The 144,179-nt window shown below is 39.4% G+C and overlaps 1 protein-coding gene and 1 long non-coding RNA gene across 2 annotated transcripts; both read left to right on the top strand.

The window, feature by feature from the left end:
* Positions 1-49,796: 49,796 nt before the first annotated feature.
* Positions 49,797-104,292, top strand: pax3a (paired box 3a). The gene is made up of 9 exons (XM_057856640.1): positions 49,797-50,155; positions 50,365-50,600; positions 51,404-51,533; positions 51,635-51,778; positions 76,384-76,583; positions 78,101-78,266; positions 80,814-81,037; positions 93,334-93,597; positions 103,133-104,292. The coding sequence occupies exons 1-9, from the start codon at positions 50,071-50,073 to the stop codon at positions 103,148-103,150; spliced, it is 1,467 nt and encodes a 488-aa protein (XP_057712623.1). The 5' UTR covers positions 49,797-50,070; the 3' UTR covers positions 103,151-104,292.
* Positions 104,293-119,005: 14,713 nt separating this feature from the next.
* Positions 119,006-132,502, top strand: LOC130929482 (uncharacterized). The gene is made up of 3 exons (XR_009066902.1): positions 119,006-119,290; positions 119,420-119,541; positions 132,065-132,502. It is a non-coding gene; the product is annotated as an uncharacterized LOC130929482 (long non-coding RNA).
* The last annotated feature ends 11,677 nt before the right edge of the window (positions 132,503-144,179 follow it).

Below are 144,179 nucleotides of genomic sequence, written 5' to 3'. Positions count from 1 at the left end.
TTGGGCGCCCGAAGAAATGCCGCATCCAAGCGAGTGAGCGAGCAAAGTGTGAGAGGGAAACACTTCTACGAGCCTACGTTCTTTGTTAATGTTGATATCTACAGAGGCAACGCCTGTATGTATCATCTTTTGTGTTGTTGTTGTTGTGTTTCCACTCGCGATCGGACACTTAAATCCAGTGGTGTAGTGGTTTGAACGATGTGCTAATGCTAGCGAACGAATGCTAACCATACTGTTATTAGCAGCTAATCATCGCTGATTTACGTTGATGCAAACCTGTTTGTTATTGGGGACGAAATTGATTTGTTTAATTTCTATTCTTAGTTTCACTCTTCAAGTGATGGTTGAATAAAGTCAGCAAATTATACCAACGTCTTCTACATCGTCATTTGGGAGTTTAGCTAGCTGTATAGACCCTACCCACCGACGTCACAAAATCACGTGCTCGCTGTATGGTTCCGCCCCCTTGTCCGTCATTTTGTGTCTGTATTATCAATGGTCTCAATTGATCGAGCAATTTATAATGCATTTCATGGAAGACCCGGTGCTTTCGGATGCCGTAAACTCACTTGATGCGTTGCATAAAAGGCGTTAAGTGGAAAAGCTTCAGTTTATCCATTCGCCAGATCCCTATTTGAAGCCTAAATCGATGTTTTTCGACCCGCTGTCTCCACCGTATTTGCCTGACATCTGCTAGCTACCCTGATATGTACAACTATCTTGTCCACACAAAATCAGCCTATTGTCACGAAAGTTTGAAAAACTTTAAGAGCTTGGAGGCTTATAAATACTTCGTTGCTGGTTGGGTGAAACAGGTCCTCGTCCACGAAAATTCGGCAGGAATCTATCTTGTGCTTGGAAAGGTGAGTTACGAAATTTTCAATTCAAAATCTTTTGTTATTGCTAACATCCACTGTCAAGTCTAATGTATTTCATGTCGTTTGTCAATGGAGTTAGGGCTTTTAATGTTTATATGGTTTAGCGATAGCACTCTCACTACATACATACGTGTATGTTGTCGGCGATTAGCCTAGCAATGATCTTAATTGTGGTTGTCAGCCCAAAACCCTCTAAATATATATTAAATGCATCTTACCAGATATAAAATGACTACTACATCATCTGTGGTAATCGTTTGGAGCCCAGTTTTCTCGTCGAATTGCAGCAGCCCATCTCGCTCTCTTCTCTCCGGGTCTCTCGGAATCCGGTAGAACTTCAAGTCTCTCCGTCTTCTCCGTCTATCTTCTCTGTTATTGCAACCGACCGCCACACACGCCTTCACCATTTTGATTATTAATGTTAACGAGCAGAAAAACACGTCGTAAATAGGAGGAATGTACGTAGCCGTAACAGGTAAACATGATGTGTTGACGGACAATTGGGCGGCACCAGTCAGGAGGAAGGAGTTGTGACGTCACGTGGGTAGGGTCTATAGCCAGAACTGAGCCTTAGCCTCTCTGTGAGGACAGCGCAGTCGTATTCCCTCCCGATGCAGTTATGTCCACCTTGCAATGACTGCAAGTCGCTTTGTTGTAATTTTTCCTCGTGAAGTGAAGACACACTTTCGAGCGTTTGAACCTACGTGCTGTCATTGTTATGTTTATGGCTGCAATGCTCGTGCTTATCCGTCGTAGCCTTTCATTTTCACACTCTTTCCTGGTGAAGTGTAGTCAAACTTTGGAGCGAGTGGTTCTTGGCGCCATGCTAGTTTGATGCGTCTGGACAACAAGACACGTCACGACGCAATACGCGTCTTTAATAATCGTTAAAGGGATCGTTAAGGCTTTTTCATTGTGATGTCGAGGCCTCGAAACACTCGGAACCGGTTCCAAATTGGAATCGGATTTCGATTCCCATCCCTAGTCTTCAGTGTTCGGGCACACACCTGACTTAAATTGTTTGATAAAAATTGGTTTTAATTGCTCTTGAGTCACCTTAGGCAGAGGGTTCACTCACTTATTTTTCCCCCTTCTGTCATTGGTTGCATGCTATCCTCATTAAAATATGAGAATGTAGTGCCAGGAAGGAGTCGGAGGCGGAGTACCGTGGTCAACACTTGAAAACATTTATTTCTTAACAGAGCAGGACTTGCACACCAAAGCACGAGGTCACAGCAGAACAGAGCTGAGTGTAACAACTAGGGCTGCAGCTATCGAATATTTTAGTAATCGAGTAATCGACTGAAAATTCTATCGATTAATCGAGTAATCGGATAAAACAAATATATTTTTAGGTGAAGAGCAATTATAAATATACATGAGAAAACAAGACATTTCATCTAATTTTGAACCATTTTCAGTCAATCAATGTCTTTATTTTCGATGTATATTGTTGAAAACAGCCAACAATTGCATCTCAGATGTAACTAGAATTTAAAAAAAAAAAAAAAAAAAAAAAGACTAATTCACTGCTTTCACTCAAAAAACTTTAGATCTTATTACAAAAAATATATATATATATCTTACCTAAAAATGCCGTTACGCTTGATAACACACATCACTTAAAAGTTTGGATTTTTTCCCACGTCTTTCAATTGAATTTCTCTTTGTGTCAAGCCATTTTTAAGTTGTAGTTAAGTTTTAAGTTAGTCTAAACTGTAAGTCCTGATAGGATTTTGAGTTTTTGCAGTGTTCAAAATAAATGTATGATACAGGCTGTATTGGAGCACATTAGCACCAGTGCTACTTGGTGTTTTATCCAGCAATGACTACTGAGCTAAAATTGATAGTTAGCATGATTAAGTTTTTATTTTACACCCTCATCACTCCACAATGCTATGTTATGTTAAAGCCTGTATGTAAGACACGTTAGCCAAGCATCGACAGTGGTCATAATTAATAGAAACCTAGCCCTCCGCAGGGCTAACGTTACTTCAGAACAGTAACGTTAATCTTATTTATTAGCGCTTAGCGCTCTTTATTAGCGCTTAGCGCTCTACTGCTTTAAGATGGCGGCTGTTTACTAATGCTGCCCAGACGCGGCCGAGTCTGTCATTTAGCATCTAGTTCAACATACATGTGATCTCTATGAGACGCATGAGACGCTACCTGTACCAACGTAGCATCGTGCGGGCTAGTATTTAGCAAAGTCGGCGTCGTTTGTGGCAGCTGTCGGCTGCAGTAAGTTTTTTTTCCCCCCTTCTTCCTCTCCGCACGTGACAGCGCGTTGTCCCGCATTAAAAGTAGTCCGAGCAAAACGTGATGCTTAGAGCTGTCAAAATAAACGATTACTCGAGGTGAATAAAATTACTCGGATCAGTTTTTAAACTCGAGTTACTCGAGTTGCTCGAGTACTCGTTTCAGCTCTAGTAACAACTATATGGGTCCGGGCGGAACTCCCTCCTTATACGTTCCTCCGAGTGAATTATGTAAATAGTAACGCCACAAGAACCTATAAATGTTTGGGTGGTTTTAGTTAAAGCAGACATTTTTTTTTTCTTCTGTGTGGTTTTGACAAAGATCAGATCACATTTGATGGGGATTTTATGCAGAAATGTGAGAATTCTAAAAGGTTCAGATACTTTTTCAGACCACTGTAAGTAGAGTTGGGGCGGCCATGGCGTAGTGGTAGCTCGAGTTGTTCTGGAATCAAAGGGTCAATGGTTCGGTCACGACTGCCCATTGTTGAAGTGCCCCTGGGCACTTGGGTACTGAACCCTAACTTGCCTTCCAATGGGTTGGCAATGCCTCTCATGGCAGCAGCACCATTGGTGTATATGCGGGTTTGGGGACCGCTTGTTAATTTCAAATTTCTTTCAATCTCCACCTATGTCAATAGGTGGAGCCGGCTCAACCAATCCACAGTGATAGCCGAAACACACACACGATAGATTAGCCAAAAGTTTTACTCCAGTAAGACTAGTGTTACCTCAAAATTTTATTACTCAAGTATTCAGAGAAAAGAATACACAATTAATGAGTAACATTGTGAGTAACTGCTTACACTGTCTGATTTTTTTTTTTAAACAATAGTATAATTTTTTTTTCTGCATAATGTCGTCCATATAAAGTGTTAATATTATACTGTATACATGATTCGGCCAAAAAAATACACAAACATCATTGAATTCTGACTAGAAAATCTGCAGAAATGAAACAAACATATTTCCTACTATGAAATTAAAATGATCATGTCTCCTGTGTACCTTGGTCTATCCGTACCAAATAAAAACTGAGAGAGATGTTGAAATCTGCACTTTCGCGTAATGTTTACTTCAAATCGTGTAAATTTTGCAGGGCTTTAAAAACGCCACCCGATTGAACAGGCCGTCGTGATCATAGGACTTGTGTGTGGTCAAGTGACAGTATTGTTACATCTGACTGGTACCATGGAGTCATGTGATTACTGTGGTGACGTCTCATTGGTAAAAACTGTTAAAGCCGCTATGGGCATCTCTGGCAAAAACAAAGGCAAATCGAGTATGTAGCATATAGAGGAATAATGTACTGTAAGGACTCTAGTGTAGGCTAAAGTAGAGGAGTAAGAGTGCCATTTCTTCTTCACAAATCTACTCAAGTAAAAGTAAAAAGTATGGTGTGGTATAACTACTCTTAGAAGTACATTAAGTACTCAAGAAGTCCTCAAAAAGTTACGGAAATTTAACGGAGTAAATATGACAGGTTACTAACAGAGGTGTTTAGTTGCACGTTACATTTACTTCAGTAAGTTTTTGAGAAAATGTACTTCTTAGAGTAGTTTTATCACACAATACTTTTAGCTTATACTTGAAGAGATTTGTGAAGAAGAAACACTACCGTATTTTTCGGACTATAAGTTGCACCTACGTATAAGTCGCACCAGCCATAAAATGCCCAACGAAGAGGAAAAAAACATTTATAAGTCGCACCGGAGTATAAGTCGCATTTTTGGGGGAAATTTACTTGATAAAATCCAACACATAAAACAGATATGTCATCTTGAAAGGCAATTTAAAATAAAAATACAATAGAGAACAACATGCTGAAGAAGTGTACAGTATGATAATGTTACGTGATGCATGAACAACAAACGTGGCCGGTATGGTAACGTAACATAGCTATTAAGAGTTTTTCAGATAACTATAGCATAAAAAACATGCTAACAAGTTTACCAAACCATCTGTGTCACTCCCACCCCCAGCCAAACTATGAAAAAAAACTGCAACTTATGTTGCAACTTAAAATATGGTACTCTTATTCTCTGCTAGTTTAGGCTACACTAAAGTCGTTCCATTTTTCCTCTTTATTCTACATATTTACTTTATTTTTTCCAGAGATGCCGACAGTAGCGCTTCCAGTTTCACCAATGAGAAGTGGCAACAATAAACATGACTCCAGTGTCCCATTCAGAGGTAAAAATGTTTTTTCTCCACTAGAGGGCACTCATGCTCTTTGGACAGGGAATGAGTCATCGTGTTCTGGTCTAAATTTGATTATTTTTATCTCATCTTTTTGGCATAATACAGTCACGTGATTGACTCAGCTACTCAGCAGGGATTCCCAACCATTGGGCCGGGCACCGGTACCAATCCATGGCGCATTTGCTACCGGGCTGCAGAGAAATAATAAATATTTTGTTAAGCACAGCAATCTGGCCTGTGCCTCTTGACTAAACAGATTATAGATTTGCCTATGTTGCCCTCTAATGGTTGGCCGCCATTACTGATTTGTTTGCATACCTATAGCAGCCCAGCATCAGTCAATGTAAACCGTAACGTTAGCTGCTGTTGGCTGTGTGCTGCAGGCAGCAATGTCACTGGACAGCTTTTTTTTTAACAGGGAAAAAGCAACCTGCCGAGCCAGAAGAGGAGCCTACAACCAAATCAATTCTGCATAATATGTGGCTGAAAGCTAGCAAACGAGGCAACAAAACCGCTCCGTGGTGGAAAAAAGATTCGGCACAATTGGCTTTGAATTTACCTTACAAAAGTCTGTTATGCTTAACCTATTCACTACTACCACTTGATTTAACTGGTTGTCTGCCATTGACAACAATAAACGTTTAATTAATTAGAATGATTAATTGAATTATTAATAATATTCAATTAATTTCAATTATTTCAATTAATTTGAAATACGCTAGCTGTCAATGCTCATATTTTTATGCCTTGACAGCAATATCTTTCCAATAATAATAATCAATTTTAACAGGGAGGTATGGCAGGGATTATTCACTGGTAGCCTCTCTTAGTTAAAAATGATTGGATGTCTCGTGCTGTCAATGGCAGCCAGTGAGTTAGGTTTATCTACTTTTTGTTTGTTTGTTTTTAGAGTGACCCACATAGACACATTTTTATAGTATATGGGTATTTCTTCAGTTGCAATACAGTAATCCTAATTAAATATAACAGAACAAAAGTATTTCTATGCAGTCACATCAAATTACAGCAGTAAGACAACTACTAAGGATAAGTTCAGACCGCACAAGTCTGTTTCCATTGAGCCCGTCCATGGATTACGCATGCGCACTAACTCGCGGTGAGCAAACTGACCTGCATGTGCAGAAGCATCAAAACAAATGACTACACATGCTGGCTCTATGTCATTTTAAGGCAGGGGTCCCAGCCCAAAATGTTGCGAGAGCAATTTCGGACTAAAACGACAAATATGTCTGGAACGGCAAAAAAAAAAAAAAAAAAAAAAAAAAAAAAAAAAAAAAAAAAAAAAAAAAGCCTTATACAGAATACTGTATATACTGTATCCATATTAGCTATCTTAGCATCCTATCAAAATGACAACGTTGGCTACAAATACATAAGGAGTCTTCATGATTACCGTATTTTCTGCACTATAAGGCTCACCCAAAAATCCTTCAATGATCTCAAATGCCGAATGTGTGCCTTATAATTCAATGCGCCTTATATATGGATCGACGGCGCGCAGAAAGAACCGAGCATTCCCAGGTGTATCATTTTTTTACGACTGTGGTCATGCCCGCCTTCTCCCTAAAAGCAGAGTTCAAGTTAGGCGCTAAAGCACAGCTCCATTGCTGAAGTCCTTTTGTTTTTTTTTTGTCTGGGGTATGAATGTCCCCAATCCAATCACGTGATGGGAAATCGGGCCGATCAGGCCACTTTTCGGAGGATCAACTCGGGTGAAATGGATCAGGTTTTTAATAAAAAAAAAAACTTACTGTGCTGGCTAGAGTCTCCAGTGTTAAAAGCCACTTGACATTTTACAGTACGTCACTGCCTCCTTGTGGTCATAATAATTCATTGCATCCATTGTGTGTAGTACACAGCCTGTCGGTGGCATTGACGCCATTGAGTGCTTTACATTGGCGGATCTACTATTCAGGCGAAGTAGGCGATCGCCTTAGGCCCCCAACCAGTAGGGGGCCCCCAACCAGCTGCCCTTGCCCCAACCAGCAAGAGCTTGGGCCACCGGAGCCAGCAGCACCCCCCCTATTTGTCATGTATAATTATGTCAGCATACTAAACAAACAAATAACAAAACAAAAAAGAAAGCCATTTGAATGCTGCATTTATATGATCTCTCCCCACCACACACGCACTACAATGGACTGTTCCACGACGACGGACTGAGTATCTGAAGCTACCAAGTCTTGGGCTTTGGCTGGTAGACCCAGGCAGGGCCCTATATTTGAATACAAGAAGCTCACAAATGCAAAATATAAGTATGCAGTTCGCTACATTAAAAAGAATGAGCAAAATTTGAGGGCTGACTCCATGGCCAAGAAGCTTTTACGTAAAAATTCTAAAGACTTTTGGAAGGAGGTGAGGTTTGCTAATAATTGCAAGCCCTCCTTACCCTGTACGGTAGATGGTTTCTCTGGTGCAAATGATATTGCAGCTTTCTGGCGACAGCATTATAAAAATTTATTTAACTGTGTGCCGAAGGATGCCTATCAAGCAGGCAATGTCAAAGGGGTGTGCACATTTACGACCCATGAGGTGTATCAGGTTATAAAGAACTTATCAGTTAATAAATCCACAGGTATGGACTTTATATCTGCTGAACATCTAAAGCATGCTAGCCCGAGGCTTGCTCCGCTTCTCGCACTTTGCTTTACATCATTTATGGTTCATGGCTGTCTTCCTGAATCTATAATATCAGTGCTGCTAGTCCCTGTCATCAAAAACAAAGCAGGAAAAGTGAACAGCTCTGACAATTACAGACCCATCGCCCTCGCTAGTGTCCTCTCTAAGGTTTTTGAACTCCTCCTACTAGAGAGAGTTAATGCATCTATAAGCTCAACGGACAATCAGTTTGGTTTTAAACCTAAGCATGGTACGGATATGTGTATTTACGTTTTAAAAGAATAGGTAAATACATATATAAGTAAAAACTCCTCTGTGCTTATGTGTTTTTTAGACGCTTCCAAGGCTTTTGACCGTGTCAACCATGGAAAGTTGTTTAAGAAATTAAGCCAAGCGGGTGTTTCTAGCGATATTTTAAGAATTCTGTCATATTGGTATGCACACCAAACAATGCAAGTGAAATGGGATGACTGTGTGTCGGCGCCTTTCCACGTCACCAATGGGGTTAGACAAGGGAGCGTTTTATCTCCAATTTTATTTAACTTTTATATGAATGATTTGTCAAAACAGTTAAGTAGATGTAAAACTGGCTGCATGGCTGGTGGGTTGGTGGTGAACCATCTTATGTGTGCTGACGACTGTGTGCTTTTTAGTCCAAGTTCAGCTGGTCTCCAGCAGCTGCTCACTGTGTGTGCCAGGTACGGGGAGCTACACGATATAAAATATAATGATGCTAAGAGTGTCGTGATGATTGTAAGATCAAATGGGGATAAACATATGGTCTTCCCTGACTTTAAGTTGGCTGGTCAAGAATTAAAGTCCTGCAGTCAGGTGAAATATCTCGGCCATATGATCACCGACACGCTGACAGACAATGAGGACATATTTCGCCAGTGCCGTTCGTTATATGTCCAAGCTAATATCCTCTCCCGTAAATTTGGTCACTGCTCGGATGAGGTCAAGGTGGCCCTTTTTAAGGCTTATTGTACACCACTCTACACTGCACATCTGTGGTCTAATTATAACAAAGGACATTTCCAGAGACTACAAGTGGCATATAATGATTCCCTAAGAATTTTGTTAAAAAGGCCCAGATGGTAGTGTTGTATCGGTCGCGAACGATTCGGTCTTTTTGAACGAATTGTTTGGGTGAACGAGACCGAACTAATCACCATCTGCACTGATTCGTTCTATGAAGTTGGTGGCGCTTGTTCGCTGCGTGGGAGGGCGTTGAGCAAGCGGCAGCGTCTTCTGACATCGCACACGACCAATCAGACGCCAGCCTCATCGCGGGCAGGGGAGGGAGCGGAAACAGAATCAAGGCGTCTGTCACTCATTTCCACGTGTGGCCAATAAGCAGCCAGCGTGCAGGCAGGGGGGAAAGACTGAGTTTTGTCACTTCCCGTTCAGTGATTCGGTCCTCCGGTGCCTGACCTAGCTTGCTGCTAACTTGACTTTCCAGTAATGACTATGCGGTGAACGAGTCATAAAATGAAAGGAAATGACTTTGTCACATATTTGTTAACGTGGAGCCTATCAAATGCTGCTCAAACAGACAAAACACCACACAAATCTAGCGAGCATGGTTTAGTGTACTACTTTTCTCAACAGACTCGGGACTACCTATGACTGACAACATACTATCAAATTTGCAGTAGTTAAAACACGGGTAGCTAAAAATAAATAAATAAAAAAAACACGGGTAGCTACGAGGCAAGCAAAAGTGAGCTGCGGTCGCGTGACGGCACTCACGGCAGTGAAGGGGGCAGAGAACTGTCACTATATGGAGGCTTCATGGCAGCGTTATTTACCTCATATGCGCACAGAAAAAATATTTAGTATTATCACCATAATACTGATTTGCAATGAAACTGTATATACATGTCAATTTTTTCCGACTGTTTTATTTATTTATTTTTTCGTGTCAGCGTGTCGGGTGTTGATTTGACAAATTATGTCCATCCGTCCATCATGTGCTACTCAAAAACAACGCACGCGGACACGGGAGATGTCGCAATATGTCTACATTTTTCTTAACAGACTAATGAGAGTAGAAAGGCAACATCGTAAAGAGCAAAAAATTATTTCTCGTCAGCATTTGACAATCTGAGATGAGGGGGCGACAGGGGAGCTGACCGGATTATTTTATTTGTTAATACCAGTGCAAAAATTCAATACGATCATCTTAATACTGATTTGCAATTAAACTGTCGAATATCAAAATGTAGTATTGTTTTTATTTCAGAGCAGCACATTTGGCAACTAGCTATTTACACTTCAGTTTTAACAATAGTGACCTAAAATAATAGTGATGAGCATAAAAACAAAAATACAACAGAGCGAGAGGTAAATATGATGTGTTGGTCGTTCCATATTTAGAAATTAAACTTTCGATCTATTTTTATTTTCGTGACAGCAAGCATGCTGCGTTGGCTGGTAGCATATGTGATCAAGATCATGCTAAAGAAAGTCCGTGTGCCCCCGACCCCAAACCCCCACTCCCCCCCACAAAAGGAAAATGTTTAACCGGGTCCTAAATTGAAATGCAAGCACGGGCCATTACTTTGAGCCCATAGAACTAGGACAGACGACGCGAAAGTTCTCCCTCGCTTTTGCAGCAGCAGGAGGGAGACGAGGCTGTCTGTGAAAGCAGAATGATACCGCCTGTCACTCATTTCTGAAACTACGACGAGTGGTGCCTGTGTGCAAGAGAGGGAGGGACCAAGCAATGTCACTTCCCGTTCAGTTATACTGCGAAGCGGTCTTTGGTGATTCGTTCGGCAACGTCACTTCCCGTTCAGTAACCGAACGATTCGTTTGGGCGGGGAGGGAGATGAGGGGGGCGAACGATTCGTTGGACGATTTGTTTGAACGAATCTTTTTACTGAACGAACCGGAATGGATTCGTTTACTCAAGTGAACGACAGATCCCGTCACTACCAGATGGACCAGTGCTTCAGCAATGTTTGTAGCAGCTCGGGTGAATACCCTCCAGTCTGTTTTAAGGATAAACATGTTTATCAGTCGTCTGAATGGTTCAGAAAATGTGATTGTGTTGGGCCTGACCAACATTTTGTACAGCTTTACACGCTACTTGTCTCGGTTTTGGAAGCACTGGTATACGTGCCTTTTAAATGTGGGTCGTTAGGAGACCCAGTGCTGTGTTATTGTTTTACCATTTCTTTATTGTATTTTGTCTTTTAATCTATTGTTGTGTTGTGTTGTTGGACCTTGAGTCTGTTAATCTAATCTAATCTATCTATCTATCTATCTATCTATCTATCTATCTATCTATCTATCTATCTATCTATCTATCTATCTATCTATCTATCTATCTATCTATCTATCTATCTATCTATCTATCTATCTATCTATCTATCTATCTATCTATCTATCTATCTATCTATCTATCTATCTAATCTATCTGTCGCTTAGCTTCATTTAACACCGTTTAGCTTTACTTAGCTCCGTTTAGCATCACTTAGCTCCGCTTAGCTGTTCGTTAGCTTCACTTAGCTCTCCCGCGTTTTTCACGCCACTAAGATCGCTATTTTTACAGCTCACTTGCTACTTTGCACGTCGGCTATCGTTTATTTCGAACACATGAGCGAACGTGCTCTCCATGAGAGCCAAAGTGCAGTGAGGGATAGTGTTGTATCGGTCGCGAACGATTCGTTCTTTTTGAACGAATTGTTTGGGTGAACGAGACCGAACTAATCACCATCTGCACTGATTCGTTCTATGAAGTTGGTGGCGCTTGTTCGCTGCGTGGGAGGGCGTTGAGCAAGCGGCAGCGTCTTCTGACATCGCACACGACCAATCAGACGCCAGCCTCATCGCGGGCAGGGGAGGGAGCGGAAACAGAATCATGGCGTATGTCACTCATTTCCACGTGTGGCCAATAAGCAGCCAGCGTGCAGGCAGGGGGGAAAGACTGAGTTTTGTCACTTCCCGTTCAGTGATTCGGTCCTCCGGTTCCTGACCTAGCTTGCTGCTAACTTGACTTTCCAGTAATGACTATGCGGTGAACGAGTCATAAAATGAAAGGAAACGACTTTGTCACATATTTGTTAACGTGGAGCCTATCAAATGCTGCTCAAAAAGACAAAAACACCACACAAATCTAGCGAGCATGGTTTAGTGTTCTACTTTTCTCAACAGACTCGGGACTGTGCCTATGACGATATACTATCAAATTTACAGTAATTTAAAACACGCGTAGCTACGAGGCAAGCAAAACCTGAGCTGCGGTCGCGTGACGGCAGTGAAGCGGGCAGAGAACTGTCACTATATGGAGGCTTCATGGCAGCGATATGTACCTCATATGTGCACAGAAAAAAAAAAATATTTAGTATGATCACCATAATACTGATTTGCAATGAAACTGTATATACATGTCAATTTTTTCCGAGTGTATTTTTTTTTTTTTTCGTGTCAGAGGGTGTCGGTTGGTTTGACAAATTATGTCAATCCGTCCATCATGTGCTACTCAAGCGCCCCAAAAACAAAGCGCGCGGACACGGGAGATGTCGCAATATGTCTACATTTTTCTTAACAGACTAATGAGAGTAGAAAGGCGAAATCATAAAGCAAACAATTATTTCTCGTCAGCATTTGACGATCTGAGATGCGGGGACGACAGGGGAGCTGACCGGATTATTTTATTTATTAATACCAGTGCAAAAATTCAAAACGATCATCTTAATAATAAAAAACAAAAATACAACAGAGCGAGAGGTTAATATGATGTGTTGGCCGTTCCATAATTAGAAATTAAACTTTCGATTTATTTTTATTTTCGTGACAGCAGGCATGCCGCGTTGGCTGTTAGCAGCAGCATTGTATATGTGAGCAAGATCATGCTAAAGAAAGTCCGTGCGCCCCCTACCCCAAACCCCGACTTCCCCCTCAAAAGGAAAATGTTTAACCGTGTCCTAATTCGAAATGCAAGCACGAGCCATGACTTTGAGCCCATAGAACTAGGACAGACGACGCGGAAGTTCTCCCTCGCTTATGCAGCAGCGGGAGGGAGACGAGGCTGTCTCTGAGAGCAGAATGATATCGCCTGTCACTCATTTCTGAAACTACGACGAGTGGTCAATGTGCAAGAGAGGGAGGGACCAAGCAATGTCACTTCCCGTTCAGTTATACTGCGAAGCGGTCTTTGGTGATTCGTTCGGCAACGTCACTTCCCGTTCACCAACCGAACGATTCATTTGGGTGGGGAGGGAGATGAGGGGGGCGAACGATTCGTTGAACGATTCGTTTGAACGAATCGTTTTACTGAACGAACCGGAATGGATTCGTTTACTCAAGTGAACGACAGATCCCGTCACTAGTGAGGGAGAAGTTGAGAAAAGGCCGCTAATGCTTCTTTTGACTTCTTCTTCTTCACACCGAACATAAAATACACGACAGCACACCCTGTGGCGAAACAATGCAGTAGAGTTCCAATCAGTCACACAATAACACTCAACAGCTGGTTAACAGCATTTGCTAACGAAAAAAAATTAAATCTATTTGTGACACTACAAGCCATGACGAAGAATGATTTTTTTACGGAGTGTAAAGCTTTCGGTTAGCGGTTTAGCAAACGTACCTCCGGTGAACATTTCAAAATAAAAGCACGTCATGTTTGTCATATAAATAACGATTTCTGGAGTTAATCCCACATACTTCAGAATTAATATTATAATATGTTGAGTAAATACTACAGAATTCAGAATACAGACACTAAGAATAGCTTTCAAATGACACTCTTTATGACAAATATGATTGGCAATGAATAATTATTATAATTATTATACTACTATTATATATAGTAGTATAATATAATAATAATGCTAGAATTTTTTTTTAAAGAATTGTTTTGAATAATGTTGGACTTTGCCTAGTCAGTGTTCTGAATCTGTTTACTTTTGCACTAGTAAATGCTATCAGCATTTACCCTCATTGTTTGGGATTAATTATTGTTATTTACATGATTATTTGTACTTTAATAAAGAATTTAAGTGTTCCAAAATTGTTTTGTGAATTAATAAGCGTCAACAAAAATTTAATTGCTAAATTAGTAAAAAAAAAAAAAAAAAAAAAATAGATTAGTCGACTAATGGTAAAACTAGTCGGCTGACTAATCAGGAGAAAATGTGTCGTTTAGGACAGCCTTAGTGTACCGGAACATATTTCCTCCACACCCTTCTCACCTTTTTAACCCCTGACCCATGAAGAGGGCCCCTGGATATGTTCGCCTTAGGCCCCAAAATTGCCAAGTCCGCCACTGGTGCTTTATGTTACTTTTCTGCCTTGGAAACTGTATGTCTGTAAATATCTTACATATATACCAACCTGATAATATGCAGTATATATGTGATTATAGGGAGAGCTATACAAACGATATTTGTTAGTAAGTCCTGCTTTGGAAATGCCGCATTCATCTGCCATCATCATGACATGGGAGGACAAGATGAAGAAATGCCTTAGAGTCGCCACAACCTAAATAGTTTTGTATTTTATTGATTTAATGGCAGTGGATGGAAACGCAATCAGGGACCTGAAAAGCTCCGAAACATCCAGTTGAATGTGTTCAATACATGAATATGGGAATATCTGTTCATGAAGCCAGATGTGGAACCAAGACAGTGCCACTGCAAAGCAGTAACAGGTACAATTATGTTCAATTTGACTACAATTCTGCGTTGCGTTACAGCTGAGACATCATTAGCTTTGCATTAGCGTCAACAACAAAGAATGGATAACACTCATCTACTACAAGTCATACACGGGTTTTTTACCCTAAATGCATAAATTCAAGTGTTACACGTTTTTTGTTCGTTTGTTTACAGGTGGAAAGCGCTGTTAGGCAAAGGAAGACAACTTGATATGTCTCTCAACAACACTTATCTTGACGGACATACAGTATATCGAGACTATGTGCGTTCTACCTTGATGATGGATGGCTCAATTTATGCTCCACCTTCATTAATATTTTCCTAATAATTTTATAAATTGTGATTTATTGATTGCTTTGTTTTGCACATACACCAATTGTTTTAAATAAAACAAGAAATGGAATCATGTTGTCCAAAAGTTGCGATCAGTCTCTGCAATAAAAAAGAATGACATACTATTTGTGTTTTTATGTACATGTGCAATGACCTCATAATACCATAACTATAACCTAACTAGATGAAAATTATCTTATAGTATTTCCTTGTAACAACAAAATCCATGTCAGCCCATCAGCATTCGGCAACTGTAACATTATTTGTGATTTCGCCTCATTTTGGTCACTCAAGTGGCCGGCGTATCAATCTACGCCTCACGTTAACACAGGCTGCACAGATTGTTAGAATTTTCTCCATGAACGGTCAACGATGTGATGAGAACAAACATGCGATTTTTTAGGGTTAAAATTGCGAGCCAAATCCTTAATCTGCTGCTGGTTTCGATTTTGTGCGTATGGTGAGGTAGATCCACACTGGCGCCTTGAAGCTGGACGCTTTTCAAAACATTCCACTTCCACGCATATATACAGGCGCTTCCAGGAGTTCATACAACCAAGCACAGCAAAGAAAGTCCCAGGGTATCATCTACGTCGTGCTGAATCCGTTTTTTTTTTTTTGAGAATCCGTGGGTTCCTCTGGTTGGATTTGGCAGTTTAAAACTTTGTCTACTGCAACCGCAATTCCTGGTTTTCTGTCTAAACCGGAAGTCCAAAGCAGAAAATGTCAAAGATGGGGCCGCCCATGTTTCGCTCAGGAACCTTGTCTATAGCCTTGGGGTATTCAAAGAGAACCATTGCTGACGTCCTCCCCGCGTCTCTTGCTCTTTGCTCACATAATTGCGGCATGAATTCCGATTTGGGAGACTTGACATTCAGACGGCAGCCACATTCTGGAACAATGTGGCCCAGATCTTATTTTAACCACATACGAAAGCGAGCTAGATCAGATTTGAAATGGTCCACTTCTATGCGACTTGTCCCGTTCAGACCGTCAAGTTAATGCTACACTCGAGTCGGAAAAACACAAAAAAATCGGATATGTGCATTAAGACCTTAGGTATGAACCTAACCTTTGTTTCTATTAGTGATGGAATGGGACGAAGAAAATACATTTTTTGTGCATCTGTACTTGAGTACAAATATGAAGTGGTACTTTTTAATTTTACTTCACTACATTTTACAGCAGGTATCAGAGCTTTTTACTGTACAATTTTTCAAATTTACACGTTACTTTTGTCTGTTTTCTCATTGTGAATGGATAGTTTCATTTTCATGTCTCCGGTGCAATCAATAAACCCCGTGCAACTATACCGTAACTGAGCACTAGAGGCAGCAACACGAGTACACGCAAGATTAGGCAGGTGAACAAGATATTGACCAATAAAAACCAACAGTGAGAGCAGAATGCCTTCAAATGTGTACTGCAGACTCTTGTACAGTAGGCGGAGTATGCACCTGATAGTTGCTTGCAATCCATCATTGTTTTGGAGATTTTTTAGCTTTTTAAGCTTCTGTTTACAGTGCAGTCAATTTTATTGCTTGTTTTTTTTTTCCCATTCTGCACAGTTTTCAATAAAATTGAGCAGTTAATGAATTTTCATGTTCTTTGAATATTGGCCTCTCTGTATGTATATTATGGGTGGGAACCTCTGGGCACCTCACGACACGACACGATGCTAACGATTACAATGATCTCACAATATGGCGATACAACTATTATCGATATATTGGTCAGGAAAGCGTTCTTCAAAACAACTAATAAACATGAAAAAAAGCTATTTTCATCCTTCTGCTGTGAGTTTAGCACCGGTAGACGACATTTGAAGTGGGAGGGATGGCGGCGAATGACGTCTATGGTGGTCAATGGCAATCAATGAGTTTAATTTAGGGGCATTTTAGGTCATTTGCTGTTGATTTGGGGGCATTTAGGATCACTTCCTGTTCACTTTTTCTTAAATACTTGTACTTTTACTTAAGTATTTTTTTGCCCTTGTACACTGCTGGCCAAAAGTATTGGCACCCCTGCAATTCTGTCAGATAATGCTCAATTTCTCCCAGAAAATGTTTGCAATTACATATGCTTTGGTAGTAATATCTTCCTTTATTTTGCTTGCAATGAAAAAACACGAAAGAGAATGAAAAAAATAAAAAAATAAAATCATTATCATTTTACACAAAACTCCAAAAATGGGCCGGACAAAAGTATTGGCACCCTCAGCCTAATACTTGGTAGCACAACCTTTAAACAAAATAACTACAAACAAACGCTTCTGGTATCCATCAATGAGTTTCTTACAATGCTCTGCTGGAATTTTACACCTTTCTTCTTTGGCCAACGGCTCCAGGTGTTTGAGATCCAAAGGGTACCTTCTCCAAACTGCCATTTTCAGATGTCTCAACAGGTGTTCTATGGGATTCAGATCCGGACTGATTGCCGGCCACTTTAGAAGTCTCCAGTGCTTTCTCTCAAACCATTTTCTAGTGCCCAGCTTTCTCACACTGGGCCCTACATTATGCTGTAAAATTTGTTGGTAGTCTTCAGATAGGTCAAGGAGACCAGTGCCAGAGGAAGCAAAGCAACCCCAAAACATCAGGGAACCTTTGCCATGTTTGACTGTGGGGACCGTATTCTTTTCTTTGAAGGCCTTGTTTTTTTTTTCCCTGTAACTCTATGTTGATGCCTTTTCCCCATAAAGCTCTACTTTTGTCTCATCTGTCCAGAGAACATTCTTCCAAAACGTTTTTGGCTTTCTCAGGTAAGTTTTGGAAAACTCCAGCCTGGCTTTCTTATGACTCTGGGTCAGAAGTGGGGTCTTCCTAGGTATCCTACGCTACCCTTCCCTTTTTATGAGACGCCGACGGATCGTATGGGTTGACACTGTTGTACCCTCACACTGCAGGACCGCTTGAACTTGTTTGGATGTTGGTCGAGGTTCTTTATCCACTATCCACACAATCTTTAATTGAAATGCCTCGTCAATGTTTCTTTTCCGTCTACATCTATTGAGATTAGCCACAGTGCCATGGGCTTTACACTTATTGATGACACTGAGTACGATAGGCACAGGAGCATTCAGGTCTTTGGAGATGGACTTGTAGCCTTGAGATTGCCCATGCTTCCTCACAATTTTGCTTCTCAAGTCCTCAGACAGTTCTTTGGTCTTCTTTCTTTTCTCCATGCTCAATGTGGTACAAAGAAGGACACAGGACAGAGTTTGAGTCAACTTTAATCCATTTTAACTGGCTGCACATGTAATTTAGTTATTACCACCACCTGTTATGTGCCACAGGTAAGTAACAGGTGCTGTTAATTACACAAATTAGAGAAACATCACATGATTTTTCAAAGGGTGCCAATACTTTTTGTCTGGCCCATTTTGTGAGTTTTGTGATAATGATTTAATTTTTTCCTATTCTCTTTTGTGTTTTTTCATTGCAAGCAAAATAATTGAAGATATTACTACCAAAGCATTTGTAATTACAATCTTTTTCTGGGAGGAATTGAGCATTATCTGACAGAATTGCAAGGGGTGGGGGGAAATACTTTTGGCCAGCAGTGTATCTGTACTTTTACTTGAGTAAACTCCTTCTATTTTTAATTGTGTCATCAATTCAAAGTAAAAATTTAGTTTGTTTGGAAGATCCCCTTTGCGTTTTCATGGAATCTTGGAAGCTTCAAGGTTGAAAAGAAGGTGGACAAAAGAACGTGATGTTACTGCAGGTGAAGCTGGCACAGGGGTCGAGTCTTCAAAGCGGCATTATTCATTTTCATTTCCATTCTCCTCCCAATCCTCGTTGAGCTCATCAATCACATCAATGTGGACTGCATTTCACCTGCTGCACAACAAACAAGAGATTAACTGTCAATCTCCTGCTGATAGAAAAGCTTTGCTTCTAAATGATAGCTTTAGTCATTTTTAAAAATCTTACATAGAATCAATTAAGATAACCTGACTAGTTAGAGTGGGCAGACGGCATGTCGTTAGTGGAGTTGTTATATTCTGTGGGTTATATGACTTTGGAAAACAAATGTAGGGCTGTGAGATAATCTAATACCCCTGGGAGGTCATCTGCACTTCCTTTGTCCTGCTCCTTTACAGCACTACTTATTTTGGCCCCCTGCCCCAAAGTTATTCCTCTCATCTTGTGAAGGCGCATGTCCCCTCAGGGTCATTGGCTCGGAACCCCCTGGTGGACCGGTCCACGGTTGGGGAGCTGAGCATTTGTACAATAGCTCTTGTGAGGAAAAAGTGGCATCTCAAAGGATTTTATACAATAAACAAGGGGCATATTTTTGATGAAAAGCAATACTATTTTTGTCAAAAATTGTAGTGTGTTGTGCTCAAAAGGTTTGTGGAGTCACGCAATGTTCGTTGAAATTTTGCTGTGTAAATTCATTTGTAAGTTTCATGAAGACAGTGAATCTCAAACTGTGGTATGTTAAACTGCCTCGAGTGCTATGTGGGGAAATGACTCCTTTTGCAAGTGCATTTTTGTTGTCTTAAACTTTAATACCAGTGTTGTTTTTGGAAGCCCTTCAAGATTCAGATTCAGAGATTTATTTGTCAGTCACCCAGCTCTCACAAGATGACAACAGATGCAACGAAATTCCGTTTGATGAGTGAGCATCGGGCTGCTGCAGACTTTGTTCCGCGCCGCCACTTCTCTCTCTTCTTCAGAAATTACAGAGCAAGTTACAAGTAGACACACATATATAACGCAACATAGCATGGGTATGACACGACGCACAGGTCACGTGCAGGGATTTTTTGTATGAAAAAAACAAGAGAACTGCCAGTCATGGCTGGAGGAAGTGGGGGGATCAGTGATAGTAAGAAAAAGGCGGTGGCGGACCGGAAGGGGGGAGGTTGTGTGTGTATGCGCAAGTGTATCAGTATTTGTCCGGTCTGTACACAAAATAAGAGTGGCAGGAGATCAAGGGCAAGAGATAGGGCCATTTGCGCGACTCTCTCCAGGAGGAGGGAGGGGCAAGGAAAATTATAATCAAATTAAGCCGAATAAGTAATTTAATATGTTCAAATACGGTTGGTCTTCAGTCAAATTCGCGCTCCTCGTGGCGTAGGTGAGATCTCAGGTCCCTTAAGTCATTGCCAATAGTCGCGGTCTGCCTCGACAGTTCAGTCACCTGCCCTGACAGTTTCGTCACCTCGAGCAAGGTAGCATCCACTTTTCTCCATCCATCCTCGGACCGAACCATGACTCCACGTAGCCAGTTCTCGGTCCGGGCCTCGACGCGATCTTATAGTGCCTTGAATCGCACCGTTTGATTTGTGGTCAATTTGTTGATTTCCTTGAAAGCTGCCGTCTTGGAAACTTTCCGGTAGAGCAGGGCACCTCCTAAGCCAAGCAGAAGGAAACCCTCAACTGTCATGCCAAACAGCCAAATATCCTCGATATCTATGGAGGTAGATTTGTGTCTTTATTATTCAATCAAAAAAAAGTTGCTTCAATCAAATAAAAAGTCACTTCAATCAAAAAAAATGTGTTTGAATGCAAAAATAAATTTGAAACCCAAAAAAATGTATTTGAAAACTATTTTTCTTAGAATTTTTTTTTTTTTTTAATTTAAGTCAAGTTTTTTTTTTTTTTTTTTTGATTGAAACTACATTTTTGATTAAAGTAATGTAATTTTGCGTTTGGACCACATTTTGGCATTTTACTTTGGGATTCAAACTTCACGCCCTCAGTCCATCGTTGATTTTTTTCCAATTAAAAAAAAAAAAACAGATGAGATGTCTCGAGCCGATCGCACAGTCTCCCACTTGCTCCCTCCCTCTCCCTGTTCTATGTTCATCAGGCAGGCAGTGCATGTGCACTGGAGTTGTATATTAAAGTTAATAATGATTGACAGATTAATGTGTTTGATCTTGGCAGAGTCACGGACTTCTGAAGCCGCATGTGCCGCATGCATCAATCATTGTTTAACTTGTTAAACAGTTGCTGTGGCAACTCATTGTGTGTAAGTGAACATCCCTGAGAGGATTTGAGTAGACTCACTCAGTGAAGCATTTAATAAAGCCAAGCATTTTTCTACTACTACTTTATTCTTGTTTAAAAATAATTCCGTGGGACAGTAACATGTTTAAAATATATTATAATTATTCCATTCAAAGTGCTTAAAAAACATTAAATAAAAGACCAAAAAAATGTTTTTTAAATATAAAATATATATGGCGGAAAACACAGACAAGACTGAAAAAGCAATTGTTGCCCTTGCACCCCTCTTTAAAAGAAACTGCTGTATTTTAAGCCAAAAGAACTGTTGTGTTTGATAGAACTACTGTATATGTCTATATGCTGCCATAGCAGATTCATGGTGCATTAAGCCCCCGAACTATTTTTATTTTGTCCATCTTACCCTGGAAACCGCCGTTTACAGACGTCGCGCAACCGCTTTTGTTTCAACCCAGCCATGAAAAGAAGGGAAGTAATTATATTTATTATTCAAAATGTCTGTCATTTTTAGCTTAGAATCATTAATTGATGTCTAATATTTCGTTAAAAAAAAAAAAAAGGCTTTAAAACTTGCATATTTTAAACTTTTAAACAAATTACGTCATAATGAAAAAAACGGTGTCTGTAAAAAGTCACGGATATCTACCTCATAACTACCGCTTAACTGTATTGTTTTTGTTACTCTCACCTTTTCTCCGATATGTTAGATGATAAATAATCAATCCAAACAAAGAAAAATTGAAAACCAAACATTTAAAACGGTGAATATATGAAAAAGAAAATCTTGACCACTCCTTAATGTCTGAGATTTCTGCATCGCGACCCTTGTTATATTACCATGTTTCACCCATAAAATCCCCCAAAAATCCAGCTGTGGCCAGTCACAATTGTGTCTTGACACTCGGTGATACATGCTACATGGAGTTTTTGGATCAAAACAAGGTAAGTACGCGATAATATCTCGTTAAAGTCATGGCGTCTGTAATTCTGCTCTCGTGTGCTCTCACCTCCAGATAGACTTTTGCTGTTTAAAATTTATATGTGTATATATTGAAGGGAATAGTTACCTTTCTCGCACACACCATATAACTGTTTGCATTACTCTAACACGTAATATAATTAATGCGGGAATAGTATCATTTCTCATATTTACTGTAGGACTGTACTACTCTAACCTAATATAAAATAAATAGCACACCATAGTTTAATGAAAAGAAACAGAATAGATACACAACACCATCTTATCACAGAAGTCCAACGTGTGCATCACGAGCAAGATTGACGCATCAACTCTTGCAATCAGTTCTCCCGACCACTCCAAGGACATATACAGTGGGGAGAACAAGTATTTGATACACTCACAATGGGAAAACCCATTGGCAGTGTATCAAATACTTGTTCTCCCCACTGTGTATGTATATATATATATATATATATATATATATACAGTGCCTTGCAAAAGTATTCGGCCCCCTTGAATCTTGCAACCTTTTGCCACATTTCAGGCTTCAAACATAAAGATATGAAATTTTATTTTTTTGTCAAGAATCAACAACAGGTGGGACACAATCGTGAAGTGGAACAACATTTAATGGATAATTTAAACTTTTTTAACAAATAAAAAACTGAAAAGTGGGGCGTGCAATATTATTCGGCCCCTTTACTTTCAGTGCAGCAAACTCACTCCAGAAGTTCAGTGAGGATCTCTGAATGATCCAATGTTGTCCTAAATGACCGATGATGATAAATAGAATCCACCTGTGTGTAATCAAGTCTCCGTATAAATGCACCTGCTCTGTGATAGTCTCAGGGTTCTGTTTAAAGTGCAGAGAGCATTATGAAAACCAAGAAACACACCAGGCAGGTCCGAGATACTGTTGTGGAGAAGTTTAAAGCCGGATTTGGATACAAAAAGATTTCCCAAGCTTTAAACATCTCAAGGAGCACTGTGCAAACCATCATATTGAAATGGAAGGAGCATCAGACCACTGCAAATCTACCAAGACCCGGCCGTCCTTCCAAACTTTCTTCTCAAACAAGGAGAAAACTGATCAGAGATGCAGCCAAGAGGCCCATGATCACTCTGGATGAACTGCAGAGATCTACAGCTGAGGTGGGAGAGTCTGTCCACAGGACAACAATCAGTCGTACACTGCACAAATCTGGCCTTTATGGAAGAGTGGCAAGAAGAAAGCCATTTCTTAAAGATATCCATAAAAAGTCTCGTTTAAAGTTTGCCACAAGCCACCTGGGAGACACACCAAACATGTGGAAGAAGGTGCTCTGGTCAGATGAAACCAAAATTGAACTTTTTGGCCACAATGCAAAACGATATGTTTGGCGTAAAAGCAACACAGCTCATCACCCTGAACACACCATCCCCACTGTCAAACATGGTGGTGGCAGCATCATGGTTTGGGCCTGCTTTTCTTCAGCAGGGACAGGGAAGATGGTTAAAATTGACGGGAAGATGGATGCAGCCAAATACAGGAACATTCTGGAAGAAAACCTGTTGGTATCTGCACAAGACCTGAGACTGGGACGGAGATTTATCTTCCAACAGGACAATGATCCAAAACATAAAGCCAAATCTACAATGGAATGGTTCAAAAATAAACGTATCCAGGTGTTAGAATGGACAAGTCAAAGTCCAGACCTGAATCCAATCGAGAATCTGTGGAAAGAGCTGAAGACTGCTGTTCACAAACACTCTCCATCCAACCTCACTGAGCTCGAGCTGTTTTGCAAGGAAGAATGGGCAAGAATGTCAGTCTCTCGATGTGCAAAACTGATAGAAACATACCCCAAGTGACTTGCAGCTGTAATTGGAGCAAAAGGTGGCGCTACAAAATATTAACGCAAGGGGGCCGAATAATATTGCACCCCCCACTTCTCAGTTTTTTATTTGTTAAAAAAGTTTAAATTATCCAATAAATTTTTTTCCACTTCTCGATTGTGTCCCACTTGTTGTTGATTCTTGACAAAAAATTAAAATTTTATATTTTTATGTTTGAAGCCTGAAATGTGGCGAAAGGTTGCAAGGTTCAAGGGGGCCGAATACTTTTGCAAGGCACTGTATATATATATATATATACATATATACATATACATATACATATATACACACACACATATATATGTATATATATATATATATTAGGGGTGTCAAAATTATCGCGTTAACGAGCGGTAATTAGTTTTTTAAAATTAATCCCGTTAAAATATTTGACGCAATTAACGCACAAATGCCCCGCTCAAACAGAAAGGACAGCAAAAAGGACTGCAATGTGAAAGGTGCACTTGTTGTGTTTTTCGGAGTTTTGCCGCCCTCTGCTGGCGCTTGGGTGCGACTGATTTCATAGGCTTCAGCACCATAGCATTGTGTAAGTAATTATTGACATCAACAATGGCGGGCTATTAGTTTATTTTTTGATTGAAAATTTTACAAATTTTACTAAAACGAAAACATAAAGAGGGGTTTTAATATAAAAATTCTATAACTTGTACTAGTATTTATCTTTTATTTTCTATAATTTTTTAAATAAATATTTATATATTTTATTTATTTATATATTTATATATTTTATTTATTATTTTTATTTATCTTTTAAGAACTACAAGTCTTTCTATCCATGGATCGCTTTAACAGAATTTTAATAATGGTAATGCCATCTTGTTGATTTATTGTTATAATAAAGAAATACAGTACTTATGTACCGTATGTTGAATGTATATATCCATCTCGGTCTTATCTTTCCATTCCAACAATAATTTACAGAAAAATATGGCATATTTCATAGATGGTTTGAATTGCGATTAATTGCGATTATTCATTCATTCATTCATTTTCCATGCCGCTTATTCCTCACGAGGGTCGCGGGGGTGCTGGAGCCTATCCCAACTAACTACGGGCAGTAGGCAGGGGACACCCTGAACTGGTTGCCAGCCAATCGCAGGGCACAAGGAGACATACAACCATTCACGCACACACTCATACCTACGGACAATTTAGAGTGTTCAATCAGCCTACCATGCATGTTTTTGGGATGTGGCAGGAAACCGGAGTTCCCGGAGGAAACCCACGCAGGCACGGGGAGAACATGCAAACTCCACACAGGAAGGCAGAAGCCCGGGATTGAACCCTTGATCTCAGAACTGTGAGGCAGACGTGCTAACCACTCAGCCACCGTGCCGCCTAATTGCGATTAATTACAATTAATTAATTTTTGAGCTGTAATTAACTCGATTGAAATTTTAATCGTTTGTCACCCCTAATATACAGTGCCTTGCAAAAGTATTCGGCCCCCTTGAACCTTGCAACCTTTCGCCACATTTCAGGCTTCAAACATAAAGATATAAAATTTTAATTTTTTGTCAAGAATGAACAACAAGTGGGACACAATCGTGAAGTGGAACAAAATTTATTGGATAATTTAAACTTTTTTAACAAATAAAAAACTGAAAAGTGGGGCGTGCAATATTATTCGGCCCCCTTGCGTTAATACTTTGTAGCGCCACCTTTTGCTCCAATTACAGCTGCAAGTCGCTTGGGGTATGTTTCTATCAGTATTGCACATCGAGAGACTGACATTCTTGCCCATTCTTCCTTGCAAAACAGCTCGAGCTCAGTGAGATTGGATGGAGAGTGTTTGTGAACAGCAGTCTTCTGCTCTTTCCACAGATTCTCGATTGGATTCAGGTCTGGACTTTGACTTGTCCATTCTAACACCTGGATACGTTTATTTTTGAACCATTCCATTGTAGATTTGGCTTTATGTTTTTGATCATTGTCCTGTTGGAAGATAAATCTCCGTCCCAGTCTCAGGTCTTGTGCAGATACCAACAGGTTTTCTTCCAGAATGTTCCTGTATTTGGCTGCATCCATCTTCCCGTCAATTTTAACCATCTTCCCTGTCCCTGCTGAAGAAAAGCAGGCCCAAACCATGATGCTGCCACCACCATGTTTGACAGTGGGGATGGTGTGTTCAGGGTGATGAGCTGTGTTGCTTTTACGCCAAACATATCGTTTTGCATTGTGGCCAAAATTTCAATTTTGGTTTCATCTGACCAGAGCACCTTCTTCCACATGTTTGGTGTGTCTCCCAGGTGGCTTGTGGCAAACTTTAAACGAGACTTTTTTATGGATATCTTTGAGAAATGGCTTTCTTCTTGCCACTCTTCCATAAAGGCCAGATTTGTGCAGTGTACGACTGATTGTTGTCCTATGGACAGACTCTCCCACCTCAGCTGTAGATCTCTGCAGTTCATCCAGAGTGATCATGGGCCTCTTGGCTGCATCTCTGATAAGTTTTCTCCTTGTTTGAGAAGAAGGTTTGGAAGGACGGCCAGGTCTTGGTAGATTTGCAGTGGTCTGATGCTCCTTCCATTTCAATATGATGGCTTGCACAGTGCTCCTTGAGATGTTTAAAGCTTGGGAAATCTTTTTGTATCCAAATCCGGCTTTAAACTTCTCCACAACAGTATCTTGGACCTGCCTGGTGTGTTCCTTGGTTTTCATAATGCTCTCTGCACTTTAAACAGAACCCTGAGACTATCACAGAGCAGGTGCATTTATACGGAGAATTGATTACACACAGGTGGATTCTATTTATCATCATCGGTCATTTAGGACAACATTGGATCATTCAGAGATCCTCACTGAACTTCTGGAGTGAGTTTGCTGCACTGAAAGTAAAGGGGCCGAATAATATTGCACGCCCCACTTTTCAGTTTTTTATTTGTTAAAAAAGTTTAAATTATCCAATAAATGTTGTTCCACTTCACGATTGTGTCCCACTTGTTGTTGATTCTTGACAAAAAAAAAAAATTTCATATCTTTAGGTTTGAAGCCTGAAATGTGGCGAAAGGTTGCAAGATTCAAGGGGGCCGAATACTTTTGCAAGGCACTGTATATATGTATATATATATATATGTATATATATATATATGTGTGTGTGTGTGTGTGTGTGTGTGTGTATATGTATATACAGTATATATATATGTTAGTCAATTGTTATTGTTTTTTTCCCCTCTCATATTTATGTGCCGTGTTGATGTTCAAATCATGCATATTATTATGCTGTAGTGTCTTGGCCTTATATAGTAAATAGTTTTTAATTTATAATCAAGTTTATTTATTTATATTTTTATTATTATTTTTATCGATCCATTAACTAAAAGCCTACTTTCCACAATTTCACAAACTTGGATATCTAATCAGAAAGGATTTAGGCTCTTTATGTTTTGCAACCTTTTTTTCAACATAAAAAAGACTTGACATTGACTGGGGTTGAAATATCGTTTGAACGATTGAAATCTTGGGGACTGATGGAAGCTCCGAATATAACCCAGTCCTCTTCATTGTACTGTTGACACTTCTAAATACAACTGAGTATGCTGCGTGTATTACTGCAACCCACTTGTTGAAGCAGTTTGAGGCACAAACAGTGCACTCGGAACTTATACCACAACTAAACAGCTTTCTAATCTTGTTGATGGATGCCATGAAATTGATTTCACAACGTCTTCCTCAATTTGTCACAAGTGGGCGCCATGTGTTTAGAGTAGATGGAATCGAAACTGTCGTGTGCCAGAAGTCCCTCGGATATTTTTATAAAATTTTCTTTTGTAATTCAGCACCACAACAATGGAAAGCACCATTACGTATTACATTTTTGGCTCCAGGGATCCCCTATGGGAGAGACATTTTTCCAAGGACAGCCTTATTATACTAACACAAATTAAACATAACTTACACATGTACTGAAAATTGGAGTACATTCTACTAAAAAATGCATTTAAAATAATTACAATGAAATATCACTATTCATGCAGAAACGTCAGATATATATGATGACTGATCACAAATACGATCACGACTTTTAAGTTACTCAAAGCTACTGTAGCAAAATGTAATTGTTTTACAAGAAAGTATTGTCTGAATTATTGTGTTAGCCCACAATAAGCAATTGATGTATTGTGATGTCGTCAAACCCGCTGTGTGTTTATGCTGCACCCGCAGTGGTACAATGTCTCATACTTAATGGGTTTAGGTCACATCTGGAAGGGGTGTCATTGTGATTTCATGCGGGGTTTTGTTTCTATCTACTCTATATCCGAAATATGCCACTTCAGAGCAAAACCAAATTGGAATTGTGCCACTTGAACTATGCAGTGTAAATCCAGCCCAAGATTAGTTTTAAGTCAACATAGGGACTGGTAGAAGCATTCTTTAAAGAAACAGTATTTTGTCAATCTACACATTTATTGTATGGGTCATTTTATTTTATAGGGTGCCATTTGGAAGTATAGAGGGGACATTTTTTTGTTTTTGCTAAAGTTAGTCCTCAGCTTAGCTTTGCGAGCATAATAGCTAACATGACTTTGGATATTTCATGAGAAATCTATAATTTTAAAAATAAACCTTTTGAAATGATTAATTCCTTGGATATATAGTTTCAACAGAGTGGACACGTTATGATTAGCCACACTGAACATACTTCATAAAACAGCAAAATCTGATTTTTAATGGAGGTTAATGATAAAATTGCTTACCACAGTTGAATTTCCTTCCACTGGTGTGATATTATCGCAGAAGAGTGATGTTATTAATAAAGGGGGAATTTACTTAAAGGGACACTAACACAATTTAACAGAGTGGACAATGACACTAGCAATAAACAGAAAACCTTTTTTTTTTTTTAAACATTAAATGATATTTGTTCATTTATAAACAATAAATGATTAAAGATCCAGGACTTTAGAATCATAACAATTATTTTGGGAATTATTTCTACATATACTAGTTACCTTATAGATTGAATTTGAATGAAACACAATGAGGACATAGCATAATTCCATTAGCAATTTTTACCAGAAGTCAATTTAAAAAAAAAAAAAAATTTAGGAGCCTGTACCACTGAATTTTTAACAGACGGCAATTGATAATACATGGGAAAAAAAAAAATGGATGAGTATTTGTCCAACTTTAGTGACAATATAGCATAGTTTATCCCGGGGACACAAATGACACCCTATTCAAAAACTGACCTGTCGTAAGCTATTTAAAGTTTCATTTTATAAAAGAACAAACAACACTGTTATAGAAAAGAGAATTACTACCACTCTGTGGAGGTCTGTGGAGAATTGTTAGGGTTTGCGTTTGTTTCCTCCAAGGAGGCCATGACATTGTGTCGCTCCAAGAATAAGACAAATTTCATGTTTGCAATTACATGGTTCCATCTCCATTTGAACGATGTCACAATAGCGTACCACACGAATGCTAATTTTAGACCGCAAGGCTATCATAAACCGGAAGTGGGTCAACATATAAGCGCGCTCGCAAGCAACCAATGCTATTACTGCTTGTTTTCTGACAGTAATCTTTCAAAAAAGAACATGCCGATTAAACACTGCTGCTCTGGAACTTGTAGAAACGAATCTAGACATTACGACAGTCAACATATGGAGGATGTTTTTTTGATACCATCCCGAAGCCAAAAACTCGGAGGGAAAAAATGTGAACAATGGATTAACTTGCTGACATCCAAAAGACCAGTTTAACGCCAGCAAGGTGAAGCCATTCACCTTCATATGCAGTAAACATTTTGTTGGAGGCCATGGTCCTACAGATCGACAATCCTGCCCCGAAGAGGTAAGCCATTTCAATATTTTTACTTATTTTTTAGCGCGGCGCTTTGCCGTGCTGCTTCTGTCTGACCATGAATGACCTGAAAAAAAAAAAAAAAAAATCTGTATCACAACAGTCATGTAGGCCTATTTTTCTAAAATATGGATGTTTGAATAAATTAGCCATGTTTGGCCTGGGTTTTTTTGTATATTAAGGGTTCAATCCTGGGCACCTTCCTGTGTGGAGTTTGCATGTTCTCCCCGTGTCTGCGTGGGTTTTCTCCGGGAACTCCAGTTTCCTCCCACATCACAAAAACATGCGTGGTAGGCTGATTGATCACTCTAAATTGTACGTAGGTATGAGTGTGTGCGTGAATGGTTGTATGTCTCCTTGTGCCCTGCGATAGGCTGGCAACCAGTCCAGGGTGTACCCTGCCTACTGCCCGTAGTTAGCTGGGATAGGCTCCAGCATCTCTGCGACCCTTGTGAGGAAAAGCGGCATGAAAAATGAATGAATGAATGAAGCCTGCTCATACCTACAGTTAGGCTCTAGATTTAACAGCTTTACCTTTTCTGCTATAAAGAAACAACCTTAATAAGGGGAAAGTGGAAATAAATTTATAGAAGTAAGATTTGTTATTAATGAAAGTATTAAAAGTGTTCTTTGGCTGTCACTGAGTAGCATTTGCGATCGCTACACAAAAATGGCAATATAAATGACCCCCAGGAACGCTCAGAGACGTAAGACAAACAGAGGATATAATATATAAGAAAGACAGGGCATATGGTGGTAAAGGATAGCTTGTTTAAACAGGACAATGTCATTCTCAGTGGCATAAGGCAATGCACACAGGAAAAAGGTGTTGATAAAAAAGCTACCAATGCATCAGCTTGGCTTTTTTTCAGCCCTCAACACTCAAGTCATCTCTTTAACTGAACATTTGGATGTTCTTCCACATCGTTACCAGTGAATCTGGCACCAGGGACATTATTTTCGGAAAGAATTGGTAGGCTTAGCTCTTGCTCTAGCTCTTGTTCGTACACTATTTACATGCATCTTGCATGAGGGACAAACACGAGCTTGACCCCCTTAGCAACAGTTGCCAACGTCACGGAAATTAATTAGCTAAAGTGACGTGTTGCATGCGCTACGCTATTCCACGTGAAAATGATGTAGTTTTCATGCTAGGACCAAGAGGGCAGTGCAGTATTACAAGGTGACAGCCAATGATGCACTTCCTTGACAAAAACCTCCTTAGCCTGTAAGACAATATACCCGCCAACTCGCATCCATGCGTTTTTTGTCTTTTGCTTCAAAAGGTACAAAAAAAGCTAAAATAAAACATATTTTAATTAAAAATATTATAAAAAAAAGTCAATTAAAGTCACCATTCTGCCGTGTTTGCTACTTTGAATGTTTACTAGCGGCAATTGCGTATGCCCAAAGTGACGTGTGAGTGCTGACGTCATCGGAGCGAAAGCGTTCCATTCATATGGCTGTGGAGCAATCCCTGCAATCATATCGTTCCGTTTTGGAGGCCGGAATCAAAAGTTTGTGTCTTCGCCTTCCGTTTTCGCTGTCACCATGTAAAGGCGAGGCCATTCTGCAACAAAATTGTTGTGTCATGGTGTTGCAGCATCACCATGTAAACGGCCTGCGAGTTTGGCTTGTCCCTGAAATATCTCATTGATTTCACCTGTTGTGCTTGCTCCTTGTGTGTCGACCAATCCGCTCCCTCTTGTGTCACCCTCCTGCGCCTCATTGTCCCGTTACACCTCGTCTTTCGTTTAATCTCCCATCCCATTTTTGTTCAGTCCTTCCTTGTTGTGACATTGTCTGTTTTTCTGAATGTCAGCGTTTGAGCCTCGCATTTTCCAGTGCCCTCATCCTGCCATGTTTGAGTTCCATAATAAGTTGTTTGATACCAGTTTTTGCCTTAGAGTTTTTGAGTCTTTTGTTTGTTTGTACTTTGTTTTTTGTTAGCTTCAATCGAAACATTTTTACAAATGCGCCTGTCAGCCTCACCTCCGTGCTTGCCCTGCATTTGGGTCCACCTCGTCTGCCCGCTCTCGCTCCCTGACAGAAATGAACAATCTTCACTAACAGTTATTGTTTGTTTGTTCATCTATGCCAGCAACAAATTGGGGCGTTCAGAACAATGTTGTTCCATTAGATGACAGAAGATGAAGAAGTAACATTTTGCCATTCTTAAAGAATAATAGATTTGTGTTCTAATAAACAGCTCCAGATTTCACACTGAGCTCATTTGTAGGCGAGGAGACAATCTTCGTGATTTCAATATAGAGTACATTATTTTGTGATGTTTTAGTTTGGTGGTGTATTGCGAGATGTTTCTTTTATGCCCCTTAATTGGCTCAGTAAAGGACGGGGAATTTCTGAGTATTATACTGAGCCTATTGATGCATTAGGGGAATGTGTGCCCTCATGTGGCCAAATATATCTAGGCAGCCTTTTGAATTGATTATTTATTTATTTATTTATTTATTTATTTTTGTTAGACGGTTAATTCCATGGAAACGTGTGGATACTGCAATGGTTCAAACATAATCTGTCAATGTATTTTTAGAAGTGGATGGATTAATGGCCTTTACATATATTTCAATGGAGAAACATGATTGATATTTTGAGTCACGAGCGTAGTCATGGCACTACTTTATGTATAAGGATTTAAATAAATGTCATGGCAAAGTGGAAACACCTGACAATTGCTGTTCAATAATTATCCTCTGTACCACGTTTCCTCACAAGGATGTGTGTATACGAGCTAACTACGGGTAGGAAGCGTGTTAAACTGAAATGGTTACCAGTCGATCACAGGGCACACATAGACTACCACCATTCACACTCACCATCACGCCTATGAGGCATTTGGTGTTCACACAGCCTAACATGCCTATTTTGGGATATGGCAGGAAGTACCTGGAGAATCTGCACCCGGTGAAAGTGCATTTTCCACTCCGGAAGGCCAGAGCCCAGGATTGAACCCTTGCTCTCAGAACAGTGAGGCAGAAGTGCCAACCTCTCTACCACAGGGCTGCCCCTGTTCAATGTTATTTAAGTTAATGGCTTTAAGTGCATTATAATGTACTTAATATCCAATCAGATCAACATACTGGACACTTTTCACAAAAACAAGTGGGGTTGCACCGATACCATTTTTTTTTGGCTCCTGACACCGATTCTGTGTGGCATCAGCCATTGTTTATGCTGCACTTTTGAAAAAATGTTTAAATACTAAATCACTGCATACTCACTTGACCATAAAGTAATTGCTATCATGGAGTGCTCAGACACAGCTTAGCTCATTGTCTGCCATTGACGGCGCTCGACATTCGGTCCATTGAAACAGGAAGCAGGCGGCAAATGAACGAAAGCTCATGGATGTTTGGACGCCCCACGAGTGGGCGTCAATCATCATATTGAGAAGGCTGACCAATGCTCCTTTTTTTTGTTTATTTTTTTACGGCAATGTACATAGCTGGCGACCATCTTGGGTAGGGTGACGAGCGGTCGGAAACTACATCTCGAAAAGTACATATTGCACAACATCATCACATTATTTCTTAATACAGTACTCCCCGATATAGATCGTGTCGTTTTAGTGTCGTATCAGTACTGATACTGATACTAGTATCAGTAGCCAAAAATTTTGCTCACGTAAGAGTAGCGTGACTTCAAAATATTACTCAAGTAAAAGTAAAAGTAGTCATCAAAAAATGTTCGCAAGTACAATAAAAAAGTGTTTGGTTAAAAGAATACTCAAGTAATGAGTATCATTGTAAATAACTGTTTACAATGTTCGATTTTTTTTTTTTTTTTTTTTTTATCAATGGTTTTTTTTTTTTAGCCCAAAGTTATTGATATGAACAGTTATCACGACTACTACATGACCACATTAAGCTAAAGAAAAAAAATATATCATTGAATTCCGCCAAGGAAAAAAAAACAACTGAAGCAGCATTAGTCCAAAGAGCATGAGTGCCCTCCAGTGGATTAAACGTATTTCCTCTTATGAAACTAATAGGATCGTATCTCCAGTTTTCAATGGTCAGTCGGTGCCAAATAAAAACTGACAGAGCTGCGCTTTCAGGTAATTGTTGACAGCAGCGCTCTATGTCAAATACTCAATTTTTTACGGCGCTTTAAAGACGTCACGTGATTGAACAGGCCGGCTTGATCGCAGAACAGCAAGCTTGAGTCAGATTTGTATAATGGAGTCATGTGATTATTGTTGCGACGTCTCATTGGTGATACTGGTAGCGCCACTGTTGGCGTCTCTAGCACCAAAGATAAGTAAAATCTAATATGTAGAATAAAGAAAAAAATGTAATGACTAATTTAGCCCAAAGAAGCAGAGTAAGAGTAGCGTTTCTTCTTCACAAATCTACACAAGTAAAAGTAAAAAGGCATGCACTGTATAACTTCTCTATGAACTACAAAAGTTACTCAAGTTAACATAACGCGTTACTACCCACCTCTGTCGGTAGCAAACTTAAAAAGAAGTATTTTACTGTTCATTGTTTGACCATATATACATTGTAATTCCTAGAGCAGAAGTTCTTTAGCCTGGCTCTGCCAGACTATTCTCCCTGTATTTTTCAAACACTGATAGTATAGTCTGGAAACCATCCCATTAACGGCCTTTTCGAGCAGGTACAAAATCAATCGACAAATCAGATTCGTTTATTTGCGTGACGTGTTCTTCACGAGCAACGTCACTCTTGCGCGTCGAAAGTCGTCTCTTCAGCAGCACAGATGGTGAACGGCAGAGCCGAGAATATGTTCCAATCCACGGTAAAATCAGTTTTAAATGACCAAAAACACATCGACACGAGTCATTGACAACAGTCTGTCTCGCGCTAGCCATGTCGAATAAACTCCGCTCTCTTCGTATGTTTACTTCCGCGCGCAAGTCCATCGTCCTGCGGTCGCCATTTTACTAACGTCACGTCTGCCCGTCGCTGATTGGTCCACTCCGCTGTCTGTTTGCTGTGGCTTGCTCCGCCCTGGAAATTGTTTCCGTGGGAATGGTGGCCAGACTCAATAGCTGGAACAGCGTTGAGTCTGGTGTACCAGGCTAGAAGTTCTTAACCTTTCTAAAGGTACTGAACTCCACAAATTTCCCATGTGTAGTCATCGAACCCTTTGGAATTTAATAAGAAACCAAATAACCGATGTAGCTAACCTAGCAAGCTAACATCTAAAGGCGTATTTATTTTCTTTTTGTATGTGAAAAGGGATTTTTAAAAATATTTTAATTATAATGTAATTAAAAAATTACTCGAAACTGAAATAATTTTGTACATATTTGATCTTTATGTGTGTCTGTAGGGGTGTTTGGGAGTGTGTTTGTATGTTTTAAATAATTTGTTAGCACTTAAATAAACAAGAACTCTCAAGAAAATCTTTTTTTTAAATTTTATTTATTTTTATTTTTTTTTTTACAATTTAGGTGCGTTCATAGTCCCCTGAACTATAACATTTGCGCAAATGATATTTGATCATCATCATCATCGCATGCTTTTGTTTCAGAATAATGGACGTTTCCGTTTTTCAAGGGGCAGTTGGCAGCCCTACTCGCCGGAAAGGTGGTCTCAATTCACTTCCAAGTGGACCCTGATGCGGTTCGCTATAGGTGTGAAAGTAGGGTTGCCACCTGTCCCTTAAAATAAGGAACAATCAGAAATTGGGAATTAAATGTTGCATTCCATATTGAACTAATACAGAATATAAATGATTGATAGAATAGAAATGATACATTTCTATGCATTTTAGGAGTTTTGGGGATGTCCCTTTTTTTCTTTGCCTGTACACCTTAGGGCGCGAGGGGGGCGTCCCGTATTTCTTATTTCTGAAAGGTTGCAACCCTATGTGAAAGCGACTGCACCATGGTCCGGACTATAGCAGGAATCACATAGATTTTTGCATGTAACAGGCTTCTGTAGCTAGGAAATGTTAGCATCACAGTCTGTGATTGGCAGTATGACGGCTTAAGTTATGCTTCTGCGGCAGACCTACGCCATTAAGGCAGACCCGATTTACGATCCTCCGCCGTAGCCTGACGTGCACCTCCACAGAATCCTGGGAAAGTTCCATAGCCGCCGGAAATCTGCTATGGCTTCCCACTGGCTGGTTGTAGGACACGGCAAAGAAATCGGACAAAACGCTGGACAACGCAGCTTGCTGGCTTCCACCCCCCAGTGCTAGAATTTGTAATGTGAGTGCCAGTCTATGTGCGGCATCAACAGTCGGACAGACCACCTCCGCGACCGTCTTCTGCGTCGCCTGCGCCTCAACATTTGTACGATCGACATTTGTTGTTTAATGTTGATGAGCTGAATATCCACATTCAAACGTTCCATTTCCGTTGCCATTAGCCACGTTTACATGCTGACTTTTATTCATACCGATTCAAATAATTCCGAATGGAAATTTCAGATCAGCTGTTTACATGTCACTTCATCTATTCCGATCCAGCGTTTACATGTGACTGCCTTTATTCCGAAAGGACGTTTGACAACTGCCGTCTGACATGCGCAGATTAATCAAAACAAAGCGTCACGTTGCAAAACATGGAGATCGATCGTTGGAGTGCTGTTTTAACTTTAACCCACTTGTTGTGTTTGTGGGGTCGTATCCGCATCTGCTGTTTTGCTGTTTTGCCTTGTAGTAGCCGGTTTTCCACCGGTTTCTAATCTGGTCAACACTCCGGTCTATTCCGGCTTCGTGTAACCTCTCGTGAACTTTTTTAAATAGTTCACTGTTCCTCGTTTTACGCCCGTCTAAGCCAGCAATTATATTCAATTCTTTTAAAGTTTGAATTAAATACAATCTTTCCGCCGGACTCCAATTAGGTGCGCTGTGCTTGGCTATGGCTATGTTGCAAGTGACGTTACTTACGTCACAAAGTGACGTCACTACGTCAGTACGGCGCATGTGCAGAAAGAACGCAACTAGACACCATTCCGCTTCCCTGTTTATATGATATAATTTTACTTCTAATCAGTTTGGGAAAAGGAATATTCCACCCCTGTGAATCGGAATGAAATTCCATTCGGTTTGGGCCTGTTCATTCCGAATGAGGTGTTTATATGTAACACATTTATTCGGTTTGAACAAATATTCCGATTGTAATTGGAATATTTGGCTCCATGTAAACGTGGCAAGTGTTGTGTCACCGGAAGAAAACTAGAGGAAGTCGACAAGAGTCCCCCAAAACTGTACAAACACAACGCCACACCCCTCTAGTGGCTTGGCAGGGAATTACAGAGCAACGCATTTCCTTGCCGCAGAACTATTGAATGCTCATTGACGCCGGAGGGTCTACATCGTCGCTACGTCGTCACCGCAAAGCAGAAACCTAACTCAGGCTTAATATGAGTCAAGCTCATACGTGAAGCAATGAGGAGCGGAATGTCTACTGTCCTTGCAAAATGAACGTGTCATCAAAGGCTTCTGATTCTCCAAATTTCCCACAAAAGCTTGTCCAGGTAGCCCCCGGGTTATAATTAGGGTGACCACCTGTCCGGTTTTAGGACGGACACTCAGTTTTTTCAGTGATATGTCCAGTGTCTTGCACAACCTATTAACCGGATGCTATTTGTCCGGCTTTTAAAGAAAATTGGCCATGTTTCAGTTTATGTGACACAACTCAGCCCCACGGTTGTCACCACTGCTCTGTGATTGGCCAATATTGACTTCAGTTAAAAACGTCCGAAATTATTGGTTCAATAAAATATAAACAAAGCTTCACGTGTGGCTATCTGACGACATCATTTCCTCATCGAGATTTTAAAACAGTGCTAACAAACATGTTAACACAATTTCTTCTCCTTTTAGATAGAGGGCTAGCAGTTGAAAGAAATGTAATAAAGCCTGTAAATTTGGGGCTAACCAGACCAAAACCTTGTCTAAACGACACTTTGCCTTTTGTCAGCGTATGAAAATAGGGCCCCGTTTGTCTTAACCTTCTTCGAACGCCTTACACTTACTCACCGAACCCTTGGGGTTTGATAGAACACTGTCCTAGAGACCTAGATTGTCTCGATACAGTATAGCTTTAGACTGACTTGGAATTGGTTGCATCCAGTGCCTGTGGGAGTGTAGGAAAAAACAATTCAACATGTCACATGCACGCGCACTCACACAGCATGCTCTTTAGGAAGCATAGTACAGGTAGATAAGAATCTGCCCTTACCTTTTTTTTTATCACGGGACCGTAAACCATTAACTGACTGTATTCAATCGCCATTTGGCAAACTGTTAAAGTGTTTCCCTCATGACCACAGGGTGTATTGTTAACAAATTCTGCTCGTCTCTTTCTTTTTTTGGCTCGCTTACCTGGCTTCACCTCACGGCTCCCTTTTTTCATGCTAACGCAGCTCGGTTTGAGTCCCGGTCCTCAGCTGCCATAGGTCATATGTATTTGATCACATCAAACACATCTGAAAAGGAGTCCCTCTTTTCGGCGGGCCCTCGTAACAATAACAGCCAGGGGCAAGTAATCAGAGAGTGGATTTCCTTCTGCTGCAGATGCAGCTGTTATCTTAACGTCATCCTCTTTCTAACAACGCCTACTTTATCATGGAAAACCCAATTGGATATGTTGCAGAATAGAACATTATAAAATATTGGAACCACAAATGTACTCGATGTAACCCAAAATTCAAAGTTGGGTGATGTTAGGTATGAACAGGTTGGTCTTTAAAGACAAAATTGCAGTCGGCAAAAACAACCAACAAAATAGAGAAAAAATGTAATATTTTTGATTGGTAGTGAGTTCTTTTGTTGAAGAGTATTATATTCGAGGCAAATACTGTAGCCTCTAAAATATGTATTGGGAAATCATAACCAAAAACCTTAACTTTGCTTTCATTGGAGAGAGGGTGTGTAGACTTTATTAATTCTTTCAGTGCCATTGACGATGATAGACATCCAATCGTGTGCATGAACGAATGTTCATTTGCTGCCACCTCGCCTCAATTTGAATAGAATGGACGTCTATCGCCGTCTGCCAATGAGTTAATCCGCTGTACGTGAACTCAAGTACAGCAGTATGAAAAAGTATCTGAACCTTCACATTTCTGCATAAAATCACCATCAAATGTGATGTGATCTTTTTCAAAATCACACGGATGAAAAAACAGTCTGCTTTAACTAAAACCACCCAAACATTTATAGGTTTTCATATTTTAATGAGGATAGCATGCAAACCATGACAGAAGGGGAAAAACTAAGTAGGTGGACCCTCTGCCTAAGGAGACTTAAAGAGCATTTACCGTAAAACCAATTTTTACTAAACAAATTAAGTCAGGTGGAAGATTTGCGTCATAGTCCGCGACACACGTTTCTATCAGCAGGGCGGGAGGCCAAGCAGGTGGCTATTGTAAATAAACCGCCGGCTTTGTGATGGGTCATGGATCCAAAAGGAAAAACAGAAAAATAACTGAGGAGAACAGACGATTCAACATTTCTTGGACCGAATCTTTTGCATTCATTGCCAATTTGGAAGGATTGTGTGACTTTTTACTCTGTGGTGCGAAGATGGTGAGTACATGAAGGAGACATTCCTCAATATATCAAAACGCCTATTTGCATACTTCGAAAACAAAACGAAGATCAATCAAAAAAATCAAAGACATGCCCAGATTAGGGGAATGTTATATATTGTGTAGTTATGTATTTATATATATATATATATGTTTTTTTGTCTATGTACTGTATATACTAGCGTGTGTGTTTATATGTGTGTGTATATATATATATATATATATATATATATATATATATATATATATATATATATATATATATATATATATATATTTGTACATACATACACATATACCGTGGGGCAAATAAGTATTTAGTCAACCACTAATTGTGCAAGTTCTCCTACTTGAAAATATTAGAGAGGCCTGTTATTGTCAACATGGGTAAACCTCAACCATGAGAGACAGAATAAGACCCTCAATTTGGCCAAATTTCAAAATTGCCCAATATGCATGTGGAAAACTTAAAATCTCAATTTTCTGGGGGAAGAAAATTTTTTAACAGAAGGGCATTTTTGAAAAAAAAAAAAAAAAAAAATTAAACAGTAAAACTCTATCTGGAAGTGAAAGCACGCAAGAGCAGAATTACAGACGCCATGACTTTAACGAGATATTATCGCGGACTTACCTAGTTTCGATCCAAAAACTCCATGTAGCATGTATCACCGAGTGTCAATACACAGCTGTGAATGGCCACAGCTGGATTTTTGGGAGGATTTTATGGGTGAATTATGGTAATATAACAAGGGTCGCGATGCAGAAATCGCAGACATCAAGCAGTGGTCGAGATTTTCTTTTTCATATATGTACCCTTTTAAACCTTTTTTTTTTTTTTTTCATCTTTGTTTGGATCGATTATATGTCATCTAACATATCGGAGAAAATGCGACAGTAACAAAAAAAAATACAATTAAACGATAGTTAAGGGGTAGATAACCGTGACTTTTTTACAGAAAACATTTTTTCATTGTGATATCATTTGTTTGTTTAAAATATACGAGTGAATAATTTTTTAAAGTCGGGTTTATTTTTTATTATTATTTTTTTTAATGAAATATTAGATATCAATTAATGATTCCAAGCTAAAAATGACAGACATTTTGAATAATAAATATAATTAATTACCTAGGTTTTATGGATGGGTTAAAACAAAAGTGGTTGCGCGATGTCTGTAAACGGGGGTTTTCAGGGTAAAACGGACAAATTAAAAATAGTTCGGGGGCTTATTGCGCCATGAATCTGCTATGGCAGCATATAGACATATTGTTCTATCAAACACAGCAGTTGTTTTGGCTTAAAATACAGCATCCATCCATCCATCCATTATCTTCCGCTTGTTCCGGGGTCGGGTCGCGGGGGCAGCAGCTTTAACAGGGAAGCCCAGACTTCCCTCTCCCCAGCCACTTCAACCAGCTCCTCCGGCGGGATCCCAAGGCGTTCCCAGGCCAGCCGAGAGACATAGTCTCTCCAGCGTGTCCTGGGTCGTCCCCGGGGCCTCCCGCCGGTGGGACATGCCCGGAACACCTCTCCAGGGAGGCGTCCGGGAGGCATCCGAACCAGATGCCCGAGCCACCTCAGCTGGCTCCTCTCTACGCGGAGGAGTAGCGGCTCGACGCCGAGTCCCTCCCGGATGACCGAGCTTCTCACCCTATCTCTAAGGGAGAGCCCGGACACCCTGCGGAGGAAACTCATTTCGGCCGCTTGTATCCGGGATCTTGTTCTTTCAGTCACGACCCAAAGCTCGTGACCATAGGTGAGGGTAGGAACGTAGATCGACTGGTAAATCGAGAGCTTTAAAATACAGCAGTTTCTTTTAAAGAGGAGTGCAAGACCAGAAGCTGCTTTTTCAGTCTTGTCTGTGTTTACCGCCATATATATATGTAGTCGGCCATGTGTATATATATATATATATATATATATATATATATATATATATATGTAGTCGTTTTTCGAAACCCCACAATAAAAATGACATCAAAAATCGGATCTCTTCATTGGATTTCTTTAATTTAATAAAAGCAATGAAACAATTCATTAATATTGTAATGAAGTTAAACTTGAGGTGCTGTCATACAATTGAGGAGTCAAGTGGTGCGTTGGATGCACTGCATGGAAAATAAACACTAAATCATGAAGGCTCATTATGTATTTTTAGCCAACTCATTTTGCTATTACAGATACATACAGCATGTGTTGCTTTCAGTATAAGGCTTATGTAAGGATGTTAATTTTTTGCAGCTCTAGACATTTTGGTTTTTTGGCCCAATATGGCTCATCTGTGACCAACATTTTGGGTTGCCGACCCCCTGACCTAATAGGTTGCAATTGTTGTTGACAATGTCGCAATGCACTCTCGGTGGTGACATATTACCAATTGAGCTGTATCATCACCCCCAGCTTGCATTGCGTGCGTAAAACATTGCGCCCTGCTTAGGTCAAAATATGTACTAAATATTACAGATTTTTAGATATTTTATGTTTTTCTAAGAACATTAACACAAGTGAACAATTGTGGCTAATTAATGGCCTACTGTGGTTACTTTTAAAATGTCAGTGTGGTCACTTATCGAATAATAATTTAATTTTAGGATTTCTTTTCATATGGTTGTTTTAATCCTTGTCTGTTTTAGAGACATTTTTTAATTTTTTTAAACATTTTACCGTGGTACTACATTCAGATACAATCAGATTCAGAAAGCTCTTTTTTTTTTTTTTTTTTTTTTTTTTTTTAGAATTAGTCTTATGATAAATTATATTATTTTTACTTATGTCAATGTCAATTAAAAAATTACAAACATTCTTGCTAAATATTTGTTTTTCTTTATCTCGGTATAGATACTCATACAATCCAGTTTTTCATCTCCAAGAGCAATAATAACGTTTAGCTTTTTCACCATAGGCATTATGCCTTTTTATTTTTTTGTCTTTAAATGAGTGGTTTGTTTCTTTCTCCTGGTTCAAGTCAGACAGTCGCATCAGTTATCTGAATTTGAGCTGTAGAATAAATGAGGAATTTACTCCAGTAGTGGAAGCGTTCCTTATGCTTATCACTATCTCTGCCACAGCATCTGTACTCGAGCCACAACCTAACTTTGTCTTTTAGTGGAAAAGCAAATGACTGCTTATTGTAATGTGCGCACTTCAATGGCCTACAGCCCTGTAAGGCCGCAATGGCTTCTTCTTGTCTTTAGTGAAGGCAACACACTGTTTCTTTTCAGGGACGTTTTGTACTTCATTTTTAATGCGTTTTGTCCGCCGCCACAGTACATTTCTGACTCAGCTTGCCCTGCTAATTGATTTGACACGCCGGATCCAATGTCCTTTTCATGATAGTCAAACTTTACTATGACTTTTATGGACATATAATGTTTCCACATGTTCTCTGTCCACACAGAGCTATGTTTTTTGGTCTGCCCAAGGCAAAATCGAATAGAAGTATTGAATGTAACAAAAAAAAAAAAAAAAGAATGACAAAAACAAAATCTTACTTCCTTTATTCAATGATTTATTCTTGCTTATCCATTCACTCCTTCCCAAGTTATTTGATCACTATTCACAGTAATTAATTGAGAATGTTAGTTATAACAAAGCAATGATTTGTCCTACGGGGGTCGTGACCAGTTATATCTCGGGGATGTCGGCCACTCGGCGGCCTATTGTCTTATTCCTGGGGGAGAAGGGGCCAAAAATGTATCGGTCTGTTAAACACGCCTAATTATCATAATTATCACGACTCGACAAGGCTTCAGCAAGTCAAATGATCCCTCATGTGCTCCTATGTGTCCCTAATCGAGCATTTGCACGGCTGTGTTACACTGCCGTGTGTCTTCACCACATGGCCATTGTTGCCGCAACTATTTGATGGAGTCTTTTTTTTCCCACTGAAGGGTGGACAAAAATGGCACTACAATTTATATGCATTTCTTGTTTGTGGAACCTGGTATTTTAGTTCATATTTCCTTTTGAGGGTATGATAATAATGTTAACTATATGGCACCTCTTTGCAAGGTGTTTACTGCCTTGTTGTAACACGCAAACTGCAACATGTTAAACATGCTGAATGAATAGGAAGCAAGTTGCGCAAATAATCCAAGAGTAATGAGAAGAATTTTAATGTGTATAGGCTTCCACGCAAATGTAAAAAATGTGGAAGGAAATGAGAGAAATTTGACACAGAGTGAAACAAAACCGTACAAATGTGCCCTTACGGTCCGTAGACTATGTCCGAAAAGTGTTTCGCCTTTTCAGACTGCATTGCAGGGGACAAAGATAACACTTGACAATAACTATGGTTATAACTAGTTAATAGATGATTAGTAAATAGGTGTCCAGTGATTTATTGTTGATTTGTGAAGTGTTTGTTAACAGTTTGTTAAGCATTTATAATGATGGCTTATAAATAGTTAATGTCATACATAAACTGATAATTAATGAGTAATAAATAACTTGTAAGCTGAAAGTCAATGATTTATAGCTACACCTTATAAATTAGTAATATACCATCAACATGCTATTAGTATCTTACTAATAACTTACTCCCTTGTTTATACCCTTATTTGAGTCCATTTTTTTACATCAGTTGATAGTTTATTTATGTGATTGAGATGTTATTCAAAAGTTTCAACTACTCCTCATTTCTTAATTATTAGTTAAGGAGGAATAAGTGCCACTTTAGAATAACGTCACAATAACATACATAAGCTTTTAACTATACTTAATATAATAATTAACATTTTACAGATCAGTTGTTAAGAGTTTGCTAACCATCTCCTAAACGTTAAAGAACAGCAATTCGTTTGAACAAGTTTAAGGTATAGAAATCTTAGGATAGGAATTGTGCTGTACTTTACCGAAGAAACATTAAAGATGAAATGTTGAACATTTTGTTTAATGCATAGTAACACACATACCGGGCCATCACATGGCAGAACAACAAAATACTAGTACAAACCTATGAGTTTGCGGCACTTTTTGTGCTAAACAAAGGATAAACTGAATTTATGAGGGACGTTTAACGGCCATACATCACAGCAAGCTGTTAACATACACTTAACAATTCAACAACAACAATAAAACATTTAATAACAGTTTAGTAATGATGCATTAACTAGTTATAATGGATAGTTATTGTGACGTTTTTTTTTTCTTCTCTTTTTTAAATTCATTTTATTTCAGGCATTTTTCCAAGTACAGTTCTTCTGCTTTCAACTGGTTACATAACAAGTCACAAAACCAACAAAACAAAACAAGACAAAAGTCCCTGAACTAGAGTGGGACAAAGAAAATGTATTAAATGCCACCCTGAATCCTCATTTATAATGCAAATAAATAAATTGTTTCCTGCACCCTTTTTTTGCTTTACATAATTAAATTTTTTTCCCAACAAAGGTAAAGGAAGAACAATAGCCGCAATGGCAATTTCCTCTGTCAGTAAAGAGAAAAAAATAGAGACAGAGCAAGAACCAAAAGTGGTATTTTCCATGTGGCAAAATGGATTTTGCCATGTGGCATTTTTTTGCTATGTGGCAAAATGGATTTTGGTTTGTGGCATATTTTTTTGGGTATGTGTCATTTGTGCAGGCACATCCATGCCATTGACGGCTATGTACGTCCAAATTTTCCATTCATTTTAAATGGCAGAAAAACATGTGTGTCTGTGATTTTTGCCGTACACTTACCATTACAGCGCATTGACATTCAACTGGCACCCAAGTCAGTCTATGCCATTGACGGCTGTGCACTTGAATGGCAGAAAAACGTGTGGTTGCGATTTTCCACCTTACACTTTACATTACAGCGCATCCATTTTGCCACATATAAAAAAAATAATTTTTTTTTTTTTAAAGTGCCACATGTCAAAATACATTTTGCCACATGACAAAACCAAATCCCACAAGGCAAAATCAATTTTCCCACTAGGCAAAAAAAAAAAAAAAAAAAAAGCCACATGGCAAAATCCATTTTGCCACATGGCAAATGCCACTTTTCGATCTCGGCCCTGCTGAAAAAATATTGCATATATACATACCAGCAATGTTAATAAAACTACAAACACACCATTAACAGTAACATAGAACACTGATGTACATTTAAGATCCTCCCTGAATACATTGTGACCAAATCAAATGTTTATAGCACAATCTAAATATGTGAATATTTTTACACTGTTTAAGTTGTGAACTCAGACTGTCCCATAATTTCACTCCGCGTAGAAACACAAAAGTTGTTCGAAATTCGTTCGAAAGATTGAACTCCCCGTAAACTCTTCATTTATGAGCTCTTTTTCAAATGGTAAAATGTTGTTGTTAATTTGCAGGTAACATATTCTTTAAAGCTTTATATACAAACTATAGATGTTCTATTCATAGATTGATAGGATTTGATTGATGTGTGCCTATCGTCTTAGATTTCTTTCCGACAAGGAGAGTAGACTGTTTTGCAGAAAACTATTTTATTAAAACAATCACCACAACCCATGCTTGTTAGACATACAAGGATCCAAAAATCAGAAACCTGACGGATCCAAAGAAGATTTGTGTCAAGGAATGGGCCAGAATTCCTGTTTCCATATGTGAAAACCTGGAGAACAACTACAGAAAGCGTCTGACCTCTATAATTGCAAACAAAGGCTTGTACACTAAATATTAGCACTGATTTTCTTTGGGGTACAAATACTTATGAACCCCAGTAAATTAGAAATAAATCATACAATGTAAGTTTTTTTTAAGTTTTTTCTTTTTAGATGATGTCTCTATATGTGGAAATGCATCTATGATTGCTATTTCAGACCTCTACCTATTTTCTAAGTGGGTGAACTTGCAAAATCACAAGGGGTGCAAATATTTGTGCTCCTCACTGTATATATGTTTATGGGGGGGAAACCTCAGCTGACTTGAAGTTCTGCTCTGACACCCCCAATTTGGCCAAATTTCAAAATTGTCCTATGTGCATGTGTGATACATCATTGGAAAGCTTAAAATCTCAATTTTCTGCATGGGGGAAGAAAAATTTTAAACAGGACGGCTTTTAAAAAGTGAGAGAATAAGAGAGCATAATTAAAGACACCATGATTTTAATGAGATATTATCGCGTACTTACCTTGTTTCGTTAAAAAAAACTGTGTAGCATGTCTCACCGAGTGTCAAGACACAGCTGTGAATGGCCACAACCTGTCTTTTTGGGGATTTTATGGGTGTAACACGGTAGTATAACAAGGGTTGCAATACAGAAATCGCAGACATCAAGAAGTGGTCAAGATTCACTTTTTCAAATATTTACCCTTTTAAACGTTGTTTTTTTTTTTTTCCAACTTTTCTTTGTTTTGATCGATTATGTATCATCTAATATATCAGGGAAAATGCGACGGTAACAAAAAAACATATATAATTAAGCAATAGTTATGAGGTAGATATCGTGACCTAGTGACGGACACTGTTTTTTTTTCATTGTGAGGCAATTTGTTTAAAAGTTTAAAATATGCGTGTAAATAATTTTATAAAGTCGTTTTTTTTAAACTAAATATTAGACATCAATTAATGATTCTAGGCTAATAATTATATTCGAATGATAAATATATTTACTTACCTTATTTTTATGGCTGGGTTGAAACGAAACCGGTTGCGCGGTGTCTGTAAATGGGGGTCTCCAGGGTAAAACGGACAAATTAAAAATAGTTTGGGGTCTTAATGCGCCATGAAACTGCTACGGCAGTATAAAGACATATTGTTCTATCAAACACAACTGTTCTTTTGGCTTAAAATACAGCAGTTTATTTTAAAGAGGGGTGCAAGAGTAGAAACTGCTTTTTTCAGCCCTGTCTGTGTTTTCCGCATATACATACACATAAACATAACTTCAAGTATCTATTTTATGCTTTACAAGTGCTCAATGTGACCACCACCAGCAGCACAGACAACATCAAGCCGATATGAAAATTCCTCCCAAACGTGCTTCTGGATACACACAAACTCGAGCGCAAAAAATGCCTTTTGCTGAGGAGTCGCCTTTTTGAGCGTAAATAAACGAGTGATTTTCTGACAAAGACAAATTGAAATCGACACTCAGTTAAACAAGGAGAATTTCTGTATCAAATGACCGCTAATTCAGTCTATTTCAATGAATTTAAAATGAATAAATGCGTGATGATTTTGGCACAGTCTTTATGACTCACCCTGTATATACAGTATATCTATATATTGGTCATGGCCAACCAACCTGACATCAGGATAATGGACAAGCAGCAGAGGACAGCCCTTGTGATCGATGTAGCCAAATCCTAAATCCTTAATAAATACTGCAGGTACAATTACAAACAGCAATTACACCTGGCAAAACAAATAAATTATAAATACAAATTGGAATAATAATAACACCTGGCAAAACAAATAAATTATAAATACAAATTGTAATAATAATAATAATGTAACAAATCGGGGTCTAATGTTGCGGTTGTGTTTTGCATGCTGTTCCTGAATGCACCGTGTAACTGACGAGAGAGAGGTGCGTTAGAGTTTTTGCTTTCACTTTTCATGTTCTGGTGTTGTTCGCTTCGGCTACAGCGGACAGTAGCCATGTTGTGTTGCACAAGTTCTGAAAAAAAAAAAAAAAAAAAAAGATTGAGAACCTTCCGAAACTGGCTACTTCTTTGCCGATGTTACAATAATAAGAATAATTGTCAGCTTAACTCATAAAGACTGGCGAACGACCGACGTGGGAGGAGGACCAGCAAGATCGTAGACATATTTCATAATTTCCATCGTAATTTCAATGATAAGTCTCACCCTTTCCCTTTTTTAATCACCTGCACTAACCTTCTTGGGACCCATGTTGATTTTTCTCACAAGAAAATCCACCGTGCTACAGTCTTGTGGGAAAACAATGAAATTGGGACGCTGTTTTAAATCATAGTATTTTGAGCATGTCGTCATATGTGGAGACAATTGATAAGTCAAATTTTATGTTGGATGTCGAAAAGATTGTAAGTTGAGGTACCACTGTTTTTATACATATGGCAGAAAACACAGACAAGACTGAAAAAGCAGTTTCTGCTCTTGCACTCCTCTTTAAAAGTGAGTGCTGTATTTTAAGCTAAAACAACTATTGTATTTGATGGAACAATACAGTATGTCTATATGCTGCCATAGCAGATTCATGGCGCATTAAGCCCCCGAACTATTTTTAATTTACCCGTTTTACCCTGAAAACCCCCATTTACAGATGTCGCGCAACCGCTTTTGTTTCAACCTAGCCATAAAAAGAAGGTAAGTAATTATATTTATTATTCATAATGTCTGTCATTTTTAGCTTAGAATCATTAATTGATGACTAAATTTTAGTTTAAAAAAAAAAAAAAAAAACGACTTTAAAAAATTATTCATTCGCATATTTTAAATTTTTAAACAAATGACATCACAATGAAAAATTTGCCGTCTGTAAAAAAGTCACGGATATCTACCTTATAACTATCGCTTAATTGTATTATTTTTTTTGTTACTGTCGCATTTTCCCCGACATGTTAGATGATAAATAATCAATCCAAACAACAACAAAAAAAATTAAACATAACATTTAAAAGGGTAACTATATGAAAAAGAAAATCTCAACCACTCCTTGATGTCTGCGATTTCTGCATCGCGACCCTTGTTATATCACCATGTTTCACCCATAAAATAAAAAAAATCCGACTGTGGCCATTCACAGCTGTGTCTTGACACTCGGTGATACATGCCACATGGAGATTTTAGATCGAAACAAGGTAAGTACGCAATAATATCTGGGTAAAATCGTGGCGTCTTTAATTCTGCTCTCGCGAGTTCTCGCCTCCAATTAGGGTTTTGCTGTTTTAATTTTTTTTTTTTAATGCCTTCCTGTTCAAAATTTTTGTTCCCCCAGAAAATTGAGATTTTAAGCTTTCCAATGATGTATCACAATGCATTTCGGACAATTTTGAAAGTTGGCCAAACTGGGGTTCTCAGAGAGGAACTTCAACTCACCTGAGTGTTTTCCGTCATATATATATTCACTATTTAGTCCAATACACTAATTTTAAATCTGTATGTCAACTTTTTTTAAATTGCCTATCTGTGCAATAGAATGAAATCATTGTTCAATTGTTTTTCCCCTCCTTATATTTAAAGCACATGTTATTGTTCAAAATTTGCATAAGGGTGCTGTGAGTTAGAACAAAATTTCTGAGAAAAATGTGTTTGATGAACACTTTGGCCACTACATTTTAATCATTATGGTGGTACTTGGAGTCAAATGACAATAATTCATTGTGGTAAATTTGATTTGTAACGGAATTAAGAGAAAAGAAAAAAATAAAACAATTGTATAGTTATATGAGTCTACAAGACATCAATCAGGTAAAACCCTCAATCAGGTCATCATGTAATTGCTACAATACCTGTGAAATGTTGCACATAGTGCAAACTTGTGACATCGCAGCCAGATGACCCTCATGAGGTCAAGCCACACTCCAGAGAAGCTCCTCGGTGTCCAATCAGAGCGCCCGGCAGCCTGTGGACGTCCGGAGCGGGAACCAATCAGCGGGCTCGCGCTCGAGTCAGAGGGGACAGCCACCACAGATAAAAATGTTTGACTTATCCTCCATCCTCCCAAAACATCCTCTCAGGACGGCCTGCGATGCGTCGCGAAGTTTGACCAAAAGCCAACCAGAACCTCGCTGGATTTTGATTGTTATTTGGCTCTTATTTTTTTTTAGTCTTTTTTAAAAAATCATATTTGTGCGAGCAACCTGTTGCGTGAGAAAGCAGGCTAAACGCGGCGTTGCTGCGCTCCGTTAATCGGTGGGATTAAAACGAAAGGAGTAGTTTGGTTCGAATTGGATCGAACTTTGTATATACATATATATTTTTAAAATTTATTTGGACTGACAGCACTGGCAGGAGGCATGACAGCACTGGCAGGAGGGTTAACGAGGATGATGAGACCCGGTCCACACCAGAATTACGCACGGGGAGGCTATTCATTGGAGGGTATGTCCATTTTAAGATAGGTGACCTCTTAAATTTAGCATTAAAAAAGATCTTTAAATTTGTTATGTGCATTTTTGGGACTTTTTTTAAATTTTTTTTTTATCCTTTTGGGTTACCTCTCTATTGTCGCATGCATCATGTCAACAAAATTGTAATACAATTTTTGGGTCGCCCGTTCACGCGCACTACTGGCTCCTCTCCCCGCGTAGTGTCCACTCCTCTAGGCCAGGGTCGGGTCAACCAGCTCGGCGGCGTGTTCATCAACGGCCGGCCTTTGCCCAACCACATCCGGCACAAGATCGTCGAAATGGCCCATCACGGCGTTCGGCCCTGCGTCATCTCCCGCCAGCTGAGGGTTTCTCACGGATGCGTGTCCAAAATCTTGTGTCGGTACCAGGAGACCGGATCCATTCGGCCCGGGGCCATTGGAGGGAGCAAACCAAAGGTAAGCATATAGGGCGAATTTAAATTTCAATGTGACTTTATTGTAGCACTTATCCATTTTTATTTTTTATTTTATTTTATTTTATTTATTTTTTTTTGGGGGGGGGGGGGTCTTGTGTTAATTGCTTTAACTAAGAAACTATTTAAAAGGAGATTTTTATCAATTTAAATAAGATATTTAAAAAATAAATAATTTTTTGTGAGGTGTCAGCACGTGTCAGCATGGTTTCTGCAAATATCAGTGAATGATCGAAATAAAAAATAATGCGTTTTCATTCTTTCCGTGCATTTAAAAAATGGGTTTAATGTATATTTAAAAAAATAGGTTTGATATGCTTTCCTTCTGACACATCATTGTAATCCAATTAAAATAAGCTTGAATCATTTTTGCAGGAATGTGAGCACATGTGAGAACTGATTTTATGAAGGTAGATACGAATTTTAAAGTATAAATAAACACGCAGCCAGTTGTTTTAAAACATGTTTCCTATAACGAGGTCGTGTTTTTATTACCCCTTCAGTTTTTGTTAATGTTAAAATAATATATCGTATATAGAAATAGCAAAAGATTCCGACTTTTTGATTATATAATTTCTAAACTTTAAAAAGTGCTGAAAATTCAAAGAGTTGTTTCGTTAACTTTTTTTAATCACTAAAATATTACATTCCATACTGATTATGCTTCCCTAAAACAAAAAAAAAATAGTGATCATTTTGCAACATTATAAACATAAACAGCATACGAATAAAGTAATCAAGTTTTTCTTTCCTTTTTTCTTTTGAAATTATTTCTCCTTCATAAAGCAAAGTGCGTCTCCTGAATTGGATAAGAAGATTGAAGAGTACAAGAGAGAAAACCCCGGAATGTTCAGCTGGGAAATCAGGGACAAGCTACTAAAAGATGGCATCTGTGACCGAAACAACGTTCCCTCGGGTAAAATAAATTGATAAATAAATGTTGATATGATTAGTAGTTTGCCCTCCTTAGTGTTTCCTCATTTTCGTTGCATCTTTTTTCCCCCTTAAAAATTAAAGTGAGCGCCATCAGTCGCATTATGAGATCCAAATTCGGTGGCGTGGGCGACGATGATGAGGATGGTGACGAGGTCGTGAAAAGGGAGATGGAAGAAAACGAATCCAGGACTAAACACAGCATCGACGGTATCCTGGGTGATAGATGTAAGTAGATTTAACATTTGTTGTATCATAATGCAATCAGTGCTCAGTTCATATTTGTTCAACGGACACGTTTTTTCGAGATCTCCGGGATGCTCAAAATAGTTGCACAAAAGCTCACACGTTAAAGCCCAAACGAAAGTGATGATAATTCAACGCAAAAAGTGTGCGTTAAACGACATTGAGAATCGTTGAATATCCCGTTGTCGCAAAAGCTCAGAATTGTGGTGATGGAGTGGAGCAGCTTACTTGGCACCTGTTGATTTAAGACCTGTTGGATCGTCTTTTCGCTCAAGGAAATCGAGACACAATGGAGTTAATGATTGATGACACATCCCCGTTTTTGCATGTGCACATTCACGCACTGATGCCTCCCACGTCCTGTTCATGAAACTTTTCATCTTTACGCTGTCAGATAAAAGTGACGTCAACGCTGAATGTCGTGTGCGCAATTTTGTGCAATTCCAATTGCACTTTCGGCGCTTTTGTCAAGCAAGGAAACGCTTCTTGCCACTAGATTAAAACCCAAATCTTTTCTTCTTTTTCACTTTCATCTCTCACAAGGAACCCCACCCCCCACCCTACACCCCCTTCCTTTCGCGCTTCGGGCGCCCATGCACATGCAGGCACTTCATCCGCAACAGGTCCTCTTCCGAAACAAGTTTAACTCAGTACATATCAATGTAATAAAAAAAAGACGTAGAACTACGGATAATGTCCTGCATGTACCGTACATATTCCGTTAAATTTACAGATACTTCCTTCATCACTAAAAGGGAGAATTCTGTAGATTTACAGTATATATGCTGTCCCATTCACGGACACATAAATTTATCCTAAAACGGAATATTCTGTAGATTTACAGTACATTCACTGTACCATTCACGGATTTTCCCTTCTACGTTAAAACGAAAAATGCCGTAAATTTACAATATATTTTGTGCCATTCACGGATGCTCGGTTATTCATAAGACAAACATGTCTGTCAAATTAAAGCATTTGTCAAACATTTCTGCACATTGAAAATTCAAATAATTTAATCGGTACCATGTGCAGTTTCTTCAAAGCTGGAATGTAAAATTATGTTTAGTAGAAAATACAGCTGTTAAGATAAAACACATGCACCAAATCCACCCTGATCATAAATGCTATAAATCTTAACATTATACTGTATTCTACACAAATACTGTAAAAAAAAAAAATGTGTAAATTTCACAAATCAGAATTTGTAGCATATCTTATTCCTTAAACATTTTCTTTTCAATAAAATTAAAGTTTACTAAACTAATTTATTAAACCTCACATCTAGAAAATAATGAAACATACCAATAAGAGTGAAGTGTCCATGAATTTTTAATTTAATCAAATGTCAAGAAAATGAACATACTGTGTGTGACTGTGTATTGATACATTTCGCATTTTGCTTGTGTACAGTTTATGTTCATAGTACATGTAAAATATGATAAATTGACTTTACTTTAAAAAAAAAGAAGCAAATTTGCTGCCTTAAAAATATGTTACTTTCATTAATTTGAAGCAATTTACTTAATTCTTTCAAGTTTTAAAAATTAAAATTAACCTTAATATTTGGATTACAGTAAATTATGTATTTTAAGTTTGCAGTACTCAATATAACCTGAATGAATTCAATTACAGTAATTTATTTATTGTGAGCTTCCAGTCCTGAAGTGATACCTTAGTTAGGTTTAGTGCTCCTTATTCATCATTTGCATGTGAACTTTTTTTTACCTGAAATAATTCTACAATATAAAAAGCACATGCTAATTTAATTAATAACACATTTTCAAACAGTGATGACCCCCCCCCCCCAAAAAAAAATGAAGGGAAAACACTCAATGGATTAAACTTTATTTTAAAATGCTCAACAATGCCTTTAAGACACAAGACATTGCCTCTTGACACACTGTCGAATGTTTTGTTCATGCATGATGTGAAATGAACAACCAATAGTACAACCATAGCACTCTACAACAGCTTTACCTACTTCATATCGATTCAAGTCAGTAAATATTGGCTAGCGATGTGGAGAAAACTGACAGAGGCTGACTTTTGTTATTGACACTTGCTGTTCTTGCACGGCCCCAAGATACAGCACGCTTTCTTGAACAGAACACACATGACCTAACAAAGGCAATCACTACTTTCAGTCATGGTTTCCACAACTACCCATCATCCACCATCCTTAAACATGATTTTTTTTCTTTTAAATAAATTTAAAAAGCTGTAACTAATCATGATTAGAATAATAATTAAACAAACCAATAAGAGTGAAGTGTCCATGCATTTCAATTTAATAAAATTTCAAGTAAATGATTATACATCCTGCTAAATAAATCACAGGGTACCGTTTTTCCCTGTATGTCTGTGCATTAATACCAAGGGCGTAGGTTTGGTCTCAACATTGGTAGGGACGTTATAACAGCATAACCTGCATGAACACTTTTTGCTGGGGCTGGGACATTAACAAGACCAAACAAATCGGGTGAACGGAGGTCAGGGCCACATTTCTCACTAATATGAACCTAATTAACTGATAGGCTAAATGATGAATGCAGAAATAAATCTGTATTGACTTATACTAACTTTCACATGGATTGGGTCAGATGATACACCGTTCGAGTCAAACCTTTGTTTTCAAAAACTACTAATGAAATATTTTCAAAAGTTCCAGAATAAATGTCTGGATTTTATTAGCAAATTTAAAATGCAATATTTTAACATAAATTAATTCTATTAACATACATAATAAATACACACTTGTTAATAATATCTTGACTATCCAGGAATGCAAAAAATAAACATTTGTCGGAAGACCACTCAACAAAAACTTCTTACTCAGGTTATAACAAAAATAATTAAAAGTGTTAAGGTTCAGGGTTAGGGTAGTCTTCTTTCGGGTAAAACACGACTGCTTTTGTCCACAAGCACAGCTAAACGCAACAAAAATGAAAACCATTTTACCTACACTATGATAATGTGTGCTTCTCTGGAAAAAAAAAAAATGTCTGCATAGGCTAGAAATAACAATATTTTAAATAAATAATGTAGAAAATAATTAAATACATTTGAAATAAATGCTAGCTATCAGCCAATCAATACTTGAGGGGTAAAATGGATTGGCACATTCAGCAATTGAAAAGGGATAAATGTAAGTCTGAGCATAATGAAAATAATTCACTTAATAATGGTAGGGTCAATTCTATCCTAACAACATATAGGAAGACAATCTAAGTTACATATAACTATGCTATATAATTGAACTCATTGTAATGCAAATAAGGTTGCTTAAGGATTGGTGTGGACAATTTGAGCATCCGTCCCTATGCAGACCTATGCCCTTGATTGATACATTATGACTTTTTTTTGTACAGTAAAAATCACACTTTCATTGATCAAATGAGATGCGAAATGAATAGAAAATATAGTCAAGACATTAAAAACGTCAGCGAAAATACACATTTATTTGAATAATAATCACCAGATCTCAACCTCATTAAGGTATTGTGGGGGCAGCTTGACCATAAGGCAGTACTTCTCAAATAGTACAGTGCGCCCCACACAGGTGGGCGCAGAGTGATTCGGGGGGTGGCGCATGTGACCTGGGGAACATACACTTTATTTTAGTACGGCAAAAAAGTAATTGCACATCCACTCAGTGGGTGGCAGTGGCGCTCCCATTTTCAGAGTGTGCGCAGTATTTTTGAACCAAACAAGAGCACACAGCAAAAGAGCTAAGACGAGGAAATATGGCGAAGCGTACGTAGCATTTGGCTTTTGTCTTTGACTTTTAATACAGTCAGAGACAACGAAAGACCAGTCTGTTCACTGTGCAAATCAATAAAGATGTCACTTAAAGACATTAGAGCCCAATCACATTGCCAAGCCACTTTTTTTCTGCAAAAACATGCCGAATTTCGCCAACAAATGTCCCGGTTTGTCAGTTTTACATCAGTAAACCAGCAAACACTGTCAACATCATATAAGGTGGCATTCCTGCCTGCAGCAAAAATAACAATTGTCTCTCTGTCCAATGACAGCCGTTTTGTTCAATTAATTTTAGTTTTTTCGGTCAAATTGTTTGGCATATTGTCCTCATGAGTTAATGTTCCTAATCAATTTAAATTTATTATTATTTATTGATCATAGACCTCATAATGTATTGACGGGACACAGGGCATGGGGCCGATAAATAGGAGCCGTCAAAGCTGACTGAGTGGAGTCACAGACAATGAGCTTTTTTCGTTGAAAATTTTTGTGAATAAATGTTTAAATCACTGCATTCTTTATAGATATGAATGTAAAAACAGTCTCGATTCTTGGTTAAAAGCAAAAAAAATGTGCAGTTAGCATTTGTTAGCATATGTTGAAGTACAATGCTAGTCTGTTAGTGAACTTAGATAGCGGCCGCCTGATGTAACAGAGCTTTTTCGGTGCAAATTCTTGTGAATAATTGCTTAAATCTCCCAATTATTTATAGATATGGACGTGAAATAGTCTTGATTCTTGGTAAAAGCAAAAAAACCGTGCAGTTAGCATTTATTTTACGTATATATTGCTAACTCCGATGCTAGTCAGTAAGCAAATTAGCGGCCGCCATATCACAGACTAAGAGCTTTTTCCATTGAAAATTCTTGTGAATAAATGCCTAAATCCCTGATTTCTTTATAGATATGGACATAAAACAGTCTTGATTCTTGGTTTAAAGCAAAAAAACATGCAGCTAGCATTTATTTTATGTAAAAATAGCGAACTATGATGCCAATGCAGTAGCGGCTAATTTCTCCCACTGTTTTTTTTTTTTTTTTTTTTTTTTTACAACATTTCAAAATGCATGCATGGTACAAAAAATATAATTATTACCTTGAATCCTCGAACAAATCAGTCCTGAGACAATCCTTCTTGTTTGTATGCAGTACAGCTTTCGCACTTTTTCAACAGTGTTAGATCACTGCGTGCGTGCGTTTGTGAATAGCTCCTTTTGATTTGGGCGGCCCCCTACTGGAATGCGAGGCGCAGTGCATGACCGATCTGACCCGTCAATACATTATGAAAACTATGCCCAAACTTTTGGATGGTAGTGTATATAAGATTGTTTTAGATAGAGAGCAAATCAAGTGTATATAAAAAAAGAATAAAGAATAAAATGTGTTTATAAAATTATAAAAGCCTAAAAAAAAAAACACAACAACAATATAATCATGTTCATTTATACTGAGTCATATATACCTTTTTGGATCTTAATGTAATGTAATGATGAACACCTCATGGTCATATCAACTAGGTGACATCCTACAAACAGCTCACATGCTTCACTCCCATTCATATACAGAACAGCAGTATATCTTTCTTGTGTCTCTTTGTGGAAGTAGTTGTTGTTTTTCCCTTTTATGGCTCCTCATTAGAATGTGAAAAGGCAGCTTTCGGGCCATGGAGGGGGGAACTCGAGGAGAGTGTCTTCTGGCCAAATATTGATTAAGTACGTGTTTGCAGAGGCCATTGTTGCAGTGCGGAGAGGCCTGTTGCTCTCTGCCCCTTTCTCCTCAAGTGCCATTGTTGCTTTTCCTTAAGTGCTCACTTCAAAGGTGACTCATTTAGATTTATTTGTCTGGGAAACGGACTGCAAAAAGTTTTGGGAGATGCTTCCAAAGTGCTGGTCCGCTTTGCTGCGGGGTCTGCATGGCATTAGTGAGTGAGCTGCAGCGCTGTGGGAATGTTGGAAGTTGTTTTGCAAGCTAAGCGTGCACAGAATTTCAACAACAGCGCAATGAGTTGTTTGGGTCTATTTATCACTTGTCACCACAAAGCTGTTGAATTCTCAGTCAGTCAATTCACGGATTACACTGTTGAGACAATTTGAGGGATTTTTAGGGTGTTTTTGTTTGTATAAGTACATGTTTGAAGTCAAATGCGAATAATATTTTCAAAGACTAAGAATTGTTATCATTTTTGAGAAAGAATCTTTCTCATATTAGAATTCACATGATGTTTGGGCTGTGCCAAAAATATTATTTCACTTATATTGGTGGCTTTGAGTGGATACATCTTTTTTTTTTTTTTTTAATCAAACATTACTCATCCATTTGGCTAAGGGGGACCTCTACTGTATGTGTATGTGTGTGTATCCCAGCGTCCTCTTCATTCGCCCCTCATGTTCCGACAGCTTTATATGAATGTATTATGCACAACTGTGAATTTATGTTTATTGTGCAGTAATCAAATTCTAACTTGTATTTTCTACGTTTTGATGCATTTTTATTAGGGCTGTCAAACGATAAAATTTTTAATTGAGTTAATCACAGCTTAACAATTAATTAATCGTAATTAATCACAATTCAAACCATCTCTAAACTATGCCATATTTTTCTGTAAATTATTGTTGGAATGGAAAGGCACTATTAGCACTTTAGCATCCCTATAACTTGGCCCTTCTTCTAGTGTCTGCCTGGTGTTATTATTCTTTTTATTGTACGTCTTAATTAATTAATTAGTAGCATCTGTGCTTATTTCATTTTTAATGTAATTTTATGTTTCTTAACCCCTTTTATTCTAGCACTTCTTTACCATTTTGCATCTTATACTTTTTATTCTTGCTGTTGTGTTGTTATGGGCACTGGAAACTATTTTCCCTGGGGGCATTCTCCAAAGGGATAAATAAAATTTATTGAATTGAATTGAATAAGACAATTACATACAATTGTATACATTCAACATACTGTACATAAGTACTGTATTTGTTTATTATAACAATAAATCCACAAGATGGCATTAACATTATTAACATTCTTTCTGTGAAAGGGATCCACGGATAGAAAGACTTCTTAGATTCTTAAAAGATAAATGTGAGTTTGTATATTGTGACTAAATATTGCCATCTAGTGTATTTGTTGAGCTTTCAGTAAATGATACTGTCGCGACTTAACTGTTCTGCCCAAATGCAAGATGGGAAGTGGTGCAACCATGACTCTGTGTGGTGGCTGCAAATGATATATCTTCTGTGCGCTGGGTACAATTCAGGGTGTTAAGAAAAAGATCAATTCCTGTCAGTCTTCCCACTTTGCTTCCCACAATATCTATGCTGTGGGGGAGATGTCAAAGCGTTTGCCAATTAAAAGCACGGCCCCAATCAATGCTTGTATCTACTCTACTCACTTCATGCTGCATCTTAGCACTGCATCTAAATAAAATGGCGCCATTGTAGGCTGTTTGCAGCAATGCGTGAGTGGATCGTTCCGCGCATGCGTTAATTGCTTTAAATATTTTAACGTGATTAATTTTTAAAAAAATAACTACCGCCCGTTAACGCGATAAATTTGACCACCCTTTTATGCATTATGAAAGATTTATGTCTGAATTTTGTGGGGGCTTGGAACGGATTAGGACATTTACATGGGAAACAGTCTCATTTTACAGAATTCTAAGTTACAAAATGACGTCCAGAACCAATTAATTTTGGACGTAGAGGTAACACTGTATACATTAGTGCTTTAAGTCATGGGTGACCCGCACTATAAACCCGAAAAAAAAAAAAGATTCTACAGAAATCATTTGCGTCAAGGTTGTTGGCAGTAAAGAATCTTAAGTTGTTTAAGTGCTGTTAACGCAAAATCTACAATGGTCAAGAATATTTGTAGTTTTATATTTATATAAAAAATGTTGGTATTTTAAAAAGTTCAATTAAATTAATTTGTCAACTTCCTACTTTTTAAGTAATGCAACAAAACTAATTCATTACAGTGGTACTTACAGAAATTGTTGAGTACAAAGAACTGTTGGGTTTAGAGTGCAGTCTATGAGTTTTTCAACAATGGAGCAGTCATCTAGCAATTTTTTCCTTCAACTAGGGACTATAAACTGCACTGCACTGTATGGTGGCAGTATTTTGTATGGTGACAGTAAACTCAAAACATGGAATATGTGTATGTAAAACAAATAAACTGTAACTCAAAGAACATTTGCCGTTAGGTTACTGCAAACAAAAACGAAAAATAACAAGCTAGCGAACAGTATCAAAACTGGAGTTTGACAATGATTTAAAGCAACAGATATTCAGACACAAGTAGTGTACTATTAGACTAAGGCTGCAACAACTAATCGATTAAAATCTATTAATGAATTAGTTTTATATATTATATGTATATTTAATAATAAGTTACCAACTAATTTGATACTCGATTTTTGCCGGCAGCTATGAGCAGTCCCGTTTGGGTCCTTGTTTGCGTGCAATGTGAGGCTGCACGCCTGCACCAGTAATTAGAGAGAGAGAGAGTTCACTGCTACACTCATGTTGGGTTGCTGAAAAAATAATAACGAAATGTCGAGAGCAAGGGCGTAGCTTTGGTCTCAACATTGGAAGGGACAATAAAACAGCATAACCTGCATGTACACTTTTTTTTTCTCAGAAGAGCTACTCATGAATATTAACCTAATTAACTGATATGTTAAATCAGGAGTGCTCATTACGCTGATCACGATCGAGCAGTCGATCACAACGCTAGTGTGGGTAGCTTGTGCCACCCCCCCCCCCAAAATAATATATATAAATATATATTTTATATACATAGTTATGATTCTGTTGTGTAGTGCGAGCAACATATGAGGTTATGCAGCACTCGTCCCTCTCTAAGCAGCTTTTTGTTCACGTTTTTCAAGTTCTATAGATTCCAGAAGAGTTCACTACATTTCTCACGGTTTAATTAACATTAACAGTAGAAAACACAACCAGAAGGAAACTTCTCTCTTAGCAGCTTCCTACTCGAGTTTTGCAGTTTAGCAAGTTCACACAGTTTAATGTTATGCTAACTCTGACGCAGGTTGGTATTTCAGTACCAAAATTAGTGGTTTGTTTCCCCCCTCCACAACATTGGCGTCTTTTTAAATTACTTACAGTACTGCTGGTCAAAAAAAACGTAATATACCTCCTCTTCAAAGGGGGCAGAGGAGGTGGCATGTTGTCGACATGTATTTCTGTCGAGGCTGTGTGAGTGTGAGCGTGTGCCAGGGTGGGTCAAGTCATCAGAAAATGGAACGGCACATTTAGCAAATAAAAAGGGGTCATTGTAAGTTTGAACATAATGAAAATAATTCACTTAATAATGGTAGGGTCAATTATATCCTTATAACATATAGCAAGAAAAACTCATTATATCAAGCATATAAGGTTGCTTGAAGAGGGTGGGGTCAATTTGAGCAATCTGAAAAGTTGTGTTATTTCCCTAGCATCCCTGTGCAAAACTATGCGCTTGTCGAGAATCAGATTGTCTTTTGTGTTGTTAGATCAAGTGTGTTCCGTGCATTCTTTGTTGATGAGACGTTACTATTTAGCACGGAGCGCAAAGCTAGTTAGCGATTATGCTAATTAGTGTCTTAAGCGTCGTTTGTATTGTGTTTTGGAGAAGCATAGTAGCACTTGAGTTATTGTTAGATAGTAAAGTTGTATCATTTTTTTTTTATATAAAGAAACCATACACATAAAAACATTCATATAAGAGCTTAGTCTCCTTTCAACACAAACTCCCAATCAAACTGTAAATTGTCATACAAGAGAGTGTGCTTTGAAATTGGATATGGATTGCATTTATGAACAACTCTTCGATAAAGAATTTTGATTTATTGTACAGTCTGCCTCGTCGTTTGATTTTGTTGTTTAGTTTGTTTAAAGAAAATAAATGAGTCATTGACACAACTTATATCAGCGCCTTGCCCACAAGAAAAAAATGTCAATCAGCAGCATTTTTTTACTTGAATGAAAAGGACCTTTGTCTAGGATTTGTGCACTGAGAATTTTTTTTCAAGTTTTATCCTTAGAACTTTTATGAAAAACTTTTATATACTTAAAACCGTACAGTTCAGTCACAAAACTGCAATATAATAATATTTTTGAAGGAACTAGTAATCCATTTTGTCTTCATTGTTACTTATAACATGCCCTAAAACAACTTAAATTGTGAAGGTAATTGAAAAAAATGATCGTTTAATTGATTGTCTGATTAATATTAATAAAAATAATCGTTAGTTGCAGCCCTATATTGGACTAATTCTGTTTAACATTATTATTGTGCTATGTGTTTATCACGTAAAATATTATAGAGGATTAGACTTTCTCCTTTACCAAACAAAAAGGAGAAAAAAAAATACTGCCATTCCTATTTATTTCCACGAGGAAAGTTGATTTGAGGTGGTCACAAAACAAATCAAACTTACCTCAATGCACCACTGTACATGCCAATCATTCAAATTTTGGCTGAGTTGTTATCAACACTATTCTCTGTGGTGTGTCAAATTTAATTTAAAGTGACTTTAAAAAGTCGCTCGTTCCTCGCTCCTGTTTACGACTATTTGCATTTTTGCCTCATTGGGCTAACCGCAGCAGGCCTCGAAAGGAGTCGCCACTCTTGCAAATATCCATTTATGGCAGCGGGGGTGAGCAGGCAGGAAAAAGAAAAGCTCCCAAATGCAAACAGTCAAAGGGATAACTTTTTCTTTTCAAGGGAGTCCCGCGGTGCCACGTTGAATGAGGGCCCGCTTCTTTTAAACGTGCCATGGTGAACGCAGTCAACATGTAATAATTGCTCTCATTGAGGCGCATTCCAGCAATCTGCCGCCATTCCGCGGCCTCAATTGTGCAGCGGGGCAGGCGAGTGGCCCCGAGGGCCAGGGGGAATCAAGCACGGACAAAACATGAAAGATCGCAGCGCTTTTGTCGCTAAAGGAGCCGAGCGGGAATTTGTTTGTGTAAATAAGCCGACTCCCCGCTACTTCGGCGTGAGGTAAACTTGGAACAAGTGAGGCGAAAGTCTAATCCAATTCCAAAGCTTCCTAACATCCGAGAATATAAACACGAGCGTTTCTCTCTCTAGAATGCTATGCGCTTATTCTAGGGTTTGACGGCGTTTCCACGGTGAACAAGTTTTAATATGGGATGTTTAGCGAGACGGTAGGCCTCGATGTAACCGGCTAAGGTTGTGTTTTTTTTCTCTCTGGGCAGGGATAATTCCATTTAGTAGAAAGCATATTTGATATGTGCAGTTTCAGGAAAGGTTATCTATTCCTGAAATTCGGAATAGTTACGCCCCAATTTTTTAATACAAAAATGTATGTAACAATGTATCTATTTTTACTAGGTAATTAAGTTTCTTCTTGCTTTATACAGGGACGTCACTAGACTTAATACAATACTGGGGCAAAGCAGGGCATAGGCGAGCGAGAATTTTTTTTTCTTCGCACTGATCTATCATAAAAAGTTAGAAATAGTTCTTTAAACTACTGTATATATAACTAGAAACTGCCATTTTTAGAGGGGGGCTGCTGTGTAAGATACAGATCCATCAGGTCACTTTCTGATGATATTGAGACATTTCGGGGACACTTCCTGTTGATATCAGATCTTTTCCTGTTGATTTGGGGACATTTCAGAGACTCGTCCTATTGCTATCAGGTCACTTCCTGTTGATTAAGGGACATTTCGGGGACACATCCTGCTGATATCAGGTCACTTCCTGTGGATTTATGGACATTTGGTGGACAAATCTTGTTGGTATCAAGTCACTTCCTGTTGATTTGTGGACGTTTCGGGGACATGTCCAGTTTATATCAGGTCACTTCCTGTTGATTTGGGACATTTTGGGGACACTTCCTGTGGATATCAGATCACCTCCTGTTGATTTGGGGACATTTTGGAGACACGTCCTGTTGCATTGCCTGTCAATAGCATTGACTTACATGGGCCCCAATTGAATGTCAATGGGCTGTAATGGTAAGTGATCAAATATTGCAACCACCTATGTGTTCCCACCATTGAAAATGAAGGAGAAATGTTTGCGTTTAGAAATGAATGGAATGACGTACATTTGCCTGGCACGGCCAGACTGTTCTCCCTGTATTTTTCAAACACCAGGTGTGCACACATACAAAATTTTTAGAAGTTATATCCTAAAGCTAGGCAATTAATTCTTACAGATTGATTCAATTCATTTTGGTCGTACAAAACAAATAGCAATAAATAGCATCAGTATTGATACAGTTCAAATACCTCACATCATATGAACACAATATTAGACAAAGCTCTTGAGTGAGAGCCTCTCACTCAGATCACATTTAATTTTCAATGTATTCATGACCAGTTAGCTTAAAGACAGCAGCTAACCTGCTACTTCAATTTGCGAACAGATTAGTTTACCGTAGTTAACTGCCTGATCCGTAAACAGTAAAGTTGAACCATTTAAATTGACAATTCATGGAAATAGGCGACCGAACAAACATCAATACAGAGGTAAAAACGAATAACAAGGATGGGCAGTTTATCTGGCACTAACCTGTAAAGCAGGCGGGAAGATGTCATTTGCACCGTCGACTGTGTGTTTGGCACACGCACCGTAGTACTGATGTTGCATTCATGTCTTGTTGGAGTAATCTAAACAAAAATAATTCTCTCTTCCATGGTGTCTATAAAAAGCGCCAAACAGTAACTCAACTTGAGATATATCGTTCAAGCTACACTTCTTTGTAGCTACCATGTTTTTATCCCACAATACAAATTTACAACACATCAGAACGATTTTCCCATTTGGGAACTCAGAACTCCTGACACACATGAACGCAGCATATCTCCTGAAAGTGTTTCGTGGAAATATCAACTCATATTCGTATAACGGCCAAAGTTACATACATAAACTACCATGTTAAGGAGCCATGTGCAGATTGTGTAAATGGAGTGAATGGAGTTGATTATGCTATGTAGACTTAAAACTCCAAAGTATTTTATTTATTTGTTTTTTTTATTTTTACTGGTGAAATTTAGACTGTGGCATTACAGAACAATACTGGGCTACTTGCACATAAGTGACTAGAATGGCCTAGATCAGCAATTCTCAAACCAGTTGGAGTACATTGGCTTCAATGTCTTTGATGTATTTATACGTTTGTGTTCAGCATATTGCATTTGATTCTTTTTTTTTTTTTTTAATATATGCAAAAAAATATCTGAATTATTATTTGAGTAAGTTTAAATCTTTTTACTCCATAAGAAAAACAAAAAAAAACAAAACAAAAAAAACACACACACACACGGTCTGTTAGTGTTCAACTTTGAACTGTCTATACATTTAAACTGGCTTACAGTATTATAAAATATTCCTTTGGGGGAATTAAAACTATTTATTAATTTATAAGTGAACACATATTACATTACCACCAATAGCAAGGGTGATATCAAACAGGTAAGTCATTTTTTAGGGTTTGACAACCACATTACAAGGTTATGCCAGATAGATCTTTTGAATGATTTGTCTCGGGAAATCATAGATAAGACTCATTTCTAAAATGTAATAAAAATAATCAGGAAAAATTCTATTGTAACCCACTATCACTCACTAACTTGTTTTGTCACTTTCTTGATGTAACATACACATCTCTTTTTTGAGCATTGTAGTATTATTTAGTAATATGAATGAATTAAAAAAAAAACTGATTAAAAAAGCAACAACTCTGACTTTTTCACAGCACTGTAAACCTACAGATTGATGGAATGACTTCCCACTGTCCCTCTTGTCCTATCTAAACACACTTAACACTTTCATTGGAGCGATTCTCAAGAGTGAGAAAGAGAAAGAGAGAGAGAAAGCAAATCCACTCGAGCTGATCTGCAATTGAATGTGACTCTATGCTTCATTAAAGCCTCTTTCTCTGTTGGCACCAGCATTGTGATCCTCCCAATATTAATTCAAAGGACAATTAATGAATTCAGGCCAACTTTGAAGTAATGGGCCGGGGTCCTGCCCTGTGCCGGCCCCCTAAGCACTGATGTACTCTCCTCCGCATTCTCTCCACTAACCCCAGAGACACCGTGAAGTGGCTGAAAGAGAAGCCATGAGCAATGGAAGGTCAAGGAGAGGAGCCCCAGTAGAAAAGGAGCTCTCTATTTCCTTGGAAGTATTAGCCAAGCAAAACTTTGTGATGGGGAGGATAAAGGAGTGGGAAGAGAAAAACGGGGGTCGGGGGCGAGGAGACTCTGCAAAGAGGAGCACAATGGGATAGTTAATTGACTAAAGCCAGACAGCGTTGTCAATCACTTAACTTTGTTTGGCCTCCCTTCTTTTTTTTTTTTTTTCTCCACTCCCTTTTTATCGTTGCACACATTGCACTTTATGGACATGCCAGCAGCACTGGGCCTATGTTTTGAGTTATGCCGTTTTGATTCAGTCAATCTTAGTCATCTTTTTTTTTTTTCAAGAAGATGTGACAAAGGGCGTTGGTTTGGTCTCAACATTGCTACAGAGAATATAAGAGCATAACCTGCATGTGCACTTTTTGCTGGGGACATTAATAAGACCAAACAGATTGAGTGGACAGGGGTCAGGGCTACATTTCTCACCAATATGAACCTAATTAATTGATAGGCTAAATGGTAAATGCAAAATAAATCTAGTAAACATCTTGAAAACTTCCACAACAAATGTCTGGATTTTTATTAGCAAATTTAAATTGCAATATATTGAACATATTGAATATTGAACATATTGAATTATATTAACATACACAATAAATACATCTTGTTAATCAACTCTTAACTATCCAGGAATGCAAAAAAATAAACATTTGTCTTAAGACCACTGAACATTGTCTGTTTAAGTAAACAAATTAAATATAACAGAAAAAAGGTAAAAAATTACTGCTTTTGTCCACAAGCACAGCCAAACTCAACAAAAAATGAAAGCTCCTTTGGGCTGCTTTAAGACCACATAAATAAAATAAAAATGAAAACTGGGGACAAGAGGTAAACCTTATTTCACTACATTTCCCACAGTTCAATTAACGTTAACAGTAGAAAATACATACATGAGGAAACTTCTCTAAGCAGCTTATTACTCGAGTTTAGCAGGTTAGCAAATTCACTCAGTCAGTGTTGTTTTTGTCAACAATGACGATAACGAAAATAATTCGTGGACGAACAATTTCTTCATGACAATGATGTCACGATAACCAGATTAAAAACGTGTCTTGGGAGACTAGAACGAATGAGACAAATGCCAGTTTTTGTCTGACGATACAACAACGGGACACAAATGTGACGTAGTATCTGTCATATGTTCACAATCAGTGGTTAATTTGTGCCGGATCATGCCGAAACAGGATCCGGCACCTCTTGGTTTTCGCCTCCTTGTGTTCCGGGACTTATTTGGGCAACAATAAAATAAACAAATAACAAAATAACAGCGGATGCTGCAACATGCTACCGCTAACTTTCACTGTCTCATCCGTTCTCCCCCCTTGCTTCCTACTACGTAAAAGCTCTCCAGTCCTTGCATCTCTTAAAGGGACCGCACATAGTTACGGACAATACAATCTAAAAACTTTTAATGCATAAATTCATTTACAGAAAAAAATCCCATGAATTTCAAGTTTTTTTTATAAATATTTAATGTCATTTGAAAGAGTCGGAAATTTCTTGCACTGAAAAGCTGGAGCAACAAATCATGCCCCTAACATAAAACAAATATTTGCCAATTGGCAGTGTATCAAATACTTGTTCTCCCCACTGTATATACTGGAAATTTGTGGCATCTGGGAAGCAAGCAGTCCGGATCAAATGGTATTTCATCATGTCAAAAAGACTGTCTTTTTTCAAAAAGAAGGAAGATTGTTCAAAACAAGTCAGAAAAGCAACAACCGCCGATGAGGGCAGCTGCAGGCGGCTAGCGCCGCAGTAGCTAGCCAGGTTCACGGACAGCCAGCCGAGCTGGGGCAGGAGGCTGCTACTGTGGCAGCAGCTGGTCAGGTTTAGCCAGTGGGCATTTGTGTGTTGTTTTCAGCACCATTTTCTGCGTAGGCTCCGGGACTGGTGCCTGTCTCATCATCTCTGCGCTGTCTAATGTACTTTGCATTCCGGAACCTTATGATTTACAAATCAAGCATTGTTCACAATGCGTTACATTTTAATATTGTATGTGGAGTACGTCAGCTTGCATCGTAGTAGTGTTTGGGCCGTGTCACTCATGTGAGATGTGCGGCGGGTATGGGGGAGAGGGCTGTCAAGTCATCAGCCAATCAAACATGCGTTTGAGGTGAACCGGCACATTCAGCAAGTGAAAAGGGGTAAATGTAAGTCTGAACATAATGAAAATAATTCCCTTAATAATGGTATCCTTACAACATATGGAAGTACCTATATGACTGAAGTCATTATATAATGCAAATTAGATTGTTTAAAAGTTGGTGGGAACAATATGAGCATCCTGAAAAGTTGGTAGTGTTATGTCCCTACTGTCCCTATGCAAACCTATGCCCTTGGTTGTGAAAAGCATGCGTGTTGGTTTTGGACAATGACCAAGTTTTTATATTTTGCTTCCTGCTCCCATGCGCGGGATTTAAAATAAAAGTTAGTGTGTGAGTGAAGTTTGAGCTTTAATACCAGAGGTTGCGCACAACTATAGCATCTACTATTTCAGAATTTCAGACATTATACAAAAGTACGTCTATGGTCGAGTTGGAAACACAGTATAACCATTAATGTAGGGTTAAGATCATTATGGAATGTCTTTGTTGTATTCATCAGAATTGGTTACGAAAACACAGAATTATTGTAATAATAGTTTTTTTTTTTTTTTTTTAAATCTTGTAATTTTGGTATGTCCCGCACACTGTTCTTCTAAAATGGTGTATCAGTTGGTAAATGACACTGAATCAAAATTTTCTCGCCATGGTTTTATTTAATGTAATACATAATTTTGGTCACGTTTTCATAATCATAATAAATGTTTTGCAAGGGTGTAACTTTGGATCTTGTTAAGCTTAAGCTCCATCGTAGTGAAATATCCATCACTGTATAAAAAAAAAAAATACAAATTTTGAATTCATACATTTGTTCAAAAGATCACATCTTTTGCTATTTGGCAGGTATTTATTTGACACATTTCGAACACAAGCCTAAAAACTTTTTGTCTTAAAGGCTCCTCATAGTGCCATTGACATCTACATGAAAAACAACATTAAAGCTGAAAGTCGATTGTTAGATCTCAAATCCACTGTGGTGGCGTATGAAGTTAAACATCCATAAAAACTAGATAAAGTGAGGGAAAAGTGCAGGAATGTGAAGGTTGCTCCTTTTGCTGTGAAGTGGACTTGCAAGGTCAGCCGTGAGGCCATCATTGCAGCAAAAGTGAGCAAGAGCTGTGAAAAGGTCAGGGGCTAACCAAGGGTCACTTGACTGTTAAAACTATCAGGCCCCGTGGAGGAGGTTAGAATAATGTTTAGGGAAAGGAAGACTATTGGCCGCTCTTCTCATATCCGTCGTCGGAGGGAGGCCATTTACATGGGGCATTTTTACGGGAACATATATCAGTTGAAATGAGTGTTTTGCCTTTTTTTATGTGGTTAATCCTTTATAGGACATTCAGTTGACTCATTGGCTGCCATTGACGGCATTAGACGTCCAACTCATTTGACTAAGAGGGCTGGCAGCGATCATTCGCTGGACATCTAGCGTCATCAATAGCACTGAAACATGAGTGGACGTCTATCGTTGTAACTGGCAGGCAATGAGTTAAATAACTACTATGAAAAAAAAAACTTTAGAGTAAGGGTGTTACCCCAGATAACCTAATACAACAGTGGGGCACTGGTGAGACTAACTATCATAAAAAGTCAGAAAGCGCTTTAAAGTATATATAATCAAACCAATATTCAAGTTTCTGTAAAAAAAAAAAAAAAAAAAAAAAAGTGATATGTTTTCAGCCACCAAATTGGGACATCCCTTGTTGATAGTCAGTTCACCTCTGCTATTGCTCATCAACTTTCATCTCTTCTTCACATCTTCCTACACTCTGTTGCTCTACTTTGTCTTGACAGAAATGGGGTTATTTCACTGTAACTGTTATGCAACTAATCCGTGTTTCTCAACTGGTAGGTTGTGACCTAAAAGTGGTTTATGTTGCCTAGTTATGTTACCTAGCTTACCTCTTTCATTCCTCCTTGCTGATTTATCCTTGCTGCGAGCAAATAACTTTCTCCTGTTTGAGTCAAATGGAAAAAAAATAATAACAACAAATACCTTCACTATTGATACAGTTCAAATACCACATATCATATCAAAATAATATTAGACTAAGCTCTTAAGTGAGAGCCTTTTACTTTAATCAAATTTAACTGTGATTGTATTCATAGCCAGTCAGCTAAAAGACCGCAGCTAATCTGCTACTTCATTTTGCGACCAGAGTAGTTTGGGCGGCCGTGGAGTTGTTGGTAGCTTGAATTGTCCTTGGACCGATCGATTCCCGGCCACGACTGCCCATTGTCGAAGTGCCCTTGGGCAAGGCACTGAACCCTAATTTGCCCCAATGGGATGGCCGAGCCTTGTATGGCAGCAGCCCCACTGGTGTGTGAATGTGTGCGCGAACGGGTAAATGTGCGCTAATCTAAAGCGCTTTGGGCATGGTAACCATGTAGATAGATGTGCTATATAAGTACTGTCTACCACAATTAACTGCCTGATACGTAAAGAATAAAGTTGAACCATTTAAATTCATGGGACTAAGCAACCAAAAGAACATCAACACAGAAGTAAAAATGAAAAACAAAGATGGGTAGTTTATTGGGCACTAACCTATAAAGAGGGTGGGAAGATATAAGTCTTAAATAATAAAAATGATAATAATATTTAATATATTTAATATATTGTATATTTTTACATAATATAAAAATAATTCTCTATTACACAGTGTCTATAAAAAGCGCTAAACAAAGTCACTCAACTTGTGGTGTATTGTTGGAGCAATAATATGGGCTACTCGTCTTTGGAGCAACCATTTTTTTATCCCACTATACAACTTTACAGCACATCAGAACGATTTTCCAACTTGGTAACTCAGATCTTCCGACGTACATGAACGCAGCATATCTCTCAAAGGTGTTTCGTGGAAGTGTCAACTTATATGTGTATCACATATACTGTATATGCACAAATTAAAGTATTAAGGAGCCATGTGCAGATTGTCTATATGGAAGGAATAGAGTAATACGGCCATATTAAATAGGCACATTTTATAGATTATGCTGTGTAGATTTACAACTTCAAAGTATATATATATATTTTTTTAACCAGTGAAATTTATACTGGGGCACTGCAGATCAATACTGGGGGACATGCCCGAGTGAAATATGTCTGGCCAATATATGTCTGTCATGCTTTAGAGTGTTTTAACCTTTTTTTAAAAAAAATTCATTTTAATTGTGTTATTTTTACAAAGATTGTATTGGTTTGTAATTGTATGTAACATAAAAAAACTAAATCATTTTTTATATCATCATTTAAAAAACAATATAATATGTTAAAAAAATATTGTGGCTTAAAATTAATAAATACCTTTTTTTTCCTTTTTTAAAAAAAATTATTATTACCAAAAATAATCACTTGCCCATTAAGGAATACAGTACTTGAATTAAGCACACTTTTACTCTTTTTTAAAATTTTATTTTATTTTTTAATTTTGTCTGTGATCTTTTCACAGTGAGAGATCTTTTGTGTTTAAAGCTTACGATAGAGGTAAAACTATACACATTTGCAATGTACTAGCATTGTCTCGCAATTATGTGGGTCTTTGCAGTTTGAGCTAGAGGGCATTCCCTAAAAAGGGGTTAACTATATTTAGTTTGCATGTGAGACTGTAAGTAAAATGGTTAAAAATGCAGTTACTAGATGGTCATGTAAACACCCCCTCGTAGTGTCATTGTGTCAGTGCTTTGGAGGCTTTGTTGTGGTTATTTCTGGCCGCCTGTCTCAGGCAAAACACAAGCAAGCTAGTTAGTGCCCATCTGAATGGAACATGCGGCCTGTTGCTGCATCCCGCGTGGGTTCTCTGATGCTTGCTTTGTCCCTGCCCCGAGGGTGGAAGTACCACCGTGAAAGTGTCACCTAACAGCATCACAAGTGGAACTAAATAATAAGCGCCCAAAATTGGCCACGCATAATGCGCATGGCGGGCCAATATAATATCAGCGATATTAGACAGAGATACATCTTTCAATGTCGCGTCACCCGCTAGCTCTTTGTAAAGTGCCAAGCCCCTTTGGGCTTATTCGCTCCATCTTTTTTACGTCTATCATCACCATCATTCCCCCTGCCTCTCCCGTTCCCATGCAGGCAGCTGCAGGTTGCTGCATGGGGTCTCTTTAGCAAGTCAAGTGAGCAGCCCACTCACTCCCATTTTTCCCCCCTCCCTTAACTGTTAACCCCAGCTGAGCCTATAAGCTGTCAGTTAACTATTCTTTTCCTCTCATGCATCTGCTCGCTCTGGCTCTATGTAGGCCTGCCAATATTTTATTCAGTGTGCCCACTCGCACTATGAGCTACGCTCTGAAAAGGGCCAGATCTACTTCCCTGGGCAAATAAGTAGTTCATTTGTCTCTTCTGCTCTTTGTTTTGCACTGCCAACACATGTCACAGGCTCAATTACCTTCTCTATTAACAGCTCTCGGAGGAAGGGCAAGCCAGCCCCTACTAAGACAAGGCTGTAAAGTGGCCCATATGCTGCGCTTCTCTTTTCCTTTTTATCACTATCACTTTTCATTTGACTCTCACTGTCCTACTAACATAAATATGAGCATCAACTCAAGGGCATAGGTTTGCATAGGGACCGTAGGGACATAACACTACCAACTTTTCAGGATGCTCAAATTGTCCCCACCAACTTTTAAGCAACCTTATTTGCATTATATAATGACTTCAGTTATATAAGTAATTTAGATTGTCTTCTCATATGTTGTAAGAATCGAATTGACCTTACCAATATAACCGAAATTTTTGCACCTGACCATAAGCAGCCACCCAACAAATTTGACACGAAAACAGCATTTGTTCATAGATAAGCCGCACTGGATCTTAAGTTGCAGCTGTCCTCAATGTATTATAGGATATTTACACCAAAAGATATAAACCGGTAACACTTCATTTGACAGCGGCATGATACGACTGTCATAAGACCAAATGAACCACCATGAAGCTTTGAACCATTTGGCTACAAAGCTCTGCTGCCACCTGCTGTCAACACTGTTGTTGTTCAACATGCCTCCTAGCGTGCATTGCAGCGCTACAGATGTAATTAACAATCAAAAGTCAGGTTCTGTGCTAATTATTTCTTCACTTGCTATTCCAATTGTTTAATTAATTGCTAGTTATGGTATTTGGTAACACATTATTTGACAGTGGGGCCATAAGACTGTCATAATTATGACATGACACTGTCGTGAGCATTAATGAATGCTTATAACAAATGCCATTTGGTCTTACCCAGCAAATTATCTCTTTTTTTAATGGATGTAAAAGATCCAAGCTGGACACAAATGGGTGACACTTAATGACATCTGTCATAAGCATTCAATAATGCTCATGATAATGTCATGTCATAATTATGACGGTCTTATGACGCCACTATCAAATAAAGTGTTTCCTATTAACACAAATGAATCAACAAATAAGCTGCGCTGGACTATATGCCACTTGATTCGAAATTAAGGGAAAAAGTAGTGGGTTATAGTCCAAAAATTATGGTAAGTGAATTAATTTCACTATGTTCAGACTTACATTTACCCCCTTTTCACTTGCTGAATGTGCCGGTCCATTTTTTTCCCCTTAAACGCACGTTTGATTGGCTGGTGACTTGACCCGCATACACGCACACACCCATGCACACAGCCCCAACTCAGACAACATGTCGACAACATGCCGCCTCCTCTGCTCCTTTTGAAGAGGAGGGATAATAAAAGGTTTTTTTCCCGGCCACCAGTAGCCACTGTAAGTAATGTGGGTAATGTGAGGTGGGGAACACACCACTCATTTTGTTTACTGAGATCCAGAGTTAGCATAACATTAAACTGTGTGAACTTGCTAACCTGCAAAACTTTAATAGGAAGCTGCTTAGAGAGAAGTGCCGAAAAGAAGTTAGAAAAGAGAAGTGTGTACATGCATTAATTTAGGGTGTATATTTTGCAGGTGATCCAAAAACGAGTCTACTTTGGTTTCCATTCGATTTTTTTTCTCGCTTGCTGGGTGTATAACTGTTACAGGTGCAGTCAAAGGAACAGGATGTTCCTCAAAATATCCTATTTAACTCTCAGTAGATAATTTTCCTGGCCTGATTAGAGACATTGCTCACGTGGTGGCACAGTTGCACTAACCACCCGCTTCTCAAGGGTGTCTTGAGCTCCGACAACCTTCATGGTGCTAACCTGTTGAATTCACCCCCCAGTATTCGATGTGAAACATGACCCAAAGTCTCCACTATCAGTCTAGTTCTTGCATGCTTGTTATATGCCGATTAACCCATATCTTATAAATGTCTGTTTTACGGATAGTTCTGCAGTAGCCCTAATTTCCGCTCAGGCAGTAATAATCTATCTTTCTATTAAGATTCTTGTCAGAGCCGCGGCCAAACTGTGAGCGGCCATGAAGTATTTTCAGCTCCCCAGAGCTTTAGCTCCAGCGTAAAATTTGATTTGGGTGTTTAAGTAAGGAGGACGAGGCCTCCCTTTGTGTGTTTAGTATCCTCTTCTGCTGCTTGTTATGGGGAATGTGTGGGAACAAATTCGCGACTGTGCGCCTCACGATCGGTGCAATCCAAGGAGGCCTTGTTGGGAAGGTGGCGACGCAGCGGGGACTGTTTGGCGCCCGTGCTCGGGCAATTTCAGGTGCCACCGGCCCCCTCTCTAAGTCGACCCCCTCCCTTTGCTTCACCATCCCCCCTAAAAAGCCAATGCCCCTCAGGCAGTCGAAGGAGGGGATGAAGGGGCGCTCCCCTGCTGTGCCCCTCTGCATCCCCCAGTGGCCCTTCTTGGACCCTTTGTGGCCCAACCCTCCCTTCCACCCTTCATTCCCGAACAGCAACTCCCCCCTTCTCCCACTCACTTCCCTGCTGGGCAGGTGACAGGCCCCTGAATGCGGGCCCGGGCGTCCCTGATGGCTCCTACAGATGGAGCGTGGTAATCGGTCCAATAGAGGCCTGCCACAGGCTTTTCCCTGCGAAGATACAAAGGCTTGGCCACATCACTTCCACAAATAAAAGAAAGACTGAGTGAGAGAGGAAGAGTGCGAAAAAGAGTGCAAAAGCAGAGGATGACAAAAGCAACACTGTCATCCGCTATTAGGGGAGAGTCTGTGACGGAGTGTTTTCTCTAGTTTCTAATAATAAAAACAAGGAACAAGAGGGGGAAAGAGAAACGAAGGGGGGCAAAGGAGACAAGCTCCACCCCCATCCCGCAGTTAACATGACTTACTGTGCCAATTGGAAGCTTTATGAGCTCCACTTAACTCTTTCGGCAATCCGTTCTGCGCCTTCCTTACTTCTTTGTTTGCTTCTAATTAAAGAATGTTGCAAATCCCCACCAAAGCAATGCTAATGTTTGTAGAGTATCAAGTGATGTTTTCCTGCAGACCACATCAACAAACCGCAACCTCTTAGTCTCGGAGAATCCAAGCATTCAGCCAATCATCTCACGCCAGCGTGGCACTCTTATTGTTTTGTTATTTCTACAGTATGTACAAAAGTAATAAAGACCTCCTCTCCGCATCAAAATTTCTGCGCTGGCAGTTGGGATCACTGCAGACTTCCCAGGGCCCAAATCCATGTGTAATGCCTGGTCAGACGCACACTAGCAACCGGCGCAAACATTTCCTGCTTGGCTCCAGAGGCAAGGGGAGATCCCTGCTCGCCCCCCTCTCCTTCGTCTGTCTGACTTGGCACTTTTTAATTAAAGCTTTAAATCTGGAGGGCAGAAGGAAAGTGAGGAGTGAGTCGAAGCGGGGGACAGACAGGCTTCTGTCCCGGCGCTTTTGGTAACCTCTCACTTCTTGTTCTGCAATGTCGAAAAGGTGCAGTGAACCCTCTTCATGAGCTTGAAGAGGTCCCTCTGGAGTGGATTTAGGAGTGGATTCTTTCTCTCCCAAGTCCATCTGTGTTGGACGCATTGTGCCAGACTGTGTTCTTTGAGAGAAAGCCCGCATAGGCCGAGAGGTAGCAGATGCATGTTTGCGACTGAGAAATAGAAAGGCGACCGCATACGTGTAATTGGGGACAATAGCGGGCTGTCACGCTAGTTTGCGGAGCCTAATCATTATTTAATAGATGGGTAACCTCCCCCTCAAACACAGCAATTGTGCCTGTCCTCTACTTTAAGGCCTTCATTGATTGAAGTCTTCTGCTGAATTAGACCCCAAAAGCTGTCCCTCGGTCGCCCACAAGCTCTCTCCGGCCCTCAACTGAACAAACAGATTAAGAAGCACCTGCAAAGGGCCGAGCACCCTTAACTCTGCGATCCTATCTGGATTGCGCGCAGCGTGGTTAAGACTGGGAGAGACACAGTGTCCCAGGGAATGGAAGCCCCAGAGAGATCTAGTCCTCTTTAATCCGTGTTCAAGCACTCTCCAGCGTTTGATCCCATCGGGTACCTGCGAAGAGTTTAACAGAAGCAGGGGAAGACAATTTAAAGAGGCTCTGTACCATGTGCTGCATTCACTCAAACCTTTTGTCCCCAATCTGGCTTTTGTATCATGGCTTAGCGCACCTCCGTAGGACTGTCCGAGTAACACTTTATTTGTTTTCCAGCCAGTCACTCAGACGAGGGATCCGACGTAGACTCTGAGCCGGGCCTGCCCCTCAAGAGGAAGCAGAGGCGTAGTCGGACGACCTTCACAGCGGAGCAGCTGGAGGAGCTGGAGCGGGCTTTTGAGCGCACGCACTATCCCGACATCTACACACGGGAGGAACTAGCTCAGAGAGCCAAACTGACCGAAGCTCGCGTTCAGGTTGGAACTCTCCAATTATCCTCCTTGAAAATCTGAGTTGTTTGGCATTGAGGGGCTCTGTCATGGATCATACGGGTGTTAAATGGCCTTGGGATGTTGCCACACATTCCATATAGCCACTCAACATGTGTTAAATCCTCAAACTGTCGACCCCACACTCAGCAGCCCTCCCCGTCCGAGACATGTAGACAGACATACACTGCACTGACTGTATGTGAGGACGGCTTCCTATTTTTGTCAGCTGTGATGTAAAGAGCCCTAAAATACATCACAGCTACTTCAGATGGTGTGCTGATATAGGCTTTAACAGCTGGAACAGCCCTCTGGCTTTATTTGAACTCTGTGACTGGTCGCACTACACAAAGCTGTCTGTGGTTTCACTGCACGCTCCACATATTAAGATCTCTATCAGTTCAGCTCCCTGTAATGACACAGAGAGGCATTTTTTTTTACATGAAGTGCTGCAAAAGTCAACTTTTCTTTCGTGGGGTCATCAGATAAATCAGTGTTTCCTCTGTTGAGGCAAGTCACCCAGAAAAATTTCACGGCAAACCACCGAACAAAATGTAAGAAGAATGAAATCAAGGACTTGTTTTAGTTAATGAAAAGATAATAAAGTCATTGAAAGCCATGCAAAAGGTAGAAACACATATCTCTTGCTATTTAATGAAGAGAGCATTTAAATTGTTCTGCCTGTCACACACACTTATTGGCATGGATAATATAAACAAACATAACAAGCATATACTCATAACTAAATTACCATTTCATAAAAAAAAAAATATATATATATATATATATATATATATATATATGGTGGAAAACACTCAGGTGACTGTTCCGCTCTGAGATTGGCCAAAATTTGGCCAAATTTCAAAACTGTCCCTTATGCATGTGTGATACATCAATGGAAAGCTTAAAATCTTGATTTTTTCTTTGGTGGGTTCCATTATTTATCATCTAAAATATTGGGGAAAATGCGACAGTAACAAAAAAAAAAAAAAATACAATAAAGCGATAGTTATAATGTAGATATCCTTGTCCTATTTACAGACTTTTTTTTTTTTTTTTTTTTTTGTGACGTAATTTGTTTTAAAAGTTTAAAATATGCGATTGAATAATTTTAAAATATGCGATTGAATAATTTTACAAAGTCGTTTTTTTTAACTGAATATTAGACATAATAATAATAAATAAAACTACTTAACTTCTTTTTATGGCTGGGTTGTAACAAAAGCGGTTGCGCGGTGTCTGTAAACGGGGGTCTCCAGGGTAAAATGGACTAATTAAAAATAGTTTGGGACCTTAATGCGCCATGAAACTGCTGTAGGAGTGTATAGACATATTGTTCTAACAAACACAACGGTTCTTTTTGGCTTAAAATACAGCTGTTTATTTTACAGAGGTGTGCAAGAGCAGAAGCTGCTTTTTCAACCTTGTCTGCATTTTCCGCCATATATAAGTGGAGTGATTACTGCTATGAATATGGACTGAACAATTAGTTTTGCTATTCTCAGGTGTGGTTCAGCAACAGAAGAGCCCGGTGGAGGAAGCAAGCAGGAGCCAATCAGCTGATGGCTTTCAACCACCTCATCCCAGGCGGTTTCCCTCCGTCCGCCATGTCGGGCCTACAGCCCTATCAGCTACCCGAAAGCCCATATCCCGCAACTTCTATTGCTCAAGGTAAGTTTTCATGGAGAGCATCACTTTTTTAGGAAGGCCAAAACATTCTATTCAGTGGAAGCTACATTTAAAAGCATTCATTTATGAATGTAATGAGATCACCTCTATTCATATATAATATAAAATTGCCATCAGAAGTTATGCATTTACCCCCCCCCCAAAAAAAACAAAAAAAAAAACCTTAAAAGTCTATTACTTTTACTTTCTTTCCCTAATTGTTAATACAGTGGTACAGTGGCATATGATGGCATCGACATAAGATCCTTTTGACAGCCGTTAAAAATTTTTGTTTTGTATCGACCTATGACATGCTCAAAATACTACGATTTATGACAGCGACGCCATTTCATTGTTTTCCCACAAGACCGATGTACATTTTCTTGTGAGCGAAATCAACAGGAAGGTTAGTGCAGGTGGGGAAAAAAAGACGACGCTTGCATTGAAATCACGATGGAAATGATTGAAAAATATAAGCATGGTGTGCGCGTCAGTGAACTAGCTTGACAATGCAGCCCGAATATGTCTACGATCTCGACGGTCCTCCTCTGACCTTCGTTTGCCAGTCTTTATAAGTTAGGTGTCAATTATTATTATGGTAACATCGGCAAGGAAGTCGCCAGCTTCGTCAGGTTTTTAATCATTTATTTGAGAACTTGTGCAACACAACATTGCTACTGTCCGCCGACAACAAGTTATAGTGGTACCCCTACTTACGACATTAATTGGTCCTAGAAGTAGTCTCTTAACCCGAAAATTTCACAAGTAGAGACGTGTTTTACATATAAATGCCCTATTCCGGTTCGAGCACTACTGACAGGCCACATTAAAATTTTTAATTGGGGAAAAAAAAACCAACAGCCAAACACATTTGAATCAATCCATATACATACTAACATACCCGTAAAGAAGTAGATAATAAAACAAAATGCAGAGAAAAAAAGAAAAATATATATCTTACCTTTCGAGTGAGGCAACGTCCTCTTTCACGAGATCGATGGTGCTTTTCGCCTATCCCACTCTTTGTGACACAAAAACGCGAGGAGACCTATGCTCTAATATACTACTAATGTAATGAACCGTATGTGGGCTTAAAAAAAACTCTTCGTAAGACAAAAACACGAGGAGCCTTGTGCTCATTTGGCTCAGACGTCGACCCGCCATAGCAACGATAACACCGTTGCGCCTGTGCACGTCATCATACTGTGCTGCGACACCCAAATTGAAACGTCATCAACAATAGGCCAATAGGAGAGCAGCATACTGAAAAATTATGACCAATAGGGCAGCAGGATCTTATTGTGCGACATTTAAAAGCGGAAAGCAGGAAGTACATACGTATCTTTTACAGTGTTGTATCGTACAGTGTTCCTCGCTACTTCGCATTTCAAACTTCGCGCCCTCAGTCCATTGCGGATTTTTCTGTCCGTCCAGAGCCGATCGCGTAGTCCGTCTCTCCCTCCTTCCCTGCCGCCCTCTCTTCTCTTTGTTTGTCAAAGAGTGAACTGGAGATGCTTATTAAAGTAAATGATGATCTTGCCAGGGTTAGGGTCGACCTTCAAAGCACCGCATGCGCCAATCATCCTTTAACTTGTTAAACAGATGCAATGGCAACTCATTGTGTGTAAGTGAGCAGCTGGAGCGAATTTGAGTGCACACTCAATGCAGCATTTAATGAAGACAAGCATTTTTTACGTTTTAAAAATGGATTGGGCGTCTACTTTTTTTCTTGTTTGAAAATATTTCAGTGGGAAAGTAACATGTTTAAAACTTATCATAATTATTACATTTAAAGTACTTAAATACTATTTACCAGTATTTAAAAAAAATGTAGTTTTTTGTAAATTATACTTTTTGGAAAACGTCTTATATGTATGTCTTTCCAATGATAAATCTGAATAAATACATTGAACACAAAAAAATTATTATTTTTTGGTTGGGGCGCTACGTCTCGGGATTTCACCTATCGCGGCGGGTTCTGGTCCCCATCAACTGCGAAAAACGAAGGATCACTGTATTTTTACCTCTCGCAAGCAGAAATTTCTTCATTACAAGAGGCAAAATGTTGCCATTTAAATATGTCGTAACCTGAAAATAACGTTTGTAAAGACGTTAGTAAGTTGAGGTACCACTGTACAACATGAAAAGAGAAAGTATAAACTCTTCCGCACCTCTCTCACTCTGTCGTCAGTCACATGGGGCGTTCAGGAACAGCATGCAAAACACATCCGCCACATTAGAACCTGATTCATTGGATAATAATAATAATCTATATTATATTATTATCATTCCGATTTGTATTTGTAATTGGACCAGCAGTAGTTATTAAGGATTTAGCGTAGGTTTTTGGTCTGTGGAACAAATTCATCGAAATATAATGTATTGTTATGGGAAAATCCCGCTCGATGTACGAACATTTCGACTTACAAACCACGTGCTGAATTAAATTCGTATGTAGAGATACCACTGGACATCACAGTTTTTTGTAATTTGCTCTCTTTCAACTTCATCTGCATATGGTTGTAAATGGGCTTTTGTTTGTTGTAACAGCCGCTGAGCAGTCCAGCACAGTCCATCGACCACAGCCTCTGCCGCCCACTTCGGTGCATCAGAGCGGGCTCAACTCATCGTCCGCCACTCAGGACGGAGGTTCGGCGTATTGCCTGTCTTCCGCACGTCACGGCTTCTCAGGATACTCGGACGGTTTCGTCGCCCCGTCCGGACACACCAATACCGTCAACCCCGCTGCCATTGGCAACAGCCTCTCACCTCAGGTTGGTTCGCACGCCGTCTGACATGTTCGCTGCTTGACATTGACCAGATTCTGGTTGATATAGAAAAAAGGTGGCATTTCATTTGTGTTCATCCTGATAGGTTGATGAATTTTCAATGTGCCAAATGTCAATCCTTAAAGGAAGGTGGCCAAGTTGAATGCGTATGAGTATGGATGTGGTGTGATGACACAAATCAAAACTGAAAAGACAATTATGGCCGATTACACAGTCATCAGGCTCCATCAGCGGCTCCCTACCAGGCCAGAAGATGGTCTAACAGGCGGAAAACGAGCTTTTAGCCACCACAAAGGGTGGTCGGCCCCTGATGCAATGCATGCTGGGTACTAATTCCCATGAGAGAGACTCTCAGCATCCTGTCAGATGCAGATAAACACACGAAGCGCCTCAGGTTTAAAACTAACCTTGAGCGTATGTGTTTGTATGTATTTTAAACATAAATGAGTGTCTTTACTATGGCCTGATTGGTAGCTAACAATGAAATTGACTGCTTTGAAATGAAAGAAACAGTTGCGCCTGCAAAATGGGTTTTTCAATTCAATTTTGATAAGAGTAAGTTGAACGATAAATAGGGATGATAAGTCATTGTGCCACACATTGTTTGTTTGCAGAAAGTTTGTGGAATGCACTTTTAAACTTGTAGACAGTCTTGTTCTGTAACAGGGTTACAAAGTGACTGGCATGGCAATAAAAAGGCCAAAGGTTGAGCGGCTCACTGGCTGGTTTCAGCGTTAACCTTTAGATGGCTGCTCCAAACACAAGGTCTTGCATGGATACGGTTTGTCAGGAATGTCAGTCTGGAATTGCAATCACACATTTGCCCAATGTCTTAATTGAAGGGAATGAAGTAATCTATCCCCTTGTAACGTGGTGTGTAATTTATGCATATTATTCACTTTGTTGGCTAATTTCTTTTAATTTGTGTATTCATTGCGGTGTTTTGAATGCGTATTGAGCAATGCGTATTACGCAGTTTGCTTCATTTCAGATGGGGAAATAATTAATTTCCTAATTTAGGCTAAATAAGAGCAGGAGTGGTTTCAATGACTTTGAGAGTTATAGAAGACCTTAAGAAGAACTTAGCTGCCCATTTTTTCAAAATCTATTTTTGTCATATTTATTAAAGCAGTTAACAGTATAACATGATGCATTTTAGGGATGTCCCCGATAGCATGTCATTTTAGAAGAGGGAAATCGGGTAAAATAATTTAAAAAATGTATTTACTGTATTTTCTGCATTATAAGGCGCACCGCATTACCGGTAGTAGTCGACTTATGTGATTTCAACTTTACGACGCCCGAATCTCGTCTGCCATTTTTAAATTGTTTTTATTATTAGTATTTTTTTTTATCACATATACAGTACCTTATTGTACCTCACAATAGCCTATCTCATTTTTTTACTTTAGTTTATTAACATGTTTTCTGTCCTCACTAAATCTGAAGTTGTTCAGCTGTACAGACAGCAAATTGTGCTTTTTGAAGATTTTTACTTCCTTCACTTTTTGACAATTCTGTAACACACATATGCACACTTATGATCAAAACAACACACCTTTTAACAATTAAACACTTGACACTGATCAATTGGTGTTCAAATGTCCATCTAGTCTTACCAATATGTAAATTTGGATTAAATCAGCCTAATTTACCTAACGAAAGTCCGCATAAATGCTCTGAATGCTATCGTATTTACAATGGGATACCGCAAGCAACATGTCACATTTGCTCATAGATATTCATGACGTTAGCAATTGTTGCTAGGCGGGTCAACCTCCCGTTTGTCCCAAATAGTAAGTACATGGAAATGGTGTACGAACAAGATGTTTACTGAGCGAAACCTACCAATTCTGTGCGAAAATGATTTCCCTGGTGTCAAATTCACTGGTAAAGATGTGCAAGAACATACAAATGTTCAGTTAAAGAGATGGCTTGAGTGTCGAGGGCTGAAAAAAAAAAGAGCCGACCTGATCCAGAGGTAGCTTTTTTATGGACACCTTTTTCTTTTGTGCATTGCCTTACGCCACTGACAATGACATTCACCTGTTTCAACAATCTATCCTTTACCACCATATGCCCTGTCTTTCTGATATATTATATCCATTGGTTGTCTTACCTCTCTGACTGTTCTTGGGGGTAATTTACATTGCTATTTTTGTGTAGCGATCACAAATTCTACTCAGTGACAGCCAAGGAACACTTTTAATTTTTCCATTAATAACAAATCTTAATTCTATAATTAATTTACACTTCCCCCTTACTAAATTTTTTTTTTAACAACAGAAAAGGTAACAACAGTGGCAGTTTGATACTATTCTAATTTTTTTCAGGTCATTCATTGTCAGACAGAAGCAGCACGCCAAAATGCCACGCTAAAAAAACAAGTGAAAATATCAAAATGGCTTACCTCTTCGTCCTCTGTAGGACCATGGCCCCCAAGTAAATGATTAGTGCATATGAAGGTGAATGGCTTCACCTTGCTGACGTTAAACCTGTCTTTTGATGTCCGCACAAGTTGATCCATTCTTCAAATTTTTTCCTCTGAGTTTTTGGCTTCGGGAAACGTATGAAGAAAACATCCTTCGTATGTCGTAATGTCTAGAGTCGTTTCTACAAGTTCCATAGCAGCAGTGTTAACTCGGCATGTTCTTTTTTTGGAGGCTACCGGCAGAAAACAAGCAGTAATACCATAGTTTTAAAGCGAGGGGGTGTCTATGTTGACCCACTTCCTGGTTAAGATGTCGATGTACGATCTAAAAATAGCATTCGTGCGGTATGATATTATAAATGCATACACAAACAATTATTAGCTGAAACAACTTACAACCTGATGTGGGCCAAACCAGAGCGCAGCTATCCTTTATCTATGTCAGACGTCTGAGTCTGCGCTTCAGTCGTATACAAGGCGACAGTCCAGCCAGTCCCAACGCTGCCACCAGAGGGCAGTGTATCCTCTATCATTAAACATAATACAATACTTTTGGCCTTTTCAGATAGTTATTTTGAGATTTAGGGTTACTTAAAGGGTTAATTCCGCATGAGAATGGAACTCGTTCCTAAACCGGGGACTACCTGTGTAAGGTGCCCCTTCAATGAATGGCCTATCTTTTGGTTTTTAAAGATTTTTTTTTTCTTTTTTTTTCTTCTAATTTTCACACAAAAACACAAACATGACATTTCCCACCACCGAATAACACCAACACCAAACATAAAGAAAAATATAACTAATGAGCACCAAACGGGCCTGTGTTCCCCTCTATCATGATGAGCCAGAGATCAATATTATACCCTTTTCCCCCTGTAAGTCAGCCACTTCCCCAGGTTTTCCCAAAACAAATATTCTTTTATCTATATGTTAGACGTTCCATGTCGAGTATTTCATCCACTATTAGCAGCCATTGTTCATATGTTGGAGATTCAGTTCTTAACCAGTTCTTTGTTATTGCCTTTTTTGCAGCCACAAGGAGAATTTTCACAATATACTGTCCTCTTTATGTATTACATCCTCTAAAAGTCCCAGATATAATACCTGACATGATTTGGGAATCGTGTATCCCTCATATCACAGAGAGATGAGTGAACCTTCTCCCAGAATGATTGAATATGAATGCATGTACAAAATACTGTATATGTGTATGGTCTGGATTCAAGTCGTTGCATCGTCTCCAGCAAGATTGTTGGCTATTTGTTTGTTTACTTTTAATTATAGGTGTGACGAAGTATCGAATTAAGTTTTTCCAATTGAATTCCTTCCATTTAGGTGATTGTGATGTTGATAAGTGTGACAGCCACATGTTGTTCCATTTCTCCTCTGGTATCAGTTGGCCCAGCTCTCTTTCCCATTTCATTTTCACATATAGTGTTGACTCAGTTACAGAGTCTCTCAAAATGCGATATATAGTTGACAGTTTTAGGGATAATGGCCTATCTTAAAATTGTATTCATATTTAAAGCACACCGCATTATCAGGCTCATAGAATAGACGCTACAGTAGAGGCTTGGGTTACGTTATGCATCTATTAGATGGAGCTCCACGAAAGGGAAGTCAACAAAACAGTCAGATAGGTCAGTCAAACTTTATGAATAGATTACAATTCAGGATTCTAACAACTCCGTTCACTCCCAAAATGAATAAACAGCTATTTTATTATTTTCCCCGAGGCAAAGTCCGTGACGTTGTATTTTTGTGACACATCTTTGGACAACAGCATTGTATAACATAATGCAGTGTACTGTGTGCTGTTAGTCCCTTCATCACTCGAAATTAATATTTCAAGCCCCCCATTTACTGAAAAATTGTTTGTGCTATGTTTGCACTAGTGGTTAGGACACCCTTCTGTTACTGAGAGAGTTGGTACGCTACGCCAGCTGCGACGGAGATGCTGCGATTGACATTATCACTCTGGGTCAAATGAATATTTCTATCTATAAAACGATAGCAGCACAAACGAAAATATTTAGAGCACAAAGGTATCACAATTGATCGACACCATTTTTAGCCATTTTTAATCATAATGAGGGGCTGGGTGACCTCAGATTGACTTATAAAAGAATTTTCAATATTTCAAAAATGATAGCAGCGCAAACGAAAAATTTGCCAGCACAAACAAGCACTAACACGGCACAAACAAATGACATAGTTTTTCTATAAATCTGCGTCTGATGAGGGGCCAACTTCAGGTCTCTGTTATGAGGTATGTCCACTGTGAGTGCGTCTGTAAGTGGGCGACAAATGACTGACACTTCATATGTCAACTCTCCTTTTGATAATTGGTTGTTTCCTCTGGCTCTATAGTTTCTTCAAATTCATCAAATTAGAAGAACAAGATGGGGCCATTATGAGCTGATTATCCCACATATCATATTCAAAGTGTACTGCTGTATTTATCATTTGAATGACTACCAAAAAAAATTACAGTTCGCTCAGAACGCAGGGTTTGAAAAAATGTTTTTTCCACAGAGTATCTAATGCTACAGTTTTTATCCAATTCACATAAATCATACATCAAAGATTTCAATAAGGGGCATAAAAATTCGATACAGAATTTGCCAAAAACGTTCCCGTTCGTTTGTAATGTCCAAAATTTCCCCTTAATTTTCAGTGGCAGAAAACATGGGTGGTTGTGATTTTTGACCAAAAACCTACCATTACAGCCCAGTGACTGGGGCCCAAGTAAGTTGATGCCATTGACAGCCATATTTGTCGATTCCATTGATGCCTAATATCAACAGGAAATTACCCTGAAATGTCCCCAAATCAACAGGAACAGGAACAAGGGGTTTACCTGCAAAAGCAAAGCTAACATCGCAAAAATCTCCAGAAATCTTTCAGTTACTATAGTACAGTTTTAAAAAAATGTAACCAGCAATGCAAGTACCAGATTACTGATTCAAATACTTTTGGCCTGGCAGTGAGGCCAACTAGCATGGCTAACATGTGTTTGTTTCTGCTCTGATGACTGTAGCTATTTGTTTTCTGAGGACAAAAAGTAATTCCAGTGTTACACAGCATTTTATTTTGTCACAAAAAATGTGATTACTTTACATTTACTGATGTAGTCTACCAATGGAGCATGATCAATGGAAAAAGTTGTTGCTGTGCGATCCGCCCTAGATAATTCTCGAGCCGCATTTGCTACACATGGTACCGTGAAACCATGATAATTTTGCCAACAGTTATCACATTTCCAGAATCTAATACCGGCCTATGCTTGTTTGTCGAATCATAATTACTGTTTTCAGAAATAAGACAAAAGGTATTGTTTTTTTTCTTTTCTTTTTTTCCAAAATTCTAGCTTTTAAAGCTCCTTTATTAGCTTATCTTAACTGCAGTTTCGATAGTGAGCCGTACACGCCATCACTCTTAAACCCATCAGGAGATTCAAATGTTCAGTTAACACCTGATATGGTCATATGAGTATAGAGTGACTGATATGGATAAGGTTGACTTTAGATGTGGAAGATTGTTGTCGGAAAAGGGAGAGGGCCGTGATCAGAGCAGTGGCAACTTCCCTTTCGGGTGCGAGGTCTCTGGCATCCTTCTGCTGATCTGGTGCATACCGAAGCAATCCGTTCTCACCAAGGAAGCGAGTAGCTGGGATTTGCGCCCCCCCTGAGACCTAATCCCCGGAACAACCGCAAAACAGACACCACTGTCAACTGCCGCCGGAGAAATGTAGGATCAAGGACGCCTAGTACCTCTACCACAGCCGCTTTAGAACAAAAATCAAGCGATCCACATTACCATCTTATATATTATTTTTTTACAGGCCATTTTTAAATAGAGTGCCATTTGTGTCCCCGGTATAAATTATGCTGTATTTTCACTAAAGTTACTCATTCAACATATTTTTTGTTGTCGATTATAAATTCAAGGGTAAAGGCTCCTTAAATTCAATTTTTAAATTTACTTCTGTTCAATGGTCGTTATGGAATCATGTTATGCCCCCAGTGTTCAAATTCAAATTCAGTCTACAAAATAACAAATGAAAGTAAAAAGAATCCAAAATAATGTTTATGATTTTATTGTCCTGGATAAACTATTATTAATTATGCGTTGTTTTTGAATTGAAATATAATATTTAGTTAAAACAAACAACAACAAAGGGTTTTCTGTTCGTCCCCAGTGTCACTGTCCACTCTGTTGTGTTAGTGTCCCTTTAAGAAATGTCAAGATTTTACAGTTTTATCAAGTATGTTCAGTGTGGTTGATCATAAAATATCCACTCTGTTAAAGCTAAATATCCAAGAAATTGGATATAATAAAAAAATACACTTGCAATAGACTTGCAAAACTAGGGCTGAGCTGAACTGAGGGCTAAGCACAAAATGTCCTCTGTTGGTGTCCACTCTTTTACATCCAACTGGTATATCTTACAAAATGCAATGTTTATTGCATTTTACATTTTCACTTGCGTCTGTCACGGGCGGGGCACACACGGCTGGACTCAAATGCAAGAGACAACGAAAGATGCAGTTCTCAATGACTTTTATTTTACTGGCATTTAACAGGCCAGCTTCAAGGTCCAAATGAAATCAAAGTAACAACATGAAATCTTCGGCAATGTAGACTTGAAACAAAACATGACAAGAACAAAACTTACTGGCGATGGAGTCATAGCTTCATACAGCTTCTCTAACAAGAAAAACGCACTGGCACAAGACAAGGCAAAAGAGGGGAATTTAAGGCTTAGGGCTAATGATACACAGGTGTGGGCACTCAGGTGATTAAGGGGAAGGCAAGACAAGACTGACAAAGGTAACACTGAGCAACAAAAGGGAACCCACCAAAATAAAACAGGATATGAACTGACATGAATCAACGCCGCCTATGGCGGCGTGTAACAGCGTCCAGAGGTGGGGAGAGTAGCCAAAAATTAAGCAAGAGTAAGAGTAGCATTATTTGAAAATAATATTACTCAACAAAAAAAGTAAAAGTTGTCATCCAAAAATGTACTAAAGTACAAGTAAAAAAGTATTTGGTGAAAAGAATACTCAAGTAATGAGTAACAATGTGTGTAACTGCGTACGATGTTGATTTTTTTTTTGTTTGAAACTATTTTTTTTCTCCGAACAAAATTATATACACTGCTGGCCAAAAGTATTGGCACCACTGCAATTCTGTCAGATAATGCTCAATTTCTCCCAGAAAATGATTGCAATTACAAATGCTTTGGTAGTAATATCTTCATTTATTTTGCTTTCAATGAAAAAATACAAAAGAAAATGAATACAAAAAAAATGAAATCATTATCATTTTACACAAAATTCCCAAAATGGGCCGAACAAAAGTATTGGCACCCTCAGCCTAATACTTAGTAGCACAACCTTAATAGCATAATGACATTATAACAAAAACAATCGCTTCCAGTATCCATCCATGAGTTTGTTACAATGCGCTGCTGGAATTTTAGACCATTCTTCTTTGGCCAACTGTTCCAGGTCTCTGAGATTTGAAGGGTGCCTTCTCCAAACTGCCGTTTTCAGATCTCTCCACAGTGCTTTCTCTCAAACCATTTTCTAGTGCTTTTTGAAGTGTGTTTTGGGTCATTGTCCTGCTGGAAGGCGCATGACCTCTGAGGGAGACCCAGCATTCTCGTACTGGGCCCTAAATTATGCTGCAAAATTTGTTGGTAGTCTTCAGACTTCATAATGCCATGCACATGGTCAAGCAGTCCAGTGCCAGAGGCAGCTAAGGAACTCCAAAACATCAGGGAACCATCGCCATGTTTAACTGTGGGTACCATGTTCTTTTCTTTGAAGGCCTCGTTTTTTTTTCTTTTTCCTGTAAACTCTGTTGATGCTTTTTCCCAAAAAGCTGTACTTTTGCTTTTGTTTTCTGACCAGAGAACATTCTTCAAAAACATTTTGGCTTTCTCAGGTAAGGTTTGGCAAACTCCAACTTGGCTTTTGTATGTCTCTGGGTCAGAAGTGGGGTCTCCGAGGAATCCTACCATAGAGTCCCTTTTCATACAGACGCCGACGGTTAGCACGGGTTGACACTGTTGTAGCCTCGGACTGCAGGACAAATTGAACTTGTTTGGATGTTAGTTGAGGCTCTTAATCCACCATCCGCACAATCTTTAGTTGAAGTCTCCTGTCAATTTTTCCTTTCCGTCCACATCTAGGGATGTTACACGTACTGATGACTAAAGTTGCACCGATACCGATACCAGTATCGGCAGGGGGCGCCGATCTGGCCCGAATTGGTGGTATCGGTATCGACGAGTACCAACATTTAGGGCGCCGATACCATCTCCTGGCATCACTTGGACGCAAATGTACTGTCCTCCCCATGTGAGCTAACTTCCCGAATCCCGATGCATGACATTTGTATGTCTTTGTCTCGAAAATACCAAACGAAATTAACACCTTTGTTTTCAATATTAAGGATGTAAACTACAACGCATATCCGCGATGTTACGCTGCTCATCTAACATGGCATTCACAAACGACTAGCATGCGTAAGCTAACGCCTGTTATTTTAGCGCCGATGGGATCAGAAAGGTTAAGACCGTGGGAGACGAAGCAAACTCATGGTTTCATGATGAACAATGAGTGGCAAATTAAGAGCGGCGTACTTCAAACTCGTTCTGTTTATGAAAGTCGAATGTCATATGCTGGTGTTGTGCAGTAATGAGCAGAAGTGACTTCTGTGGCCAGAAAACACTCTAGCGGCGCAGCGCGCACACTAGATATCATCAAATAGCAACCTAGATGACATATGTTAGATCCCATGCCAACTCTCGCGCGCACACACTAGATCTCATCAAATAGAAACCTAGATGTGCTACATTAGATCCCATGCCATTAGCTGCGTGAGCCCAGAGCGACGCGTAGTCCATATACTATATTGATGAATTAGAAACCGCCATCACTGAATAGAAGTTAAGCAGGCCAAATCAATCCATACCAGTGACTATAGATAATGCTGCAAATACTGTTAATTCAGTACATGTTACAGATGGACTCGGACCACAAATAGGATGTTTTGCTTATATGGTAAATATAGCTGCTAAGAGAGCTGCAGCAATCAACAGTGTGCCCCACTTTACAAACAGTAAAAATTGTTCTCAGCACATATATACAAAATTTCTACAGCTCAGTAAGAAGTAAGCACATAAATATTATGCACTAAAATGCTTTTTTATATGGTGGCACTGTTATTTTTGCTTGTTAGCAAATTAAAAAAAAAAAAAAAAAGATAATAATAATAACAGTTGTATTTTCTGTTTCAGAGCACTAAATGTATTGAATTGTATCGAAAATCTATAAATATAAATAAATATATATATATATATATATATATATATATATAAATGTATGTATGTTTTTTTTTTTTTTTTGCAAACAGAGTGGTATCGGAATGGTATCTGTATCGGCAGATACTGCACAGCCAGGTATCTGTATCGGTATCGGGCCCAGAAAATGGTATCCGTGCAACACTACTGATGACACTGCGCATGGTGCGGACACAGGAACACTCAGGTCTTTGGAGATGTACTTGTAGCCTTGCGATTGCTCATGCTTCCACACAATTTTGCTTCTCAAGACCTCAGAATGTGGCACACACAAAGACACAGGACAGGGGTTGAGTCAATTTTACTCCATTTTAACTGGCTGGAAGTGTGATTTAGTTATTGCCACAGGTAAGTAATAGGTGCTGTTAATTACACAAATTAGAGAAGCATCACACGATTTTTCAAAGGGTGCCAATACTTTTGTCTGGCCCATTTTTTGAGTTTTGAGTAAAATGATAATGATTTGATAATGGAAAAAAAAGATCCAATTCTCTTTTGTGTTTTTTCATTGCAAGCAAAATAAATGAAGATATTGCAATCAAAGCATTTGTAATTGCAATTATTTTCTAGAAGAAATTGATTATTATCTGACAGAATTGCAGGGGTGCCAACACTTTTGGCCATTAGTATATATAAAGTGTTCTATTATTAACTATTACACTGTACATACCCCACCCCATTAAGCCAAATAAATACAATTAAAAAAAAAAAAACATTGAATTCCAGCGAGACAAAACAAATCACAGAGTGCCCTCTAGTGGAGAAAATAGTTCCTATGATGAATAGTGAATAGTTTCTTCATAGATTGTCGTATGAAATTAAAAGGTCATTTCTCCGGTTTCCCATGGTCAATCGGTGCCAATTAAAAACCGGGAAAGGGTTTAAATCCGGACTTTGGAATGATATTGACAGCAGTGCTTTATGTCAAATACTCATTTTTTTTTACGGTGCTTTAAAGATGACATGTGATTGAACAGGCTGGTGTGAAGAATGACAAGCTAGAGTCTGATTAGTTAAATGCAGCCATGTTATTATGTGATTATTGTTGCGACGTCTCATTGGTGAAACTGGTAGAGCTACTGTTGGCATCGCTGTCAAAAAAAACAAAAAAAACAAATCTAATATGTAGAATAAAGAGGAAAAATATAACGACTAGTTTAGCTCAAAGTAGTGGAGGAAGAGTAACGTTTCTTCTTCACAAATCGACTCAAGTAAAAAGTATGGCTTAGTAAAACAACTCTTAGAAGTACATTTTACCAAGAAGTTACTTGAGTAAATGTAACGGAGTAAATTCAATGCGTTACTGCCCACGTCTGCTTGCATCATATTATAAATAACTGCTTAAGTAATGTTTTTGACTAATTGCTACTTTGTGCACAATCAAAATGACCAAATAAAACGTCTTACATATTACAGACTTAATACATTTAAAGTATTTCCATCATAGTGTTTCAAGCGCTGCTGGACTTACATTTAGTAAAACAAAAGTAATTTTAAATTCGTATTTCGTCAGATTTTTGTGGTACTTTTGATGATTTTGGTAAAATATTGCCATAATATTTTGTTAATAATGAATTTTTCTTGCTTAGATCTTTATTAGTGAAATAAAGTGATAACAGAATGTAACAATGTGTGAGGTCTGACCATTGACAGCTTACAGTACATAAAATACATTGGTATGATCAGAGGACACGTGCCAGGTGGCCTGCAGTTTCGGAAGCCTCATGTTTTTTGCATCAGAACATCCTTTTTCATTATTTCTGCTGTCTTCCCGTTCCTGGCCCCCACCTTGACTGCTCATTACACAGACTGTAACTCTTTCCCTCTAGTTCTTGTTCCATGCACCCCCCTTATTAAGGAGACTATTTCATGACTTTGTTCGTCACGCAAACCTGTGTGCAGCTGTTCTGAATGTATCATCCCCGGTGCTACCCCCAGAAATCAGTTAAAAAACTGCAAAGAAAATACGCACAGAACTCACAGTACGGGTTCAACATATTGGCGATGTCTCACACACGAACACACACACACACCTCTTCCCCTCGTTCCCACGTACCCTTTTGGCCTCCAGGCCTCACAAGGACACGGTGATTTTAGGGCATCAAGAGATTGGGAAGGAGGGTGTGTCTTTAAACAGACATACCAGTCTGAGCGTAGACATAAACATAATTTTTGAACACTTCAAAGTTGCTGAACTTGCGTAAATGTTTGGCTTGTTTGTGCTAGAACTCCCGTCACAATTTTGACAGTAATATTCTCCAGACAAAAAGTTCATCTTAGAAACAATGCCCTTGTTCCTTTGTCCCCGTGTTCATGAAGCAGAATAAAAAGAAACCACATGTATGAGGTTCACCAGAGTGGTTTGACAATGAACAATGACTGTGCTTCCAATTCTCTGAGCCCACCTGAGTAGAGTTGATTGAATGTCTTTTCTTCTCAACTCTAATCCTTCCAGTTTCCTTCTGTCTCTCCCTACAGGTGATGGGCCTTTTGAACCCAGGCGGAGTGCCTCATCAGCCACAGAGTGACTTCGCTCTCTCCCCTTTGACCGGAGGCTTGGAGCCTAATGCCAGTATGGCTGCCAGTTGTCATGGCTCCCAGCGACTGGAAGCCTTACCCGGTCTGACCGGCATGCCCACCCTGCCGAGCACACAGTCTTACTGCCCACCCTCTTACACCTCGCCAGCATACGCCGTCGACCACCATCCGTCGTACCAGTATGGACAGTACAGTCAGAGCAAGGTAGGCTTGAAATCCATATGTCATTTTTTACAGAGCGCTGTAAGACATACAGTGTATCACAAAAGTGAGTACACCCCTCGCATTTCTGCTGATATTTAAGTATATCTTTTCATAGGACAATGACAAAATGACACTTTGACACAATGAAAAGTAGTCTGTGCGCAGCTTATATAATAGTTATTTTATTTTCCCCTCAAAATAACTTTAAATATAGCCATTAATAACTAAACCCCTGGCAACAAAAGTGAGTATACCTCTTTGAAAAAAGGAACATCCCTAAATGTCCAAATTGAGTACTGCTTGTCATTTTCTCTCCAAAATGTCATGTGACCCATTACAGGAGTGCTGTCAGCATTGCTGCAGAGATTGAAGAAGTGGGGGGTCAGCCTGTTAGTGCTCAGACCGTACGCCGCACTCTACATCAAATTGGTGTGCATGGCTGTCACCCCAGGAGGAAGCCTCTTCTGAAGACGGTACACAAGAAGCAGTTTGCTGAAGACATGTCAACAAAGCACATAGATTACTGGAACCATGTCCTAGGGTCTGATGAGACGGGCAGGCTTTCTTGTGTACTGTCTTCAGAAGAGCACTGTCATTGTATTCATAGCCAGTTAGCTATAAGATGGCAACTTATCTGCTACTTCAATTTGTGACCAGAGTAGTTTACTGCTATTAGCTGTCTGATACGTAAAGAGTAAAGTTGAACCATATGAATTCACAGGAATAGGCGACCAAACAAACATCAACACAGAGGTAAAAATTAACAACATGGATGGGTAGTTTATCTGGCACTGATCTGTAAAGTAAGTGGCAAAATGTAATTTACACTGTCAACTGTATGATTGGCACACGCACCGTATGATTAATGCTGCATTTAAGTGTTGTTGGAGTAATTAAAAAAAAAAAAAAATCTCTATTATTTGGCATCTATAAAACGTGCCAAACAGTCACTCAACTTGTGATATATCGTTGGAGAATTAAAATAGGCTGCCCATCTATGTATGTAGCAACATTGTTTTTATCCCATATTAAAGGCCGAGTTATACTTCCGCGTCAGACCTACGCCGTCAAGGAAGAATCGAGTTACGACCCTACGCCGTAGCCTGACGCGCACCTCTCGATTTTTCTAACCTTCGCGTCGCGTAGACGCGTTGACGTAGCGAAAACGGACTGTGTGTGATTGGTCCGCTCAGACTGTTGTTTCCGGGCGAAAACACCGCCATTGTAGAATAGAATCAAACATTATTTTCTACACGCAAAAATGCACCAAGCCGACAGGAGTATCATCGAAGAGCAAGTCTCGTCAAGAAATTATTATTGTGACTGCCAAATGGCAAGGTCGGCGATCGAAAAAATAAATAAATGGAAGAACCACCGAGACGTGGGTGGTCGGAATCGAGTGGCCACACGAAGCGGTGACACAGTCGGCCAAAAACTGCCAACTTTTTATCACTTTATGTTGTATTTTTGGTTGGTGCACTTCATCATTTACTGTGTACATATGTTTCAAGTATATGAAGAATAAAGCACAGATTTGGTGTCAAAAGAGTTGTTTTGATCTTTAATTTTCAATAACAGACAGTTCACACACACAATACATCATCACTGATTGAGAGTGCCTCGGTGCTTTTTATGATAACCTTAAAATCAAGCCTCCCAACGCAGTTTGGGAAGTTCCCTAGACGCCAGAAATCTGCTATGGCTTCCCACTGGCTGGTTGTAGGACACGGCAAACAAATCAGGCTGGAGGGCTTTGCAGACCTTGAACGCAGTGCTCGACGCCAGTTTGAAGCTAGCCGCCACAGCTAGCTCTCTCCACCCGAGTCTAAAACTCTCTGTGCGGCATCAAAAGTCGGCCAGACCGCCTCGAAACCGTCTTCTGCGTCGCCTGCCCGTCAACATTTGTATGTTCAATATTTATTCAGTGTTGATGAGCAGAATATTTACTTTCAAGAGTTCCATCTTGCATTGTTTATTTTTTCTCCGACTAGCAGAAGTAGTCAACAATCCTGCCCCAAAACCGTACAAACATAACGCCACATCCCTCTAGTGGCTTGGCAGTGAATTACAGACAACACATTTGAAGGATTCTCCAATAGGGAATGGGACGTACTACGTCACTGTTTGGACGCGCCTCCATGCTGGCAATATGATTTACTTCCGGTTCGGCAGAGTCAATGCGGATTGTAACGTGTGGTAGTGCTAAGCTAACTCTTTCGGTGTTTTAGAAAGAAAATATGGGTGCTTATTGTTGCGTTACTGGGTGCAACAGCATCTCCTACGACAAAAAAAGGGGTTAGGAAAAATGGACTCACTTTTCACCGTTTTCCTGCATGGAGGACCAAATATCAGATCACGAAGGTACGACGGATGGCTGGATTGCAGCGGTTCGTCGGAAAAGCATTTCTTATGATCATATTTCTGCTGGAATGAGAGTGTGTTCCTGTCATCTCTACTCTTGTAAGTTGAACGATTTATCCACTTTTGGTTTCAATACGTTTTTCTTTTATCACACCGTTGTGTAAATCTGCCTCGGTAGCAATGCTCGCCTACTACGACTCACCTACCTGTTGTATTCCTAGGTAAACCTGCTGACAACACATCCCGATTTGTCACCATCTCTCTTCTTGGATCATTTGACAAAGAAAATTTGTTCAATGGAGTGGTTCCATTTGTCCTGTGTCGGACTCAAACAAGCCCCTGCTGCAGACGCCATCTGGGTCTGCCCTTCTCGTCGATGAACTGCGGGCTTTTAACTTGTGAAAATGCAAGAACTGTAATGCACATATTTATTCTGCCTGGCTATTTAACTATGGCCAGTGACGTATTATTTTTTTTTTTTTTTTTAAACCACTTTGACAAAGACACGTTTCATTGTAATGTTGAATTTATATATTCTATTATTATTTTTAAATTATAATATTCTTATTTGCACTTATGGAGACTTTAGACTGTCAATTCAAATAGTGTTGGAAAAGTTGCAATACCTAAAATAGAAATGCAAGAACTGTAAAGTACATATTTTTACACCTTTATTTACCTAAGGCCACTGGATGTTTTTTAACTGCTTTGAAAAAATACAGGTTTTGTTGTGATCTTGTATTTATATAGTATATAGCTTTTTACAATGTATTATGTATTATAATATTTGCTGCCCCCTGCCAGAGTGTGGGCCATTTTGTACTAAAAGGATTTTAAACTGTCAGTTCAAATACTGTGTTGGAGACTAGTACTTGCAATACTTAAAATGGAAATGCAAGAACTTTAAAGCACATATTTATCCTGTCTGGCAATTTACCCAAGGCCAGTAAATAGTGTTTTAAACTGCTTTGACAAAGACACGTTTATTGTGATCTTGTATTTGTGTATTACTTATAATTATATAATATTTGCTGCCACCGTCAGAGGGTGGGCCTTGTTTGCACTAATTTAAAGATTTTAAACTGTCAATTAAAATATCGTATTGGAGAAATTGCATTACTTGAAATAAATCTATTGCAACTTATCAGTCCCAGTTCTTGTCTACAACACTGTCCAAAAATTGTCAATGCATATTCCAAATAGAATAACAAAATTAAGTCACCTGACTTTGTAATTATTACACCTGTTTATTATGAAGACCTGAAGTAAACAACAAGCAGTTACAGTTTGTCAAGAAGTTGTTCAAGTCATGTTTTGGTATTCATATTTTATTGACTTTTCACAACAACACTTAGGATCGTGTTTGTAAGAGCAGAGCAAACTGAAGTTTCAGCGTGCACTCTTCGCCTTTCCAACCTCTCATAACGCTCCGATGTGGTGCGCTTGACCTCAGAATAACCCAAGAAGAGATATGGTGACCAATCGGGATGTGTTGTCAGCATTTCATATGCAGGTTTTCCTAGTAACACAACAGGTAGGGGAGGAGGAGTAGGTTAGCATTGCTACCGAGGCAGATTTACACAACAGTAAAAAAAAAAACACACAAAAAAAACCGTATTGAAACCAAAACGGATAAATCGTTCAACTTACAAGAGTAGAGATGAGGGGAATACTCTCATTCCAGCAGAAATATGATCATAAGAAATGCTTTTCCGACGAACCGCTGCAATCCAGCCATCAGTCGTGCCTTCGCGATCTGATATTTGGTCCTCCATGCAGGAAAACGGTGAAAAGTGAGTCCAGTTTTCCTCGCCCTTTTTTTAGTCGTAGGAGAAGCTGTTGCACCCGGTAACACAACAATACACACCCATAATTTCTTTCTAAAACACCGAAAGAGTTAGCTTAGCACGACCACACGTTACAATCCGCATTGAGTCTGCCGACCCGGAAGTGAATCATATTGCCAGCATGGAGGCGCGTCCAAACAATGACGTAGTACGTCCCATTCCCTATTAGGGAAGTCAGATCTCCTGACACACATGGGCGCAGTATATCTCTCGAAAGTGCTTCGCAAGAGTATCAACTCATATGCCTATGACAGCCAACGTTACGTGCATATTAAGGAGCCATGTGCAGGTTGTGTAAATGGAGAGAATAGAGTAATATGACCATATTCAAAACTGTATGTGCATTCTATAGGTTATGCCATGTAGATTTAAAACTCCAAAGTATTATTATTATTATATTTTTTTATTTAAGAGTGAAATTTATACTGGGGCACTGCAGATCATATTTCACTGGGACTGTCTGGCTGAAAGAGTTATAACACTACAACATGGATAATATTCAGTGTTAACATGAAGGTATCAGACAAAAATGTTTTGAATGTACAAGGCGTAATGGACCTATCACTCATCTGTGGTCTATCGATGCCAAATAAAAACTGGGAGGAGGTTGAAATTCTCGGTTCGTAGTAATGTTGACTCTATGCCAAATAGTGTAATTTTTACGGCGCTTTAAAAACCCCACGTGATTGAACAAGCCGGCATGATCATAGGATTTGTGATTGCGCTTGTGTGTGGTCATGTGTTGTATTGTTACGTCTGATTGGTATAATGAAGTCATGTGATTATTGTTGCGACGTCTCGTTGGTGAGACTGGCAAAATCGGATCGTTCCTGCCCACCTTCACCCCTGCTCACCTGTGCCTCTCACCATAGCGCCCTCCTATCTGCACTGCCAAGTCAAAGCATGTAGCTGAATGATGGCTAGTCTCTTAGGAAAATCATCTAAATTCAGTCATTTGTATTTCAGAGAACCCCTGTATTTCAGAAAGAGTCAGTTGTTTACAATTCTATTTAAAGCCACACACACTGAGAAAATATATACCGTAATTTTCGGACTATAAGCCTCTATTTATGTCTAGCTCGCATCTTAACATCCATTCAAAAGTGAGATATTTTGCCGGATGGCACAAAGTGACATCTGTCATAAGAATTCATTAATGCTCATGGCAGTGTCATGTCATAATTATGATGGTCTTATGACACTTTTGCCACTGTCAAATAAAGTGTTACCAAATACCATAACTAGCAGTTAATGAAACAACTGGAACAGTAACTGAAGAAATAATTAGCACAGAACATGAATTTTAATTGTGATTAACATTTGTAACACTGCAATGCATGTTATGAGGCATGTTAGACGGCAGTAGTGTTGACAGTAGGTGGCAGCAGAGGTTGACTGTCTCCCCCGAGGGTGCAGTTATGGCCAAATGAAGCTTCTTGAAGCAATGAAGCTTTTCAGCTAATTGGTTCAAAGCTTGATGGTGGTTCATTTGATCTTTTGACAGTCTTATGATGCCGCTGTCATAAATAGTATTACTGGTTAATACCTTTTGGTGTAAATATTCCATAATTCATTGAGGACAGCTACGGCTTATAGTTCAGTGCGGCTTATCTGTGAACAAATGCCATTTTTTGGGGGGGAGGGCGTTGGCTTATAGGCAGGTGCGCCTTATCGTCCGAAAATACGGTAATAGCCTTAGTGCTACAAAAGTACCATATAAAGCAGTGGTCTCCAAACTATTCCACACAGGCCCGCAGTGGATTGAGGATCTTGTTCCAACAAAACAAGAAGACACTTTTGCACCAATCTGGTGCCTTACATGTGTATAATTGCAGTCAGGTGCTTCTTCTTTTGGCAGAAACCTCATTGGTTAAACTATTTGTGATCAGTTGGTATGAACAAAAACCAGGACTCACAGTGGCCCTTGACGACCGGTTTGGAGAGACAGTAATTCAAGAAATCCATACAAATTCTTTCTATACATTTATAAATAAGATCAGTTCTCTTTTTAAATTGTATGTTAACTTCTATTCTTTTGTATCCAGCTCGGGTTGCGCAATTGAGTTTAGGATTTCTGACTAACATAAACCACGTTAATTGCACTAACCATTCTGATGAGTGACCATCTCAAATGCACTGAAATTACATGTACATACGTCGTTGGCCTGGCAACCTTCGTTTACATTACCCTCATCAAATGGCTTGACGCTGACCCATATTGGGGGCGGGAGCCGGCTCGCTGTCCTTTCGTGACCCCCATGATGATCGGACTCGAGTTCGGTTCACCTATCCATGTAATGACCCCTGTGTTTGCGACTCTAAGAGAGGAGCCACTTACTAAAAAGTGTGTTTGACAGGAGGGGGATTGAAGCGGGTGGCTCCTAGTGAGGTACACTAGCACATGTTGACTGGCCCATCAGTGGCTACATCTTGAGCTCATTAATTTAGCCCGTCCTGGGAGAAAACCGCATGTAGCTTTTGGGTAAGGGGAAACATGTATGTGTGTGTGCGCGTACATGTGTTAAGGAAGGGGCTCTTTAACAGGGGGCGATTATGACCCTTGGCAGGCCTGTATTAAAACCATGTGTCCAACAGGAGGTCAGATTTAGTTATTGATCAACGGAGCAGAACTAGAGGGATCCAGGCGGAGGCTTCGCTCTACCAACTGTATTGGGTTCAAAGAGGGTCTCAAGAGATTCTCAAAGCTCTTCACCTGTTTTTGGTGGAAGTTTATTGTTCAACCCGAGACTCCACTTTCCATTCTCACCTGCTTTTAAACCATTTTTTAAACTCTTTACTCTTTCGGTGACATTGACGATGAGAGACGTCCAATGACGTGGATTTAGAGTCGTTTATCATCAGTAGATGTCCAATCCTCATGGCAACTTTCCCAGTTCATATGGATTGGATGTCCATCGCCGTTCATTGTAGCCAATGAGTTAAATATGTACAATACTCATTTTGGTAACAGTGCTCATATTAAGAAGCACAAATAATTATTCCGTTATATAATTATATCCATATTATTATCTATTCTAATTTGTAAACATTTTAATAGGGATGTCCCGATCGCATATTTTTCTAACTGAGTCCGAATCCAAGTCAGCTGATTTTTAGACTCTGCCGATACCGAGTCCCAATCCGTTTTTTTTTTTTTTTTTTTGAATAAAAATTTCCAAACATGTTACTGTCCTACTGTGCCGCCTTTATAATGTGAATTATTTTAAAGCAAGAATAACGTAAACAAATGCTTATCTTCATTAACCCTTTTAACACCTGGGCCGATTTTGTCCGAACTTGCATACCTTTGATGTTGCCTTTATATTTCAAAGAAAAAAAAATGTTCACAATGGCCTGGTTGGGTCCCTTTTTTCATGGTCCATCATGTCCAAACTGTTGTTTCTTCACCGATCACTTATAATCAACATCTTGGGACCAAAAATCCCAACATTTTTTGTCAAAATTTGTAATATTAATGTCCCACTGACAACCAAACATTCTCAACTAAATGTTTTGAAGCTTGATAATATCATCCAAAGAAAACAATGAAAAATCTGGCCCATCCTCCTCCTCGAGTTGATGGAATAATGCATTAACTTGCGCCAAATGTATTTTTCGATTCATTACGGACGTTTCAGACTCGCTCGTTTAATCCAACAGGCCCTTGCCTGCTACCTCGGCTCTCTCTCCTTAGGTGGCGTCTTGCTCGGCAATTTATTAAATGTTCACATTACGTCTGTCCTTCGCTACCTCACAATGGCTCCTGGGATATGCCGTTTTTTGTGGCGCTTTAGATTTTGAAAAAGGACAAGAAATGCTGGAAATAATGGCAAATACTTATATAGCGGATTTATCCACACATTAGCACACATTTACCTGTTCACGCACACATTCACACAACAATGGTGCTGCTGCCATGCAAGGTACTGCCAACCCATTGGGGGCAAATTAGGGTTCAGAGCCTTGGCCAAGGGCACTTTGACAGTGGGCTGTCATAGCCGGGAATCGAACGGCTGACCCTTCAGTCCAAGGACAACTCCAGCTACCAGCTGCGCCACGACTGCCCCCGTGATGACATAAATACATGGTCCATGCAGTGTTTTAATATTTATTCATGAGGGCAATAAAACTATAAAACTCGAATGACATTATCTCTCGTTCTATTTGGTCGACTGACTTGGTCGTAGAACTCAACTTCCACACTTTCATATGAGACTAACCAGCGGCACGTGGGTGACGTAATTACAGCCTGACAAGGTCTCAAAGATGATATGCGTGAACGTGTTGCCGCCGACCCGTCTGGTGTTAAAGGGTTAAATGCTTCATTGGGTGAGTCCGCTCAAATCCACTCACACTTTGACGCTCACGCTGCTGAGAACAGCCTCTCACATACACAATGAGTTGCCACAGCACACTTAACTTCAGAATAGTTTCAAAAGAACAAAATACACGTTCTGGAGTGGCCAAGTCAAAGTCCAGACTTGAACCCCATTAAGATGCTGTTGCATGACCTAAAGACAGCGATTCATGCCAGAAATCCCAGGAATCTGACTGAACTGCAGCAGTTTTGTAGAGAAGAATAGGCCAAGATTAGTCCCGATCGTTGTGCCAGACTGATCTGCAGCTACAGGAAGTGTCTGGTTGAAGTTATTGCTGCCAAAGGGGGACACAAAATATTAAATGTGATAGTTTACTTACTTATTTTCCCCCTTCTGTCATTGTTTGCATACTATCCTCATTAAAATATGAAAACCTATAAATGTTTGGGCGGTTTTAGTTAAAGCAGATACTGTGTTTTCATCTGTATGATTTTGACAAAGATCAGATCATATTTGATTGTGATTTTATGCAGATATGTGAGAAATTCCAAAAGGTTCAGATACTTTTTCATACCACTGTAGAGACGTTCGTAAGTGGAGGTACCACTGTATATTACATTTCTACATTGGGAGAAAATACTTTCACTTCTTACTTGTAAAGTACTTTTGTACTTTGGAGTATTTTTTTCTTAGATACTTTTACTTCAGTAATTTCCCCCCTGTATCTGTACTTTTAATTAAGCAAAATAAGTGAGTACTTCATCCACTGCTGTCACGAACTTTCGTCTAGATGTGTCCAAACTGTTGAAAATATAACATTATACAGTATTATACAGTGTTATTTTCCTTACAAGAAAAGAAATGTGATTCGAAGTTCAGGTGTTTTAAATTAAAAGAGTGCTCATGGAAAAAGTTAAAATTGTATCCCACAGCACTACTGTACCATTCTGTGTTCATTTCCATCATTCAACTTTTCAACCCTCTTTTGTCTCCCCTTCTCATCCTCAGGTGCCTTTCATTATTTAAAACTGCCTTCTTCTCAATGTGGAGGTCCACCCTGCCAATCTGACATTCATTGACCCACAATATGCCCCCGCTCACCCCAACCGTTGCCTTCGCCAACCACCCCAAGGCTGACCAGAGGACCGCCAGAGCAGGAGATGGCGAGCTGCGGTGGTGGCGGTGCGGTTTCATCACTGTGACGCTGGGCGCACTGATGGCGGGCTGGACGGGAATAATTAGGACCAAAGGTTCAACCTCTCCGGTTACCTTCTGCGTCTCGTCATGCTACAAGAACCGAGCCCGCTTGTTCATGCCTAAGTAGGAGAAGCAGGATTGAATAGGGGAGGGGTTGGTGGATTCTTAATACATTCAAGATTCTGTACTTGATTTTTGCGATGCGAGGTAGACTTAAGCCCCTTTTTCACCAAGGAGTGCATCGTCAGAAGTTTGTAAGGGGGCACCAAAATAACACTCGAGGCAACAACCCAGAGGGTGGAGCCAGACATGTTGATTGGTCAATAGAACCACTAGGAAATTGAGTCAAAAGAACATGAAATTTGCTGCTTCTTTAGGGGGGAAGCCATCCCATCCAAACATTTTTTTGCTCACTGGGACCAGGTTGACTGGGGATGAATGGATTTTTTGTTCCTCGTCAAAAAAGGCCAGATGTTCTTCTGAAGGCTAACAACGATGGAAAAGACATAAATCTATCCTGATGTGGTGTCTCGCTGAAGATGATTTAAATACGACCGTGTGGGTCGTGTGTGGAACGAGACAAGTACACCACTGCAGCCCAAAGAAAGTGCAATACCTTCATACCTCATAAACAAGCACAGACCACATGTTCATCATAGTGTCCTCTGAGAAATACTCCTTTATTATTATTTTTTTCCCATGCCGTCATTTATTTTGGGTTGTGAGCATGACTAATCAGGAGAACTTGTTCAGATTTACAAAAAAAAAGTCAATAAGCCAAAAACGGAAGAAAAAAAAATCTCTACAGGTGAACACATTATTTTCTTTTGCATGTATTGATTTAGAATTCATCTGAATTTGGGGTTCACTTCAATTATTTATTTAGTGTCACACAATTGCTTTGTGTCTTTTAAAATGACCAAATGTAATTGCTTAAGTAAGTCTTAAAACAATGTTCATTATACATGTCTCCCCCAAACAATTTTGTATCTTTTTTGTTTTTGTGTACAATACAGCACTATTTACTATTTATAATAAACATTGTCAAAAAAGACGTGACTTCACGAGTGAGTATATTATATATGTACAATATATAAGCACCCTAGTGATAGTGATAGTGATATGAGATGCTATGAACTCAAAACGCATCACAAATCAGCTTGCAGCGTTGAGATCAGTGTTATTAATAACGGCATTAGAGTATAACGGCATTTCTAACGGCGTCATTTTTTTCAGTAGTGAGTAATCTAATTAATTACTTTTCTCATCTTTGCAAAGCCATTAACGTTACTGAGGATGTGTAGGGGCACATTCCTACAATTTGGTTGAATGAAGAAGAGAGCACAGCCGGAGTGGGGAGTAGGGAAGGGGGAGGTGACGCCGTTGCATATGCTATGATTATTGGCTAGGTGGCCCACAGCGTTAGCATAGCATTCGCATTTAGCGTGGCGAGCATCATCTTAAATTCTTGGGCAACTTTTTTTTTTTTTATACATACAGTTCGTGGCATCCAGGTGGGTACAATTAATTGAAAATAATGTACTGTTTCCTGCTGGGTGTGCATTATCATCACCAAGTTGGCGTCGTCCTTATAGAAGCTACAAAAATAGTCACTTGCCCCAAACTTTTTTAATCAATTCTTAATCACAACTAGAGCTAAGTCAGGAGATTCAGAGCCTCATCTGCATATTGAAAATATATCTATATACATTAGGGGTATGATGTTACACACAAGTCACGGTTCTGTACGTAACTCGGCACAAAGATCATGGTTCGGTGCAGTCCAACAGGAAAAGCAAAAAGGCTTTTTTGTCACAGCGTTTGAAAAGTGAAAGTTTGTATACTGTTATACTCTTATATAATGAAGGTGAAATTAAAAAAAAAAAAAAAAATTAAAAATCAGTTAATATATTTGATGTGACTGATGCAATAGAATGTATAATGTAATAATGTGTGGAACATGACGAGTAACATCAGTTACAGTGCCTTGCAAAAGTATTCGGCCCCCTTGAATCTTGCAACCTTTCGCCACATTTCAGGCTTCAAACATAAAGATATGAAATTTAATTTTTTTGTCAAGAATCAACAACAAGTGGGACACAATCGTGAAGTGGAACAACTTTATTGGATAATTTTAACTTTTTTAACAAATAAAAAACTGAAAAGTGGGGCGTGCAATATTATTCGGCCCCTTTACTTTCATTGCAGCAAACTCACTCCAGAAGTTCAGTGAGGATCTCTGAATGATCCAATGTTGTCCTAAATGACCGATGATGATAAATAGAATCCCATGTGTGTAATCAAGTCTCCGTATAAATGCACCTGCTCTGTGATAGTCTCAGGGTTCTGTTTAAAGTGCAGAGAGCATTATGAAAACCAAGGAACACACCAGGCAGGTCCGAGATACTGTTGTGGAGAAGTTTAAACCTGGATTTGGATACAAAAAGATTTCCCAAGCTTTAAACATCTCAAGGAGCACTGTGCAAGCCATCATATTGAAATGGAAGGAGCATCAGACCACTGCAAATCTACCAAGACCCGGCCGTCCTTCCAAACTTTCTTCTCAGACAAGGAGAAAACTGATCAGAGATGCAGCCAAGAGGCCCATGATCACTCTGGATGAACTGCAGAGATCTACAACTGAGGTGGGAGAGTCTGTCCATAGGACAACAATCAGTTGTACACTGCACAAATCTGGCCTTTATGGAAGAGTGGCAAGAAGAAAGCCATTTCTCAAAGATATCCATAAAAAGTCTCGTTTAAAGTTTGCCACAAGCCACCTGGGAGACACACCAAACATGTGGAAGAAGGTGCTCTGGTCAGATGAAACCAAAATTGAACTTTTTGGCCACAATGCAAAACAATATGTTTGGCGTAAAAGCAACACAGCTCATCACCCTGAACACACCATCCCCACTGTCAAACATGGTGGTGGCAGCATCATGGTTTGGGCCTGCTTTTCTTCAGCAGGGACAGGGAAGATGGTTAAAATTGACGGGAAGCTGGATGCAGCCAAATACAGGAACATTCTGGAAGAAAACCTGTTGGTATCTGCACAAGACCTGAGACTGGGACGGAGATTTATCTTCCAACAGGACAATGATCCAAAAAATAAAGCCAAATCTACAATGGAATGGTTCAAAAATAAACGTATCCAGGTGTTAGAATGGCCAAGTCAAAGTCCAGACCTGAATCCAATCGAGAATCTGTGGAAAGAGCTGAAGACTGCTGTTCACAAACACTCTCCATCCAACCTCACTGAGCTCGAGCTGATTTGCAAGGAAGAATGGGCAAGAATGTCAGTCTCTCGATGTGCAAAACTGATAGAAACATACCCCAAGCGACTTGCAGCTGTAATTGGAGCAAAAGGTGGTGCTACAAAGTATTAACGCTAGGGGGCCGAATAATATTGCACGCCCCACTTTTCAGTTTTTTATTTGTTAAAAAAGTTTAAATTATCCAATAAATTTTGTTCCACTTCACAATTGTGTCCCACTTGTTGTTGATTCTTGACAAAAAATTAAAATTTTATATATTTATGTTTGAAGCCTGAAATGTGGCGAAAGGTTGCAAGGTTCAAGGGGGCCGAATACTTTTGCAAGGCACTGTACTTTGCGATTACTAATTCAAGTACTTTTTGGGAGAATTAGTTTTTAAATGTAACTAATTACTTTTTTTTTTAATTTTTTTTATTTTTTTTAAATTAAGATTAAAAACACTGGTTGAGATAAATAGAAATGCCATTAATCTTTTCCAGCAACCCCCCTCCCAAAAAATATTTTCTAACATATTTAAGGAGAATATCAATCCATCTACAGTAGTATTTATTTTTCAATTGGTATAATTGGGAGGCTCTTTGAAAGAAAAACTCATAGATTTAATTAGTTTACAGCGTAACTTTCTAAACCCTGATTGAATACTTTTAGAAAAACAAGAACAACAAGCTTTATCTATTTGGTTGAAGAATCTGGTCATTTCGATCAATCTTTGGCGCTTACATTGACTGAGATGACTGAAAATACACAGATAAAGAAAAAAAAAAAAAACACATTTCACCACATTTTTTTTTCTTTGCTATTGTGACTGTAATTTGAAAATGACTTTAGGCCAATTAGCAATTATGCCTTTTAGGCAGAGGTGGGTAGTAAAAAGTTACATTTACCTGAGTGTTTGTTTTGAGAAAAATGTACTTCAAAGAGTACTGTTAGTATGCCATCAGTTTTACTTTTACTAGAGTAGATTTGTGAAGAAGAAATGCTACTGGCACACCGCTACACTTTTTATTTGGCACCGATAGACCACAAAAAAAAAAAAAAAAAAAAGGAGATATGATTGTATTCATTTAATAGTAGGAAATGTGTTTTCGCCACTAGAGGGCACTCATGCTCTTTAGACAGCTAATTTTCCTTTTTGGAATTCGATGATTTTGGTGTACAGTATTTTTCGCAATAAAAGGCTAAAATAAAAAACTTTATATAGATCAATATTGGCTAATTATAGCATGACATTCCCTTTAGCACAGCTCCATCTAGTGGATGCATAACGCAAACCCAACCACTACTACTACTGCCACTTAATAATGTGGTGCACCCTTTATATGGAAAGTTTTTAAATACACAATTCATTGAAGGTGCGCCATATAGTGTGGAAAATTATGTTTTGTTTTTTACCTAATATGGCCACATAGTCCAGTATAGTCTAATAAGAAAACAGTTCTTATAGACAATGTTGTGCTGAGAAAAAACACATACATTGTAAGAAGTTACTCCCGATGTTACCCATTACATGAGTATTCTCTTCATAGTATGCTTTTTTTTTTTAAATTTTTTTTTTTTACTTTTTCTGTCTTTTACTATTTTCTGGATGACTACTTTTACTTTATTTAAGTAATTTTATATTTTGAAGTAAAACTACTCTTACATGAGTCAAAAGTTTGGCTCCTCTAGCCTTCGCTGCCTTTAGGTTTATCTTGTAGATGTTATCACAGTGATCACAATGTGTGTGAACTGTTGCACCCTAATGGAGCACTAAATCATAAATATATCCCATTTCATAACCACTCCGTTTGGACAAATTCTTGCTCTCTCGGGGCTCCTTTGCACCCCCTGATGACTAAAGCAGAGCTGCTGTAAATCAGCCGGGTGCTCAGTGGCCCACAGACACACTTGGACATCAGTCACTGATATGGCTGCACAGGGTTCAGAGGAGAAAAAAAGAAAGAAATTAAAAGGAACACCATTGGACACCTCCACAAAAGGCTGCAAAAATCACTGCTGAGTTTTTATCACTCACAGTATTTTTTTTGTTCTTCTCATGTGGAGGATCGAGGGATCAGGTGCTCAGCTGTTACTTTCATTCACGTGTCAAATGCATCATTCTGCTAGTGTGGGAATATGTACATGGAATGCACATGTTGTTTTAAGACACTTATGGAGACTTTTTTTTCCTTCATTTTTTAAAGAAGAGTTTACAGTTTAATATTTAAGTTTTCTTTTAAAAGATACTATATAAAATATGACCAATCTTTTTTTCATTGGTTGTATTTTATGTTGCATCTACTGTACAGGAAATCTTTATAAAATACATTATAGTATATACTTATCACGTTATTTTAGTGTTATTTTAGGAACACTATTGTCGAAGTGATTCAGTTCTTTTTATTTTGGTATCCTATATATAGTTTACAGTGGTGGATGAAGTACTCACTTTTTTACTTAAGTAAAAGTACATACACGGGCAAAATATATGCCGTAATTTTAGGACTATAAGACGCTGCTTTTTTCCCCTCATTTTGAATCCCGCGGCTTATAGTCCAGTGCGGCTGTTTTGTTGATTTATTTGGGTTAATAGGGAATGCTTTATTGACAGTGGCGTCATAAGACTGTTATAAAACACAATGCTTATGACAAGTATCTTATAAGTGTCCTCTTGCAAATTATGTCATGAACTCCATTTATGTCCAGCTTGGATCCATTCAAAAGTGAGATAATTTGCCGGATTACACTAAATGACATCTGTTATAAGCATTCATTAAGGCTTTTGACCGTGTCATGTCATAATTATGATTGTATTATGACAGACCTATGGCGCCAATGTCAAATAAATTGTTGCCAAACACCATAACTCGCAATTAATGAAACAACTGGAACAGTAACAGAAAAAATAATTAGCAAAGAACATGAATTTTGATTGTAATTTACATCTATAGCGCTGCAATTTATGCTAGGAGGCGTGTTGGATGACAACAGTGTTGACAGCAGGTGGCAGCAGAGGTTGACTCTCTCCCCAAAGGGAGCAATAACGGCCAAATGAAGCTTCTTGAAACAATGAAGCTACGCAGCGTATTGGTTCAAAGCTTCATGGTGGTTCATTTGGTCTTAAACAAACAGTCTTATGATGCCGCTGTCAAATAAATTGTAACCGGATAATATCTTTTCATGTAAATATCCCATAATACAGTGAGGACAGCTGCAGTTTATAGTCCAGTGCGGCTTATCTATGAACAAATATTGTTTTCGTGTCAAATTTGGTGGGTGGCAGCATATAGTCAGGTGCACCTTATAGTCCGAAAATTACGGTATACACAGTGGCGCAACTATGCATTGAGCAGCGAATGCGCTGCATATGGGCGTGAGCCGACAAGGGGCACCGTCATGGGCAATTCCCCCCAACCACTCTCAATCAAAATTACTCCCGCTAGCATTTCATTTTTTTTGTAATTACACTTTTAAATTGTTCATTAAGAAATTTTGTAAAATTTAGGTTACCCTCTTTTATGCAGTCACTACAGTATTTAACTGCTCATTTTTTCACGCTACTTATCAGGTGTTGCTCCAGTTTCACCGATGGGTCATTTTTGCGCACTTTGCTATGTAGGCTCACTCCTTAGCTTCTTCTCCTCCACCGCTCGCCATGTTATTGTGTACTCGTTTGCCTCCAATCCACTTGTCTCCGCTGTTCGTTTGTCTCCAGCCCACTTTTCCACTCGTAGATGGAAGTCGAAGTGTTGGGATATTGGAATGTGTAGTTATTTTGACGTGAAAAACTACAAACTACAAAAATGGACGCTTCTGTCCTCTAAATCAGTGGTGTCCAAACTATTCCACATAGTGCCGCAGTTGGACGCCTTTTCACCAATCTGGTGTTTTACAAGTGTAATCAGTTAATTGTAGTCAGGTGCTGCTGGTTTTAGCAGAAACCTCATTGGTTAAACTGTCGGTGATCGGTAGGAAAAAAAAACAGGACCCACATCAGCCCTAGCGGACCAGTTTGGACACCCCCAGCTCTAGATTATTAAACGCAGGAGAATTTTATTACAGTCCAATAAAATTTTAATTCCCATTAGGCCGTATCCGTTCAGATACTTTTTCATATCACTGTACGTGCTGTAAAATGTAGTGAAGTAAAAGTAAAAATACAGGTCATATTTGTACTCAAGTAAAGTACAGATACACAAAAATGTACAGTATGTACAGTACTTTGTATTATTTTTATCATTATTATTTTTTACACATATTCAAATGATTGTTTTTTAATAAATCAAGCCATGCTGTCCTATCAAATAAATATCAATATTTCATTTTCTTTTCTTTTTTAAAGTGTGGTTTATGAAATGATTTGAACAATGCACTTTTGACAGATGTTCAGAATTTCCTTTTCTTCTTTTTTAAAAATCAATACAAAAAATGTTCATCAGATGCTTTCATTTATTTATTTATTTTTATAATATTTATTTATCTTTTATTATTCTCATCCATCATATTGCCCAAACTGCGAGGAGGGGGAAAATTTAGATGATTTTCTTTCATTTTTAGGCAAAAAGATGTGTGAATCTTAATGACAAAATTATGGCATATGTAAGAGGTGGCTGTCCATTGAGGTTTACAATTTATCGCAGAGGACCATTCCCCCCGCCCCCTTTTCTTTCTTAGGAGTGCCATACTTGTAAGACACAATGACCAAAAAAGCGCGCGGGGGAAGCTTTGAGTTGCTGTGTCAGTCAAGCAGCAACACACTGGAGACAACTTAACCTTTGACCCCGACCCTCTTTGAAATAAGTAGACTACTTGACCGGAGGTGACAACAATCCAAGAGTCGGTGCGCCTTCTAAGCGCTCGAATTGAAAGTGAAGGAAAGCGGACAAAGAAGTTGAAAAAGAAACGTTTCCAATGCGAAGAAAGGCAGAGATCTCTTTGAATCACAATGACGGAGTGGAATGTTGATTGTAGGCTAACTTTTGGACGGAATTTAAATAGAAATAGAATAAAAGTTGCCCATGGGTGCTCGAGTATGATGTGTTCAATTGGCAGTGGAGTTTTATCAGTGCAGCAGAAACCTTATTAAAACTCTCAGCATGCTTTTCCTAAAAGTGGTGCGCCACCTGCTGTGTTGTCTTTGTGCTCTTCCCTTCGTGATGCTTTCTTACCTTTTCCCTTCATTTGAAAATAGAACTCAGCTCAGCCGTCCTCCACAGCGTTGGACATGAACCAGACTAAGGGTGTCAACAATAATCGATGTGGCGATGCATCCTGATGCGGGGCATGGACGATTCGATTCAATGCGGGCAACAAGCCGAATCGATTCAGCGCATTTTAAAATATATAAGTACGTTCAAAAATCTTCCCTGCGCAATTCCGGTGATGCAACGGATTTGGTTTCCCCATTTGTATTATTATTCTCATGTTTCATCTTTTACACACCACATAACTTTGGTCAAGTTTCCCACCAACCTCGTAGAAGCCAAAATGTCTCCAGACGTCTGCTTTCAATGTGTTAGGTGCATCAATCTTTCTCGCTCCCTCTTTCTCCGCTTCAGCCATTGTTATGTTATGTCCTATCTCTCTGCTCTCTCGATTAGAGCTTAGTTCGGGCCTAAAAAATCCAGCCCGACTCGACCCGGCCCACGTGTATTAAAGGCCGAGAGCCCGAAATGTTACGTTTTTATTTGTAGGCTCGAGCCTGAAACCCCCCCGAAAATGTACGTTTCATTTGTAGGCCCGAGCCCGTTTCAGCAGGAGGAGCAAATGCGGGGATGCAATGCGTGGTTGCGTTTTGTGTGATCACAATTGTGACGATGCCTATGTGCATAATGATAAATTAAAACCTGTCTTTTGTCACAAATTCTCCCAGATAAACAAGACTGTAAGATGCATATTCAATAAACATTTACATCGTTTATATTTGTGTGTCTGTTCTATCAGGTGGATAGTTTATGCTCATTTACTTGGCAAAATGCAGCAACAGACATTTATTTTAATTTATTCGAGTTGGCAGAAAAAAACGTAAGTTTTCTTAATGTTTAAAAAGTCTACATATTTTTATTATCATTATAAATGAACGTACACAACGAAATAACGCTGCAAATGTATGTTAAATACATTTCTGTTTCGGATATTGTGCTCACATGCATGGACGCGCCTCTCTGACAAGGAGAGGAACAGCTGCATATGCAAAAATAAACTAAAAAACTTTTAAATAACATTCTTTATTTTAATGACTCGCATCAGAACACACAAAAGAACAAGTTGCCTTAAGGAGCACTGAAACAAAATAAATAATGATATTTTAAGGAGCACCATGCACGAACTCCAAGATGTCCTGCTTAGCACGAAAAGGTGCAGCCCTCGAAACAAATGATAATAATGATGTGTGACTAATATCATCTTTTAGGCCAGTACTGTTTTTAAAATGCCTGCTCAGCGTGAAGGTGACAGTCTTTCTGCTCTCGTACGAGAGCAAAGCACGCGCCACATTTGTTGCATTCGGCCAGGCTGACACATTTTTCTGTATGCATCTTCCACAAACAATTTAAATCCTTTCCACACACCACTCGTGGATTCTTGCCTTTTCAATACTCCCGTCTTTAGTTTGCTTTTCGCCTCTTGGTGCTCTATATCGAAATCCGAAAAGGAAATACCAGGATGTAGAGTTGCAGACTCGCGGAGAGCACTAGAGCGAGAGGGGAAGATTAAAAGGAGGGCGGGGCCACGGTGTTCATGTGCGCAACCAATGCACTGGCTCAGCTGCGGCTCATGGTTGGGATTACCAAAGCGCCTTCTCTCAGTTTTTTTTTTAATTCAATTTATTTATTTTATTACAAGTATTCCTTAGTTTAACTTCCATACATCGTTTTAGTCTACAAATATATATTTATTTTAAAAAGTTAGCGAGAGAGAAGTCCGACCTGACCCGACCCGACCCGCACGTAAATGATTGACATTTTGCGATAAAGATGCTGCTGCACTACAATATTTTCTTTGTCGTTTTCTTTAATATTTACTCGAATATTTTTATTGATGGGTCGTTGTGACTAAAATACAGTGACTCTTATTACTGATTTTGCACAGGAGTTCAGATGTTGCACTGTGTGAAAGGCTGCTACTGTGTGTAAAAAAAAGAGAAAGCTCTGGTCTCATTCAAAGCACTAATTAAATGCTGTGATGTTTTTTTTGTTTTTTTTAAAAATATATATCTGAAAGTATACTATTTTCATTTGACTTCAAACAGGAGTGACACAAGAGTCAATAAAAAGTTGTTTAATGTCTGACCGCTTGTGTTGCCTCATGATTCACGAAAAATATGCTTTGCTTTAGAATTTTAATGCATCCCAGGCTTTAATGCATCACAATGCCTTGCCGAATCGAACCGAATCGTGACCCTCTGAATTGAATCGAATCGAACTGAATCGAATCGTGGCCCTCCGAATTGTAATCGAATCGAATCGTGAGGGCAGTGCCGATGCACACCGCTAAACCAGACCCTTCCGTTTATTCTATTGTCTGGATGCCAGCGGACAGAAAGTCAACAACACGCCCGCTTCTAGCCACCCAGACAAGTCTTACGTTTACGTCTTTGTAAGCGTCATGGGAAGGCACAAAGACAAAGAAAATATTTTTTTTTTCATGGGATTTGAAAAAAAAAAAAAAAAAAAAAAAACCAGCAGCATCAGAGCCACAGGTTGGTCAAAAGCAGGGATTCTCAAACAAATCGGAATGTAACGAAGTAAAATTACTTCGTTACTGTACTTAAGTACATTTTTATGTATCTGTACTTTAGTACAAATATGAAGAGGTATTTTTACTTCTACCTCATTATATTTTACAGCACGCATCCATACTTTTTACAATATTGTCGCCTGCGTTACATGTTACTTTTGTTTGTTTTTTTCACATTGTGAACTGATAGGTTCATTTTCATGCCTCCGGTGCAATCGATAAGCCTTGTGCAACTATAATGTAACTGAGCACTAGAGGCAGCAACATGAGTATAAGCAAGACTAGGCAGGTGAACAAGATATTGACCAATAAAAAAAACACCAAACTCCTGTACAGAAAGTGATGGTATGAACCTGCTAGTTGCTTACAATCCCCCATTAAGCTAGTTTTTGAGCTTGTTGGGCTTCTGTTTACAGTGCAGTCCATTTTAATGCTTGTTTTTTGCATTCTGCAGTTTCAAGTAAAACTAAGAAATCAATGAATTTTCTGGTTCTTTCTTGAATATTGACTCAGATCTCTATGTATGTAAATGCATATGGCGGAAAACACTCAGGTGACTTGAAGTTCCGCTCTGAGACCCCCAATTTGGCCAACTTTCAAAATTGTCCGATATGCATGTGTGATACATCGTTGGAAAACTTAAAATGTTAATTTTCTAGGGGAGCAAAATTTTTTAACTGGAGGGCATTTAAAAAAAAAAAAAAAACAATAATTTTTAAACCCCGAAACCCTATCTGGAGGTGAGAGCATAAAACAGCAGAATTAAAGACGCCATGACTTTAACGAGATATTATCACGTACTAACCTCTTTTCGATCCAAAAACTCATGTAGCATGTATCACCGAGTGTCAAGACACAGCTGTGAATGGCAACAGCCGGATTTTTGGGGGAATTTATGGGTGAAACATAGTAATATAACAGGGGTCGCGATGCTGAAATCGCAGACATCAAGGAGTGGTCGAGATTTTCATCTTCATATATTTACCCTTTTAAATATTGAAAAAAAAAAAAAAAAATTCTTTGTTTGGATCAATTAGTTATCATCTAATATATTGGGGAAAATGCGACAGTAACCAAAAAATAAATAAATAAAATTAAGCCATAGTTATGACGTAGATATCCGTGACTTATTTACAGACACCATTTTTTTCATTGTGACGTAAGTTCTTTAAAAATTTAGAATATGCGAATGAATAATTTTTCCAAGTCGTTTTTTTTTTTCACGAAATATTACACATCAATGAATGATTCTAAGCTAAAAATGACAGACATTTTGAATAATAAATATAATTAATTACCTTTGTTTTATGGCTGGGTTGAAACAAAAGCGGTTGCGCGACGTCTGTAAACGGGGGTCTCCAGGGTAAAACGGACAAATTAAAAATAGTTTGGGCGCCATGAATCTGCTATGGCAGCATATAGACATATTGTTCTATCAAATACAACAGTTCTTTTGGATTAAAATACAGCAGTTTATTTTAAAGAGGAAAACAAGAGCAGAAACTGCTTTTTCATTCTTGTCTGTCTTTTCCACCATAAATACTGTATATATCCATATATATATCCATATATCAGGAGAAAACACTTTTACTTTTTACTTGTAAATTTCAAAGCAAGTGCCTTTCTATTTTTACTTGAGTGATTTTTGTTGCACCTGTATCTTTACTTTTACTTAGGTAAAAAAAAAAAAAAAAAAAATCATCCACCATTGCAAGTCGGGCATTGCTTTGGCGCCATTTTGTGGCGTTTTGGCATCAGGAAACTCTGTTGAAGTAAGGGGAAGTGCTTCACGTAAAAAGCTCATGCTGGCTCGCCAGTGCCCTGCTGTGCCGCAGTATTTTATTAAGTTTAGTGATGATCCTGGTAAATGGACACCAAAAATGGAGAAGAATGAGAGGGACAAGTTTTTATTTTTTACGTTTGTTGCTCTTGTGCCCCATACACCGCACAACTCCAAGAGACACCGCGGTTATTGAACAGAAAACCCCAGAACATAACAACGGCAACCACCACTCTCAGTCATGTTTGCCACAACTACCCATGAATCATTGCGGGCGTAACACATAATAAATAACAGTCGCTACAGCATGAATGCCGAAATGAATCCCTCAATATTTTCCGGAAAATTGTTAATGATTTTGAAATCCAGCGTCTTGTTGTGGAGTACTCAAAGCTACAATGCATCATCACAGCACATTTAAATTTGCACATAAAACGGTAACACTGAAAGCCAACAGCGAGGGCTAGGGAAGGGCCATGGCCCTGGGGCAGGCCACTCGTCTGCGGAATTACCACATGTTAGATGGGACTCACGCATGACTAGGTGAAATAAGACACACTCAAGTAGAAAACCTTGGTGTCAGGATTAGCGATGAGACAGAATAGAATAGGATGCCAAAATACACTCACAAGGGATTCACACAAATACTGGGTTGTAAACTGGGTTGTAGTTGTGGATGATTTATGTACACTTCACCCCTCCCAATCACTTATCTCACAGACCCCCCCTCCACACACACACCTTCCTTAGCTATCAGGCCCCCACAAGCTCTCAACCGGAAATAAACTAGCTAACGATAGCACCAACATAATCATAGTTAGTCAGAGTGGGTGTTTAATGTATTTCTTGTTGTTGTTTGTGTTTTTTCTGTCTCTCTCTCTTCCTCTTTTTTACTGTTCTCCAATAATCCCTTCCTGTTTGCTGCTTTCTCCTGATAAACAAGGTACGTTGAATGAGCACAATGGATGTATGTCATACTCCCATGTGATACATTAAAACTGTTCAGATCAATCATAAACTCAGATCTCCATTCTCCTTGTCAAGCAGCTGAACAGGACAGGTTAAACGAATTAAAAAAAAAAAACAGTGACATTGCTTAATGCAAGAGACGTGTCTTCTGCCTGAAGACAGCACTGTCGCCTCCACAACCAGGGTTTTTTAATGCAAATTTCTGGAGTTTTGAATTAATGTTCCGCACTAAATGGAGGCCAACAGAGATCAAACCCATCTAAGACCACTTCCATAAACATTAATTACAACTGTGTAAAATTTCGGCAAAATCCACTCAGCCATTTCAGAGTCCATAGGAAACAGACACACCCTGGCATCCCCACCCCCACACACAGACAAACTTCCATTTATATACTGTATAACGCACACCCACCCACACACAATCAGACAAAGTTCTATTTACAGTGGAGAGAACAAGTATTTGATACACAGTCAATGGGAAAACCCACTGGCAGTGTATCAAATACTTGTTCTCTCCACTGTAAATAGAACTTTGTCTGTATTTGATACACAGTCAATGGGAAAACCCACTGGCAGTGTATCAAATACTTGTTCTCCCCACTGTCTATATAAGTATTGATATAGATGAAGGAATAACATGATTACGGCATGATTACTCATTGGCTGCCATTGAGTGCCGGATCTGCGCAAATAAGTCCCAGAACACAGGGAGGCCAAAATCAAGGGGTGCCAGATCTTGTTCCTGCAGGATCCGGCACAAATTAACCCCTGATACACACTCAGCATGAAAACAGTACATCATTTTCAATTAATTATATCCACCTGGACGCCACAGACTGAATGTAAAAAATAAGCTGTCTGAGAGTTTCAGAGGACGCTTGCCCTTAGCAATAGCCTATTGCTAACGAAAATATGAATGCTATGCTAAGGCATCGAGTTACATTTAGTGTGTGATGATCACTCAGCACAGACCTTTAAAGATGAAAGCCAACCTACATATTCTCTCTTGCCAAGATAAGAAGGCAAATCTTATGTTGCGTGGCACTCCTATGATGCAGGCTACGATGCTGTACACATACATAAGGAATTGTCACAGATTGTGAATTTTGATGGAAACTATGGTGCATTTTCATCTTGTTCTCGTCTCGTCAGTCGACTCCATCACTCCATCACAATCTGTGTCGTGGAGAAAACTGGATTCTTGCTGATTCAGGTTGATTTTAGCTGTGTTCACGTCAGTGTGTTGGCCAAACACCACTTAAGGCCGGTTCAAAGTAGAGGCAATAATGGCACTGGGACAGGTGGCTGGATTTCTCCTTTTTCTTTAATGCAAATCCTCTTAAATCAACTTTATACAGTCCATTCATCCCAACTGTCCATGTAGATGTGGGAATGGTTATATTCTTGAGTAGGTGTTTGTGGGTATATGTGTGTGTCTGTGTGGTTTATCTGAACAAAAGACATAAAAAGAAACAATAAATAATTATACATTGCTTAAATTCAACCCATTACATTTAAACATGTAAATGGAATATTCGCAGTTAAGCTTGAACTATTTTCTACGCTCAACCGGAGCACTTTCGGTTTCGCGCACTTATTGTGAAGGCGGATTCACTCTACTTCCGGTGCGCTATGCCGCAACGTGACGCTGGTTTAGAATCACGGCATGGCAACAGGCTAACGGACTACCACGCAAAACAATCGGACGAACTATCATAACAACAACAAAAGGTAATCATAACAATTTGTCTACGTAAATATGAATGCTGCTTGTGAGCACTTTGCATTTACGCACAGCAATGAACAAACACACAGTTAGACGCACGCTCATGTCGTGCATCCACCCGTGACTTTCTTACAATAGGGAATGGGACGTACTACGTCATTGTTTGGACGCGCCTCCATGCTGGCAATATGATTCACTTCCGGGTCGGCAGACTCAATGCCGATTGTAACGTGTGGTCGTGCTAAGCTAACTCTTTCGGTGTTTTAGAAAGAAATTATGGGTGTGTATTGTTGTGTTACCGGGTGCAACAGCTTCTCCTACGACTAAAAAAAGGGCGAGGAAAACTGGACTCACTTTTCACCGTTTTCCTGCATGGAGGACCAAATATCAGATCACGAAGGCACGACTGATGGCTGGATTGCAGCGGTTCGTCGGAAAAGCATTTCTTATGATCATATTTCTGCTGGAATGAGAGTATTCCCCTCATCTCTACTCTTGTAAGTTGAACGATTTATCCGTTTTGGTTTCAATACGGTTTTTTGTGTGTTTTTTTTACTGTTGTGTAAATTTGCCTCGGTAGCAATGCTAAACTACTCCTCCTCCTCACCTACCTGTTGTGTTACTAGGAAAACCTGCATATGAAATGCTGACAACACATCCCGATTGGTCACCATATCTCTTCTTGGGTTATTCTGAGGTCAAGCGCACCACATCGGAGCGTTATGAGAGGTTGGAAAAACGGTGAAAAGTGAGTCCATTTTTCCTAACCCCTTTTTTTGTCGTAGGAGACGCTGTTGCACCCGGTAACGCAACAATAAGCACCCATATTTTCTTTCTAAAACACTGAAAGAGTTAGCTTAGCACTACCACACGTTACAATCCGCATTGACTCTGCCGAACCGGAAGTAAATCATATTGCCAGCATGGAGGCGCGTCCAAACAGTGACGTAGTACGTCCCATTCCCTATTGACTTCCGCATTCTGGTACGGTGCATGCGCAATCCAACTTTTCACCTATTTACGTCAGCCAAATGTGGGAATCAAATGATGCTGAAGGCACTGAACGAACATCTCTGAACATTTTAAGCAAACAATCACATAACTTTGTAGCCTTTTATACAATCTGTGTCTTCTGTTATGAAGTCTTCTAAATGAATCGGTTTTCTCCTCTCTTGAGGGATACCTTCTATTCTCAAGTTGTATTTTGCACTTGGTTCGAGAGAATCTTCCGTTCTGTTTTTGACCTCTACATTTGTTTGATCAGTTTTTTGTAACTTTATCATATTGTATAGACCCTACCCACCGACGTCATAAAACCACGTGCTCGCTGTATGGTTCCGCCCACTTGTCCGTCATTTTGTCTCTGTATTAGCATTGGTTTCAATTGATCGAGGAATTTAAAATGCATTTCATGGAAGACCCGGTGCTTTCTGATGCCGTAAACTCACTGGATGTGTTGCATAAAAGGCGTTATGTGGAAAAGCTTCGTTTTATACAGTCGCCAGATCCATATTTGATGCCTAAATCGATGATTTTTGACCGGCTGCCTTCGCCGTCTCTGCCTGACCCTGATATTTACAACTATCTTGTCCACACAAAATCAGCCTATTCTCACGAAAGTTTGAAAAACTTTAAGAGCTTGGAGGCTTATAAATGCTACGTTGCTGGTTGGGTGAAACAGGTCCTCGTACACGAAAATTCGGCAGGAATCTTGTGCTCGGAAGGTGAGTTACGAAATTTTCAATTCAAAATCTTTTGTTCTTGCTAACATCCGCTGTCAAGTCTAATGTATTTCATGTCATTTGTCAATGGAGCTAGGGCTTTTAATGTTTATATGGTTTAGCGATAGCACTCTCACTACATACATACGTGTATGTTGTCGGCGATTAGCCTAGCAATGATCTTAATTGTGGTTGTCAGCCCAAAACCCTCTAAATATATATTAAATGCATCTTACCAGATATAAAATGACTACTACATAATCTGTGGTAATCGTTTGGAGCCCAGTTTTCTCGTCGAATTGCAGCAGCCCATCTCGCTCTCTCCTCTCCATGTGTCTCGGAATCCGGTAGGACTTCAAGTCTCTCCGTCTATCTTCTCTGTTATTGCAACCGACCGCCACACACGCCTTCACCATTTTGATTATTAATGTTAACGAGCAGAAAAACGCGCCGTAAATAGGAGGAATGTACGTAGCCGTAACAGGTCAACACGATGTGTTGACGGACAAGTGGGCGGCACCAGTCAGGAGAGCGGAGTTGTGACGTCACGTGGGTAGGGTCTATACTTCATCTTGATTCATGAGATATGCTGGACTGTTTAATCATAGCCAACAAATTGTCCTTGGCCACACTTTGAATCCAATTTTCCCTTGTCTTATTTGTATGTGTAACATACAGACCCAAATTTTTGCATTCTGGAAATATTTGTTTTTTTTTTTTTTTTTTTTTTTGAGTTTGCCTTGTACGTCTATTATAACATCTGTTGCGTTCCATTGCGCTCCGTCTATCTTCTCTGTTATTGCAACCGACCGCCACACACGCCTTCACCATTTTGATTATTAATGTTAACGAGCAGAAAAACGCGCCGTAAATAGGAGGAATGTACGTAGCCGTAACAGGTCAACACGATGTGTTGACGGACAAGTGGGCGGCACCAGTCAGGAGAGCGGAGTTGTGACGTCACGTGTGTAGGGTCTATACTTCATCTTGATTCATGAGATATGCTGGACTGTTTAATCATAGCCAACAAATTGTCCTTGGCCACACTTTGAATCCAATTTTCCCTTGTCTTATTTGTATGTGTAACATACAGACCCAAATTTTTGCATTCTGGAAATTTTTTTTTTTTTTTTTTTTGAGTTTGCCTTGTACGTCTATTATAACATCTGTTGCGTTCCATTGCTGCAGTTTATACTGCATAGGGCCATAGGTATTTTGGTAGCCCACTTTCGACTAGCATGCACCTACACATTTCAAATAGTGTACGCCAGGGTTCACTAAATCCGGACCTCGATGCCACTTTTCCTGTCGTGTTTTCCATGTCTTCCTCCTCCAACACACCTAAATCAAAACAATCAGGATTATTATCAGGCTTCTGGGGAGGTTGCTGATTACATAATCATTTGATTCAGGTGTGTTAGGGGAGAGAGACGTGGAAAACACGACAGGAAAGGTGGCACCGAGGTCCAGATTTTGTGAACCCTGGTGTATGCCACCCTCTTTCAGCTGTCCCGTTCTGGTGTGGAGAATATGGCTCTGATGTTTCGTGTCTTATTTCACTTTTTTTCAAGAATGTTTGGAACTCATTGCAAGTATATTCAGTACTGTCATTCTAGTAGTTATGCTTTATTCTCCTAAGACACGTTTCTACCTCGTTATCGTCTCGTTGTCGTCATGAAAAAAAAAGTTCATCAATTAAATATTTTTGTTAAAGTCATCATTGACGAAAACAGCACTGATAAATTAAAATTAGTATTTGATGTCTATCGTTGTCTACGGCAGAGAACGAGTTAATTGAATACAAACAAGGAAGAAATTCGATAAAGTACTGCGGGTGACCCTGAATTTGAAGTCATATCAATTTTTATCCCCCCTAGCAAATAAAAAGTATAGGCAAACATATGAGTACATTGTACCTTGATTTCTGTTCAAATATCAATTTCTTTAAACCAAGTACTTGTTTTTCCCAATATCTGTTAGAAAGAACTAAGCAGACTTAGGGTAAATACTAGTAGTTGTTTGAAATTCACAATGTAGTTGCCCTTGTTTTATAGTTGTTAGGTTTGACACTGTTATGTTTGACGCTGCTACCTAGAATGAGTTACATTTTTTTTTTTTTTCCCCGATTGCTTAGACAGATTATTGGAATTTCCATTTATTACAATGACAGAAAGATGAGTTGAGATACAAGTAGTACTAGTGCTTTAGTTTCTTATAATGGGTAGCTGTTATGGAGTTTTTCCAAATCCAACATCATTTATTGCAAATCATTTTGAGAACCTGAGAGCTACAGCTCACAGAACCCGTTTGGGCAACAACACTCTAAAGTAAACTTGGTAATGTTTTGATAGTTAGCTAGCCAAAGAAACTTCAACTGAGACCTGCTTGTGATTTTGCGGGGGGGGGGGGGCGGGGGGTACTAAGGTTATTCTCTCTCTCTCTCTTTCCTTCAATTCCATCTAACAATCAGAAATGACACGCGACCCGGCCTGCTGGCAGGAATAGACAGCTGCCTCTGATGATCGGAGGGAAGGGTGGAAACATGGAGAAGTGCGGGTCAACGGCAGGTTGGAATCTCGTTTCGTGAGGCCCAATCAGGATCAATAACATTCATGCACGCACAAACATGCAAACCGCTTGGAAATAGAGATGTCTACACAACTCTACGTGTGGTGGCGTTGGGGATGTTGAAAAGTAGTTTTATTTTCACTGTAGTGTCTTTTTTTTTCTAGCGGGACATGACAGAAGGGACACTAACATATGCGACATTTTGTGCTAAAGTTTGACCACAGCCTAATTTGCTAGTATAATAACTAATATGACTTTCGATACTTGATGACAAATCTACAGTATAATTTGACAAAAAGACCTTTCGAAATGCTTCATTTGAATTAATTTCTTCTATGAATGAATATATACTGTGTATATATGTATATATACACAGTCTTCTGCGTCGCCTACGCCTCAACATTTATACGATCAACATTTGTTGTTCAGTGTAAATGAGCTTATGATCCACATGCAAGCGTACCATCTCCATTGCCATTGTTGTCTAACCGGAAGAAAATTAAAGGAATTCGACAACAGTCCTCCAAAACCATTCAAACACCACACCCCTCTAGTGGCTTGGCGGTGAATTACAGAGCAACGCGTTCACTTGACGCTGAACTTCGAATGCTCATTGACGACGTAGGTTCTATGCCGTTGCTACGCCATCACCGTAACTAAGAAGCATAAATTAGGCAGGTCCTGGAATAAATAAAATTCGTATGTAGAGGTACCACTGTATATCAATGTCCACTCTGTTAAAGCTATACATAAATAAATTTAACTGAATTGAGTAGTTTCAAAAGTTTTATTTTGTAAAATTATAGATTTCTCATCGTATCCAAAGTCTTATTAGCTTTTATGCTTGCAAAGCTAGGGTGAGGGCTACATTTAGCACAAAATGTCCCCCCAGTTAGTGTCCAATCAGTTACATCCAGATGACATTATTTAAAGAAAAAAAAGCCCCATCATTACTTTTTGGGTCAATAAGGAATTTTTGTTTGAAGATTCGGTAAAACTTTATCATAACTATCAGTTTCTAACTAGTTAATAGATCATTAGTAAACTATTAATAAATGATTTATTGTTGAATTGTTAAGTGTTTTTTTTAACAGTTTCAGTTTTGTTAACCAAAATGTTCAACATTTAATCTGTGATGTTTCTTTGGTAAAGTACAATACACAAAAAGGCCTATGGGTGGAACAATCTTGAGGAAGAAAATTTTAATTTTTTTAACTATCACATTAAATTTCTGTACCCCCTAACTTTTTCAACCTATTTGCTATTCTTCAAAGTTTAGTACACTGCTGGCCAAAAGTATTGGCACCCCTGCAATTCTGTCTGATATTGCCCAATTTCTCCCAGATAATGATCGCAATTACAAATGCTTTGGTAGTAATATCCTCATTTATTTTGCTTGCAATTAAAAAAAAAACACAAAAGAGAATAGAATAAAAAACAAAATCATTATCATTTTACACAAAACTCCAAAAATGTAAAAACGTAATGGCACCCTTTGAAAAATCATGTGATGCTTCTCTAATTTGTATAAATGCACTGTGGCTAACCTCCCTAGATGTGGACAGAAAAGAAAAATTGATGCAAGATTTCAATGAAAGATTGTGCAGATGGTGGATAAAGAACCTAGATTAACATCCAAACACGTTCAAGCTGTCCTGCAGTCCGAGGGTACAAAAGGTACTATCCGTCGGCGTCTGTATGAAAATGGACTCTGTGGTACGATACCCAGGAAAACCCCACTTCTGACCCTGAGACATAAAAAGCCAGGATGGAGTTTGCCTAAACTTACCTGAGAAAGCCAAAAACGTTTTGGAAGAATGTTCTCTGGTCAGATGAGACAAAAGTAGAGTTTTTTTGGGGGGAAAAGGCATCAACATAGAGTTTACAGGGGGAAAAAAGAGGCCTTCAAAGAAAAGAACACAGATCCCACAGTCAAACATGGCGGAGGTTCCCTGATCTTTGGGGGTTGCTTTGCTGCCTCTGGCACTGAACTGCTTGACCGTGTGCATGGTATTACTAAGTCTGAAGACTACCAACACATTTTGCAGCATATCCAGAGACCTTGAGCAGTTGTCCAAAGAAGAAGGTCTAAAATTCTAGCAGACCATTGCAAGGAACTCATTGATGGATACAGGAAGCGGTTGTTTGCAGTTATTTTGGGTGCCAATACTTTTGTCCGGCCGATTTTTTGAGTTTTGTGTAAAATGATAATTATTTAAATTTTTTTTCATTCTCTTTTGTGTTTTTGCATTGCAAGCAAAATAAATGAAGATATTATTTCCAAAGAATTTGTAATTGCAGCAGTGCCAATACTTTTGGCCAGCAGTGTATATGGTTAGCAAATTATTCACTATTGATCTGTAAAGTGTGAGTTACTATATTAAATATTAGTTATAAGACATTTATTGTTCATTAATCATCAGTTTAATTATGATATATTATCTATAGGCATCATAATAAATGTTTTACGAACTGTTAACAAACACTTAAGTTAACTATAAATAATTTATTTAAAGTTTAATAATAATGTACTAACTAGTTGTAACAGTTATTACAAAGTGTTACTGAAGATTCTTTTTTCTTGCAAGTTGTATCTAATGTGTGAGTACATACATGTCAGCATCGCTTCAGAGTTAAACAGTGACATCCAACACTCAAATTGGTTTTAATTAAGATGGAAAAAAAAAAAAAATTTTTTTTTTTGAAATAGTCACCAGAGACTGGGCGACATTCCTTCACCATTACATGGTAACTGATCTTTGGAGAGCAGACGCATAGCTGTAGGGTCGCTTCAACCTCTCGCTGACCCCATATGATCTAAGTTTACAAAGTGGTGACGAAATGTGAACCACAGTCTGCAGATTTTACTTCAATTGCACAGCCGGCGCATGAAGGGAGGTGGAAGCGTTTTAAAATTGAACACACGATTCCAATTTGTGCACACGCGCGCGCATCATCCCCCTTTGTGCTGAAGAGGGGGATGAAGAGCTGTCTAATAAGCAAAAGTTGTAAGTACAGTATGTTCATTTTTCTGATGACCTTGTACTTTTTCCAAAATCTCTACTTAGTTTTTTTTTTTTTTGGAGGCTCATTACTTTTTTTTTTCAACCTGTGCGGATGACAACTCAACCTAAAATTGTGTTGTGGTGTCCTAAATAGCTTTTATAGCTTTAATTTTGGTGCTTCTTATAAGTCGCATTTTGAAATAGAATATAAGCTGACTATTCAGTTAAAAAAAAATCAGATCTATTATTGAGGTCTTACATTTCATTTCAGATTTATCATCAGTTATAACAAACAGATTTAGATTTAATGTGTAGATTTAACATAAAGCTATTACACTATACTCAGAGTTGGGTAGAGTAGCAAAAGTTTTTTTACTCAATTAAGAGTAGCGTTACTTCTAAATAATATTACTCAAGTAAAAGTAGTCATGCAAAAATGTACGCAAGTACAAGTATAAAAGTATTCATAGAATAGAATACTCAAGTAATGAGTAACAGAGTTAGTAACTGCTTAGATTTTTTAAAAAATAATTGTATGAGAGCAGAGGACAAGGTTAGATGGAGTCAACTAATTCGCTGTGGCGACACCTGAAGGGAAAAGTCGAAAGAAAAAGACGAAAGATCAAACAGATCATGAGACTAGCACCTTGGACAGTCATTTGCTTTGCATATAATTTTCAACAACAACAACAATTAGTGGAGGGCAATTTTATTTTTCAAAGGATTTTTTTTCTTTGATTGAAATTTTTTTTTGATTGAAGCAACTTTTTTTTGGGATTGAATGATTTAGACACAAATGTCCTACCCATAATATGGTCCAAACACAAAAAAGATTGCTTCAATCAAAGAAAATTTTTTCAATGAAAAATTAAGTGTTCAAATGCAAATTTTTTGATCTCAAATATTTTTTTGACGCATTCAGAAACGTTTTCTACGATTAAAATTGTTCTTTTTTATTGAAATGATTTTTCTTTTTGAAAATAAATATATATTTTCAAGCAACTTATTTTTTGATCGAATAATAAAGAAAAAAAATGTCCTAGCCAAAATGTGGCCCAAACACAAATCAACATTACTTCAATCAAAAAAGTTGCTTCAATCAAAAAAACAAAAACAAAAAAAAAAAAAACAAAAAAAAAAAAACCCGACTCCAATTAAAAAAAAAAAAAAAAAAATACTAGTAGCTTTCACATGCATTTTTTTGAGTTTCAAATTTATTTTTGCATTCAAACAAATTTTTTTTTATTGAAACGACTTTTTTTGTTTGAAAATATATATTTCAATTGAAGCAACTTTTTTTTAAATTGAATGATAAGACACAAATCTTACCTCCATATGGCTCCACCCAGGGGATACAATTCTTGACTGGGGTAACTACATTTGCACGACACCGGCGGGCGTACTATATTAAATGGATGACGATCTTGGCGAAAAGTATTGCCTAAGCAGCCTGATTTAGAATTCCCCTCAATAATGATGGGAAACAAAAAACGCTCATTGTCAACTTATTATTATGAATATTCTTGTAAGTTAATTTTATTGCTGACACTGCGCTTCGGGGTCATCAACATGTTGTGCCCCCCTGCCCCAAAAATCAAACTCCGCCTATGAATCTGTATTAATAAGGCTCTATTCTCACACAGTTAAAAAACAGTGCAAAGAGAACTGGCTTTCCCAATAAAAATAACAATGCAAAATACACATAAAACTCACTCAGACTTTGGTCAAACTCTATTCAAACATTTCGTTTAATTCAACAAATACACTGGATGGCAATATTTAGTCACAATATACAAACCATCAGAAGTCTTGTACGTTGTGAAGCCAGCATTCAAATGACCGTGATGGACCAGTAAACAGGGAGCTACAGAGTCAGGCGAGGGACAAAACACACTCAGTGGCTTGATTTTTTAATAATTAATTTTAAACTCGCCATTGACACCTTGTGGTGTATTTCAATCACTACCTTACGTAGTTAAAGACACTGTGGAAAAACAGCAGGGAGCCCATTTGATGTCCCGCTCGGTGACGTCAACAAAGGCAAGCTACTAGTTTATTTATTGATTTAAAATTTTACAAATTTTATTAAAATGAAAACATTAAGAGGGGTTTCAATATAAAATTACTATATCTTGTACTAACATTTATCTTTTAAGAACTTCAAGTCTTTCTATCTGTGGATCCCTTTAACAGAAAGAATGTTAATAATGTTAATGCCATCTTGTGGATTTATTGTTATAACAAAAAAAATACAGTACTTATGTATAGTATGTTGTATGTATACTGTATATCCGTCTTTTGTCTTATCTTTCCATTCCAACAATAATTTCCAGAAATATAAGGCATATTTTAGAGATGGTTTGAATTGGGATTAATTACTATTAATTAATTTCTAAGCTAAAAATTTTAAGCGTTTGACAGCCCTAGTAAATATGTCAAAGAATGATGCTAGTCTGTTAGACAATGTGGTGGCAGCCTCACAACAAAGAGCTTTTTACGCTGAAAACTCTTGTGAAAAAATGAAAAATATAATAATTATCGTATTTTTCGGACTATAAGTCACAGTTTTTTTTTTTTCATAGTTTGGCTGGGGGTGCGACTAATACTCTGGAGCGACTTATGTGTGAAATTATTAACACCTTATTGTATCATTTCACATGTTATTTTCGTGTTTTGGAGTGACATTGATAGTTTGGTAAACTTGTTAGCATGTTCTTTATCCGATAGTTATCTGAATAATTCTTAATAGCTATGTTACGTTAACATTAGGGGTGTAACGGTACACAAAAATCTCGGTTCGGTATGAACCTCGGTTTTGAGGTCACGGTTCAGTTCATTTTCGGTACAGTAAGAAAACAAAATGCAAACTATAAATGTGCTAGTTGTTTATTACACACTTTTGTGCTCTCAGCAATAGAACATTAGCCTGTACAAAGCTAGAATTCTGCTCAAAAATAGAAAATACAATATTCTGAAATGTATATATTTTGAAAAACAAAATAAAAATAAATAACTTTGGCTAAGACTTTTTCTTTAAAAAAAAATAGCTGATGTGCAAAATTGAACAGTTGCAACATTGAAGAATTAACTTCATGACCACAGCCTCGAAAAGTAAGGGTTATTAGAGCTGTCAAACGATTAAAATTTTTAACTGAGTTAAACACAGCTTAAAAATTAATTAATCGTAATTAATCGCAATTCAAACCATCTCTAAAAAATGCCATATCTTTCTGTAAATTATTTTGGAACGGAAAGATAAGACACAAGACGGATATATACATTAAACATACTGTACATAAGTACTGTATTTGTTGATTATAACAATAAATCCACAAGATGGCGTTAACGTTAGCATTCTTTCTGTTGAAGTCATTTTCTTTTTCTCTGCAAAAACAAACACACAACAGAGCCTTAGAACAGTATCAAAAACAGTATTATTTATACTGTGTGCAAAGTGTGTGTAGTGTACACATAAATGTGCTTCTCTTCCCTACTCATCCTCTAGCCCATAGATGTCAAACCAGTTCCACAAAGGGCCAAGTGGGTGCTGGATTTTGTTCCAACTGATACCGCGCAAACAGTTTAACCACTGAATTTTCTGTTGAAACAAGCAGCACCTGACAAAGTTTAACTGATTACCCATGTAAGAGATCAGATTGGTCAAAAGGTGTCAGCTTCATTGGTTGGAAAGAAAACCTGCACCCACTTGGCCCTTCAAGGAGTCAGTTTGACACCAGTGCTCTAGCCAGTTGCTGAGGCAAACCAACTTATTTACATTTTCTGAGAATTCCCCACCCAGAGGGCCAACCTGATTTTCTTCCATGTTTACATTTAACCGTTACCCGCGCTGCTCACTGCACTTCTGAGTGGTGCGATGGCCCTGGCCCTTTATTGTTATCTATTTTGAGACTGTCAGTCTGCTGATCGTCGCGTCCGCCAGCTGGCTGCCTCCCCTCCCAATGTGACTTACTCTGATTGACGCCGAACGGGCAGACGACGTCGCCGCCGCTGATGGGCCACCCGAGGAAGGGTGCCAACTTCAGAAACTAGCCGCTGTCTGTCATGTATCCATTGTGCAGCCGTCTGTTTACATTTGCGGCAATAACGACACTTGCTTTACGGCAGCTAAGCCGATACAAGGTAGCACTATTAGGCCGTTGTTTGAGCTCGCATCCCCCGTGTGTTGTATTGTGCCTGAGTGTTGTTAACCAAATAAAGACAGCGTTAACAAAAGTCATCTGACCGCTCGTCATTTTACAGTCAACACTGAGAGTTCGCATTTGACAGCATACGTGCCGCGTACCTCTTCGCCAGCTGTTTGCTGGCCATTCATTCACCTGTGCATTTGATCGCTATATTGTTACACTCCCGCTTTTTTGGTTAGGTATTTTGTGTTCATTCGTTATTGGATCGTGTTCGTTCACCACTGTAAATAAGAGCACCGCAGCAGGAGAGGTAAACTGCCGTCTTTTTGTTATTTCCTTTTCACGATCAGGGTTTACTTAGCGGGTGGGGTTTAAGTGTGGTTTCATATTGTTGGCTTACGATAAAGCCAGCTTCTTCCAGCTTTGTATATTTTGTTGATTGCGAGTTCGACTTGTGTGAATAAATTTGTGTCCACTTGCAACTTGTGTGTGGCTCGTTTTATGGTACGCCCTTAGCGAGCCGTCCATGGGTCGTAACAGTGGGATTATGGGATGCATGAGCAGGCATTCCGCGCTTGTGTTAAATACGTCAAATATTTTAACGTGATTAATTAAAAAAATTAATTACCGCCGTGAACGTGCTAAATTTGACAGCACTTTACATTACGTCAGAAACTCGTATATATATATATATATATATATATATATATATATATATATATATATATATATATATATATATATATATATATATATATATGTATATGGCGGAAAACACAGACAAGACTGAAAAAGCAGTTTCTGCTCTTGCACTCCTCTTTAAAAGGATCTGCTGTATTTGAAGCCAAAACAACTTTGTGTTTGATAGAACAACATGTCTATATGCTGTCATAGCAGATTCATGGTGCATGAAGCCCCCAAACTATTTTTAATTTGTCCGTTTTACCCTGAAAACCCCCGTTTACAGACGTCGCGCAACCACTTTTGTTTCAACCCAGCCGTAAAACGAAGGTAATTAATTATATTTATTATTCAAACTGTCTGTCGTTTTTAGCTTAGAACCATTAATTGATGTCTCATATTTCGTTTAAAAAAAAAAAAAAAAAAAAGACTTAAGAAAATTATTCACTCGCATATTTTAAACTTTTAAACAAATTATGCCACAATGAAAAAAATGGCGTCTGTAAAAAAGTCACGGATATCTACCTCATAACTATCGCTTAATTGTATTTTTTTTGTTACTGTCGCATTTTCTCCGATATTTTAGATGATAAATAATCGACCCAAAGAAAGTTTTTTTTTAAAGTTTAAAAGGGTAAATATATGAAAAAGAAACTCTCGACCACTCCTTGATGTCTGCGATTTCTGCATCGCGACCCCTGTTAAATTACCATGTTTCACCCATAAAATTCCGCAAAAATCCAGCTGTGGCCATTCACAGCTGTGTCTTGGCACTCAGTGATACATGCTACATGGAGTTTTTGAATCAAAACAAGGTAAGCACTTGATAATATCTCGTTAAAGTCATGGTGTCTGTAATTCTGCTCTCGCGTGCTCTCGCCTCCAGATGGGATTTTGTTAGGTCCTCTTCCCCTTCCTTCTGAGACCTGCCCACCTCAGGCAGGTGTGCATGTTTTTATTGATTGCAGGTTGGACGACAGATGGGTGGAGCGGCCACAGGTGCTGGCAATGCCAATCAACCATCCATAAAAGCCAGTGGACGCCTCCACCTCGTTGCCCGATCAACTGTCTGTTTCCTACGTCAGTTGTTTCTCGCATTCCTATATGATATCTTTACTCACTGGCTTACGACTTCCTTGCTCTTGTCCCAGGTCCTGTTTTCTGCGCGCCCCTCGTCGGATTCCACGCCTGCCTTCCTTCCGAGCCTCCTCGTCTTACGCCAGCTCATCTACCACGAGCCAAGTCATCCACCCCAGCCACATTCTCGTGATCGCCAATAAACGATTACTCCTCTCACCCCTGTGTGTCTGCTTTGGGATCCCCTCTTGCTCACGCAACCCTAACAGTTTGATCGGGCCATAATGGATCTCGCAGACAAACCCGCCGACTCGCCCACCTCACTCCGAGACCACCACCAAGCCATAGAATTCCTCTTCAATAAGGTAACGGACATTTCCCATTCACTCCAAGCCATACAAGAGCAGCTCACACCACTTCCACAAGCCCACTTAGCCCAGTCAGCCCCACGTCACGCCGCTACCCCTCCGTGCCACGTAGCCGCAAGTCACCCGGCGTCATCGGCTACGGGCCGAGAGCCTCACGTCCCCGCACCGGCACCTTACGACGGCAACCTCGGCGCTTGTCGCGCCTTTCTGGTGCAATGTAGCCTAGTTTTTGAGCAACAGCCACACACATATCATGAAGACAGAACAAAAATCGCCTACCTCATTGGCTGTTTGCGGGGCCCCGCGCTCGATTGGGCATCCTCAGTATGGGAGAGTGATTCCTCCGTATGTGCTACGTACTCCCGTTTCACGGAGGAGATGAGGAAAATCTTCGACCATCCAGTCCGTGGAAAAGAATCAGCCAAGCGGCTCATGTCTATTTGCCAGGGAACTCGGAGCGTCGCAGAGTTCGCGGTAGAATTCCGGACGTTAGCGGCTGAAAGCCGCTTTAATGACGAGGCGCTGCAGGAGGTGTTCATCCGCGCTCTTAATGAGCGCCTTAAAGATGAATTAGCCACCCGCGATGAACAATCTTCCTTGGACAGAGTCATAAAACTTTCTATAAATATTGACAATCGTTTACGTGAACGTCAGAGACAGCATAGTGAACAGCTAGCCACCATGCCTCCTCGCTCCACTGTCTTCCGGCGGCCCGCTCCACGTCCACTTCCTCTCCAGTCCACTGAGGTTGCACCCGCGATACCGCCCCCTGCTGTCGGCGCCGTGCAACGGCAATTGGAGCGCACCAGGTTGTCTCAAGAAGAGCGCACACGCAGGTATGATGCACGCTTGTGTATTTATTGTGGGGAAAAGTGGCCATTTTCTACGCAACTGCCCAGTACGTCCAGGCTCATCAGTAGAGGTGCTACTGGTAAGCCATATGTCGCACAACTCCTCAGGTCGGCTCCAGCTCACAGCTACCCTCTCTTTGAGGGGCCTGTCGTGCTCAATAACTGCCCTAGTTGATTGCGGTTCAGACGAGAACTTTATTGATCACGAGCTCGTGGCACAACTAGGGCTGACGACACACCCGCTTCCTGTGCCGTTGAAAGACCACTGCACTCGACGGGCAGCTCCTCTTCAGTGTGGACCGGAAAACTGAGCCCATCCAGCTGCGTCTGTCAGGCAACCACCAAGAGGTGAACACCTTTCTCGTCTTTGTGAGCCCTCGCACACCCTTGGTCCTTGGTTTACCATGGCTCAAGACACACAATCCCTCCATTGACTGGACCCACCCCAAAGTAACTGCTTGGAGCCCTTTTTGCCACAGTAACTGTCTCAGGTCTGCTCTGGTGCCGTCCTGCTCTCCCCAGAGCCTGGAGCGACCCGACATGTCCGCTGTCCCAGAATGCTATCACGACCTCTGGCAGGTGTTTAGTAAGGAGCATGCCATTGCGCTCCCTCCTCATCGTCCTTACGACTGCGCCATTGACCTCCTTCCTGGAGCTACCCTGCCCAGGGGTCGGTTGTTCAACATCTCAACACCAGAGAGGGAGGCGATGGAAAAGTACATCACCGAATCCCTGGCCACTGGCACCATCCGTCCCTCTTCCTCTCCTGTCGGAGCAGGCTTCTTCTTCGTGGGCAAGAAGGACGGCGGCCTGCGGCCCTGTATTGACTATCGAGCCCTGAATGACATCACGATCAAGAATAAGTACCCCCTTCCACTCATGGACTCTGCGTTCACCCCCCTCCATAGCAGCACTATTTTTACTAAGCTTGATTTGCGCAACGCTTACCACCTCGTCCGAATCAGGGAGGGGGATGAGTGGAAGACTGCGTTTAATACGCCCCTGGGGCATTACGAATATTTAGTAATGCCTTTTGGTCTCACAAACGCCCCGGCAGTCTTTCAGAACCTGGTTAACGATGTCCTCCGAGACTTCATCGACCGATCCGTGGTGGTGTACCTGGACGACATACTGGTATTCTCACGCACCCCCTCCGAACACGAAGTTCATGTCCGACAGGTCCTCCAACGTCTCCTCGAAAACAAACTTTTCGTGAAAGCCGAGAAATGTGAGTTTCACGTCAATGAAACCACGTTTCTCGGCTACATCGTTGGCGACGGTAAATTGCGCATGGACCCAGCAAAGGTTAAGGCAGTCCTGGAATGGTCTCGTCCCTCCGACAGAAAGCAGCTCCAGCGCTTCCTTGGGTTCGCCAACTATTACCGGAGGTTCATCCGAAATTACAGCAGGATTGCAGCTCCCCTCACAGCTCTCACCTCCACCACGACACAATTCCGTTGGTCTGATGTTGCCGGCTCCGCCTTCAATGACCTCAAGACCCGTTGCACTTCGGCACCTATACTGGCCCCTCCGAACCCGTCGCTTCAATTCATTGTGGAGGTTGACGCTTCAGAGACGGGTGTGGCTGCAGTGCTGTCACAACGGCGGCCTGCCGATGGTAAGGTGCACCCATGTGCTTTCTTCTCCCGCAAACTGTCTCCAGCAGAGCGCAATTACAGCATCGGAGACAGAGAACTCTTGGCAGTCAAGCTGGCTTTGGAGGAATGGCGCCACCATCTGGAGGGAACATCGCAGCCCTTCCTCGTGTTGACCGATCACAAGAACCTCGAGTACCTTAAGTCAGCCAAGAGACTCAACCCACGGCAGGCAAGGTGGGCCATGTTTTTCTCCCGCTTCAACTTCACTCTTTCTTACATCCCAGGTTCAAAAAACACAAAGTCAGACGCCCTCTCACGTCAGTTCCAAGCTAGTGCATCAAAGGAAGAGACCGCACCCATCCTCCCACAGACCTGCTTCCTTGCCTCGATAGAGTGGGAGATCGAGGGAAAGGTGAAGGCAGCACACGGTGAGCACCCGGACCCCCGTGAGGGCCCTCAATCTAACCTTTTTGTTCCCGAGTCCCTACATTCCCAGGTGCTGGAGTGGGCGCATTCATCCCGCCTCTTCTGCCACCCCGGCATCAGAAGGACACTCACCGTGCTGCGCCAGCGGTTTTGGTGGCCGTCCATGTCATAAGACGCAAGGTCATTTGTCCTCGCCTGTACTGTTTGCGCTCGTAGCAAGACTTCCACCAAGCCCAGCTCTGGTCTCCTCTGCCCCTTACCAATTCCCAGCCGTCCTTGGTCACACATTGCTCTAGATTTCGTCACCGGTCTCCCTCCTTCCAGAGGTAACACAGTCATTCTCACCGTGGTTGATAGATTCTCCAAAGCAGCCCATTTCATCCCCCTTCGCAAGCTTCCCTCAGCCAAGGAAACTTCAGATTTTCTCACTAACCATGTATTCCGCTTACACGGCATCCCAGCGGACATACTCTCGGACAGTGGACCGCAATTCACCTCTCAGGTCTGGAGGACGTTTTGCTCTGCACTGGGTATCGGGGTGAGTCTGTCCTCGGGGTACCACCCACAAACCAACGGTCAATGTGAGCGCACGAATCAGCAGCTCAAAGCAGCCCTCCGCTGTACCACACAGGCCCGTCCGAACACCTGGAGCGACCAGCTTCCGTGGATAGAATACGCGCACAACTCTCTGCCAAATGCCTCATCCGGTATGTCCCCGTTCCTCTGCTCCTTGGGTTACCAACCCTCATTGTTCCCCTCACAGGAAAGTGACATCGCCATCCCGTCTGTCCAAGGCCACATCGACCGTTGCTCCAGGGTCTGGGAACAAGCGCGCACCGCACTCCTCCGCGCCTCCGAGAGGTCCCGTGCCCAGACTGACCGTCATCGCTCACCCGCTCCGGTTTACGCCGTCGGCCAAAAGGTTTGGCTCTCTTCAAAGTCCTTGCCTTTAAAGACAGAGTCTGTGAAGCTCTCCCCCCGGTTCGTTGGGCCCTTCGAGATCTCGAAAATAGTGAACCCCACCGCCGTGCGTCTCCGGCTCCCTGCGCATTACAGAGTCCACCCCACGTTCCATGTCTCCCTCGTCAAACCGGTTTCCACTAGTCCCTTGGCCCCCCCTGTTCCGCCGCCTCTGTCGGTCGATGGGGGTCCGGCCTACCGGGTGGAGCGGCTTCTGGATGTCCGCCGCCGTGGCCGTGGGCTCCATTACCTTGTTGACTGGGAGGGCTATGGCCCGGAGGAGCGCTCCTGGGTCCCTTCCCGGTGGGTGCTGTCGCGGGCGCTCATCCGGGACTTCCAACGCGCCCATCCTGGGCATCTCCGTCGGCCGCCTGGTGTCGCCCGTGCGGGGGGGGGGGGGGGGGGGGTCCTGTAAGGTCCTCTTCCCCTTCCTTCTGAGACCTGGCCACCTCCGGCAGGTGTGCATGTTTTTATTGATTGCAGGTTGGACGACAGACGGGTGGAGCGGCCACAGGTGCTGGCAATGCCAATCAACCATCCATAAAAGCCAGTGGACGCCTCCACCTCGTCGCTCGATCAACTCGTCTGTTTTCTACGTCAGTTGTTTCTCGCATTCCTATATGATATCTTTGCTCACTAGCCACGTTTACATGCTGACTTTTATTCATACCGATTCAAATCATTCCGAATGGAAATTTCACATCAGCTGTTTACATGTCACTTCATCTATTCCGATCCAGCGTTTACATGTGACTGCCTTTATTCCGAAAGGACGTTTGACAACTGCCGTCTGACATGCGCAGATTAATCAAAACAAAGCGTCACGTTGCAAAACATGGAGCTCGATCGTCAGATCAGCTGCTGTTTTAACTTTTCGAGTAGAAACAAAACTTCAGAATGATAAGCCGTTCATTTAAAAAGTTGTGTGGGTGCGCTGTGCGTGTGCTTGGAAGCCATGTTGCAAGTGACGTTACTTACGTCACCGAGTGACGTCACCACGTCAGTACGGAGCATGCGCAGAAAGAACGCAACCAGACACCATTCCGCTTCCCTGTTTACACGATATAATTTTACTTCTAATCGGTTTGGTAAAAGGAATATTCCACCCCTGTGAATCGGGATGAAATTCCATTCGGTTTGGGCCTGTTCATTCCGAATGAGGTGTTTATATGGAACACATTTATTCGGTTTGAACAAATATTTCGATTGTAATTGGAATATTTGGCTCCATGTAAACGTGGCAACTGGCTTACGACTTCCTTGCTCTTGTCCCAGGTCCTGTTTTCTGCGCGCCCCTCGTCGGATTCCACGCCTGCCTTCCTTCCGAGCCTCCTCGTCTTACGCCAGCTCATCTACCACGAGCCAAGTCATCCACCCCAGCCACATTCTTGTGATCGCCAATAAACGATTACTCCTCTCACCCCTGTGTGTCTGCTTTGGGATCCCCTCTTGCTCACGCAACCCTAACAGGATTTTGCTGTTTGAAAAACATTTTTTTCAAAAAAATGCCCTCCTGTTCAGAATTTTTATTCCTCCAGAAAATTGAGATTTTAAGCTTTCCAATGATGTATCACACATGCAAATCGGACAATTTTGAAAGTTTTTTTTCCGCCATATATACATACATACATATATATATATATATATATATATATATATAATAGGGCTGTCAAACGATTGAAATTTTTAATCGAGTTAATTACAGCTTAAAAATTAATTTATCGTAATTAATCGCAATTAATCGCAATTCAAACCATCTCTAAAATATGCCATATTTTTCTGTAAATTATTGTTGGAATGGAAAGATAAGACACACAACGGATATATACATACAACATACTGTACATAAGTACTGTATTTGTTTATTGTAACAATAAATCCACAAATGCCATTATTAACATTCTTCTGTTAAAGTGATCCACGGATAGAAAGACGTAGTTCTTAAAAGATAATTGTTATAGTAACAAGTTATAGTAATTTTATATTAAAACCCCTCTTCATGTTTTTGTTTTAATAAAATTTTCAATCAAAAGTAGAGTTAATATAATAATAATATGAATAAAAATAACAATAAAAATAGAGTGACCAAAGTCTTAAGTTTTACGTGTATTTTGCATAGCTATTTTAATATGGATTGCCAGTTCATTTTGCATTGTTGTTTAACTGTGTGTCAGAATAGGGCCTCATTACTATACTGAAGTGATTTTCTTTTTGTGAACATAATGTTTTTTTGGGAGAGATGGAATATTATTTTTGTTTTGCTTTCACTAAACGATACTTATGTTTGTTGTGAAGGAGAAGCTTATGCCAATAAACGGCGCGGTCCAAAGAACGCCTGTGTCCACTCGCCTTTACTGTATAACATACAGTATATCTGTACATATCTTACCCAAAATACAACAAGAGACACATAATTGCCACTAAAAGAAAGAAAACTTACCGAAATATGTGTGGAGCACAAATAGCAATTTGTATTGCATTGTGAATACAGCATAAACGTCTCACAACTACTAATTCTCCCACGTTTAGAAGAAATAACATGAGTATGGAACAGCGCTGCCCCCAAGCGGCCGGTGGCATTCTCTTCACTCTTAATGTCCGTAAACGGCCTTATTGTAATCTTTTTGAGGCAATGTGCGAGCGGGTCATTTAGTGCATGGGTTAATTGCGTCAAATATTTTAACGTGATTAATTTAAAAAATTAATTAACGCCCGTTAACGCGATAATTTTGACAGCCCTAATATATATACTGTATATATACATACATACAGTGCCTTGCAAAAGTATTCGGCCCCCTTGAATCTTGCAACCTTTCGCCACATTTCAGGCTTCAAACATAAAGATATGAAATTTAATTTTTTTGTCAAGAATCAACAACAAGTGGGACACAATCGTGAAGTGGAACAACATTTATTGGATAATTTAAACTTTTTTAACAAATAAAAAACTGAAAAGTGGGGCGTGCAATATTATTCGGCCCCTTTACTTTCAGTGCAGAAAACTCACTCCAGAAGTTCAGTGAGGAGCTCTGAATGATCCAATGTTGTCCTAAATGACCGATGATGATAAATAGAATCTACCTGTGTGTAATCAAGTCTCCGTATAAATGCACCTGCTCTGTGAAAGTCTCAGGGTTCTGTTTAAAGTGCAGAGAGCATTATGAAAATCTAGGAACACACCAGGGAGGTCCGAGATACTGTTGTGGAGAAGTTTAAAGCCGGATTTGGATACAAAAAGATTTCCCAAGCTTTAAACATCTCAAGGAGCACTGTGCAAGCCATCATATTGAAATGGAAGGAGCATCAGACCACTGCAAATCTACCAAGACCCGGCCGTCCTTCCAAACTTTCTTCTCGAACAAGGAGAAAACTGATCAGAGATGCAGCCAAGAGGCCCATGATCACTCTGGATGAACTGCAGAGATCTACAGCTGAGGTGGGAGAGTCTGTCCATAGGACAACAATCAGTCATACGCTGCACAAATCTGGCCTTTATGGAAGAGTGGCAAGAAGAAAGCCATTTCTCAAAGATATCCATAAAAAGTCTCGTTTAAAGTTTGCTACAAGCCACCTGGGAGACACACCAAACATGTGGAAGAAGGTGCTCTGGTCAGATGAAACCAAAATTGAACTTTTTGGCCACAATGCAAAACGATATGTTTGGCGTAAAAGCAACACAGCTCATCACCCTGAACACACCATCCCCACTGTCAAACATGGTGGTGGCAGCATCATGGTTTGGGCCTGCTTTTCCTCAGCAGGGACAGGGAAGATGGTTAAAATTGACGGGAAGATGAATGCAGCCAAATACAGGAACATTCTGGAAGAAAACTTGTTGGTATCTGCACAAGACCTGAGACTGGGACGGAGATTTATCTTCCAATGATCCAAAACATAAAGCCAAATCTACAATGGAATGGTTCAAAAATAAACGTATCCAGGTGTTAGAATGGCCAAGTCAAAGTCCAGACCTGAATCCAATCGAGAATCTGTGGAAAGAGCTGAAGACTGCTGTTCACAAACACTCTCCATCCAACCTCACTGAGCTCGAGCTGTTTTGCAAGGAAGAATGGGCAAGAATGTCAGTCTCTCGATTTGCAAAACTGATAGAAACATACCCCAAGCGACTTGCAGCTGTAATTGGAGCAAAAGGTGGCGCTACAAAGTATTAACGCAAGGGGGCCGAATAATATTGCACGCCCCACTTTTCAGTTTTTTATTTGTTAAAAAAGTTTAATTTATCCAATAAATTTTGTTCCACTTCACGATTGCGTCCCACTTGTTGTTGATTCTTGATAAAAAAATTAAATTTCATATCTTTATGTTTGAAGCCTGAAATGTGGCGAAAGGTTGCAAGATTCAAGGGGGCCGAATACTTTTGCAAGGCACTGTACATACATACATACATACACATACATATATACATACATACATACATCCATACATATTTACTGTCGTGCTGAGAAGCAGAGAGCGTTAGTTTATATTTACACTGACCCCAGGCATCCAAGATGAGCACTCCAGGAAGAGCACAATTGAAGTACAAAATGTTTGTGTAAGGTAACATTTTAAAATATTTTTCAAACATATTACATTATGTCACAACCGTACAAGCTGTTTTAGCGTTTTAGGGTTGTTTTAGAGTTGTGTAGGCTGGAATAAATGAACAGATTGGTTTAACGGCGATCAACCCATCCAACCCAGTTCATTTTGACTGGCGGGACTAGCAGTATTTGTCCTTTTACCCTTTTTCCAGACCATAGTTTTGCCACATGTTAGCAAAATGATTTAATGAGATTGACCATGTGAGAATGACAAAGAAACAAACTAGTTGACACATGCTTTTAATGCAATCAAATCACCAAGGTCAAAGGTTTGTCAGGATGAGCAACAATGGGCTAATTTGAATTATCTGCTTGACGTGGTTGTAGCCATCCCTGGGGCTCCAGGGAAATGCGTCCACTTCCTACAACGTAATTGGCTCATCCTCTTTTGGAAGTGGGGGTCACCACTTACACTAGCGCGCAAAAAGTGTATTTTGATGTTTTTTTTGACAGGGGGCTGGAAGTCACTTACAGCTAGGGGTGCTGACGATCTTATTTTGTCTTTCCCATCCAAAAACAACAGTTTTGGCCATATTTTGTATGCTCGCGCTTTTTCTCCATACAAGGCGTGCACAGCGGCAGTACACACTCATGCTGCACCTCATGGTACCTAATAATAATAATATATATATATATATATGTATATATATATATATATATATATAGATATATATTTTAATATGACATGTTCTGTCCTCACTAAACGTGAAGTTATTTCAACTTGACAGACAGCAAACAAGGCAATTGTGCTTTTTGAAGCTTGTTACTTCCTTCACTTTTGACAATTTGTAAAGCTGTAACAATATGTACACTTGTGTTCAAAACAACATGCATTTTAACAATAAAAGACTTGACACAAGACAATCGGTGTTCAAACGTCCATCCAATCTGATCAATATGTAAATTTAGTGGATTAAATTAGCCTAATTTGTTTTACAAAAGTCCACTATCTTAAATGCCACGAACACTAACATATTTACAATTCTCAGGGGAAATTGCTCATACGTAACTCCACAAACTGTAGCTGTAAACCTAATCACGAATGCATACACAATTATTAGCTAAAACAACTTACAGCCTTATGTGCGCCAAACCAGAGCGCAGCTGTCTTTTATCCGTGTCCGATGAGAATCTGCTCCTCAGTCATAAGGCAACAGTCCAGCCAGACTCAACGCTGCCACCAGTGGGCAGTGTATTCTCCATTATTAAACAAAATACAATACTTTTGGACTTTTGTGATTGTTATTTTGGTGTACTTAAATGGTTAATCTCGAATTAAGAGGTTTACGTCACCAGCATAGGAACGGAACCCGTTCGTAACTATCTGTATTAGTCTTAGTCATATTTTAGTCATTTCAAAATGTGTACAAATACAAATTTCGTCTAGTTTTATTCGACAGTTCCTCAAAATATTTTTTGTCTGTAAAATACAAAGTTTTGGTCAAAAAATAAATAGCAAGTACATATTAAAGTTTCTACAAGGACAGCGCCAACTTTGTGATGATAATACACACTCGGAAAAGCAGTACATTATTTTCAATTAAACCTACCTAGAAGCCACGAACTGCGTCCACGCGTTTAACATCCTTTAGATTTACTGACCAGAAAAGCCATGTGGCTCTGCCTTGGAGTGGCCAGTGTTTTAAGAGGACGCTCGTCATTCTGAAGCTGATGCTAATGGGAATGGTAAGCTAACGCTAGGATTACGTGTAGCGTCTGGTGATCACTCAGCACAGACTAAAAAAAAGTCTAAAGCTACATTGCATACCGTAATTTTCAGATTACAAGCCGCTAGTTTTTTTCCTTCATTTTGAATCCTGCCTATTGTCCAGTGCGGCTTATTTGTTGATTTATTTGGGTCAACAGGTAACACCTTATGTGACAACAGCGTCATAAAACTGTCATAAGGCCGTCATAATTATGACATGACACTATCGTGGGCATTACTGAATGGTTATGACAGATGTCATTTAGTGTCATCCAGCAAATTATGTCACTAACTCCATTAATGTCCAGCTCGGATCTTTTACATCCATTCAATAGAAAGATAATTTGCCAGATGACATGATATGCCATCTGTCATAAGCATTCATTAATGCTCATGACAGTGTCATGTCATAATTATGACAGTCTTATGGCACCGCTTTCATGTAAGGTGTTACCAAATACCATAACTTGCAATTAATGGAACAGTAACTGAAGAAATAATTAGCAGAGAACATGGATTTTTATTGTTGAAATGCTGTCAACAGCATGCGTGTAATCAGGGACGCTGCCAGGGATTTTGGGCCCCATTAAAAGATATCACTTTGGGCCCCACCACCAGTGCCGCGACACACACAAACATTTAGAGTATCAACTACGTAATTTCCTGCATTCTGGTGAATCTTTAGACACTAATTTGTGCATTTTCTGCATTAATTTAAAATGAAAATATATTTATGTAAACATACAGCGTATAGAGCAATAATGAAAAGATGCACATCATCTATTAGAAATGTACTGAAGGCCATCTTTTTCAATCTAACTATATTTTTACTAGAAATATTCTCAAAGCAACCACCTGCAACGGTTACAGGGAGTGTGCAAAATATACGTAAAGCGATCTCGCGATGTCCACTATAGGCTACAGCTCTGAAGCGAGATCCCTTGTTAACTAACTAAATTCCAGTAATGACAAACTAAATTCAATAAATTCTTGACAAACTGGATTCAAGTCGATTTTAAAAAAGAAAATTTCCACACCAACTTTCAACATCTGTAGGATACCAAAGAATGCCGTCATTATTTGGAATTCATGTTTTTGAATAGGTGAATGTTGCTCACTGAGGCCGGGAAAATCCCGTATTTCTTATGGAGTGAGCTGGGACCTTGCTTCGGAGCTTTGTAATAGACATCGCGAGGTTCCAGATGGGGCTGGAGTGGGCTAAGATACTGACACAAGACACCAACCTTCCTTTGTGAAGTACTTTGTCACATCCTGTTGGCCTTTTCATCCCCTCCCATGTTTTGCTTTCTTTTCTTTTCTCTTTTGATAATCCGGTTTATGTTTTGAAAACATTTCTGCAGTACCGTGCACTCAGAGTCATTGACTGGTGTAAATGCGCGCCGCTGCTCCCGGTCTGATCGAAGGGTGGCCCAAACCATTTAAAAGAAAAAAAGAAACCCTTCGTTTTATTCCTATTAAAATTATAATGATTAATATTTAAATTTGCAAATGATTACCTCATGGTATAATTTTTTTGTAGGCCCCATCAGGGCATGAGCCCTTAGAATCAATATCACTTTTCACCCCTATATGGAGCCCCTGCGTGGCAGCAGAGGTTGACTGTCTCCCCCAAGGGAGCAGTGATGGCCAAATGAAACTTTTTGAAGCAATGAA

This window comes from Corythoichthys intestinalis, chromosome 14 (genome assembly GCF_030265065.1).
Source record: "Corythoichthys intestinalis isolate RoL2023-P3 chromosome 14, ASM3026506v1, whole genome shotgun sequence".
In the NCBI taxonomy this organism is placed as follows: domain Eukaryota; kingdom Metazoa; phylum Chordata; class Actinopteri; order Syngnathiformes; family Syngnathidae; genus Corythoichthys; species Corythoichthys intestinalis.
The sequence above is the reverse complement of the archived record's forward strand: the minus strand, read 5'-3'. Positions and strand labels throughout refer to the sequence as shown.

What these genes read in the sequence shown, in the direction of transcription:
- pax3a (XM_057856640.1), top strand. Translation starts at nt 50,071, where the DNA reads ATGACAGCACTGGCAGGAGGGTTAACGAGGATGATGAGACCCGGTCCA. An exon ending in GGGAGGCTATTCATTGGAGG is followed by an intron (nt 50,156 to 50,364) that starts GTATGTCCATTT and finishes CTCCCCGCGTAG; the next exon opens with TGTCCACTCCTCTAGGCCAG. An exon ending in CCGAAACAACGTTCCCTCGG is followed by an intron (nt 51,534 to 51,634) that starts GTAAAATAAATT and finishes TAAAAATTAAAG; the next exon opens with TGAGCGCCATCAGTCGCATT.